This window comes from Engraulis encrasicolus, chromosome 17 (genome assembly GCF_034702125.1).
Source record: "Engraulis encrasicolus isolate BLACKSEA-1 chromosome 17, IST_EnEncr_1.0, whole genome shotgun sequence".
Lineage (NCBI taxonomy): Eukaryota > Metazoa > Chordata > Actinopteri > Clupeiformes > Engraulidae > Engraulis > Engraulis encrasicolus.
The window spans coordinates 15,767,586-15,902,585 of record NC_085873.1 but is presented as its reverse complement, the minus strand read 5'-3'; the positions used below and the strand labels follow the sequence as shown (position 1 = coordinate 15,902,585).

The 135,000-nt window shown below is 42.4% G+C and overlaps 4 protein-coding genes across 7 annotated transcripts in view; 3 read left to right on the top strand and 1 right to left on the bottom strand.

Moving 5' to 3' along the window:
- slc6a16b (solute carrier family 6 member 16b) overlaps window positions 1–24,683 on the top strand; it is a 27,803-nt gene extending 3,120 nt beyond the window's left edge. For 2 of the 3 annotated variants that reach the window (XM_063221857.1, XM_063221856.1), the window contains exons 2-12: window positions 1,522–1,745; window positions 5,800–5,957; window positions 6,798–6,918; window positions 7,172–7,350; window positions 8,401–8,511; window positions 10,268–10,509; window positions 11,344–11,491; window positions 15,457–15,658; window positions 16,067–16,226; window positions 21,185–21,347; window positions 22,030–24,683. In XM_063221857.1, coding sequence (XP_063077927.1) covers window positions 1,535–1,745; window positions 5,800–5,957; window positions 6,798–6,918; window positions 7,172–7,350; window positions 8,401–8,511; window positions 10,268–10,509; window positions 11,344–11,491; window positions 15,457–15,658; window positions 16,067–16,226; window positions 21,185–21,347; window positions 22,030–22,353 — 2,019 coding nt within the window. In that variant the 5' untranslated portion in view covers window positions 1,522–1,534 and the 3' untranslated portion in view covers window positions 22,354–24,683. Of the gene's footprint in view, window positions 1–510; window positions 736–1,521; window positions 1,746–5,799; window positions 5,958–6,797; window positions 6,919–7,171; window positions 7,351–8,400; window positions 8,512–10,267; window positions 10,510–11,343; window positions 11,492–15,456; window positions 15,659–16,066; window positions 16,227–21,184; window positions 21,348–22,029 lie in introns of those variants that run through there. The other variant, XM_063221855.1, reaches the window with a different exon arrangement.
- Window positions 24,684–41,548: 16,865 nt separating this feature from the next.
- Window positions 41,549–78,234, top strand: slc17a7b (solute carrier family 17 member 7b). Its single transcript, XM_063221475.1, has 13 exons — window positions 41,549–41,580; window positions 43,281–43,533; window positions 45,043–45,161; window positions 47,985–48,099; window positions 50,610–50,697; window positions 51,764–51,850; window positions 55,389–55,531; window positions 56,219–56,368; window positions 69,853–69,985; window positions 72,852–72,962; window positions 73,125–73,252; window positions 76,619–76,688; window positions 77,936–78,234. The coding sequence occupies exons 1-13, from the start codon at window positions 41,549–41,551 to the stop codon at window positions 78,232–78,234; spliced, it is 1,728 nt and encodes a 575-aa protein (XP_063077545.1).
- Window positions 78,235–86,804: 8,570 nt separating this feature from the next.
- Window positions 86,805–99,892, bottom strand: LOC134467879 (high affinity immunoglobulin gamma Fc receptor I-like). Of its 2 annotated transcripts, XM_063221853.1 has the most exons (6): window positions 99,833–99,891; window positions 96,760–96,795; window positions 96,322–96,537; window positions 95,083–95,367; window positions 94,458–94,700; window positions 86,805–87,542 (listed from the first exon to the last, which is right to left on the bottom strand). In XM_063221853.1, the coding sequence occupies exons 1-6, from the start codon at window positions 99,858–99,860 to the stop codon at window positions 86,929–86,931; spliced, it is 1,422 nt and encodes a 473-aa protein (XP_063077923.1). In that variant the 5' UTR covers window positions 99,861–99,891; the 3' UTR covers window positions 86,805–86,928. The 2 variants fall into 2 exon arrangements, with proteins under 2 accessions (XP_063077923.1, XP_063077924.1); XM_063221854.1 differs by lacking the exon at window positions 96,760–96,795 and having other exon boundaries at window positions 99,833–99,892.
- A 26,481-nt stretch (window positions 99,893–126,373) lies between these two features.
- Window positions 126,374–135,000, top strand: part of LOC134467636 (SH3 and multiple ankyrin repeat domains protein 1-like) — a 93,524-nt gene continuing 84,897 nt past the window's right edge. Inside the window, exon 1 of the mRNA XM_063221474.1 lies at window positions 126,374–126,653. The gene's annotated coding sequence lies outside the window, so the exon portion shown is untranslated. The remainder of the gene's footprint in view (window positions 126,654–135,000) is intronic.

Genomic DNA, 135,000 nt, shown 5'->3' with positions numbered 1-135,000 from the left:
TGCCCGCGTGTTTTTGATGTCACCTCATGTCGTCTCTCACCACACATCCATTAGGCCTATATGTTTGGTTTTTATCCCAACTATCCTAATCCCTTCTCAGCTCCACCGCTTGGCCACCATATGAATAATAAGCCTAAAATTAAACGATTCCTCGATTGATTATGACTAGAGCCATATAGGCCTAGGCCTAGCATAGCCTGCCCTATATGATGAGCCTAGTTGGGAAAATATTACAGAGTAGCCTATTACCTGGGGCTACGTGCATTCATGCCTACTTTGTGTTACCGTTGGGGAATTTAGATGGGCATATCATCACCGATACAATAGCTTCTTGAGCAATTTTAGAGTTTGGTCTGGTGTGGAAGGCTACACACCTTGGGTGGAAAATGGGTCGTTGTCGCTTCACTTCAAGGATTTCCACTTTTTGACAATGCAAGGGGCGTGGCGATAGAGGCGGAAGCTGATGCCGCCGCCTTCTGTAGGCTATCCTCAAGTCACCGCCGCATGTGTGCGAACACAATACACGTTGGAGACGGCGATGCTGTAGATTGAAATCCTTCTGATATGAGCTATTCCCGTAAGGCATTTCTGGGGATTGGGTATGTTTCTCTGCTGAGTGATACATCAGACACTCAACCTATTTGAAAGCAGTTTGTCATCATCGGCTGCTTGAGCGAACAACACGTGTGATTTTGAGACTCGGAAGCGCGCGGCATTTTTCGGCATTAGCCTCAAGTGAGTATATTCGGTCAATTGTTAAAATAGGTTACTGTCTTAAGCTGGATGTATACGTGTATAGTTTTGGGCCAGTGTGGTTTGGGTGGCATCTTTTGAGTGGCATTTTAGTTGGCTAATAATTAGCAATGACGATAGAGAGCATCATGCCAATGTCCATCTATGGCAAAGTCGTCTTATGTTAGCCTATCCTAAAGATGACGGCAATTGGAACCGAAAATAGCCAAACTGTTACCTCGTAATGATGCAACATTTGACCCTAATTTTTTACTTTCTTGGTGGTATGGAAACTTTAGAAGTCAAACCCAACACTCTGCTATTATTAGAGGGTCCGTTGTGGCCTCAGTGGTTATGGAGGTTGACAGGTCTCTGTCAGGAGGACAACAGAGACCCTTTCATGAGCCGTGGGACTATTTCTGACCCAGCACAGCGCAAATTCGACCACTCAGTTCCCCCAAGGACATTCAGTGCTGGTACCCCTTCCATGGCCTCGTCTTTTGTTTGTTCTCCACGTTTTGTTGATTTGACTTGACAAAATATCCACTTGCTTACTCAGCATTGACCTTAGTTATTGCTGATTGTATTTTTATATTATTGAAAAGGTGTGTGTGTGTGTGTGCTTTGTATTACATTGATGTAATTAACTAATTGATGAAATAAACATGCATGCATTGTAAGACCAATCCAGTAACTTGCAGCCAATAGACATTACGCGTATCAGTTTATTTGTCACGTGCCATGACTGAGCCTGATATTAATCTCCCTCTTCATTTCCTCTCCCTGCAGCTTACAGACTGTGATGGAGAAAGCACCACTGCCTGGAGACGAGCGTTGCACAACAGATGGGCAACAGGCTGTCGCAGCGGATGGTGCCAATGCTGACCCAGAGGATGTGGTGACTCGCGATGGCTGGGATAGCAAGCTGGAGTACGTGCTGGCCCAGGTCGGCTTCAGTGTGGGCCTGGGAAACGTCTGGAGATTCCCCTACCTCTGCCACCAAAATGGAGGAGGTGAGACTTTGTGTATGTGTGTGTGTGTGCGCGCGCACCGCATGTGCCTCTCTGCATAGTTATTTATACTTGTGTGCGTGTGTGCATGTTCACATTCTTTTGAGTGTCTTAAAAGTTTGCTCAGGTGTTAACTCCTAGCTGACAGTAAAGTGAATAATGACTACATCCAGACAGGAGGGCACTAACAGTTCTGCTTGAAAATGTGAACATGTTGACCCGTCAAAGGGCATCCCTCGCAAGATTGTTTTCAACTGTCATCTAATATGATTCCCAAGCCAGAAAGTGACAGGCTATTGTGGATGAAGCATAACAATGCGAGGACTTTGTTACATTTCCGTTGACGGAAGCAATATAATGTGGCTGATACATTTGAGGACAGTCAGTAAGAATATGTTCAAAAGACATTATGAAATGGGGTTGCGAGAGCACATCATTGTAGCAAGTGTTGTAATCCCTCCTAACAATTCAGGTCTCAGGGTCAGTGTGATCTAAGCAGTGTTTCCCGCAGAATTTTTGTTAAGTCAAGGTGGTGGGGGGGATTAGCTGGTATCAGACAAACTTCACTTCATCAGACAGCCCAGTATCAGACAAACGTCTTCATTGGAAACGCTGTGTTGTGCAGTTAGTATGAAAATAGTCCCCTGAAAGTAAACTATTTTGGTAGAGTAACTAGAAATAGCATTCACAATACCATTTTTTTTTATCTTTTCAGGGGACCTAGTCAAGGTGGTATGTGTGTCAAGTAAGGCTGTAACGATACACCCAACCCACGATTCGGTTTGTATCACGATATATGACCCACGGTTCGATACCCCCACGATTTAATTTTTTTTTAGGGAAAAAAATAAGAAGAAAATAAATTATAGGCTATATGTATATATAGGCCTATGCTTTCTTTTTGCATTTAACTGCCTACATTAATTTTGTAGGTCTACTAAATGATGTTGCAGATATAGGCCTACCATTATTATTACTAATAGGCTTAGATAATATCATGCTGAGATGCTGACCATGTGTGAGAGACAGAGATGGAGAGAGAAGGGTCAGGGTTCCAGTATAGGTAGCCTATTACAACTGTCTCACATTATCAAACATTATCCAATTAATATCCAAACATTAACTGAAAACAACACTGGTCATATTTCGTCAGGAAACATATTGTATTAAGTTACTTACAGAAATGCAACACTTAATTTTGATGTTTAATATTTTTGTAACTGTTTTGATCGTGCAGCAGCGCGCACGCGCTTATACAAACAAAACTCGAAATGAACCTCAGTTATGTTCTCAGTATGCAACACGCACGTTGTCCTTTGTTTGGTTTTGTGATTTGACATTTTGTCAAGAGCGGGAATAGATGCAGAGGCTGAAATGGAGCATGTTTTCGCTAGGCAGGCGGCCAATGTGGGGAGGAAATAATGCTGCCTAATATCCACATCGACCTAAACGTTCGCCCGACTTCAGACACTCCCTTATGAGCGTATAGAGCTCTAGCGATTTAAAATTTGGGCAGGCGGAGCATCTCGCTCTCTCGCTCTCTTTCTCTCTCTCTCTCTCTCCGCTTAACGTCTATCTCCACTCAACACACATCGGCGCATGCATGAATCAAAAAAATCTTCACACGTTTGATAAAGCCTTCTTGGTCTGTTGTTCATTTCTGTGCTTTACCTTCCGACGTTTGCCCAAGTTTTTTTGTCTCGCGGAGATTGCTGAGGCAATGAATAACAACCAATGCACGTGCTGGTTGGACGGAACATTTTACATGAGAGAGGGGAGAATGGAAGTGTTACTCGCTCATATGCGCCCCATTTCTAATGGTCTTTGAGCGCATATGCAAGCATTAAGTGCATATGCAAGCATTTGCCTGTATCCTGCTGTTTTCTAGACTGAGGGGTAATAACTTTAAAAGGGCGCATCGCGATTCTGCGAGGAAGGTTCGCGATAGGGGTTCGTGGGTCTGTGTACCGCGATCCCTCGGTTCGATGCAATATCGTTACAGCCTTAGTGTCAAGGTGGCCTTAACAATGTAGTGCTCAGGGAAACCCTGCTAAGTATACTGTACTAATGTAGATCATACATCTTGAGGCATTTCACCATAACGTTGCAGGCCCATTTACAACATGCTCTGTCAACACAAGAGTCATAATGATAAAGGCAAGCCCTAGCAGGATATCCGTGTACACCGTGTGTGCGCCTCAGCAATCAAAAAGATTTTTAACACATCAGGCATTCATGGGTAGGCTGCCACAAAGTCAGTGCTCTCAAAAAGCGGGGAAGAAACCCAAGCTGTCAGTCTCAGACAAGCCAGAGAGCATGTGGGTAAATCCACGGCTTAGAAGTCCATTCTCTGGAGAGACTGGTCCAAAAACATTTTTTTGGTTGATGTCTGGTGAAAAGCCAGCCCTACATACCAAAAGAAGTCTCTTCAGTTCCCACAGAGAAGCGTGGTGAGGGGAATTTGATTGGCTCAGGTCTTCTCTGCGGCCCCGGGATATGGAACTGTTTGTAGTGGATATGTTGCAAGTTTCGGAGTTCAAGCTTGGCTGAAAACTATGTTGGAAACTCTGTCCTTGTGAATCCAGTGGTAAAAAGCAGCCGTGGCTGAATCTGAATCCGGCAATTTGTGCATGAAATCCCAATTAGTGCAGACACAGCTTTTAGATTTAATTAATCACTGCTTTTTAAGTTGGTGCTTCAAGCCTTCGACTACAACATTAACAAAGTCAGTGGAACCTTCTCTGTATTCTGGGAATGTTAGCAGCAGGTCTGGAAACCTGAAGTGTCTGCCATGTGTTGGTGTCACATTTGTGCACTCAGTGCTCTTAAATGGAAATGACTTGGGCCTCTTATTCAAACAGATTCATAGACCCTTTTGTCATTCCTATGGAGCCCCATTGCCTGGGATGTTTTCCAATGGCACCACCTCACAGGTGGTGGATGTTGCCCTCACACTTCACGCCAAAGTCTCGCCTGGGGGCGGGAGAATGTGCGGACCCCTCCTGTGTAGTTAACATGTTACGCTTGTCATACTAATAAAGAGTTGAACTATATGTATCCAGCACGTGAACCTGGTATTTATGGTAAAACAGTTGCCAAGACCACTTTTTTTATCCTCTACATTTTACAGATAACGCTGACTGTTCTCATTGGGCACAGTTGCTGCTTTACTATAAATATCAGAGTATGAGTCAGAGTATGTGAATGTAGAGATAGGGGGTTTGCACAGGGCTGCATCTAGGAAGTTTTGACCGGTCTGTTGGTGTGTTTAAGAAGTGACTCAATCCAGTCAGCCACGTGCTGCCTTTGCAGGGAGTACCGGTAATACGAAAGCTGGTTCATTTTTTCAAAGAACTTGGTTTAAGGATTAACTGAGAGTAAACATGTGTGGGTGGTCTCACACCTCATGGTCTAGGAGGCTAATGCTTAACAGTCTCATAGTAAATGGAGAGGAAGCGGAAGATAAGCACTCTCTCCTCCACTTTAATAATGCTAGAGATGTGTTACTGTCAATCTGTCTGCAGTGCCACAACAACAACAGCTTACTTGCATAGCGGTTAAGATGCAGGATCTTAATCTCATTGAGCAACACACCGGTAGCATTCACTTTGATGATGACTGCACACAGATTTTTGAGGGAATGAGTGATTGAGCGAGTTGGTCTTGGAATCGGGTCGCCAGTTTGAGGTCCACATCACCCATGGGCCATGGCTAAAGTGCCCTTGAGAAAGGCATCTAATCCCATATTGCTCCAGGGACTGTAACCAATATCCTGCACCTAAATAAATGTGTCGCTTTTGATACTCAAGTTGACCCTGTGCTAATGTACTTTTAAACACTAAACCCACTTAGCATCTACTCTTGCTGCTCTGTATATTTCCTATGCACTTTGTATCAGCAAGTGTTGTAGGCTGTCATTATGTTCTCGATTGTAAATCGCTTTGGCTAGAAAGAGTCTGCTCAATGCAATGCAATGTAATTGATAAAAGCATCTGCTTAGTGTAACGCAATGTAATGTCATGTCATGCCATGTAAAGCAGTGTAATGTGATTCCCAGGGGCCTTCCTGCTGCTCTACATCCTGCTGATGGTGTTGGTGGGAGTGCCGCTGTTCTTCCTGGAGCTGGCCGCTGGACAGAGTATCCGGCAGGGCAGCATCGGCGTCTGGAAGTTTATCTCCCCCAAGCTCGCTGGCATCGGCTTCTCCAGCTGCCTGGTACATAACGTTCACACTTTTGCACTTTCAACTCGCTGTAACTGGTCATCCAGGTCGTGATGTCCAAAAAGTTGTGAGTCCAGTTTCTTGCAGGAATTACTATAGGCTCCTGTTTATCAACATATTTTCAGGATCATCAGTTGCTGCTCCACGATTTTTTGTGATAGTCATTGAAAAGTCAACCATCATAGTACTACACTACTATGGCATAACACAGGGCCTTTAGTAAGGCAATACGACTTGGTCATTGTCATTCAGGTAACACCAAATTTATAACAATGTGTCTTAACTGGTTAAGATGCAGGACAAAGACTGATTGACGTTTTAAAGTGAGGAGTCCGCACATTTGAAATCCATTTTTGTGTTTTATTCCAAGACAGAACTATGTTTCGACCATTGAGGTCTTCAGATTCTCCACAATCTCTACCATAGGTGCAGAATCTGAACAAGACCTCAATGGTCGAAAAGTAGTTGGCCTTTGAATAAAACACAAAAGTGGGTTTCAAGTGTGCAGACTCCTCACTTTAAAACGTCAATGCGAGGAACATGTGCCTCCAAGATGTTTTGCCTTCCAACCGTGTACTGCGTCAGGTTTCGTGTTGTTTTGACTAGAAGTTTGAAAACTGTCAGTAAAACAGTAGCACACCCTTATCTGTCATCACCACTCCCCTCTTACGCAGTTCAGCCCACTGGCCCGTTACTTGAGCTTTCCCTGCAGACTTGGAAATAAAAAGGTTCAACGTGTCAATACTTTTGATATAAGCCGTTACCGTTAGCTTAACAGCTAAATGTTCAGCTGATAAGAGATGGCTTACTTCCTTCTTTGCCGTTTTTTGCCAGGTGTGTTTCTTTGTGGCTTTGTACTACAACGTTATCATTGGGTGGAGTCTGTTCTACTTGGGGAATTCCTTCCAGAGCCCTCTGCCATGGGAGCAGTGTCCAATCACCGCCAATGGCACAGGTACAGAGAACTTGGACACTCGCCAACAAATACACACACACACACACACACACACACACACACACACACACACACACCTGCGCGCCACTTACCCTTCACAACAATGCTGTTTTTCCCTTGGAGAAAAAAAAAACGCATGCCTGTCCTGCTCAACAGGAAATGTGATTTTTGCTGTACAAACAGGCCGCAGCGCCGACATACCTAGAAGTGCATGCCTGCATCTCCTCAAGCTTTGACATGTCATTCTTTTCAGAGGTGAGAGAGTGCGCCGCCAGCACGCCCACCACATACTTCTGGTTCCGGAAGGCCCTGGACATCACCGACTCAATCAACGAGACCGGCGAGTTTAACCCCATCATGACTGGCTGTCTGGCCGCTGCCTGGGCTATCGTTTGCCTCGGCATGTTCAAAGGCATCAAGTCTTCTGGAAAGGTGATTTTTTAAAATTATTATTTATTTTTTGCACTGTTTATATACTGCTGACCTCTGCTTCAGCATTTACATGCGTCTGTCAGGATCCATAACAAGCACAGAAGTTGTACCCAGAAAAGCATATTTCTTTCTTTTTTTTTTTTTAGTATTGTCGCCTTTACTGTGATAGGATGGTGGAAGTGAGACAGGAAATGAGTAGAGGAGAGAGGAGGGGGTAGGGTTGGGACATGACCCAGTGCCTGGGTACCAACAGGCAGCTACCCGTACAGTATGTGGTATGGGCACATTAACATAGTGTGTCGCAGTACTCCCACAAATGCATATTTCTGAATGCATGTAGTGTTTAGTGTGCTACTCATCCAGTTGAGGAATTTGTCAACTTGCAGTGTGGTTTGGTCCTTCACTGACCACAGCTGAGAGCAATAATTGCTGCTGTGGTGTGGTATTTGCCGCAAAGACTGTTCCAGCAACATTATCTTAAATGTACAATAAAAAAGATAATGATTATCAAGTATGTGTTGTTGGCACTGCCTGTCTATAGCGGTGTCTGTGTCAGCAATGGACAAAGACCCTCTAAAGTTCTCGTGCATGACAGTACTGCCTGTTTTCGTCATGATATACAGTATTCAGTGACTCCAATTCTCCTTTGAATGAAAGTGAGTGAAAATGAGTCCGCTATCTATCTTGGCAATGGTGTCTCTCAAAGCCAATTACCAGTGAGCAGAAGATAACGCTAGATAAGCAAGATAAGCACTGGTATATGCACTACCTCCATTTCAGACCGGCGAACAGTTTTTTTGTTATGACGACATCAAAGTTCACTAGATGTATGACGTTCATTATGTGTAACTGCTATAGTAAAACTTGTGTTTTTCTTATACTTTAAATATGTGAAAGTTTTACTTGACATGTTTTGACGGTATAGCCTCCGTCTTCACTGAAGCTATACTGTTGAATATAAAGATAAAACTTTTACTTGTCTGATAAAACTTGGGTTTTTCTGATACTTCAAAGTTCACAGTTGTATTGAATGCTGTTTTTCTGTGTCAGGTGATGTACTTCTCCTCAGTGTTCCCATACGTTGTGCTGCTGTGTTTCCTCATCCGAGGCCTGCTACTAGACGGAGCTGTGGAAGGCCTGAAGTACATGCTCTACCCAAGGGTACGTACACGCATGCTGCACTCTGGGCACACACACACACACACACACACTCTCACACATAAAGAGCTTCGATGCAAAATGACTCTAACACCTTTTTTTTTTTACTTTTGCATTTGATTTTTTGGAAATGACTCTTCCGATGTCCCTTCATCTATCTGAATTCTTGCCGTTCAACTATTTTGAGAATATACCTTTTTCAATCTATATTATAATGCATTTGTAATGCAATGCTATGTAGTGCAATTCCCAATACAAAAATGTCAATTTCCTAAAGTGTTCCATCAATTCCTAAACATTTTACCACGCTCTTCATACACTCACACAGTGCCTCTTTTTGTTTTAAGTAACTCCGTCAGCCTTGACATCAAGTCCTCATTCCTCTGTCTTAAACTTTTTGGCAGAGCTCACACTGAGAGATGCACATCTTTGCTACTTTCCATTCTTACTGTAAACACCCACCCACAATTTTTTAATGAAGGCTTCCTCTTGGTAAGCCGCATGAAGGAAGACTCCTGGTATGGTCTGTCTTCTCCCATTCCAGTTGCCTGTGGTTGCTGCAGATGGTTGATATTAACAAAGAATCTGAAGAAGCGCAGGCGATGAGGCTTTCCTCTCATCTCCTATAAAAACCTAAATATCAGCCTACGAAGCAAATAAAAATATGAAATGAGTTGCATTTAAAGGTTAAGACCCTCCTTTTGTGAATGTGTTTATTCAGCTTTAGCATACCCACATTTTTCATTTCAAATCTCATGAGCCTGAATGCTTCATATATGCAGCATCCAGCATCAATGGGTTTATCATGAAAAATGCAACAGTATGCAACAGTTTTCCTTGTTAAGGATACGCAAATGGAGTTGTTTTTCACTATCAAATTAAGTCTTGACGCAAGAACGAAGCAAGCTTTGATTATTTTTCCATATTCCACTGCAGGGGGGTTTGTGCAGAGAGTGTGAGAAAACAGAGCCAAGCCTACTTTTTCCATAGTGTTTGAAGATGGTGTTCTGGCTACTACTAAGTCATGGTCTTGTGATTGTACTTTTTTCTGCCCCCTCATGCTGGGATTAGTTCCGTAACTCTTCTTAGGTTGTTGAGCGATCCTCCGCTCCACCCAGATCTGTCACCTGCTGAGGTGAACTTTTGTTTGAATAAAGTCATGTGCAGGGCAGTGGTTACATAATGTTTCAAAGATGGTATGTTTTTGTAATGTTAAAAAAGATAACGTTCCTGTGTAAATATTTTTGTATGGGAAAAGGAATGCAGACGTGGGCCTCTTTTACTGTAAATTTCTAAATTTTGCCTCTTTTGCTATTTTTCACCAGTTGCATTTGGTCCATGTTTTTGCACATACTTCATCGTGTTTTCGTTGTGAATATTTTCTTTATTTTGTTTTCCTGCATATTAACAATGGAGTTAACAACATTCATGCTTTGGGTTTTGTAAGTTGTAGCATGTTGCAAGACGTACTTAGGCCTTCATTCTCTAAACTGTAATGGTTATGTAGATGTAGATGATTGAAATCACGGTGTGTATCATTATAAATACTGCAATTCCATTTTTCTTTTCCCCTGTGTCAAGATTTTACTTTGTAAGTGTTAGCACTTGTTGAGTTTTGCATCTCTACTGTCCTGTGTCCTCATGTATAGTAATGCACTGTGCTAAAATGTTCCCTTCCCCCTGCGTGTCAGTATAAGGTTTTTGGCTTTGTAAGTTGCTGGTACTTCATTTCCCTCTCTCCCTCCCTCCCTCCTCTCAGCTGTCCATCTGGGCGGATGTGCAGGTGTGGCGTCAGGCGGCCACGCAGGTCTTCTTTGCTCTGGGCCTCGGCTTCGGCTCGGTCATCGCCTACTCCTCCTACAACCCCAAGAACAACAACTGCCACCGCGACGCCATCATGGTGTCCTCCGTCAACTTCATGACCTCCGTGCTGGCCTCGCTCGTGGTCTTCGCCGTGCTGGGGTTCAGGGCCAAGAAGATCGCCTTTAGCTGCGTCAAACAGTAAGTTGTTGTGTTTGTGTGCGCGATAGGTGTGGACTTGCGACATGGACTTGGATCAGACTTGATTCACAAATTGATGGCTTGAGACTTGACTTGGCAATATTAGGAATGACTTGTGACTTGACTCGAGACTTGACTTGGACTTTACCGTTTTAATTTGCAATGACTTGCAAGGGTATGTCAAGTCTAAATCCATTCAATTTTCTTCCTTTGTATGTGCAAATATTATATGAAAGACATGAAAATTGTATTATTTGCCCTTAACCAATACCAGTAGGCAGTTAGCCGTGTGGAGAGGTAATACATTTATGACCAAAAGTAGTTGTCAAGATTGTGCATAGAATACACTGTGACTTGTTAAGGACTTGGTAAAAAAAATGACTTGGACTTGACTTTGCTTTAAAACGACTTGGACTTGACTTGGTCAAATGTGTCTTAACTTGTGACTTGACTCGAACTTGATTGGAAATATTTGTGACTGTGCTCATGTCTAAGGGCTGTGTGAGATTTTTGCTATCAAGTGCTTTCTAAAATGTTATCAAACCACCAATCTCTATTCATACGCGTAATCAAAATCTGATTTACAGACTCATTTACTTTGAAAATCAGACACTATCAGCTTCTCTCTTGCATGCACGCACCCTCTCACCTCCCACCCTCAATCCCTCTCAGACCAGTTCTAATCTGCATGCATGTGTTACATTGTGTTTGTAACATTGATACTGTAACAGTTTGACAGAGCGTAATACATTTTTGGAGCACAGATACTGTATATTTGTGAGCTGTTTGTATATTACACTCTTAAGAGGGTGTGTGTTTTCACTTGCCTCCCAGGAACGTGGAGCTTCTTCTAGGTGTTGGTCTGGGTCAGGAGATCATGAACGTGACTGAGCCAGAGGTCTACAACGAGTGGCTGAAGGTGCACGGCCCTGGCCTGCCCATCAACCTGACCAACTGCTCCATGGAGAGGGAGATGAGCAAGGTCAGCATCTCTTGAGCTATTTTGATTTTCATCACACCTGAGGTGGTGGTCTGGTCCCTGTTCTCTGGAACTATGTTTGCATCCGAAAGTCCCTACTCTGATGTCGAAGGCAAAACAGAAGTGTGCCTATGTAGTGACAATTTTATTTTCATCACACCTCAGGTAGTGGTCTGACTTTCCTTTGTGTATCATGTATGTACTTTAATTGCAGACCTCACCCCACTCACTTGCCTCACTCTGTGAACTCTATAACCTCCATCTCTGACCTTGCATACCTCACTAAAATCACTTGTCCATCTCAGCTGCTGATGTTGTTCAGATCAAATCACAAGCAGTGCAAATTGCAGTACAGAGTACTGTACTAGAGAATTACAGAATTACAGAGTCCACCCCTGAATCCCATAGAAAACCTATGGAGAGCATACCTGCCGACCATTACGCATTTTGTGTAGCAGATACGGATTTTGACATCAAACTACGGCGCTGTCACTTCAAAATACGGGAAAAACCAATAGCAAAGTGTGCTCATGGGCCCTTATAAATTGCTCTGTAGACTTGCAACCAGACAGAGCCGTAGACATCTCTGCTCTGCTTGCAATTGTCTCGCGCTGGCCTTTCCATTGGCCAGCAACGTGTGGGGGGGAATATTGACCAATCAGAGCGCTAGTTTGGATGTCTTCATTTGTTGTGCTGCGCTCACTGACTTGAATACTCATGGCTGCGCTCCTCTCGAGTCGAGGCATCAGCTGCCGATAGAAAGTTTGCTTCGAAATCACACAAGCAGAGAGACTGGTTAATGTACTCCTATAATCTCTGAAACAAGTGTCCTCCTCCTGTCATCATGTATTATCCATCTTGGTACTGTCGCTGTAGTTTTACAAGTGAGCACCGTCAAAATCACCGTTTCAAAGGTAAATGGAATTTGAGAAAGGTAGTCTGTATGGGAATAGTGAATTGCGTCCAGTTGCTAAATCCGTAAACTTATGAAAATAAATAAAGGCCGAGGTCTGTCGTAATGATTCACCCAATGTATCGCCGCATTTGACGGCAATATGTTGTTGCTTGTTTTGATATTGGACCGAAACGAGATTACTTCCGAATGAGAAAATGTGTCGATGACCGCGCTATAAATTAGTAGATTAGCAGCAAACTAAATTCGGTTTCCCATTTGCGCCGGATCATTTTAACTCGGGAAAATAAAGCGATAGTTCTAAAGGTTGTGCTCGGAGTAGGTCTGCATCCGTAACCTACCATGACACCGTATAGGAATACTGTTCCTCCCTGAGTCATGGCCCATTCTGTGAAGAGGTGTAACAGGTCGTGCGTCATACCAAATATGCATCACTCCACGACTACTATCCGTAATCACGTATGGCAATCTATTAATAAAATCAATTCTCCTATCATCATATATGTGCCGAACAGTGAACAATAGCCAACTCATGACGGCAGATTAGGGTAGATAGGCCTACCATTATGCAGAGAAGTGAAAAAAAAGAAGCGATGCCCCTCAAGTTACCGTGGAAGTTCCAAGAGCATTGGCCATTAGCCCCCGTCCCTCAGTAGAGCCACTACATGACGCATTTTGTACTGAATGAATGCTGAAAGTGTGATTTTGATGTTAGCTCCCAAGGTAATAATATTAACCTGATATTATTCTATCTTAGATAACACTTGTCTTTATCTTTTTCTCTACTGCTGATGCTTCTTCACAGTAGGTGACAACATCACCATTTATTAATATTGGGGGAGATGATGTAAGAATCATCACAATTCAACTTTTTGTTCATAAAAATCACTGAAATGCCTCTGTATTTTATAATAAAATTATACATTTTCCTACATGTACCTTCTACAGGCAAAAAAGTAATCAGCAAATGCTTCAATTTCATACTCAATTCCAGCTCCTTAACACCCCCCAAGTGACCAAATGCTCTGTTTGGCTGGTACATAGCCACTTAGGCCTCGGCTTACTAGCCAGACTAGTGGTATGTTTGACTAGTAAGATTAACAGCCATATTGGCTGGTGATCAATAAAGTTAATTTAGAGGCCTGAATTCCAGCACACTATATCATAGCATTTTATTGGTGTTATGGTGTGAAACAAAAAAAAAAACATCTTTCATGAAAGTTTAATAAATTATGGTAGTTCAAAGTACTGTGAAGAGCAAGATAAACTATTTGCCAGATACACGGGATGTTAGGCTAAAATGCATTAAAATGCAGGAAATTGCATCTAAGAAAAGCATTTTTTTCTGGGGGAGGACCCCCCTGCCTGAATGAAGTGTCTCATATCTTCCCTGTTGACATTTGGCAACCCTAGGTGTAGGGCAGACTATGCAAAACAAAGTAGCCTCTCAGATGGGCCCGCTGGTGACCCCGTTGCTTTGCCATGCCAAGTTGTTGCGCCGTGAATTGCCGCGCCGCGATAAGTTGCTACTCAAAAAAAAAATTAAAGGTTGGCAGGTATGGAGAGGTCTCAAAATGACAGTGTGGAGAACGCACCCTTCAAATCACCTCAAGGGTGGTCTAAAATTCCAGCAGAGCGTTGTAGGAAACTCTAGATCAGGGGTGTCAAACATACGGCCCGCGCCAGAGGGTTCCATCCGGCCCGAAATTTTTTTTATTTTATTTTTTTAATTAAAAAAAAAAAAAATTCAATGAAATAACCGAAATGCGCAATTACGCAATTACGGGGCAAAATCGATACCTGCATGACATTAACCCAATGGTCCCTCTGTTATACTGTATATATGTAGTAAAGTGCACATCACACTTCTATTATAAATGGTGAATTTGTACTGTAACAGGCATTTGATAAAGCTCATATATTATAGACCTCATATATAGAGATAACATGTTAATACTTCTTATTCATATTGTATTGGTATTGGTTGTAATTAAATAATAAATATAATTGGATTTGTATTGGTTCCTATTAAGCTGAAATTGGAAACGGGATGTTAGAATGCGTGAAAATGCAGGAAATGACATCTAAGAAATACAAAATTTTCTGGGGGAAACCCCCAGACCCCCTGCCAAAATGAACTGTCCCATATTTAATTCATTGACGGTTGGCAATGAATGAATGAAGTCAAGGAAATTTTGCATAGGATTATCAGTATTGCATTGCTTTCTACATATTCAACACACTTAAAACGTGATAGTACTGAACACTAATCCTCTGCTTTACGTTTTTTTTTTTTCGCGATGATGTTACTAATGCGGCCCGCTTGAGGTCCACATGGGTTGTATGCGGCCCCCGGACCAAAATGAGTTTGACACCCCTGTGATAGATGGTTATCAGAAGTGGTTGTTCGCCGTTATTTTGTCTAAAGGTTGTGCTACCAAGTATTAGGCTGAGGGTGTCAATACTTCTGTCCGGCCCATTTTTGGAGTTTTGTGTAAAATGGTCATTCATTTGACTTTTTTTTCATTCTCTTTTGTGTTTTTTCATTGCAAGACAAACAAATGAAGATCTTAATAGCAAAGCATTTGTGATTGCAATCATTTTCTGGAAGAAATTGAGTATTATCTGAGGGTGCCAATATTTTTGGCCATCACTGTAGATGGATAGATTGATGGATAGATGGATAGGGGATATGTATGTTACAGGTTGCTCTGTATAGATAAAAATCGATTAAGAAAAAGGAATAAAAATAGATAAATAAATAAGTGATCACAACGCAGAGAAGTCAATGTGTTTGTCTTTGTCCTTAATTGACAAATGATCGAGCTGGATGGCTCTTTAGACAAATGCTTTTCCTTGTCTGTCAGTTCGGCATTTCGTGCCCTCAGCCTCCAGCTGAACAGACTCTTCTGTTGGATAATGTTGGCATAGAGTGTGTGTGGATGTTTGTGTCTTTCGTCCCAGTAATTGACAATATTCCTTCCAAATCACCCAGAGTAAAAACAACAAAGTACTAACTGGAGTTGTGTGTATGTCTGCCTGTGTGTATGTCCAGGGAGTGGAGGGCACTGGCCTGGCCTTCATCGCCTTCACGGAGGCCATGACTCTGTTCCCGGGCAGCCCCTTCTGGTCGGTCCTCTTCTTCCTCATGCTCCTCAACCTGGGCCTCAGCACCATGTTTGGCACCATGGAGGGCATCCTCACCCCACTCTACGACAACTTCACCTGCCTGGCCAAACGCAGGACCGCCTTCACAGGTAACATCCCAAAAAAACAGAGTGGAGTATTTTTAATAATCCTGAAGGAAAATACGGTGTCTGTCATCTTACAAATGGAACCATTAGCAAGCCACAAGTTATCACTGGATGGGATTAAATAGCCAGACTGCACTCTGGTGAATTTTACATGAATTCCAAAGTGGTTTATAAGTACATTTGATGATGTTTCGTTTGGTATCATAGATTTGCATTGCTACGCTTTATCTGGCTATACTTTTAAACGAGGCAATGCAAACACATAGAGAAAAAATCCCATGTATTCTTTATATTTTACTAGTATATGAGCAAGTTGTTGAAATGAGGTGGACTGTTCCTTTAAGTTCAAATACATACTTGCGAAATGAGTCCTGAAAATTGATGTTTGTGTGTGTGTGTTGTCTTGTTTAGTGTTCAGCTGCACATTGGGCTTCATCATAGGCCTGTTGTTCACGCAGCGGTGTGGGAACTACTTCGTGGCCATGTTTGATGACTACTCCGCCACACTGCCCCTCATTATCGTGGTTGTGTTTGAGACCATAAGTGTGGCCTGGGTCTATGGGGCGGACAAGTAAGTATACACACACACACACACACACACACACAGACACACACAGACACACACAGACACACACACACAGACACACACACACACACACACACACACACACGCACACGCACACACACACGCACAGTGTTGGGTTCTACGAGAACTAGTTCAAGTTCAAGTTCACAGCTCTCAGAATGAACTAGTTCGTTCATAGTTCATAATTTTTTTCAAAATGAATTAGTTCGTTCATAGTTCACAAAATAAATGAACTACCGGTAGTTCATTTCAGTCACCCCACCCCCCCCCCCCCCCCCCACCCCCCAAAAAGGAAAAAAAACGAAGCCTATATAAATGCTCCACAGATAGCCATTATGTAGTGGGTTAATTAGTGTTAATAATGACATTGCTGGATATAACTGTAGTTTAGTTGTGCATTACAGCAGCGGTTTATTATTAGTTGTAGGAATGGAGAGTATAGTCCTTAAAGGGGTATGCCACTATTTTGGGGCTTAATACAGTTAAAATCGTTGGCTGGGGTTTATAAAGGTGGCAAAGTGTCTTATTTTTCATGTTAAGCGTTGTCTTGCTTTAAGACAAGTTAAAAGAGGGAATATGTCGCTAAGCTAGTGAAAGTCAATGGATCCGTGTAGCATTGTAGCATGTAACTGTATTAAGCCCCAAAATAGTGGCATACTCCTTTAACTGTGTTTTCTGCAGTGTTGGGAAAGTTACATTTCTACTAGTTCATAGTTCAGTTCACAGCTCACCCCCCATGTTGAAAAAAGTGTAGGCTTAATTGACAAAGCCCATATTTAATTAGTTTTAACAATGAGATTGTTAGATATTAGTCTACTGTATTTTAGTTTTGCATTAAGAGTGGTTTATCAGTAGGCCTAGTAGTCCTTTACAGTGTTTGTTGTTTAGACACTGTGTGTGCTGAGCGATTTCACTTCTTTTCGGTTACTGTATGGACTGGACTTAAAACGGGTGCGTGGATTCTGTAACGTTTTCCTGCACTGTTGTTCTCTGTGTCATGCGCAAAATTTGCCATCCTGCAACATGCCAGCAGACAGATTTCTCTTGTTGGTGGTGCTGCGCGCGGCGCATTTTAACTTAAATAGTGAAGCGAGAGCACTCCACACTTATTCCAAACGCCCTGAAGACGGTCGCTAGAAGCGTTAATAAGTCAGAAAACTCGCACACTGCTGGCTGGTTGCTGGCCGCTCTGATTTTAAGTAGAGCTATGACTGTTGTCTGCTTGGTCCCGCCTCTTTGCACGACACGAAAGACAGTCTGACAGAATGGTGTCTGACGCTGTCAGAGAGAATGGATAAGTCAAGTCAAGTCAAGTAGGTTTTATTGTCAATTTCTTTACATGCACTGGTCATACAAAGAATTTGAAATTACATTTCTTGCTTTCCCATACAGACATAGACTAATTAAGGTAAGGACATAGACAGTATAGACATAGACAGTACTTATACATGGACTTAAGACAGTATGGACATAGACAGTGCTCATACAGACATTTAAAGTGCAAGACTGGACAACAGAAGACTTGTAGAGGACATACATTAAGAGGTATTTGTTGTGTTTTTGTGCTTTTCCTAAAAAAAGTCCTTTATAGCGTTCTGACATGGTAATAGTAGCATTTTGAAGAAAATAAATATAAAAAGGTCTGTCAAGTACACCAGCAGCAGCAGCGTGTGTGTGTGTGTGTGTGTGTGTGTGTGTGTGTGTGTGTGTGTGTGTGTGTGTGTGTGTGTGTGTGTGTGTGTGTGTGTGTGTGTGTGTGTGTGTGTGTGTGTGTGTGTGTGTGTGTGTGTGTGTGTGTGTGTGTGTGTGTGTGTGTGTGTGTGTGTGTGTGTGTGTGTGTGTGTGTGTGTGTGTGTGTGTGTGTGTTTAGTGCAGGTAGAAGGTGCGGTGTGCGTCTTGTGTGTGTGTTCGTGTGTCTGTGTGTGTGTGTGTGTGTGTGTGTGTGTGTGTGTGTGTGTGTGTGTGTGTGTGTGTGTGTGTGTGTGTCAGTGTGTGTATGTTTGGGTTTAGTGCAGAAAGTGCAGCGTGTGTGTGTGTGTGTGTGTGTGTGTGTGTGTGTGTGTGTGTGTGTGTGTGTGTGTGTGTGTGTGTGTGTGTGTGTGTGTGTGTGTGTGTGTGTGTGTGTGTGTGTGTGTGTGTGTGTGTGTGTGTGTGTGTGTGTGTGTGTGTGTGTGTGTGTGTGTGTGTGTGTGTGTGTGTGTGTGTGTGTGTGTGTGTGTGTGTGTGTGTGTGTGTGCATGTTTTGAGTTAGTGCAGGTTGAAAGTTCAGTCACAAGTATAGTAGTGCAGGTGGAATGTTCAGTCGCAGATATGGTGGTGGGGGATGGGGGGGGGGTTGTCAGTGGCCTTGCTGGCTAGAGGCTGACAGTGGGGGGGGGGGGGGTTGTCAGTGGCCTTGCTGGCTAGAGGCTGACAGTGGAGGGAGAGTGGGTTGAGTGTTCAGCATCTTGATCGCTTGGTGCATTGTGCTGCTCGCCAGCCGGGTGGTACGGGAACGGAGGCGCCTGTACCTCTTTCCAGAGGGCAGGAGGCTGAACAGTTTGTGTGCAGGGTGGTTTGTGTCTTTGATGATCATCAGTGCTTTCCGGGTGAGGCGTGTGGTGTAAATGTCCTGCAGGGAGGGGAGTGGTACTCCAATGATCTTCTTCGCTGTGTTCACAACACGCTGGAGTGTCTTCCTGTTTTTCTCCGTGCAGCTTCCTCCCCACACTGTGATGCAGTTGGACACGACGCTCTCTATGGTTCCTCTGTAGAATGTTGTCATGATGGAGGGTGTAGCACTTGCCTTCTTTAGTTTGCGCAGGAAGATAAGATATAATACTAGACTCTCTGACACTGCGTTTAGTCACGGTTTCTGCAGAAATATTAATTAAATCTGGTAACTACGGAATGAACGGAATGAACTAATGAACGTGTCGTTCATGGGCTCCAGAATGAACGTGTTCATAGTTCATTCATCATCTTGTAAATATTGTACTTTCAGTTCATGTTCGCTCAAAATATGAACTCGTTCATGAACTTTCGTTCATTGAGGGTACATCGGGTACAACACTACACACACACACACACACACACACACACGCAATAAACTGAGCAGCAAGTTATTGTGTATTTCAATGAGATTATCACTGTATACATGTTACAATTGTTTACTGTACACTTCTGTGGAAATTGGGAAGGAGGCTTGTTAGGTGTGTGTAATTAAAAAGGTCAAAAGCATTTTTACACTTTCACCCTAGACCCTTTATCTTCAATTCCAAATGTCCCAGGAGAACATTTACAACGTTGAAAGATGTTAATAGTCGAGTACATCTATGGCCAAAATGCACCTTACCCCAAAAAAATTGATGCAAAAGGTTTTTCAACTGATTTCAATACATCCAGCTGTCCTTACTAACATACTAAAAATCTAGGAAAATCTAACTTCAGGAAAGGTGTCATTTTCAAGATTAAAGTTTTTTAAAATAAAGGTTACTACATGATAATTACATTGGCATGAACTAACATGTTTTCAGGATCTGTTTGTTTGGAGTGCTGTTTGGGTGGATAAAGACACTACTGCTATGGTAATATCCATGTGTTGTTTGTCAGGGCACATCATCAGTGATGAATCATGGTGTCACTAGGTATTTTGGGTCTTTCAGCAGCTGAACTGAATAGACAGGAGCCACTACATGTGTAAGTAGAGGGCAAGGTGAAACGGTTGGTACTGGAGACAATGAAAGGACATAGGGCTTTAGCATAGCTTTCGGGTAAGCCAGAGTAGGGCCTGTTGTAGCTTCATAGGCAAGGGACAGGGCCTTGTATTCAATTAGGGCATGAAAAAGAGGACATGACTGGGAAACTGAGGCTATGTGGTCAGAGAATGATAGATGGTCATCAACAATGACACTTAGATTTCTTGTGGCCTTATTTGAGGCAACAGTAGCAGAATCCATATTGAGTTCGATATCATGGCAACCTAAATCTTTGGCTGGGATCACCAGCAGTGCATTTGGGCGAGGCTCAACTGAAGGTTGCATTCCTTCATACTTGTGGATAGTTCAGAGAGGCAAGCGGAAATGTGTGTGACCGTGGAGTCATCTGGCACAAAGTAACTGTGCTTCATCGGTGTAACAGTAGTATGAGAAGCTGTGAGAACAGATAACATGGCCCAGTGATGTGGTGTACATGGCAAATAGGAGTCCCAGCACCAGCCCTTAGGACACCTCTGTGGAGAGGCTATGATTTGAGGACAGCTGACCTTGCCCTTGACACATGCTAAGAATGATACCACCAGACTCAAAGAATGTCTGGAAGAACTTGAGAAACATAAAACTCAATTATTTATCTAAGAGAGATGTTAAATAATCATGTTTTGAAAAAAAAAATGCTAGCTGGTGAGTCTGCACAAAGATTTTTAGATTTACTACAAAACAAAAAGAGATGTCCATAATCTCTTCTGAAGATATCTTCTGGCTTACTAGAAACAAAATAAAAGAGTAATTTTGAGCTTGGCTTTTTCAGATTTTGAGTTTTTGCATTTTGAAATTTAATGCATATTTAATTAGATATAGTCCAATTACCATATTAAAACATAACATTTCAGAAAACTTGCAATACATTTTTTTCTCACAAATATGTGAGTAATCACCGGATTAAGTTTCATGGTGATATCGGCAAGCTACATTTTTTGGCCTATTCACCTGGAGTGTCTCTTGACCCTTATAATAAGCCTATGGCAGCTATGTTGGAAAAACTAATTTCCCAAAGTCAGATTTTACTAGATTTTTAGTATGTCATTTAGCAGGTCCAATAGTAATAGAATCCATAAAAAAACCTTTTGTATCAATTTTTTTGGGGTTAAACCCTAAATGTACTCGCCTATAATAGGTTTGAAGTCATACTGGGGTCTTGACAACCACAGACCTGTCGATTTCTAAATTCTTCTCTCTTCTCCTCAGGTTTCTGGATGACATTGAGAAGATGCTCAACTGGCGTCCCTGGCCGATCTACAAGTACCTGTGGAAGTACGTCTGTCTAGGGGCCATGATCATACTGCTCAGTGCCAGCCTCCTGAAGATGGTCATCACGCGCCCCACCTACACAGCCTACAATAAGGAACTGGTAAGGCAATGGGAGTCAATCTAAACGTACAAATAAACCAAGCAAGACAGGAGTGATTCCAGCGACGGAAGTAATTGACTTTATATTGAGTTGCTGGCGAGAGAAGAGACAAAAGCGATTCGAGCGACTAGGGGTGATTTGAGTGACAGTTTATAAGTTGAAACTTAAGATAATATTATGCAAATGAGCTATGATGCGGTTCGACAATAGCCGCCACAGCCAATGGGAATGTTGGGATGCTTGCATTCTGCTTTTAATGGACATACTCTGGCGCTTCCATCGCTCGTATTGCTCTTGCTGCACACTCAAGTGATTCTCTGTCGCTTAATCTCGTCACCGCCGCTGCATTGGCCCGGTTAGGATTGTTATCAAGGAACCCCCCTGAAAAGCGTGGTGTATTTGAGCAGTTGTGGCCTAATGGTTGGGGAAGTTGGTTTTGTCATCGGATAGCTTCAGGTTCAAATTCTGTACCAGAAGAAAAAATAAGGGTGCCATCCAAGGTCGGAGTGCTTTTTGGCAACTGTAAACTTTAGGGGACTGTAACCTAACTTTTACCTAAATAACTAGATCTCTTTGCATTAAACTCCTCGTCTAAGTGTAATGATTTTTTTATATATAGAGAAGGATATAATCTATCACTTTCTGTCTATTTCGCTCCTCTTGCCCTCTCTCACTCCCTCAGGCGTCTGAGATGAGAATGGAATACCCCAACTGGGCGCTGGCCGTTTTGACCCTCCTCATCGTTTGTGCCACCCTGCCTGTCCCTGTCGGCTTTGTGTACCACACCTATCGCAACCGCGCCAGCAAATCGATGGGCAACGGTGGAGCATCCCACAGCCTGGAGAACGGTCACTACCGGCCATGTAGCACCACAGACCCAGACGCCACCCCCTCGACCGAATCAAGACTCATCACCGAAAATGGCTCCCTCTCGTCACCATTGGCTGAGGAGAATCGAGGGCTCCTATCAGACAATGAGGGAGTGACAGAGTCCACGGGTCTGTGAGTGAAGAACAAGAATCTCTTTGTTTTGTTTTGTTTTTGACTTGGAATGAAGGGAACACATGGAGAAAAAAATATTTTCTGAGGTGTTAAAATAACAAAAAAGAGGGACAATAATGGATGATTGAAAATGCTGTGCTATTTCAATGTAATTGTGGCATTACACACAACCTTTGAAAAGATCACACAGCCACTCAAAGGTGCTTAACATGTGTAAAAAGAAGTGGTTACGTTTTGTACTGTGCAGTGGTTACGTTTTGTACTATCAAGTTCTTCTTACAGCTTCTTCTTGCAACATCTAAGAAACACTTGATCTTCTGAAAAGGAGTGGCCAGACTGTCCCTCTAGAAAAGCATGCCTGTACCACGTGGTCCACATAGCCCTTTGTAATCGGGTCTTGTTACATTTCACTGTTGCTGCAAGGGCCCAGTCACTTGAATTTCACAACATGGTTTTGGTCCAACACTTTTTTATTTTTATACGTTCTGTCCAAAACTGCCACGTTTGTTGTTGTAGAAAATGGATCCCAGTGTGCTTTGCCTCTTTGAGGGATGGTTCAGCGATTGCTTCAGTTGCAGCCTGAGAGCATTGAGCAATGGCTTGAACCTCCTGAAGTTCACACTAGGTGTGGTTTTCCCACCTCAACCCCACGAAGTCGACTGCTGAACTCCTGCTGTGGGTCCAAGATGAAATAAGGTGTTATGCAATTTTCTCTGTCTTTTCTGGTCTATACAGTCAATCAGTGTCTGTCTGCTATTTTTTAAATAACTTTTTTTAATCTATGAAATGTTTTGTACATTTAAAAATGTAAATATGTAAAATACCTAACTAAAATGTTGTTCTGTCACTACTATATTTTGTACTAATTTGGGACCAAATGGTGTCTAACTACCCATGCAAACATGCAGACACTGGTGTGGGAGATGATCAACACTTGAATATGGTCACATGCAGAAGCAGCAACACTGTGAGCCAATAGTGCTTCAAACATGTCCGTGGTACCTGACCATGAGTGGAGTCATGTATGGATTCCCACTTCACGTTCTTGTCGCAAATGTCAACCTTCCTTTTACAAAGAATGAAGTTGGAGCCATTTTTTGGTCTCTGGCTACGTGAAACGGATACCATGTGTTTAAACTGCCATTTGTTATATTTGCTGAATTTTTAACAACTTGAAATTCCTACATCGTATTTTTTTTAGAGTTTTAAAAGCATTGTGTTGCATATCTCTAGCGTTAAGAAGCCTACTGTGCCAAACTAACATTACTAATGTTAGGGTTTAAAAAAAACAAAAAAAACACGGATATGACTGTAATGAATTTTGCTGAACAAAGGATTGTCTTTTTAGGTCTGACACCCTGTGTACACATAGCCAGAGGTATTCTGATAAATGGACAATTTCACCGTTTTCCAAAATATCTTTTCCACACCATCGATGTATCAGCATAAAGTAGCCGTATATAATGTAGAGCTGTCATAAATGCATCACACCTGTGGCCGTACAGGTGGCTTTTGTCTGTTTAGTTTACCATATCCAAATGCTAAACCAGAGTTGTCAAAAATATTTTTTTGAAAGAACCAATTTCTGAGGAAAAGTCTTCGTTGGTGTGTTAACGAAAAGCCCAAATAAAGGGGAAAGGTCTCTGTTTTAAAATATACCCGTGTATGTGTAAACAGGGTCTGAGAGCATGGTGTGGAAAGACTGTTATGAGGCTGAATGAAATGTTTTATGTTTTCTGGTATGAATCCATTATGTATTCCTTTAATTTATTTTGAAAAGTCCTGTCAAAAAAGTTTAAGTTGTCAGTTGCTGTATGTCATTTTTATTAATGACAGGTGTTTAACATTTTTTAAAAGTCTGATATTTTTAAAAGCACGTTGCCGGTTATCTGAAAGAGGCAATAAATTGAGTTTATCATGCAAAGAGTATTTATTTGACATTTTTGTATTTTATAAACAAATGCCTCAAACATCACAATGACATTCACGTGATGGTGCATACCATACCTGTGTATAGAACCATAAGGTTTCTTAAATCTGCTTTCTGTTTTCCAACAGTAGAAGTGTAGTCAGTATTTCAGAAAGTCAAGCTCTTTCGTTGTCTTGTCCCAAATGAAGAGGAATGTTGTAAATATGTATCTATCATGCTTTTGGATGGATTTCATGTCTTTTCACGATCTGTGAAATGTTTCCACAGTTGTGGAGAAATGGGAGCCATATCCGTCTAACTTCTTTGCATTCAATTTACAAATAAGCCATTTGTTATGTCATTGGATCATTGCACATGGATCTTGTTTTTTGTAGTAAAAATAAAAAACTAGTCTGCATCACCAATTCCACTTGATTTGATATTTTTGTGAGACATGTTTTTGCTATTACACCAAAATCAAACTAAGGAGGCACCTGTTGCTTTAACTCCCTTGCGCTGGTTTCCAGTGAATGAATGAATGAATGAATGAATGAATGAATGGAAACATTTGTTTTCGAGAGATTTTTTTTTGTAATTAAATGTGGAAGTAGGGGGGAGGGGGACGTTTTTTGTGGCAAAGTTACCTGTGTTATCAAAAGGGTGTCTGTTGGAATTGGACACTGGAGCTGCCAATGTCAGCTGAAGCCAAGGTTATTGTAGGTCATGTCATGACACTGTCATGCTGACACAGTGACATTAACGGTGATGGGTGCACACCTAATTCAAATATTTAAATACAAAAAAATAACATTTCAAATGTAAAATGCACAGTAGACATTAAAATTGGCATCATTAGTAGTGGTAAGGTAGCTGTAATAGTTGTAGGTTTGGTCATTATCAGCTGATAAACAAACTGTCCCCCCTACAACCCAAAAAGTAACCTCACTTCAACCCACACCCATAAATATGTCCATAGTATAATAGATAGATGGCGATGTAAAATAACCCTGCAAGTTAGCACTCAATACTCTCCTAACCGCTGTTCTCTGGAAGAGGGTCACATGTGGTTAATTAGCTGGTGGGATTGGCTGGGATGTGGAAGCTGTGCAAGCGGGAGGCTGACTTGGGACTCCTGTGTTTTGTGAGGGTGGGTGGCTGGGGACCGCTGTCGCCTTGGCTGCGGTCCCCTCCCTGGGAATAAGGGATGCCAGATCACTCAAACAAAAGAGACGAAAGAGGCAGAAGAGGGGAAAGAAGGTTATCTTAACCTGTGGATATTGCCTGCGCACCTGAACAACAACTGGCCAAACATCAGGTCAAGGTTAGGACACAATCATGGGCTTTAGAGCCTTTTTATACATATCTGTTGTCTTTTCGTGTTCACTTTTGGAAAGAAAAAGATTTGACTAAGACTTTCTCATTTCATGTTATTGTACGCAAAATAGGGGGAGGGTGCTATATATTTAAGTGTTTCAAGTAACTTCTATGTCATTGACGTTATATGTAATATATTTCGGCTTACATTTGAGCTTTTATATGGCATTGTAAAAGGGGTGGAGCTAAAGGGGGGGCAAGCAGGGCATCTGGCCCGGGGCCCCTCTGTATTGGTGGAGGGGGCCCTACTGTCAACATGGCAGGCCAAATGGAGGCCCTGTCAGTGTCTTGCCCTGGGGCCCTGTGTGTGATTCTTCCACCACTGCATTGTAATGGAATACATCCACGGAGCATAGTACTAAGCAAACATTTCCTGGATCAAGTACTTGTACTTGGAATGTGTTGCATAAATTAGATGATAGCTTTTGTCTTCATTTGTTATGTTTTGAACACCTGTACTTCTTTTGATATACAGTACCTGGGTATAATGTGAGAACATCAGGAAGTGCAAGGTGGTTTTTGAATTGAGCAAGATCGGGCAATTGCCCAGGGCCTCGCCCATTCCGGGGCTTCGTCTTTTCATTATGGTATTTCTTTTCCTGCATTAACACATCATCAATTATTATGGGGGGCCTCAAAATTGTTTTTTGCCCAGGGCCTCAGATTTCCTCAACCCGCCACTGCATGTACCTTTCCTACAGCCTGGTGACAAACGTTTTCCGATAACAATGTGGTTTCCTTTGCTATATTTGTAATTGATCTATGTATACAAAATGGAGTGGAAAAAGTGGAATGACTGCATTTAAATTTTTGTAATGGTTATTGTTATTGCAAGACCATACCTGTACAAACCCATGGCAGCATATCAGGTGTAATTGGTGTGCTTGTCAAATGTTTCATGACCACTAGAGGATGCTGTCTGCAATATGTTTGAAAGTCATGTCTGTATTACTTTCATGGTGTCTGACCGCTTGTGTGTGCGAATGTGTGTGTATTTGTGTGTGTGTAGTGTATGTGTGTGAAGTGATACGGCAAGGCACAAAAATAGTCAGAGACGGAAAGAGACCGTTTCTGTTTACTTGAAGCTGATCCTCAGCTCTAAAACTAATTCCCTGTTCTCAACTCTTCAGCCTGTGCTCAGTATGCTTCCTGTGAGCCCGTTGGTGCTGGTTGCCGTGTGCGTGATGGGAGCGCTGGGTCAGCTTGAGGACCAAAAGCCTCCTGATCTGGCAGCCGAGCCTCCCGGAGCCCCCGCCGCTCTACACCCAGGATACGGCCAAGGTGAGACGGACAACACTGTACTCTGCAGCCACACAGAGACTCGGCTGTTATGGCGTGGGGCTGTTATGACGCACAGCACACCACATACAGCTGTACCATGTACCGTACGGGCTACATACCCATGGTGACCCAGGCTCAAATCCGACCTGGGTCAATTCCCAACTCTTAACCCATCTCTCCTCTCCCCACCTCTCTCTCTCTCTCTTCCATTTCATTTCTGTTCCTCATTGCCCTGTCAAATAAAGGCCCAATAGCACTTAAAAACAGAATACTACTGTATACAGTATAAACATCCACCACAAAAAGTAAAACATACAACACAATCTACCTACTGAAGTTGCCATTCAGGTAAATCCTGTTATTTTAAGTAGTGCAGATCTATTATGCTATTGTGTGTGTGTGTGTGTGTGTGTGTGTGTGTGTGTGTGTGTGTGTGTGTGTGTGTGTGTGTGTGTGTGTGTGTGTGTGTGTGTGTGTGTGTGTGTGTGTGTGTGTGTGCGTGCGTGTGCGTGTGTGCGTGTGTGTGTGTGTGTGTGTGTGTGCGTGTGTGTGCGTGCGTGTGTGTGTGTTTTTTTTAAACAGAGAGCCATGAGGCTAAGGATAATGCCAAGCTGGGTGTGTTCATCGCGGCGGCTGTGGGGACTGTCGCGCTGATGGGCGTGGTCTACTGCATCTACAATCAGTTCTACACCAAGCAGCCCTACCTCCACACTGAACTCCATGATGACACAGGTACACAATAATGCAACACCAAGCACCCCCTATTTCCACAATGAATTACATCAAACTTGCGCTCAAAAGACCCACACCTCCACTCTGAACTACATTCCATTTGGCTGACGCTTTTATCCAAAGTGACTTGCGATCATCATAGCATCACTTGCAGATACAAAGTGTACATGAGTGCAGATAATAAGTAGGGTCAGGGTTTTCTTTTTGCTTTGTTTTTTAAAGTACATTAGCACAGGATTAAGTAGTTAGCTTTATTTGTCCCCGTGGGGCAATTGTTCTTGCATTTCACTCGCTGGCACAAAACACATACAGTAAGACACAGTGAGACATATAAGCAGACAAGCACATAGAAACATAGAACACAGATATTGACATTCACACTAGCACACATTGGATGGCTGCATAACTACTTGACCTCATTTAGTGCTTTTATCGTTTGGGGAATAAAAGAGAACTTTGACCTATTTTTGGACAGGAGGGGGGGACAAAAACGACGTCCAGAGGGCAGGAGTTGAAAGGAGGAGGACAGTGGATGTGTGTAATGACTCGAGCAATGATGTTGTCAGCCTTTTTAAGAATCCTCTCCCTGTAAATACTCTCCATGCTTGGTAGGGTGATACCAAGTAGTTTGCTACCCGTGGAAACTGTCTTCCTTACCACCTTTTTTGTGCCTCAGTGGCATTTCCAAACCAACAAATAATACAAAAGGTTAAAACACTTTCAATAAAAGTAGTATAAAACATATGAAGCATCCGTTTGTCAACATTAAAAGCAAGCATTTTCTTTAAAAAGTACATTCTCTGCTGTGTCTTAGTATGTAGAGTACACACACCAACACAGCATACCTTAGAGCTGGGTTTCCCAAAGTGGGGTGCGCGCACCCCTGGGGGTGTGCGGCCTGCCATAAGGGGGTGCATGAGTTGAATAGAGCAATGGCTGATATGTGTGTTTTTATACAGAATTCATGAACATTATGTAGTTTTTAATTGTTTGATGAATTGTATGCTTGAAGGGTCCATCTGAAGTGTAATTTATAACTCCTAGACTTGTAATAATGGCAGAAATAACGCCAGGGCTATTGGAAATGAGGATTGCCCAAAATGTGCGGCTGTGCAACATTCGCTTAGGGGGTGCGCAAACGACATTGAGATGTAAAAGGGGGTGCGCAGGGGGAAAAGTTTGGGAACCACTGCCTGAGAGATACCCCGGGTCTGGTCCAGCTCAGACATTAAGTGCAGTAAATGAGAAGAGTCTTGACTTGCTTCTCGAAGGTTGAGAGAGATGAGCCTAATCTTGCTGCCCTGGAACTTTGTTCCACCATTGAGGGCCAATGACAGTGAACAGTCTTGACTGGTATCGCTGAGAGCGAGCAGACAGGGACAGGCAGGGATATACAGCCTTAGTATGTCCTTCACATAAGCTGGGGTCGATGATGGGCTATGACACAGGTGCACCAAACACTTCTACAAAGAATAACACAACTACACAAGGACACACCTATGAACCAAACATCTCTATGCCGAACACCTAGTTCACATGAGCCATCAAAGCTTGAACAGAGCTTGAGGATCCCAACAACTTAGTTTACATCGAGTATTTTCAGTATTACAACTACAAACTGAGAGAAATCCTCTATAATCGTGTTTGTTATGTAGCAGCAGGCTACATAAGATTATACATGTAAGATCATTGTATATAGCATTCTTATAACAATGTTGTGCAGACTATGAATTAGAGTGAGAGAGAGAGAGAGAATGTGCACCACCTGAGATGTATATGTTGGTTACTGGGCTTTTATTAACATCTGCAGGACAATCAATCCGATTGCTATTTGTACTGTTGAAGATGTTTGAGAACCGTATGAAGGTTGCTCTCTTGGTTGGGTTCACAATCAAATCACTACAGTAGTCAGTGTTATCAACAACAGGTAGCAAAACTGTCATGTAGCAAGCCTTTACCATATTGTGCACAGGTTCCTCTGATGTGCTCATATATCTCCCCCTGAGTACACAGTGATGAGTGAAATCTGGATTCAGTAGTTAAAATCTATTTCCACATATTCCAAATGAATAGTTTTTTTACCTGTCCGATTCAGCCCTGTGATTGGCTAGTTGAAGGATCACTTTGTTGAATTTGACAGGTAAATCAAGGTCAATTGGAATATGTGGCACTGGATGGTAACTAATAGATCCATTTTGCCCATCACTGCGAGCACATATCCACGTACAGTATTGTGAGCATATGTACATTATATTCTTCCCCAATCCATCTTCATCATCACTCTGACCTGCCGCTTCCTTTTCAGACGTGACCCTTGACTTGCGGGGCCCCTACTCCCCCTCCCCTTCCCCCTCCCTCTCCTCCGTGTTTCCCGGCCGTGCTAGTCGCCTGGGCCGAGGGTCGGACCGCTGGAGGGCCAGGGGAGGAGGGAGAGAGGGCTATGGAGCCCTGTCCGACACCCCGTCCATCATCACGCTCCCTCCATCGCTCTCTCCACCGCCGTCGGCAGCCTCCAGATACCCCGCGCTCACTCTCGCTCCACCCTCACCGCTCAAGACCATCTCCGCCCAAGACCTGGAGAAGAGCTTCCTCTGAATCATCATCATCATCACCATCGTCATCATCACATTCATCAATCATTCAGTAGAGTTTTCAACCGTGAGATGTCCTTATGAAGAAAGAGCTGCTCAACATGGCAGTTTTGTTTGTAGGATTATAGTGTTTTGTGTCCTAAGCATTACACTAGCACCGTAGTATTGTGCAGTAATACTGTTGAAAAAAATGGCACTACAATGTAGAATTTCTCATAAGGGTGACAAAATAGCTCTTAAGGAGTAGCAATGCTGTTGTTAAAGGATAACTTCAGTCAATTTCAACATACAGTTGTAATGCTCATACTACCCTGGACTTGTCAGTACCTGAGGTTTTTTTCTTCTTCTTCAGCCTTTTCCGAGATCCTAGTCATTGTAATGGGGGCAGCTGTTTGTTTACATTTAAAAAAAAACATTTTTATTTATTCCCAAAAATATCCAAAAGGTTATGCAACATCAGCAGACAAGTAGCAAACACAGGTACCTTTTGGGAAAATATTTGGAGTAGGCCTATGTTCATTTTTTAAACTGTAAATGGAAAAAAAAGCTGCCCCCATTAGAACGGCTCATATCTCGGAAAGGGCTGAGCCGAAAAAATGTGGCATCAAAGGGCACTGACAAGTCAAGGGTAGCGTGAGCAATACAACAGCATTTTGAAATGGACTGAAGTGGTCCTTTAACACCAAAGGTAACATTAATGCAATGGCGCTTGCTTCTATCAAGGCCTTTAGAAAGGATGCCAGTCACCAGCTGTTTGTAGGTGGAAGTCATATTTTCATACAAAAACCCCACCGCATTGTTTCTTCCTTGTATTTGCACTAAACTCAGGTGATTTGACTTATCAGCTGATCTGCCTGGTTTTTTTTTGTTTGTTTGTTTTTCCACCTCTCAAACTGTAAGAAATGATGATAGATGTCTTAGCTACTGGAGTAGCCCTTACTCAGCTTTTACTACAACGTTGCTGCTGCAAACATTGACACAGTGACTACGCAAAAGTAGCACGCTGACTTTGCAACTGCATTGTCTTCGTGATTGATTATGTAGTGCTATCACCAAATACAGTAAATAGTGATTGAGCGGAATTGTGGCGTCTTGTGTTTTATTCTGTTATTCTGTAATTCTCAGCCATCTGCATGTGCACACAGTCAATGTTAACTGGCCAGTAGGTGGCGATGCGACATTGCCGTGAACGCGGGGTGACGCACAAGTTTGAAAGCAGCGTTGGGCGGTCAATAGTGAAGCAATGTAACCTGCATTATCAGCATGTGGTTTCACATTTTTGTGAGAATTTGCTTTTTTAATGTGCATATACAGGTCCAGACGGAAAGAAACTTTATAGGTCCCAGTAGCCTATATGAACTACTTGAGTCCGTCTCCGTGACTCCAGGTAGTTGCTTTATGCTTAGCAGCAGGAGATACGCGAACGTGAAGACAGTGTCAGTATGCCTTCCAAAAACGATGTTTGGGTGCAGACTATGGAAGTTATCTTGAGTGCGCCTGCGTGTTTATTGTGGGTGGAGTAGGGTGGTGAGGGGTGAGGGCTGGGTAGGCTACAGGAATAGATGTTAAGACTCGCTGCTTCGCGAGAGGAAGTGACAACACCGTGAGCAGCACTGAGCAGTGTAGATTTACTATCGGTGGCTGTAAGCCGCTTTCAGCACCATGGACAGCCACAAACCCACCGCACCACCACCCCGACACCACGCTATCTATCTATCTATCTATCTATCTATCTATCTATCTATCTATCTATCTATCTAGATATCTATCTAGATATCTATCCTAATGTACTTATTTCCCTTAGACGTATTTGATTTAAATTATTATTAATAAAAAGCTTTTTCGTATTTTGTCGGAAGGCCCAGTAGTTGAAGTAAAACGGTTGCCTCAGTTCTTGTGCATTGCTTTATATTGATCAGTCCCTCGGGTGGATCCCATAGACAAAATAATAAAAGTATGCATTTTTTTCCCCTCGTCTCCCACGACGAGAAAGTGAACGGGTGTGTCTGTAGCCGGAGTGTCTTTTTTTCTTGTGCGTAAAGACAGACATCAGTGGAGGGGCTAACTCAAACTCGTGATCACCAGAGCCAACATTTATTTGTTGTTGAGCGACAGTGAAAGGAACAGCGCACGGCTTAACTGTGCGCAAGTGTTCGCGAGGTGAAGGGCGGGGAGATGGGGGAAGGGGGGGGAGAGTCGCGTGCGCGAGCTGGAACAGGAGTGCGCGCTGGACAGCAGCACACCGGTCGGAGCCTGGAGTTACAAGGATGGAGGTCCGACCAGATAGGGCGAAGGAGGTCGCGGCCAAGACCCTCGGTAAATTGTACAGGTGAGGAAAAATTATGTTACTACAACTTTTCTTGCATTTTTGGATGACCCTGTAGGCTACTACATTTCTTAGTCTACCCAATGGAAGTTGTAGCCTATGCGGCAGGTCATTACAGGCGCTCCGGGTAAGCGCAATCACGCCATCCCGTCTCAACATGCAGGCTATAATTCTGTCTCAAGGACGTCCACTTTTAAGTTCAACTGTCCACTTTTAACGCGGCTTGGCTACACATTTACCCCTTTGTTGAGTTTGGGTTTATCGGATCTCTTTTATGTGTTTGTGGAGAGTGTTGTACTAGCAAGACCTCCAGTGGAGATCAAGGTGCCGTAGGGCCTGGATTAGTGAACCGTAGGTGAGGTGACCCGACCAACAGCTGCCAGTTATTGGGCATCCTGCGCATTGGCCTTTTCCCATCCCATCCCATTCCATTATGGGGTTATGGAAAGTAAACACATCTTTGCACAGAAGTTTACCTCATACACACCAGATATGTTTAAAACCCCATGGATAAGAGCGTTTCTTCAAACTGTAGGGAATCTAATTTAAACAGATATACAATCCGTTATTTGTTATTTTGATATTTCTCGTGTGTGGATTCACAAGTTACCGGACACTGCTCCTAACTAGATTAAACGTAGGCCACCTGAACGCCTGCCTATTAATAACGACGTCTCGCAGAGACCTGTACATGGCGTCACTTAGCGTGCCAAGTTGGGACATCCCACTGTTTCCGGCCAGTTTTGGTGATGTGACGAAACATATAGCTGTATTTTTGTGACTTCCACAATTCTTGTTTATAAAGAATGCCTAGACCTACGTTTCTGTAGTAGCCTAATGTTGAACTTTGACTCTTACCATTCATATTTGCTTTTTGAGAATGTACCTAGGCTACATGAGACTGGGCGAATATTCCACATGCAGTAGGATAACCTGTGATATTTTAACTACATCAACAACACTTACAACATAACTAATAAACAAATGGAACAAGTTTGTGCGTAAATGAGACTTTTGCGCATCACTTAGGCTATCTGCTTAGATTTTGCAGGTAAAGCAGGCCTAGTAAAGTGTATGCTATGTAAATATAAATAATTTGAGGCTGTTAATTATCTTATTCTGACCAAAGTTGACCGAAAGATGTCTGGAAAAGCGTGTTACTTTTCCCTTCGTAAAGGTACAATGACATATCCTACATCAACGTTTTTTATGACAGTCACACAGTCTGCTTAAACCGAATATTATTAAGATGAAGACTACCCTATTCTGTTAACATCATGGATGCATTTCAAATCGAGGCAAAGAATTCCAGTTGTCATAATTGCTCAAAAAGTCCCCTGTTTTACGCAGCGGCCACCAGCTCAAAGGGCGATCAAAACTGACGTTCGCCTAGCTAATTTCTTTCTCTCCCACACAATGCAGACTTTCTGACTTTGTAGTAGGCTACTGTGCATGGACTTCGCGATCTCCCCCGCCCTCAAGATTTGACGGAGTGTCTAAACGCATAAATCCTCTCCAGAAATAGCCCTCGCTACCTCCCTGCTGTCGGACAACGCAAATCCAACCCCTTCCACCAATCTCTCTCTCTCTCGCTCGCCGCTGTTGCTCCCTTACCGTGCACGACACCTCCCTTACTCGAATGCTACGGGATTACCGTAACTCTGCCTGCGTGGACTACCTGCTTAACCGTTATTTCCTCTCCGTATCCACATGCCATTGGTAGTTTCATCTAGTTATTTTGACCCTGCATGTGTGTTAACATGAATTCAGATCATTCCATTCAATACGCGATTTCAAGGCGTCTTCAAACCATACTGTTCGCCATTGTCATTTCTAAAGCTTATGAGTTTGTTGTTCTGGCCTGACCAGTGGCACCTCAAGTTGGGTTTGAACGAGGGCAGCCTATCTACCTGTGTCACGGGGTATAAGGCTGTGGCTTCAGTTTTTTTTCTTGTGGAGTAATGATGGTGATCCCCCATTAGGGTACATTGACATCCTCCTACAGTGATTTATGCCTGGGTTGTGTCAGATGCCTTGCTCAAGGGTACTTGACCCCATCGATGAAAGTGTGAGATCACTGGTGGTCATTCATTACCCACTAACCTGCCACTCCAGGCTTGGATGCATATTAAAACAGACGTAATTGGAGTTGAATGGGTGCAAAAAGAGAGTGCCATGTGTTAGTGGCCATATTTTTTGGGCCAAGTAAGACAGTGTCCATGAGGAGAGTGTTGACTGACATGTAGTTCTCACTAACAGTGATAAAGGGTTGTTGAGACAGGAACAAATCATCTTTGGAATATGATGTATTTTGTGTGAGAAAGAAAGATGGGGGAGGGAAGAAGTAACGGAAATAGGAGTTGAGCGGATTAATAATTCATATATAGGGGGACATGAATATTTAATCAATGTTTAAAAAAAGCCAGCAGCAACCCCCTTACGTTAACCGCTTGTATACATGTCAGTGTTAACTGGAAGTTTTACTGTGCCCGTGTTTATAATGGTAATACTGTGTGTGTGTGTGTGTGTGTGTGTGTGTGTGTGTGTGTGTGTGTGTGTGTGTGTGTGTGTGTGTGCGTGTGTGTGTGTGTGTGTGTGTGTGTGTGTGTGTGTGTGTGTGTGTGTGTGTGTGTGTGTGTGTGTGTGTGTGTGTGTGTGTGTGTGTGTGTGTGTGTGTGTGTGTGTGTGTGTGCAAAATCAGTGTCAGAATATGCGCTGTTGAATCTGCAAAAAGGGAATTGTAATCTGATGGGTGCATCATTACAGGGAACATAGAAAACCGCCATATATATACATTGCAAACATAAAAACCAAAATTATGCAAAAAGTAATTCATTAAGCACCAAGAATAAAAAGAAGTCTCTGAATTAAGAGCACAAAACCTTCAGCCTTCAGTCTTTGACTACCTTGAATACATTGAATGCTTTTACTCCATTACAAACTAAGCTTATTCAACATGCTATGTGCAATGTATTGCATATTCTTCTCACATATTGACATTTTGGGTGAGATACATAGAGCTGTGGGCTTATGAAAATATGATGAAGTGAGGATATTTTTTGATCTGTGAGGATCCAAGGATAGTTTACCCGAGAGTAGAGCCATATTGTTATCATAGAGTATGTTGTGATACATCAGCACAATGTCTGTTTTTGCTTGTGACTGTTGCATTGCACTGTTTATATTTGTGGAAGAGTGTTGTCTGATCATGCAGGCAGAGGAATAACATGTGAACATGTGAAGTGCAGGGCTTCCCAAAGGCAGGGCTTCCCAAAATGCATACACATTTTTTTTTTTCGAACTTCTTTTTATTTTTCATTTTCAAACTGCAGTCATACAAAACAATTTCACAAATTCAAACAAGGAATAGAAAAAAAATACTATATTAAATGAAAATGTAAAACAACTCTCATCCACTTCCAAACAAAAGTCTCCATTTTTAAATGCAAAAACGCTGTTAAATTTTCTATACTATAAACCTCTTGGATTTTATTTTTCCATTGTGCAATTGTTGGAGGTTGTGGCTGTAACCATAAGGTCGTAATAGCTTTATTCGCAATCAGGAGAAGCGTTCGTAATAGATCAGTATCATCATTTTCATCAAGATCATCTGGTAGAACCCCTAGGACAAAATATGATGGTTCTAGAGGCAAACACATACACAATTTTAAAGTAAGCGTTTATTAACATTCATGTAAATTTGAAACTGTAATAGAATTCTACAAACATCACTTCTATTGATTTGCCACAACCTCTTTTCAAACTGGTGTCTGCTATGAAACTGGCAATAGTCACTGAAAGGGGATGCTGCCATTGAATGCACACGCTCACAAAAACAGGAGAATAGTGTGTGATTGACGTTGTCAGCTATGCCAGGACCAGAATGGAGAGGAGGACGACCTGTAGCCTGTATAGCAGAGGTGGGCCAACTCAGGCCTGGGTGTGGCCCACAGAGCCATTTCATATGGCCTGCAGGGCTTTTACAAGGTAGACAAATTTCTAATGCAAATTCTTGCGGTCACTCAGCATTCTTAAAATGTCTATCTAAAACAGGGGTCTTGCGAATTTAAGATTAAGTACATAGGCTACATCTAAATACATGTAATTATAATGTGCACAAATGGCAAAGCTGACAAGTTATGTCAGCGTACACTATTTATTTTAGTTGACACTGGCAAGTTGCCTGTGCCATCAGGCCCATTGATCAATATTCTTTCTTCCTTGGACCAAAATAATTGCCCACCCCTTCTGTATAGTCATAGTGACAATTCTGTTAGATTTACGAGGGCAGTGTATGCGAATTTGTTCTTCATGACTTTGAGCAGAACTCGTCATGCAAACCATACTTTTCAGATTTATTTTTTTGAAATCACAGATAACATGTAGTCATACTATCATTGTGAATCCTCTGGAGACGATTGTGTGAATTTCAGATTTACTCTGGTATATTTGTGTTGTTTTATTAATCTTTTTGAAATGTCGATGGATGAGTATTTAGTATGAGAATGAACTCGACATTAGCCAGGCCACGCCCTCCTAGTGACGCAACACCTTCTGTGTTGCTTCTAGTCAGGTCAAGAACAATGCAACTAATTTGTGAGCAATGGAGAACTCGGGAACTCAACCCACTTTTTTGGGAAGCAGTCAACTTTGAGCAGCTCCAAAGGCCCTGGGTAAAGGCATGTTCAAAGCAGTGACGTGGTGTAAGCAGAGACGTTCTATTAGGACTAAGAAAATGTTTGGTTTAAACTTCAGCACAGCCTTTTCTGGCCTCGACCAGTAGCAACCAAGGGAGATGGGTCAACCATGCCATGCTCTAGGTCAGGTCAAGGCTCAAAGAGGTTTGAAAGTCGATGAAAATCAGGCTACTCTACATGGCACAGAGGCCAAGAGGGTGCAGAAGTACAGATCTCAACTTCAGAAAGTAAAAAGGCGTATGTGTGCCTTCCACCTCTGCACGTTACACAAGAAAACGTTGTTAATTATCTCTCTTGTGGTTTCTATGCTCAATTAACAGAGGCAGATAGGGGAAAAAAGTTTGATATGTCCGTGGTTTCACATCTTTAACTAAAACTTTTACTAATGAATGGTTGAGTGTTGTTTCTCTTACATTTCCAAAGCACTTCACTTATTAAAAGTTTTGCATGAGAAAAGTTTTACTGTAAAATTAAAATAATAGAATGTTTTTTTTTTTTGTTGGTGGATATCTGGATTCCGGAAGAAGTTGTGCACTCATCACTCCTATCCCTACATGTGGTGTTAAAATATGCAAATTTATGGAAACTCATTACCAAAATTGTTACACAAGGTTAAGCATAGCTTTTAACGCTATTAAAGAAGTTACTGTTGGCCCAGCCATGGCTTAGTTGGCTGGGCACTGGACTGCCATGCGGGCGACCCAGGTTCGATTCCCGACTCGGGTCATTTCCCAGTCCTTCCCTGTCTCTCTCTCCCACTCATTTCCTGTCCCACTCTTCACTGTCCTGTCTAAATAAAAGTTGAAAACCCCCAAAAGATTAAAAAAAAGCTACTGGTAACTTAACAATCATTCCCAAAATGCCAAATAGTTATGTAAAATAGTTTAATTCATCAGAACCAGTTACAGCTGCTTGGAGGGTGCATGTGCCTTTATTTCTTCATTCACCTTTTTGATATCAACATAGGTTTTCATTTTATACATATTTCAGATATTTGTAAGGCTGTCTAATCCATAACCGAATGTCACTTAATGAGAACAGTCATAAACACATCCATGCGTTATGACACTATGATGACACTGTCATGTCATAACTATGATGCCAGAGTCAGGTAAAGTCTTACCGTGTGCTCTATTGGTTTGTTTACCACTAATTGCACTACATCAATGTGTATTTGGATGAAATAAAGACATGCCAACATCAAAACTGCTTACTTTCCAAAAGAAAGTATTTTGATGTGTTTGGATGTTTTGATGGTTAGTAATGGTGGAAAGCGGTTAGTAACTAACGAATTAACAATGCATTGCCATTCTATAAGATATGACAAATGTTAGGCCTATGTTACATAATTGTAACATAACCATAAAAAAGCATAACACCATGTCACTGTTCCTGTAATGGTTCTTGATGGTCAATGACCATTCATCTTGGTGGTCACTGGTGATGTTTTACAGCATTGTTTGTTGCAGTGTTTATTGCAGTGGTTTATTGTATTGTTTATTGCAGTGTTACTAATTCATTGGCATCGCTAAGTTCTTTTGAGTAACAAGCGCTTGAAATGGATGACCTTGATGTGCGACGTCTTTGGGATGAGGTTTGCAGTTGTAAAAGGCATTGAGAGGCTTGGTAGATTTATGTAGATGTTGCTTTGTGAGATGGAGATTGAGTTGTAAGTTGTAACCCTAATCCTGGAGTGTAAAATCCTGGACTGATGGATTTGATGGCCAAAGTTGAAACTTCACTGCAACCCCAGGTTATGTCATATCTTTATTGACCAAGTCTTTGGTTGAGGGAGAGATTGTGAGGGAGAGATCTTTTCATCATGGCCCCAGAGATGACTGAGATATAGTCATCTCTGTACTCTATATAGTGGAGGGGGCTGTAAATCGTGAGGTGTGTGGAGTGTGGAGAGGACTTGCTGCTGGCCTCATGTCTAATGCAAAGCTCCGGCTGCCTTGACAGTCCAATGCATATTTGATAGTTCCCAGTCGGGCTCCTGGCAGCTACAGTTTGTCTGGGAGCTCACTCAGCCACGGAATCTGTTATGTGGGTCTGAGGTATAAAATAAAAACAGAATTGGAAGGGGAAAAAAGGCGTTAAAAAAAGGGGGATGGAATGAACCTGGGAGAGAGGAAGACGTGTGAGAGCGAGGGATAGAAGAAAAGAAAGTATGGAGGTCTGATGTCGACAGGGAGAGGTTCTTCAAAAGGTCTGCTTAGACAGATGGAAAAAAAACAACAGAGGAAAAGATGAGAAGATGCGCTGACAGTAGATGTCGACGGAGGCCGGAAGAGGAAGAGAGGAGGGAAGCAAGAGGGCGAGAGACTGGGCAAAGGAAAAGAAGAAGACAGAGAATAAAAAGACAGCGGAGGGCTGGAGAGATGGTCCCGGGGTGAACCGCACCATGCGTCTTAACAGTCTGATCAGGCATACAGAGCAGAGCACTCACTCGCTAGCTCGTCAGAAGCAGAAGCAGGGCTCATCCCCCTGCAGTGCAGCGCAGGGCTCTACAGGAGCAGCGCAGCCCAGCCCAGCATCCGCTCTCACGCTCTAAAAATACTTTCCTTACACACACACACACACACACACACACACACACACACACACACACACACACACACACACACACACACACACACACACACACACACACACACACACACACACACAGACACACACACACACACACATCCCAAAGACACTGCTCTACCTCTCACTTTCTTTTTTTCTCTCTTCCATACACACACACATCGACAAACCGCCATTACTGAAGCTCAACCATTGCTGCGAGCATTAAAAAGCTTTACCAGTCCACACGCCTCCCAAAAAGTTTTTTACGTCTCATAAAAAAGCATGCAGATGTTCTTGTTTCTAAAGATATTTTAAGTTGCATCAAATTATCCGTCTATTTTCAGTGTTTCCAGGTTGTCTTCTATCTATTTCTGTCAAATTGTAATGTATGGGTGATTGCACTCTTTTTTGAATCTTTATCAGTCTGGTTACAGAAACGTTCCCTATTCTTGTTAACATAATGTAACATCCTTCTGCAGTGAGTGACTTAATGCTGAAGAAGGGTCAACATCATGTGTAAACTGGTCTCACATTCTAAAAAATATCTCTATGTGTGAAAGGAGGTCACTTGCGCTCTAGCCTTTTTGTGCTCACAGTCCAGGACTGTTAGCATGGCTATAGGTTACCTGTACTAATTCTACAAATATGGCCTTGCTGCTTTTGTTCTGACACAAATTACCATTAGGTCAAGTCATTACACAGTCCGTTGAAATTGTGTGCTCTGAAGCACGCAAAAATGGTTGTTATATCAATTCTTTTTGGAGTCCCCAATGATACACTACTATGGAGACGGCCGCTACATCTGGAACACTGTGAAAGCTGTGGAAAACTGAATGGGACCGCGAGGTCGGCCATATTTGACCATATATGGTCAGTTTCACTGCCAGTGTTTTCGGGCGGAAGTTCCCGCGGGATCCTATGGCAACGCTTTAACTCTTCTCTATCTACAGCTCCGTATCTATGTTAGCTTTGGAAGTTAAGGGGCCACTAGGAGTGTTTCTATGTTCCCACAGCCCAATGGCTCCACAGCCCATAGCCACAAGCCACGCCCTCTTAGTGACGTAACATCTTCGATGTTGCTTCTAGTCAGGCCAGGAGCAACACAAATACTGTTTTGCTCTAGAGAAATCGGGAACTCCACCCACTTTGTCAGGAATGTTCTATTAGGACTTAGAAAATGTTTGGTTTAAACTTCGGCACAGTCTTTTCTGGCCTCGACCAGTAGCAAACTGTGGGAGGAGGGTAAACCACGCCATTTGGGAAACCCCCGCCGTTTCGTTATCATCTTGGTCAGACCAACATCTCGGTACGAGATTTGAAAGTCGATGATAATCAGGCAAAACCAAATGCTTTACCAAAAACCCAACCTCAGTGGAATCATGCCTAAACCTAAGTCAGTAAATACCAACAATAACAGGATAATACCTCTTAACCACAATGTAATGACCTCTAACCATGCTAAACACATGATAGTAGAGATTTTGTTTGGAATGAACAAAACCTTTCCCTAACCATAACCTTAGTGGAATACTTACATCTGTGGGAACATTGGGCTGTGGGACCAATGGGCCTAGTTTTGAAGAAAAAAAGGCTTAGTAATGTGAGACCAATGGGCTGTGGGACCATTGGGCTGTGGGAACATAGGGCTCAAATCATGGTGTCTCACTGAACACCCAATAAAATGAGCCAGTGGCACATCCGGAAATGGTGTGGTAGCAATGGCGCCACCCTTGCAATCATGGATGATAAGGTAAATGACCCGATTACATTTTGGCAGCCAAACCCCAAGATGGCTGCCCTTCAAAAAGGCTGACTTTTGTGTTTGCTCAGAAACTTTGGAGTTAGCAGACAAATTTGCAACAAATCTTCTGTGACTAACACTTTATGCTTAATAGGTGTGAACTGGTTACGTTTTAGAGTCTTTCAAGATGGCCAGCTTTTGGCTTGTGTGATTTATTCTGAATGCGTTGCTGGATTTTAAACACATTTTGTGGGCTAACACAAAAACTGATTAATCAAGATACCATTTATGAAGTCTGAAACGGTCACGATGGCAGTAGCTTTAAGTATTAACTGGAGGGGTTTGTGGGGGGCAGGGGGGACCACTGTCAGGGGTGAGTGCATAAGCCTTATTACAGATGTTTGGATAAAAGTGTTCATTGCTGAAAAATCTTAAGTGTTCAGGTAGAAGGTGATTGAAATATGTGGTAGGTAGGCTATTGAATTGAAACACCCTGATTGTAGGGTTCTCATCATGACTTTATATAATTGCACTCTCTTATACACCTACTGTATAATGAGATGTAATAAAAGAAATCTTGAATCTTCAATCATCTGCTGCCTGATGCCCCTACCAAATAAATGATCAAATGAAGAAGATAACATTATAGAACTTTCCTGAAGTCTAAGACTAAGACACTGTAAACCAGTCTTACTCTATCCGGAGGGTCACCCCTATAGTTACGTACATACACATGCTGTGCCTGCAAATGGTGGGAGAATCAGGAGGACCCTGTAGATTTTACGTCACATTGAAATGGCATTGCCCACAGTACCAGCCCAAGCCTTTATGGCGCCCTAAGCAAAATTTCATTCAGGGCCCCCATACCACCACCTAGTCAGCATCAGATGCTTCATAAGCTTAATTTGCTTGCACAAGTGAGGGGTAGGAGCTAAGACATAGGTAGGCTGTCTGTAGATTGTTTGCTCTTCATGCACTGCACACAAAATATCTCAAATAGAAAGCCATTTAGCACGAAGGAATATCTTAGTTTCGCTTCAAAATGATTACTCTTCATTATATTCTGTGATTATTGTTGTTTTTTTACAACTAGAATTGAAAAATGACATTGTATTCACCCTCTTTGACATGTCCTTTGATATATAGCCTAATGGCTCCTGTTTCCATTGTGGCAGTAAATGGTACATGAGAAAGAAATATATGAGTAGGGAAAATGGTGGAGAGTTTATTTCCTCCTCGAACTTTGCTGCTCAGGGGGGCTCCTGGTGGCTTGGGGCCCTAAGCCGTTGCATAGTTCGCTTATGCCTCGGGCCGGCCCTCGTTGGCCATTTGGGTTAATACCCGCCCATAGATGCAAGGCTGTTTTTCTAAAAACATGTTGAGTACGTTTTCAAAACAAGCAGCTTTTACTAGCCTACAAAGAGGTTTTGAAACGAAATAACTCAAATTACTTTCTCATCACTGTTGATTCATTCCCTGCTGCTTTATCAAACATGGAAATTCACAGTAGGCCTACAGAACTTCCTTGAAGTTCAGAACCCAAAACTGGGCACAGCTCATTTCCACACTAAACCAACCTTCTCCTCAAACCCTTTTCTTCTCGTAACCCGCTGATGAGCTCAATTTATTTCCTCAGACTGAACTATAACCTTCTCCTCCAACCTCCTCTTTCCCTTCCAACCCGTTTTTCTTCTCGTGCCCGCTGCCAGAGCTCTCGAGAAGCGGCAAGAGAATGGCGAGACCATCGAGCTATCGGCGGAGGGCCGAGCGGAGCTGGTGGAGGAGAAGGAGATGCCGGTGGTGGACTGCACCTGCTTTGGCCTGCCGCGCCGCTACATCATCGCCATCCTCTGCGGCCTCGGCTTCTGCATCTCCTTCGGCATCCGATGTAACCTGGGAGTGGCCATCGTCAGCATGGTCAACAACCACACCGTCTACAAGGGCGACCGACCATACGTAGTGGTGAGTTGCTAGATAATGTTCTGTGCCTAGTGGGGTTTAGAGCTTGTGCTGCTCCTCAGTCCGCAGTGTTAATTATAAACTTAGAGAATCCTCTGGGACCAAATACAAGCTAGAGTTAGAGCTAGAGCATCTTAGAGTTGAATGGACGCTGCGTTTTTACTGTGCATTTAAATTGGTCATCAACGACATCATCTACAAGGGGTACAAGCAATAACATAGACCACTATATGCCTGGTGACTTCGAGAGGTTGCTCAGGTTTAGGTCGGGTCACAAGTTATCCTTTTAAATTTTGTGTTCAACAATCACACTGTCTTCTGTTTAACTTTCCACTATTTCGGGGGAGGAAGATGGGGTGGATGCATAGAGCACCAGCACCATTTACATGAGGGCCCAGGTTTGAGTTTGGCCTGAGTCATTTCCCAACCCTACCCTGTCTCTCTCTCCCACCAGCAAAAGTGTAAATCCAGAGACAGCTTATTAGGCCAGGGCTATTGTCACATGCCCACTTGTCAAATGACCCTAGAAGTTACATCCACAGGTGGCCAAATTAAAAGTAGAAGTAAAAAAACTAAACTTACCATAGAGACACTGGTCTACAGTTACTGTAGAGCAGAGACGGCCAAACTCAGGCCCGGGGGCCACATGCGGCCCGCTGAGCCATTTCATGTGACCCGCAGACCCTTTACAAAACTGACAACGTTTGTACTGCAACTGTTTGTACTGCAAACCTTTGTACTGCAAACACAATTTCCCCATGGGCACAATAAAGTTCTACTACTACTACTACTACTACTTCTACTACATCTACTATACTAATCCAAGAATCTTAAAATGTCCAAGAGAAGGGTCTTGCAGGTTTGAAAGTAACCAGGCTACTGTATTCATCTTCATGAATTTCATTTATTCATTACAATATGCATAGCCTGACAAGCCAGACTAAATGTGAAATTTTGGCTGCTGGCAGGTGGGGGTAGTCTACTAGGCTACAATATGCAGGAATGCAATGGGAAAATATGTACAAAATGCATACTAAATTTGTTGTTATTGACACGGGCACGTTGCCCGTTGCCTTTTTTTTCTCTGTAACGTCTTCAAGCCATGCCATTTGGTAAAATGGAATAGCTGGTATAACCACTATGTAATACCATGTGCTAGTGTTGTACTCACACCATAGACTTACTTCTACATTGGCCACCTCTAGTTACATTATGGTGTAACATGGAATGTTCACCAAGAATGCAGACGAGTCACATCTGGCTTGTGAACCTGCTTGGAGAAAGCGTCCAAATCTCAATTTTCTAACCAGGAACCAATCCAAAAATCTAATGTGGGAAATAGCTCTCAATGAACTTAAGCATATATAGTACCTTAAGTGTCTGTTTCAACCAAACTGTTGCGAAGTAGAGTCCCGATAGAAGATACGGGTAGGCCTACCTGACATTTATGGATCATACTATTCTCAATGTTTCACATTCTTTCCCTCTCTCTCTTTCTCTCTCTGCCCACAGAAAGCCCAGTTCAACTGGGACCCAGAGACAGTGGGCTTGATCCACGGCTCATTCTTCTGGGGTTACATTGTCACACAGATCCCTGGTGGGTTCATTTGTCAGAAATTTGCAGCCAACAGGTGGGTTGTCAATCACTGGCACACACACACACACACAGTCAATTTCTTAATGTCACATCTCTTCCCAAATTAATTGTTAATAGTCTTCAATAATTGATAGGTTGAACCCCATGCTTAAGCTGTTACTTCTTTGGCTGCTGTTGTTACTGTGACACTTTTTCATTTCAACGACTATAGCCCTACATCGTAGCCAGGGCCGGATTACCGCACAGGCTAGATATGGCTGTAGCCTAGAGGACCCCACCTGCCAAGAGGCCCCTAGTTGGCCAAATGGGGAGAATGTCAACATAATTATAGAAAAATGACAAGATGCAGTTTTGATAACTTAGTCTGCTGTGTCAGGTACAGTTTTAAATCTTATTAATACTCCTTTTGGTTCGGGGCCTTCTTAATTGGGCTCTGACTGTAGCCTTAGCTTTTGATCAAGGCCAGAGAAATAAGCCAGAGAGAAATAAGGTGCATCCAATCTCCTAACACGCATGCTGCTAGAATTCTAACTAAAACAAAGAAAAGAGATCACATCACTCCAGTACTTTGGTCATAGCACTAGCTACCAGTGAGATTAGAAGTGAGTTGAAAACTCCTCTGATAGTCTATAAGTCACTAATAGCTATGACAGTAACAGTTTAAAACACCATTCACTGATTCTTGAAAGTTTGGCAAAAACATGTCCCTGCAGTAAAATATTAATTCTGTTGAAAATCAACTAAATTTTCACAAACAAAATGAACCCAGGTAATGGCCAAGGGGTCTGTCACACGAATACACAGTTGTTTGAAATATTTAAGTGTAATTTTATTACTTTTCATGGCTATAAACCTGTCCACACCCTGTAAAAACGCCTGTCCCAAGGACTGGCATCATCATTTCAATTGACTTAAAATACAAAAATCACTAACAGAATTGAACAATATCACCATGATGTGGAAGACCATATTAAAGTGGTTGTACAGATGTGCACATAGTGGATGTAAAACAATATTTACTATTATTTACTGATTGCTCAAAATGTGTCCAGCATATTGGTCACCACCGTCAGATTTTTTCTAAAAGACAATAAAATCAGGTATGCACAAGGTAATTTTCATTACTGAGGACCCCTTTTCAAACCTTTAGCTCTACTGCCTACTTCACCATCACTGAAGCTCCTGTAAGTTTATTATTTTGTCCTCAATTTGTTAATTTGTTTGGACACTGGTACTGTCCCAACCATAAACTGTCAACACCGTCGGGGTTTTTAATAGTATTGTATTACATTAATGTTAATAAATATATTTTTTTCAGAAAAGGTATGAAGCACCCAAGAAACAGAGCGAAAATGAAATGGCTAATGTGAACAAACAATGCATAATATTTAAAAGAGTGCTTTTTTTGTCTCACACCGTCAGATGTCACCCACCGTCAGATTTTGTTCTGCTCATCATGTTGTTCCATATTTTACTAAATTGTGCTGGTTAATGAAACATTACTAGGCATGTTAGTAATAATTGTGATCCAAAATGATACTCTAGCCACCACTGAGGTGCATTTGGAGGTTTTTTTGTCAGAAAACCTGACGGTGGTGACATCTGATGGAGTTCACCAAAAAACACATGTTTTACGTGTTTTTGATATGTTTTAAGAATATGCATACAATAAGTATCTACAGTTATGTTGAATTGTTAAAGTAATTCACTTTAATACAGTAAACATGTGTTTTTACTTCTAATTCTGTCTGCCGCTGTTGACAAAACAAGAAAGAGCCCATTTTATGAAAAATGTTAAACATGGGGAGCTTGGCCAATGCATTCACTGCACAGCCAAGACCTACATCTATGATAATACACCATTATATTTTGGATTTGAACAACTTAAAAGCTGTTTTTAACCACATTTTCAACGACCAGTGGCTTACTTCCTAGATAATCTAACTAATGAAGTAAAAACACATGCTCATACTGTGCACACACAAAAATAAAGTGTTTATGCAAGATGCCATTGACTTGAGAGGGCTATTTATTTAGCTAAATGCAAGTACTAATTAGGCCACTTTCACCACTCTGTCACCACCGTCAGTTCTTAAGTCACCACCGTAAGTAGGAGTTTTGGACATTTTAAAGGAATGTGCTTACAACATTTTCCTTAGGAGTTGTTGAAATATCAAAGTAATAGCCAATTTAAGCCTACACGAATATTTGTGAAATTACAAAAAATTGTTTGTTGTATTTAGGCGTTAAGTAAGCATCGTATGAGGGTACATATTTTAAAATTAGAACACATGAAACAGTATTAAAATAGAACAAAAGTGAATTTTCAACATTTAAAGGCATATGTGTGAACCAAAAAATACACATAATCACTTAAAAACTCCAGATACATATGCAACCAAATCAATACAATTTGAATAACTTTTAATTGTGTCTGACGGTGTTGACAAAAAACAAGGTATGATCGGAGAAAAGCCTGATTTCTGAAAAAAATACATAATGGGGAGATTGGCCTTGTGCATTTCTGAAAAGCCAAGACCTTAGTCTACGAGGATATACCATATAATTTTGTAATTCACTTTGTTTTTTTCTGTCAACATTACAACCTGTTTTAGCCACTTTCTCAAGAATCAGTGCATTACAATTTTGGTGACAATAAGGTTATTATATAGGCTCTCCACAAAGGGGTTAATTATGTAAGAATGTATGTGCAAGGAATCGTAATATGTTATGTAAGAATGTATGTGCAAGGAATTGTAATATTGTGAAGTGCAATGTAATGTGATTCAATGAAAGCCTATTTGAACCTTTGAAACATCCCCTCTTCTCTCTGTCTGCCTTTTCCATCCATCCGTAGGGTGTTTGGCTTTGCAGTAGTTTCCACGTCGATCCTGAACATGCTGATTCCCTCAGCAGCCAGGGTTCACTTCGGCTGCGTCATCATGGTCAGAATATTGCAGGGCCTTGTCGAGGTAAATCACAACACAAGGTCGCGCCCCCCCCCCCCTCCTCAGTCCTCACACACATCTTGAATCTTTGGGGCGGTCTGTGGCAGGACAGTGAGGACAGCAGATTGGCATTGGGTGACGAAAAAGGTTGTTTGAGCGGTTATTGTGCTGACAAAGGCAGAGCAGAGGCAATTTGATCCATAATGACAACGGTTTGGTACCACCTATACCGTAGGAGTAGGAGCGTAGGAGTTGAGGGATGCAATTGTGTCCCTTGAACCAGCTGGTGCTCTTGGACAGTTATAAAGTAGACTAGAGGCTACACAACGTAGAGCAAACAGAATGATACGATCCCAGGTCCAGGCACTCCCTCAACTTCCAAAGGTCCAAAAAAACACACACAATGACCTATAATACATTTGTACACAATGCTCATGCTTTTGTCCTACCTAGTCATGTAGCATCCATTGAGTGCATATGGTCAGTGTACACTTGAGGCAATTAGTCTGGCGGAAAAACAAACACAGGGACCAAGACCAGGCAGGAGGAAGTGCTGCTGTTTTTGCCATCAGCTGATCTTTTATCTTGTATCAGCACAGTAACAAAACGCTGTGCTAATTCAGCACTGAGGGAGTCAATTTAGCACCTTCTAGCGTATTTTGGACCCAGAGTACTTTCTAAGTGTTGAATTAACACTGCATTTCTACTGTGAGCTGGACAGTTGTCATCAGGGTGTATGACGTACAGTATATTCTATTACATCCAATACGTTTATTTGATGCGGACATACAGAAATCGTGTTGGACAGACCCGTTGACGGAACAGTGGAACTGCACAGATAAAGTGTCGTCACAGAGATTACATTTTGCTATTTTTTCAATTCACTTATTTCCCTTTGAATTAAGCTCTTGAGTCAAGGCCCGTGTTATAAAGTTACTGTCACCAGCATGGCAATGGTCTGTGTTGCTAAAAACTCTACATGTGTGTTGTCGTAATAGCATACTAAAGTCTCATCAGTTTCTTAGTACAGTGTTCGACTGGCGGAAAAGTGCACATTGCAAGGATTTGTTGCTTGTGAATACATTACAATTATTTGCTGCTTTCTACATTGCGAAGTGCACATGTGGATCACCACCCGTCGGTTGTTAAAAGCCTGTTATGAATCTATATAAAAGTTACAGATCAGTGGGAGCATTATTCTCATTTGATCTAGTATAAGTGAAATTGTTGAAACAAAGAGCCGGGAAGGGCAGTATAGGTCAACACCTGAACTGTGCGTGGACCTGCCATATGGTCTTCCATCTGTTTTTCACCTCACCCCTGTGTAGGCCTATGTGTCTGTATGTGAGATGTCTTGCTGAGTTGCAGTGGTTTGTTGTGGAAATGAATCCGCGAGGGACTCTGGGGCAAAAACTCACAGAGATTAGACAAAAAACAGACATATAGCTGAAATTACATTGCCATTACTGCTGCATGAAGATTATTAGACTCAGAGACATGGCTTTGATCAGACCCACCTCAGGTTCAATGGTCTGATTGGTTGTAAGCAGTTAACAGGGTAAAGGCTACGTTTACATGACGTTTTTAATTCAGAATTAATAATTCAGAGTTAAATAGTTCCGTCAAGTTTATATTTAATTTAATTACGAATTGTGAAGTGTTGAAATGACGTTTTCAAAGCGGAATTAACCTTTACTCTGAATTAAACTGATTTAATTCTGAATTAAATGTCTCCTGTAAGGGACCGTTCGTTATTTATTTTTGGGGTCACCGGAAGACAATAGGGGAGGGTCGTGTCATTTTTTTTATTGCTGTGTGGAGGGTTATCAAAGTTTTTTTTTGAGCTTGCTAGGGGAGGGTCATCCAAAAATGTTTGGCCCATTTATTACAAAAAGCATTTCAAAGTAGCCTTGTTTGTTGTATGTTTCAATGTAACATAGCCTCAGAAACGGCCCTTTCGCTAAGCAGCGTTGGTCAATCAACGTCAAAAATAAGGCAGAATAAGGCTATTTCTTAATTCTCCCTTGGGGAGGGTCATGCATTTTTTGACATTCTTCCGACGACCCCGAAAATAAATAACGAACAGTCCCTAAACGTAGCCATTGTTGAACTAGCTTTTCCTGTAAGTGACAACCTTGCTTTAGGAGCAGCAATACAGTAACACGTAGAGCATCTGGCCCTAAACAGCTAATACCAGTCAACACAACTGTTAAGCCTATTTGAATAGTAATTTAGTAACTTAAGTTCTATTTAGTAGTAGCATAAACCTTAATATCCCTTTGAACCTTAATTGAATTTCCTTTTGGGATTAATAAAGCAGCTCTACTCTACGCCTACTCTACTTAACTTTATAGGTAGAACCAGGTGATATAACGTACAGTGCCAGAAATAGCACACCGTTTCTAAGTTCTAAATCTAGGTTACCCCATCACTTTGTGTGCACATTAATTTGACTCATGTTGATGTTTAGTTGTTGACCCGACTGTTTATTGTTGACCCGCTGACATTGTCCTGCCATTCCCGGCTATTTCTAGGGAGTGTCTTACCCAGCTTGCCACGGTATCTGGGCTAAATGGGCTCCACCTTTGGAGAGGAGTCGTCTGGCAACAACCGCGTTTTGCGGTAAGTAAGTCTGCTGTTACTGTGAAACAGCCAGTATGCAGGATTTTTTTGTAGGTTCTTGATCTAATTGGGTCATATCCAGCGCACCTGCCAGCTCGAGGTGTGTGAGGAACATTCACATTTTGTACTCTAGAATGGAGAGAAAATAGAAAGAGCTCCTGCAAACTGCATTTTCAGTTGCATGAACAATGTCCTGGTCAGGAGTCAGGACCAGTTTTGAGACTAAAGTGGTTCAGCTCTTGAAACATGTGAAAATAAACATACGGTATCTGTTACCTATTCCCTGATAAAGGCCAATATGGCCACAACACGCAGGTGCATGTGTTTTGCCATGACTCATTAAAGACATTTTAGGCCTATATTTTTTTCTAAATCTCAGAGTGACTTTCAATATTTTTGTTGAACAAATGTCCGGTGTGTGTGCACCGACAATATATTTGAAAGTATTGTTTCTTACTTTCAAGGTGGCTAGCCCTTGCCTACATGGCATACATTTGTACATACATGCATACTGTACATGCACAGTATATACTATGCTACATTTACATACTATGTGTCATACAGAATCTTATTGTAGCCTATGTGTTTGTGTGTGTGTGTGTGTGTGTGTGTGTGTGTGTGTGTGTGTGTGTGTGTGTGTGTGTGTGTGTGTGTGTGTGTGTGTGCCTGAGTGTATGTGCATGTATGATGTATGCGTGAGTGTGTATGTGTGCGTGTATGCATGTGTGTATTTATGTATGTGTGCATGCGTGCGTACCTGCTCCTGTGTATGCATGCATGTGCATGCGTGCGTGTGTATGCATGCATGTGTGCGTGTGTATATGCATGCCTGTGTGTGTGTGTGTGTGTGTATGTGTGTGCGTGTGCGTGCCTGCATGTGTGTATTTATATATGTGTGCATGCGTGCGTACCTGCTCGTGTGTATGCATGCGTGTGCATGCGTGCGTGTGTATATGTATGTGTGTGTGTCTGCATGTGTGTATGCATGCACATGCGTGTGTGTGTGTCTGTGTGTGTGTTCGTGCCTGTGTGTGTTTGTGTGTCTGTGTATGTATGCGCTCCTCAGGCTCCTATGCGGGTGCTGTGGTGGCGATGCCGCTGGCTGGTATCCTGGTGCAGTACGCCGGCTGGTCCTCTGTCTTCTACGTCTACGGTGAGTACTGCGGCCGGCCGCTCCTCCTCCATCTTTGTGTGGACAGTGAGTCAGTGTATACTCGCTAAGAGGATTATCTAGTTGCACCAAGACGCGTCCTGCTAACACTCTCATTCAGAATTGAGAGGTTAATATCCATAGTCTCAGACTCACAGACAATACTACAACGTACTCATTACCGGCCCTCTAGGAATGGACTGAAGGGAAGCAACCGTCCCTCTTTGTGTGCAGAGTATCCACGGAGCTCAACCTGATGGAAAATCAACAGATTTCTTTATGAAGAATTACTCACTATAACACAGACAAACTATCATGCTTGGATTACTGTGGGTTTATTAAAAGGATCAATCATAGTTTGTTGTTAGACAGTTAGACATCTAAACGAGTAATACTGTATGTTGGCTAATACATCGGCTACGTATGTCATACAAAAACACTGAAATAAGTTTGTCTTTATTAGACAATGTAGAAAATCTATTTAGAACATAGGTCACCATTCTTGTTTAGACTGCTTGGCAGTGTGTATTAATGGCATCGAATGGTTGTGATGAGAGTGGCACTATAACCCAATATAGAACTTGATGCATGGAGTGTATTTTTACTTTGAAGGCTTCAGCTATACATACAGTACAGTAGTTGCAGAAACTTGTGAAATATACATGTTATATATTCACGCGATGTACCTGCATTGATCGATGAGCTCACCTTGAGCTGTCCCTGACCGAGATCAGCGCTCCCCCTTCAACAAACACTCTTGCCTTTCCACTGGCATTGGCAAGCAGTTGCTGCAAAAGGCACCATTGATTTTGACTCACTCTGTGTAGGCCCAACACCTCTCCCCACTTCTCTGATATTTATTTTCAGCCTTGTCTGCCCAGTTGCCCTCCAGACTTGCTGTGTGTTCTGGGTGAAACTGAAAAGGCTGAGAAGAATACTCATCTCACTCATCTCACATCTCACTTCCTGAAATGTTTATGGGATCAGTACCATTGTTGACTTTAATTTCTAAATGGTCTCTTAGAAATAGCTTTAATATGTTGTACCGCTGTCCGCTGAAGCTAACGTTATCTAAAAGAACAGTGTGTCAAAATAGCTGGGAACCGTTTCATGACATACTCCTGTTCTCCGAATTTGACTTATAATGCAGTTTAGTTTTTTTAAGTAGTTTCGTTTTTTCCGTAGTTCAGTAGTGTTCTGTAGTTTTTGCAGTGGTTTGGATTGCTGACACCCCATCTGCACCCAAGGGCTATAGGGTTTCTAGAAGCTGTCAATCTGTCACAACATCAACCTCAAGATGGGCTCTGCTACTGTGACCCCAAACAAAGTTGCCAAAAACCTTAGCGTCATGATTGATGACGAGCTGTCATTCTCCAACCACATCAATTCAGTCGCCTGGGCCTGCCGATTTCAGATGTCAGGCCACGAGCATGTCCTGCATTGACTACTGCAACTCCCTACTGGCAGGTCTACCTGCTTGTGGGTTAAAACCACTGCAGATGGTCCAGAATGCAGTGGCATGTTTGGTATTCGGACAATTGACCAGAATGCTTTGGGGTAAATTGAGTAATGTAAAAACTATATTTTGATGTCAGAAACACAAAATCACTCACATATTGCCTATTTTAAGTTTATATTGCAACAAAGGGCAGCTTTTAACAAGACTTTTCTTAACCAAGCCCTAGTGTTTCATGAGCTCTTTAGAACTCTTTTTGCTCAGCCATTTAACTTCTTTTTCATTGTGTGCCCTCTTCAAGTGCCATCTTCACTGAATGTGTCATATCCACCCAGTCTCTCTCTCTCTCTCTCTCTCTCTCTCTCACGCGCGCACGCACGCACGCACACACGCACACACACACACACACACACACACACACACACACACACACACACACACACACACACACACACACACACACACACACACACACACACACCTACGTATAATGAGTGTAATAAAATAAATCTTGTATGTTGATCCAAATAGGTAGAAAATCGGTTACGTCCCTTGATGAATGGTCAGGATAGTGGATTGCTCTCCTGGGTCTGGATCAGCTTCAAGACTTGTGGCATGAGTAGAGTAGATTTAGTGGGGTGACCATGGCACATTGGGGCAATGTCAGTAAAAAGTGGCACAACCAGTAGCACAACTTAGGCCTACCTCATGTCATATGGCACAACTTAACCCTACCGCACCATTTTGTAAAAAATGCAATACTCTTCAGTTTGAGCTAATATCATGCTAGTTATATAGCAATCATAATATAATGTAGCTTACTAAAATCCGAACACATGTGACATGTTGCAAAACGTATCTATGACTGTTCAGATACAACAATATAATAAGCATGATGATGAGGAGCACATGATAGAACGCTACAAAACAGTTACTTTTCACTAAAATGTACTGAACTCTCAAGCAACAAGACTCCATATTTTTCATATTTCTAGATGAGTAAAATGGATCACTCTTGAAAAAAAATACTCTGTTTACCTAGATACAGGGGGTGGCACAATTTATTCCACTCTCCCTAATAGATAAATGTGCTACACATACTCATGATAAAGCACTGACTTTTTTCTGGTTTTTTTCCTGATTCAGAACGAATAGTTGGTCTACTACTGTTGTTAGCTTTTAGCATTGCCTTGATCACGTAGGCCCACATGTCATTGGCTCAGTGTGGTATTTTCAATAGTTTTCAATTGATGGTGACTGTCCACATTCAAGTAGTAGTGATTGTGGAAACAAAGCAGAATGGGTAAAAACACAGCTGGTATAAAACGCATTCAACAGTTAACAAATCACAACACCTCAGGCATGTGTTAATTACATATTTGGCTCGTGGAATATTAAGCAGCACATTTTGCACGGTAGCCTTTGCCAGTGCATTATTTTTCTGGCCCCTATCCTAATCCCGTCTTTATCCTTTGTATCTGTTGCTTTCGCTGTTCCCCTCCCCCTTGTCCTGTCTCATGCAATCCCCCCTGCCCTACCTGTGTGCAATCCCACCTCGGTGCCTGTGGGGTCAGAGGTGGACTTTACATTAGGCAAACCTTGGCAATTGCCAAGGGCTGCGACTAAATCTGCCCTGCATGTAAAGGTCTGGTTTCAACTGTATGCTCCTAACCCTGGGTCGGATTAACACACAGGCTCTAGATATGGCTGCAGCCTAGGGGCCCCAGCATTGTGACAAGATGCAATATTTTAACAAATCATCTGTTGTGTGTTGAGCACAGTTAGTAGACATGCTATCCTGAATTCCTAGCTCGTAATTATGACATTGTCTATGTGCACAGAAACCTGTAGCCATCATAGCCTCTTACTGCAGATGGGGTCGCCGGCGGGCCTATTCACTATTTGCTGAAAATACTCAATGACAACATAACAACATTGCTATGACAGTACCGAAAAGCCTTAAGTAACAGATTAAGACGTAGACATTACAATTTTGGTGACAGTAAGGTTATAACACAGGTGCTGCGCTAAGGGGTTTACCTCGCCCTGTCCTAACCCCATCATGTTTGCCTGTGTGTTTTGCAGGCACCTTTGGGGTCTTCTGGTATATCTTCTGGATCATGGTGTCCTATGAGAGTCCGGCAGCCCACCCCACCATCACCCCCGAGGAGAGGCAGTACATTGAGGACGCCATCGGAGAGTCGGCCAAATTTGCCAACCCAGTCACGGTCTCTCGCACATTACTCCCACAACAACATTAATACCATTCATAACATGCAAACTCCAGATAATGGCACCACTTTATTTTGTATAGTTTACAATGTCCACCAATCACACAAGGCTTAGCAGCTGATTGTAGTTCACTGCGTAGTGCAAAGCCCCGGGAATAACCTTGTCTGTTGTATATCAAGAGGCTTTTAACCTTTTTTTTCAATGAGCTGCTAATCATTAACATATGCCCATCTGTGCATGATAAAATTGATCATTAGAATCATAGATTGCTGACAAATGTGCATCGACCTCATATTGACACCAAATGGTTTTATGGTGTGATAGTTTTCAACATTGCAGTTTTAGTAGTGCTAATAGAACGGCTATAGTGACTTGGAAAAACACTGGCCGGTGAGCAGGACAGTTCACATCAGTCCCTGGTATGCTGTTTCTTCAGGGACCTATACTACAAAGCTGGTTCAGGAGTAAACCAGGTTAAGTTAAGAGGTAAATCATCTCATAGAATAGCCTGGAGTCCTCGTTTTCTTAAGAACATGATGACTCCAGGCTCTCCTATTAGACGATTTACCTCATAATTTAACCTGGTTTACTCCTGAACCAGCTTTGTAGTATAGGCCCCTGGTATACTATAGTGTAAAAATAGCCATGCGCTAACCTGTAGTTGTTTACCTCCACGTTCGCAGAAGTTCAACACTCCCTGGCGTCAGTTCTTCACCTCCATGCCAGTGTATGCCATCATCGTGGCCAACTTCTGCCGTAGCTGGACCTTCTACCTGCTGCTGATCAGCCAGCCAGCGTACTTCGAGGAGGTGTTTGGCTTCGAGATCAGCAAGGTGAACTACTGTACACACACACACACACACACGTAAACACACACTTAGGCACGCACACATTCACACACACTCACACTCACACACACGCGCACACACACACACACACGCACACACACACACACACACGCACACACACACACACACATGTACACACACACTTAGGTATGCATTCACACACACACACACACACACACACACACACACACACACACACACACACACACAAACACACACACACACACACACACACACACACACACATAAACACACACACACACAAACACACACACACACACACACACACACACACACACACACACACACACACACACACACAGGCACGCACGCACGCACAAAGGCACCCACCCACACACAGACAAAGAAACACTCATAGTGAGCATACTAGTGAAACACGACGGTTTCGCGATGGTGAAATACGTTTTCCACTTGCTCGAAATTCTTTTACTAGATGAAAGAAAGCCATAGCAATGTAAGTGCTCAGACCAAAAGAATCCCTATCCTAGGGTTAAACAAATGCTTTTTGAGAATCTTTATTTTGGAATGATCAAAATAAGTAGGACCATGAGACTGTGAGAAGATAGTGCTGTGGAAACATAGAGAAAGTTGCCTGGTTAGAGTAGGTCTGTAACGATATTGTAATTGAATCGTGATAATCGTGATATGCCTGGTCACAATACTGTATCGCGATGCAAGGAGGCAGTATTGTGATATGTCCTTTCAAAGTTCTGTTACCCTTCAGTCCAGAAAACTACCACATGATATGATGTGATATATTATAATGCATCATTACTATTTTTTTACACAAAAAATCATTAGCAGCCTTTTGCAACCTATTCTATGTATAAAGTATCATATTTTTATTTAGATTTTCATTTACAAGTGAGATACGGTCTGTAGACCGCTCACTGAATTTCTTGTTGGGAAGGTATGGTTTATATGATGTATACGTAGCCTATAGCCAAGTGGGTCAGTTGTATTCAAACAAACTCAACATTTTCATTTGTCGAGTAGTACTCATCATCTTTCCAACACTCCCCGCTCTCAAGCAAGGGTTTTGGGACGAGCATCCATGCTGTCTTTCAGATCGAAACTATTGTGCAAATGGGATTTCTCAGGCTATATAGAAAACATTTCCATGGGTCTATCATGGAATTTCTGCCAAATCCATGAAACTGCCACAGATTTTGTGTTCAATAGTCCATGAGCCAGACAACCGATCGCAATCGAAAGGGTGGGCAAAGTCTTGTTGGTATTTTATTATTGCTATATATGTCCAGTTTATGAATTGGTATGATAACCTTTGCAGAACAGTAGCTTTATCATATTTATCATGCATTTCTTATTTGAACCATTTTACACTAAAAACGCCTAGGCTAATTTGCTAATATCTTGATAAATTGAACATAAAAATGACTGTGAGGTAAATATATTTATAGGAAAAGTTGTTATATAAAATTCTTGGATAGTTCAAAGGGCTCGTTACACATATTTCCCACTTAATTTAGTTCAGGCCCCCATTTTCACTGACTTTTCATTTAAAAATGAGGGTTTATTTCTCAAGAGTGAAAAAAAACTTCTATGCATCACCACACAATTTTCCCAGTACATTACAATACAGGTGGGTTTTATATTACAAGTTTCCTTAAAAGTTATCTTTCATTATCCAAACAAAGTGTAATGTACTTAAATGTGAACTAATTTACATACAGACTCGAATTTGATATGTAGACAAAGACCTATTGGATAAAGCAGAGACTACACTTTTTACATCGACTAAGGGTGTTTGGAGAGGATAAAGTCACTTTTTGTACCATGCTGTTGTTGAGAGTGTACTACACTATACAATCTGGTGCCATGCACAGACATTTTTGGGGGCAGGTGCTCAAGGTGGGAGCAGGGAGCATGTGAAACTTCCAGTTTCCTTGCTAGGTTAGAACAGGAGTGGGGGACTTCAAATTTTATAAAAGGCTGCACTATGAACACAAATCAGGATTTCCCCCTGCAGTTTAGGCCTACATTGAAGGTGCAATACCCTTTCTTGTACATGCATGCTTGAACATAACACATGTGTGAGGAAAAGGCCTATAGGCTACACTTTTAGTGGTGATGTGTATATTCCTGATATACTGACAAGGGGCCGCCTCATACTTAAGTTCTTTAACCTACAGTAATTGCATTTGCTGAAATTACTGTAATTGAGTACTTTGATGAGTAACTTGTAATTTCCAAAGTAGTTATTTAAATGGGTGATTTTATTTTTACTCAAATTACAATTTGGCCCAAGTATTTTACTTATATCTATCTTGAGTACTGAGGAAGGCAAAATTGAAATAAAGGGGAACATCTGTCAGACATGAAGGGGAATTGTGTGTTATTACCATTTACCATAAATTATCTATTTTGGACTAATCTATTGGATGACTCTAGGGCCCGCTGGCCCAATACCATTAGTCCGACAGCCCATAGACGGTACACAATAGAGTTGCAAGCAACTGGCTGAGAATAGTAGAGCACACACCAGGGACTAGATCTGAGGGAGTAGCAACGCAGCCTGAAAACTGTTTTTTAGAAGATATACAAGACTTATTATTTATTAACAAAACTTATTCATGAATTTTGTAAGGGTTACAGACGGAGACCCAAATGCAGATCAGAGTTGAGTGTCTTTTATTTTGACAAGTGAAAAGTCACAAAAGCAGGGCAACAGAAACTGGCAGTCCAAAACTCAAAAAATTCAGTAGAATGTAAAAAGTCTCAAAAATCCAAGGCAACAAAAAGGCACAGAAGATCCAATCTTCAGAAGCAAAGTTCTTAGTCCATAAGCATCAAAAATACAGGAGAAAAAGGTTCAAAAATAGAAGGTTTCAGTATCAGTCAAAAAATCCAAGAGGTTTCCAAAAACAGGTTTTCAAGCAACTCAGAGTCCATGAACAAAAAACAAAAGTCCAGAACAGAATCTCAGGTTACTCACGAAATCTTCAGGTATCAGAAAAAGCAGATGTGGTCAGACGGTCAGACACAGAACTAAGGATTCACAAGCCTTAAATAGCACTCCAACAAACACAAAATCCAATAGGCAACAGAGAGTACTAATTGCACTCAATAATAACATGAGGGGAAACAGGTGTGGCAAGGGGGCGTGGTAACCCATGAAAACAAAAGGCACATGAGAAACCAAAACAAAGAGCTGTCAAGAAAAAACAGTGGCAGTACAACAGCCAGCCAGCAGGGTGGAGTAAAGTGTCCAAACACAGCAGATCTTAACAGTACCCCCCCTCTAACGGACGCCTCCTGGCGTCCCCTTGACAGGCACTGGATGTCGACGGCGAAAGTCCTTCACGAGCGCAGGGTCGAGGATATGCCGAGCCGGGACCCAGCATCTCTCCTCTGGGCCGTAGCCCTCCCAGTCCACGAGATACTGGAGCCCACGACCCCTGCGCCGAACATCCAGGAGACGCCGCACGGTGTACGCCTCGGAGCCTTCAATGAGACGAGGGGGCGGAGGAGGTTTGGGGGCAGGGTGCATGGGGCTGCACACAAAGGGCTTGATTCGGGAGACATGAAATGTGGGGTGGATGCGGCGTAGGGGCAGTGGGAGCTTGAGCCTGACGGCTGTGGGGCTGAGGACTCTGGCAATGGGGAAAGGGCCGATGAATCGTGGGGAAAGTTTGCGGGACTCAGTTTTCAAGGGCAGGTCCTGCGTTGAGAGCCACACACGCTGGCCCTGGCGATACTGCGGGGCCCTGGAGCGATGCTTATCCGTCTGAACCTTCATCTTGGCAGAGGAGCGGAGGAGGGTGGAGCGAGTGAGTCTCCATGTTCGACGGCAGCGCCGAATGAAGGCCTCCACAGAAGGAACGCCAACCTCCCCCTCCTGGGCTGGGAACAGCGGCGGCTGGTACCCGAGTGAGCATTCAAAAGGCGAACGGCCCGTGGCTGAGGAGACGTGAGAGTTGATGGCATACTCGGCCCAGGGTAGCTGTTGGCTCCAGGTGGATGGGTTTTGGGATGCCATACAACGCAGCACCGTCTCCAGCAGCTGATTTGCCCTCTCGGTCTGGCCATTGCTTTGGGGGTGGAAACCTGAAGACAGACAAACAGAGGCACCAAGCAGTTTACAAAATGCTTTCCAAAAGGCAGATGTGAATTGGGGGCCCCTATCCGATACCACCTCTAAGGGTAAGCCATGTATACGGAAGACGTGCTGTATCATGAGGTCTGCAGTGTCTTTGGCGGATGGAAGGCCAGGCAGGGGAATGAAATGGACAGACTTGGAGAAGCGATCAACGACAGTAAGTATAGCATTGTTACCGTTGGATGGAGGCAAACCAGTCACAAAGTCCAGGGATATATGGGACCATGGCCGTTTGGGCACAGACAGGGGTTGCAGCAGGCCGGCTGGGCGTGTGGTTGAGGTCTTGTTCCGTATGCAGACCTGGCAGGACCGGACAAACTCGAGGACATCGACTTTTATGGTTGGCCACCAGAATCGTCTCTCAATGAAGGCCTGGGTTCTCTTGGCTCCAGGATGACAGGACAGCCGGGTGGAGTGGCCCCACTCCAACACCTGCGTGCGGACAGAATTGGGTACATACAGAAGGTTAGTGGGACATTGACTAGGGCCTGCCTCACCTGCTTGAGCGGTTAGAACAGCAGACTCAATGTCTAACCGAACTGCCCCCAGGAAGTAACGAGATGGAAGGATGGGGTCGTCTTTGGGGGTTTTCTCAGACACAGCAAACTGACGGGAAAGGGCATCAGGTTTGGTGTTCTTGTGGCCAGGGCGGTAGGAGAGATTGAAATTGAATCTGGAGAAGAACAAGGACCACCGTGCTTGGCGAGGGTTGAGTCTCTTGGCCTTCTTGATGTATTCTAGGTTCTTATGATCAGTCCAGACTATAAACGGCAGTGAAGCACCCTCCAGCCAATGCCGCCACTCCTCCAGAGCCATCTTTACAGCTAACAATTCTCTGTTACCCACGTCATAATTCTGCTCAGCCGGTGATAGACGGTGGGAGAAGAAGGCGCAAGGATGTATTCGGTTGTCCTTGGTCGAGCGTTGGGAGAGAATGGCACCAACCCCAACATCTGAAGCATCGACCTCCACGATGAACTGCATCTCGGGATTGGGTTGGATCAGGGTTGGGGCAGAGGTGAATCGTTGCTTGAGAACCTGGAAGGCATGTTCTGCGTCAGGGGACCAGACAAACTTCACTTTAGAAGAGGTTAGAGCGGTCAGGGGGGCTGCCACAGCACTGAAGTTTCGGACAAAGCGTCTGTAGAAATTAGCAAAGCCCAGAAAACTCTGCAGATCCCGGCGACTGGCAGGTGTGGGCCACTCCAGGACTGCCTTGACCTTTCGTGGATCCATTTGGATGGTTCCGGGGGTTATCACGTAGCCAAGGAATGCTACGGTCTCCTGGTGGAATTCACACTTCTCTGCCTTCACAAACAGTTGATTCTCCAGGAGACGTTGCAGGACTTTGCGGACGTGTGTGACATGCTCCTTCAGAGACTTGGAAAAGATGAGAATATCATCTAAAAACACAAACACAAACTGGTTAAGCATGTCTCTGAGAACATCATTGACTAAGGCTTGAAAGACAGCAGGGGCATTAGTAAGACCGAATGGCATCACAAGATACTCATAATGTCCAGAGCTGGTGTTAAAGGCGGTCTTCCACTCGTCCCCCTCACGGATACGGACCAGGTGGTATGCATTCCGGAGGTCTAGCTTGGTGAATACAGTAGCCTCTTGGAGGAGTTCGAATGCAGATGACATGAGGGGGAGAGGGTACCTGTTTTTGACGGTGATATCATTCAAGCCACGGTAGTCAATGCATGGGCGTAATGAGCCGTCCTTCTTTCCCACAAAGAAGAATCCGGCTCCGGCTGGGGATGAGGAGGGACGGATGATGCCAGCTGCGAGAGACTCCTGTATGTATTTACTCATGGCTTCTGTCTCAGGACGGGATAGAGAGTACAAGCGGCCTCTAGGGGGAGAAGTGCTAGGAAGGAGGTCAATAGCACAATCATAGGGACGATGAGGGGGAAGAGAAGAGGCTTTGGACTTACTGAACACCTGTTTAAGGTCCATATAGTCCAGAGGGATGCCTGACAGATCTGGGAAGTCCTCCTGGACTTCAGGGGCAGAGTTCAGCTGTAACTGGGCCTGAAGAAGACAATTAGAATGACAGAACGGGCTCCAGCCCATTATACACTTCGCTGCCCAATCAATATGTGGGTTGTGTTTAACGAGCCAGGGATGACCAAGAACAACTGGGGCTTGTGGGGCCCTTATCACATGAAATGTCAACTGTTCATGATGATTGCCAGAGAGAGAGAGACTCACCAGAGCAGTGGAGTGAGTGATGTTGGCCAGCTTGAGCCCAGTCAGCGCGTTGGCCACTAGGGGCTTCTCAAGACACACTGTAGGCAGGTTCCACTGGCTCACCAGGTTGACATCAATGAAATTCTCCTCAGCTCCGGAATCAACGAGTGCCTCCACTTCCAGTTGGTGGTCTCCCCAGGACAGGATGGCTGGCATGACGGTGCGCTGAACAGAGGAGGGGTGAATGGGTGTGACGCTCACCAGAACCCCTCTCACAGGTGAGCGCTGGCTTTTAATGGGCAGTTGGCAACAAAGTGATTTGGCTGGCCACAGTAGAGGCAGGAGCGGGTTGTAATCCTTCTTTGACGCTCATCCGGGGTCAGGCGGGTCCGATCTACTTGCATGGGCTCTGGCTCTGGTGCAGCAGTGGTCGGAGAGGATGAAGGCGATGAAGGCATGGTTGAGCTGGTGAAGGTCCTTCCAGGTGGGCCTCCGAAAGTCTTCGCTCGGCGACGCTGCTGCAACCTGGTGTCAATGCGGATGGCTCTGTTGACGAGTTCCTCACAGGTCTTGGGCAGGTCTTGACAAGCCAGTTCATCCTTGATGTCTTCTGACAGCCCATCAAGAAAGGTGTCGAACAGGGCCCCAGAGCTCCATCCAGTGGTAGTTGCGAGGGTTTGAAAGTCGATAGCGTAGTCTGACACTGACCTGCGGCCCTGGTGCATGTGAAGCAGTTCACGGGCGGCCTCATGTCCATGTTTAGAGCGATCAAAGACCTCTTCATTTCAGCTGCAAACTCCTCAAATTTCCCGCAGACAGAGGACCCTGCGTCCCATGTGGCAGTACCCCATTCTCTGGCTCGTCCCGACAGCTGAGTGATCACATACGCCACCTTTGCACGGTCGGTGGGGAAGGTGCCGGGTTGTAGCTCAAAGATGAGGGTGCATTGCGACAGGAAGGAGCGGCAGGTACCAGGTTCACCGGAGTACTTCTCTGGCGGGGGTAGTCGTGGCTCGCGGGCAGGGTTTGCAGATGAGGAGGTCTCGGCAGACTGGGCAGGCTGGTCAGGTTGGTCAGGCTGAGTAGGCTGGGCAGCTGCTGAGGCCGAGTGGGAGAGCTGGAGTGGTTGGATCTGGGCTGCCAGGTCTCTGATGCTGGCAGCAACCGCCTCCAGCTGAGATTGTTGACGACCAAGGAGTGCGCCATGTTGTTCCAAGCAAGCTCTCAGGTGCTCTGGATCTGCTGGGTCCATCATGGTCTGACCGTACTGTAAGGGTTACAGACGGAGACCCAAATGCAGATCAGAGTTGAGTGTCTTTTATTTTGACAAGTGAAAAGTCACAAAAGCAGGGCAACAGAAACTGGCAGTCCAAAACTCAAAAAATTCAGTAGAATGTAAAAAGTCTCAAAAATCCAAGGCAACAAAAAGGCACAGAAGATCCAATCTTCAGAAGCAAAGTACTTAGTCCATAAGCATCAAAAATACAGGAGAAAAAGGTTCAAAAAATAGGTTTCAGTATCACAGTGCAAAATATCCAAGAGGTTTCCAAAAACAGGTTTTCAAGCAATTCAGAGTCCATGAAAAAAAAACAAAAGTCCAGAACAGATTCTCAGGTTACTCACGAAATCTTCAGGCATCAGAAAAAACAGGCAGATATGGTCAGACGGTCAGACACAGAACTTCTTCTTCTTCTTCTTATGGGATTTTAATGGCGGACTGGACGCCTACAGGCGTATTGCCGCCACCTACGGGATAATAGAGCTCACTACAGTATATGGGCCTCATATTCTGGCATAGAGGCCAGAGGATTTTAAAAACTTGAGAAGACTGGTGGTAACTTTATAGTCCTTCAATTGTAACAGGACGGGGATAGAAACAGTGGTAACACCAAGTTCGGAAAGATCACTGAAAAGTACACGCCTAAACTGTCTATACTTTACACACACTATTAAGACATGGGAAACTGTCTCAGGTACTCTACACACGTCACACAGCCCATCTTGATGTTTATGAATCAAGTGTAAATTAGAATTCAGGGCACAATGCCCTAATCTGAGACGTGTTATCACAACCTGCTGAGACCTAACTCCAGATACTGTACAGTGGGTACTTATAGACGGCTGAATTGCATACAAATGTCTCCCCTTTACCTCTTTGTCCCACTGGAGCTGCCATGACTGGAACACTTTTTCCATAAGTCTGCTCCTTAATTCGGTTCGACCAGGCCTGACTAGCAAGGAAACCTCGTTGCTCTCTAGGCTTTCTTTGGCACAGTGGTCAACAAGCTCGTTTCCCTCGACCCCCATGTGAGCTGGGACCCACAGGAATGAAATGTAGTAGCCTCTCCTGTAAAGGTCATACAGCAGAAGGAGAATATCAGAGATTAAATCAGGACGAGCATTAGCAGACACAGAACTAAGGATTCACAAGCCTTAAATAGCACTCCAACAAACACAAAATCCAATAGGCAACAGAGAGTACTAATTGCACTCAATAATAACATGAGGGGAAACAGGTGTGGCAAGGGGGCGTGGTAACCCATGAAAACAAAAGGCACATGAGAAACCAAAACAAAGAGCTGTCAAGAAAAAACAGTGGCAGTACAACAGCCAGCCAGCAGGGTGGAGTAAAGTGTCCAAACACAGCAGATCTTAACAGCATTTAATCTCTCAACTGGGAATTAAATGAAATCCACCAGACTATTTCCTTTGGTAGACTTCCCCGCCTTTGAAATTGAAGGTCCCAGACCCAAACACAATGAAATCCAGACCCCTAAATTCAGAGTAATGGGCTGTTGTATCAATGAGCTGACCCTCGGCCTGCAACTTTGCCACAACAGGGCACACAGAATTTTGTTGTCACGATCAAAGCCAGGTTTTTGGAAGATGGCATGTGTAGAGATAGACAGAGGTCACGAAGGGTGCTATTTAAGGAAAGCGATAGAAAGACAAACTGAAAGTAACTAACTTCTACTCAAATTACATTTTTAAACTTTTTTTTTTTAAACTTTTACTCAAGCACACTTTTAAAGAGGTAATTTTACTTCTACTTTGAGTAGAATTTGAACCAAGTAATGGTATGTTACTGTTTTTACTTAATTACATTCTTTAGTATTCTTTCTACCTCTGATGGCCTCCTACTGCAAATGAGCCTGGCAACAGGCCAATTCACTCTTGGCTGAAAACGCTCAACTACATTATAACAACATTGCTAACAATGCAGGAAGTCTTAGGTAACCGATTAAGACTTGGCCATTACCATTTGGTGACAATAAGGTTATAACAGAGGGACTGCGTTACAACCTTAAAGCCAGCCGGTTGAGGTGCACCACATGACAGCCAGGGTATACCGCGTGACAGTTTTCTTGAACTACTTGTACCCAGTGCGAATTTTCTAATGTAAGGGGGAAGAGGCTAGGTCTACAATAGAAAAATAATGTAAAGTAAATATAAAAAATAATCATAAAAACACAAAAGGACAGTGCAGGCCGTGGAAAGCTCAGAGCCTTAAAGCTCACGATGAGTTCAGAGCTCTTTCAAATAGTTTTTCATAAGCTGGGACAGGACTTGGAGCTGTCCATGGATGTATTCATGAAGCATTTAGGTGCCAACTCTACATAGCATCGACAAATACGTAGAACATACATACAACCCGTTACCAGCTTTTCTGCACTCAGCATGGAGAGTGTGAATCAAGCCAACTTCCACCATGTGAGGACTGCCTCCTCATGCATGCTATGTTTGCCAACTATCAGGCTGGTATCTTGAGAGCAAGTCTTCAGCAGCATCCTCAAATCCCAAGAACACTTGACCATGGCTGGGCCAACTATGAAAATGACCAGCTCACTATACAGTGAATGCGGTAATCTCCAGCCCCTGAGGCAGTGCTACAACTGATGTCTTGCAAGTGCAGCCATCAATGTAAACTGCAGGATTGCCAATGTCTGAGAAGTAGCTCAAAATGCACAACCCTCTAAAAACTTAAGACATGCGTATATCAGCATGAAGAGGATCATCATGGTGACATACAGTGAGGAGAATAAGTATTTGATCCCTTGCTGATTTTGTTGGTTTGCCCACTAATAAAGACGTGACCATTCTATAATATTAATGAGAAAATGTATTCTAATATAGAGAGACAGAACATCAAAAAGAAAATCCAGAAAATAACTTTGAAGAATATATTTTAATTGATTTGTATTCCATTGTCAAGTTTAATAATAAAAAGAAAACGATTTCATATGTTGTCATTTTTATCACATTTTCTCATTCACATATAGCTTAGGTGATTCTATTAGGTCTATTGGTACGGTCTAACAACCTTTTTGGGCTCTTGATTGAAGGGAAAGCATCTCTGAGGAAATGTAAGCACCCTGTGTGGTCAACAAACTGCATAATAACAAAAAACAACAATAGAGTTTTCACATTTCCGTTTTACTGGTCCACCATTTCAACGCATGATCTTTCACTAACTACCTCTTTGCAATGGTTATCATGCCATATTAATGTACAGTATATGGTTATCACATGTTAGTATGTGTTTGTTCATTAGGTTTTTTTGTGTTGTTTTACTGTTGGGGGTAAAAGTAAAAAAGTAAAAAAAAAAAAAATCGGATTTCTTATGTTATCCTTTTTATCACATTTTGTCATTCACACATTGCTGAGGTGATTCTATTAGGCCTATTAGTGTGGTCTAACAACCCCTGTAGGGTCTTAATAGAAGGGAAAGCATCCCTGAGGTAATTCAAGCACCCTGTGTGGTCAACAAACTACATAATAGTAAAGAACCACAATACCGATTTTCACATTTCCATTTTACTGGTGCACCATTTCAACACATGATAACTACCAAAAAGCTACCCGTTTGCAATGGTTATCATGCCAAAATGTTTACTTGAGATGTCCAAGAAGTCAAAAAAACAGATTAGAACTTGCCCACCCGTTCGATTGCGAGAGGTCAATTTTTGGGTTCTGGCTCAAGGCCTACCAAGGGGCAACATTCATTTCACGAAATTCTGTGAGACCAGGCTACTTAAAGATCTGCACACCTGGCACGGCGTTATGGGTGGGCCAGGGTGGACCTGGGCCCACCCAATTTGGTCCTGGGTCCGCCCATTTTTTGTCCAGAACCTAAAATCTTTCACTGAAGGAAAACAATATATTCAATATGTATTATATATTCTACTAGTGTACGAAAAAACTGGAAAACTGAAGAGGAAATAAAACGTTTGTTTTGCTTTGCTTTTGATGCTCCTGACATGAACCATTAATCCGTCCCCGCAGCCTATGGCTATGTTGACTACTTTCTGCTGCTACGCAGCGCGTTCACCCCGAAACAATTGATACAATGTTAGGCTACCTTATGTCAAATTCTATAGCATAATGCTAGAGAGCCAGACATGCACTCGAACATGCCGAGTGCCGAACCGTAGGCTACATATAATAAACCTGGCGTCAATGATGACAGAAAATAAAATCACTGAAGTCAATGTCTTTAAAAACAGTTGCAAACTTAAAACATCAAGGAGTATGCGCATCTGGACTGACGAGAAATCATGGAATGGATAGCTGTCGAGACTGGTAGGAAAGCTAATTCCTCATGCCCGCCGCGGCAACTTGTTGTAAAGGAACAATTTACTTTGATTACAAACTAGGACTAGCCTATTATGAATTTCTATTGGCTTCATATATAGCATGGGACGGCTGTCCTCGTCTGTTGGCAATAGCCTACGTTTGACCCTCGTCGTGATCACATAAGGTGCACGTTTGACATGCTAAGTTGTTGATCTTAACTAGCCTATGTTATTGCCGTTGTGAGGCTGATATTTTAATATTGTCTTCACGGGTTGTATTTTACTGTGGCCATGGATCGGCTATCCTACACACAAATAGGTTTTCTTTCTTCTCTAGAGGACTAAAGCAACAGCATATGTCCATGGCTTAATTGTCGAAACAGAGTTCAGATTTTTCAAGGTGCGCTTGGTAGCAGCCTACATGGACTGTGGCTAAACTGTGTCTGGTTATGGAATAATGTGCTGCCTGCAACAGTTGTGTGCGTGCATAGGCTATGTGTTTGAGTGGTTCAACGTGTGATTGTGTGCTCTGGTCGTCGCATTGTTGCGGTTGAAATGACATCCTCTTGCATGCATAGCCTACATGAGCCGGGTGCTTGGGATATCACAGGCAGCACCTGACCCAGCATAGCCCTGTTCGCAACATGCGCCCCGCCCGCCTCTCTTACGGGAGCCACTCCGCGCTCCGAGACCTCCCTCTTTACAAAGAACCGCTCCAAACTTTCTCCTGACCTCTCTTCTCTTAGCAGACGTGGGCTCTACTTCCAATGCATTATTTTGTATTTGTGATATCATTCAATTTTTTATCTTAAGTTTCTTCCGCGTTGTTTTTGGAAGTGTCAAGCGGTAATGCGAATTTTAAGAATTATATGGCGCAAGCACTGGAGAAGTGCCATTTGTCTCACCCGCATTTTCGAGCTCCTAAAACAAGTGACATAAGTAACACAGCGTGGATCTTAATCATTGTCATCTTCATACAGGCCTATGCATGTTTGCAAAAGAAATGTGGGGTTTGGGGGCAATAACAATATTTGGTGATGGGACAATGCGACGAGACTGTGAGGGAGGAAATTAATGAATGGGCTACCCTACCCCCGCCGCCATAACTTCATCCGAGAATCTTCACAATGAGGAAACACTGAATATACGCACATATAATATTCGAGTAAAAATCAGACGTTTTGTTTTGAGGACGTGATGTTATAGGCCTAATGAAGTGCCACCCAAAAATATTCTGGCCCATCCAAAGCTGATTTTCTGGCGCCGTGCCTGCTGCACACTTCTATTCTTTTGAGGCTGCTTCTGAGATCCTTCTTGTTTTATTTCATTCATAACACATGACACCATTTGGACTGGGAGTTTAATTTGACTTTTTGTCGAGAATCTGCTTTTCATTGCAACCACTTCTTCATATTTATTTCTTCTTCTTCCTGGACTGAGCGGCTACCAATTACCAACATTTCTACAATGCTACAATAAATGATCTATGTTTCATGTCTTACTGGTTTACATACATGTGGTGTGGATTGGGTTGTTTCTCACCTGGCTGCTTTTGACAGGTGGGTATCGTGTCTGCGTTGCCTCACCTGGTCATGACCATCATCGTGCCCATCGGGGGCCAGCTAGCCGACTACCTTCGGGAGAACAACATCATGACCACCACCAACGTCCGCAAACTCATGAACTGTGGAGGTGAGTGAGCGACTCCCATCAGACACAGTTCTGAGATTCCTTAAAGGTGCACTGTGTAGGACGGTGGCCAGAGTAGGTATTGCAACTATGTTGCTACAGGTATGTGTTTGCTTTTCATGAAAATGTACTACTAAATAATAAGTAATATTTACGTATGACCAAAGTACAGTAAGTTTTGCAACTAAATGTCTATATCTGTAAATTTAAAATGACGGACATGGAGAAGATCCCTTTTCATGTATGAAAAGTGCAATATTCTCAGTGGCAATGAATACTTAGAATTTGATGATGATGGAAAGTATTCTTGAAAAAGGTAACATTTGTGAATGGGAAGCATGCATTCTGGAAAAAAAACTGCACAGTGCACCTTTAAAAATAAGACAACAGTAGTCTGTATTTTAAAGTGAAAGCCCAACTGAGAAATTCCAACTCCCATTGACATCGTGACACAGCACTCCACAGCACACAAGTGTTCACCGCACACTGCACACAACGAATTTGCATTTATGCCTCACCCATGCAAGGGGGCAGCCCTCAATGGTACCCCAAGGGAGCAGTGTGGTGCGATGGTACCATGCTCAGGGTACCTCAGTCATGGAGGAGGATGGGGGAGAGCACTGGTTAATTACTCCCCCCACCAACCTGGTGGGACTCGGGAGTGACCCGGCAACCTTTGGGCTACAAGTCTGATAACCACTAACTCGTGACTGTCCCTTTTAAAGTCTCTGTCTCATTGATCACAGCATGTAACATCATACAGGTATACCTGCACTGCACCTTAGTGTGAGGATTAGATGTGTGTATGCAGTGTATGTGCATCATATATCATGTTGGGCATAAATAAACTAAGGTAACACTTTATAATAATGAATGGCTAAAAAGCATTATAATGCAAAATGTTTTTATTATTTACTCCATTTTGCTTTACAAAATATCTACAAATAATATGTTCAAGATTTTACAAACCTATACAGCGTATTTTTTAATTCATTTACAAAAAAAATGTTCAATGGGTATGGGTCAGTGACGTTTCACACGTCAGGCCGGCGCAACGACAGCCAAGTGCCACTATTGTATTGATTTTTTGTTTGTTTGCTTTTAGTGGACTATCTAATAAGCATATTCATCAACCACCAATCACCAATTAATTTATCGGCATTAGATGCCTTTGGGCCTCCTGACGTCTGAGCAAAAAAAAAAAAAAAACCTGTCCTTGACCCGTATACAGTGTAAGTGCATAAGATGTTGACACATAAATAAAAACATAAATAATGTATGTCCGCTCCGGAGACAGTGGCAGGTGGGCAGTTTGACTGGGGCAGCCTGTCAAACTGTAATGCAGGTGTCCTAAGGTGAGCTCGGGGAGGACAGAAACCTCCTGTGGAGCAGAAGGGCAAAAGCTCACTCGATCTTGATTTTCGGAATACGGACTGTGAGTGTATGTCTGTGCTGTGTTTGCAAAGGTACCTATGACCAGTGTTGGGAGTAACTCGTTACAAAAGTAACTAATTACTGTAATGCATTACCTTTTTGAGTAACGCAGTAATGTAACTGATTACAGGGGAAAAAAACGGTAATATGTCCTCGTTACAATGCAAGTAACTTGCACATTACAACGCATTTTTTTCACCTAAATTTTGTGTGGGTATTTTGTTTTCTTTATACAATGTTCGCGGATCACCACGAGATCAACTATTGCCTATGATAGCCTACGTCCGCGCAGAGATTTTAAAGTTTCATGCAGAACATTGCTTTCTCTTTCACGCTTCGTCTCTCGAAATGGCAGGCTGACAAAGGATGACCGATCCAGAAGATCCAGCTTGCTCGTTTTCAAGATGGGTATATGCCCACTACTTTGACTCCATTGGAAATAAGGACGCCAAGAACATAAAGTTAAATGCACAATACTTGAAACCCAAACCGCTTTCCACGTCGAAAAACAGTAGCCTACAAACAATTTGACGATTTGAAGAGGTGCCATAGCACCACCAAATTAGTCAGGAAAGGAGGGGATGCATCCCATTCGCACGAGACAGGGACACGGCAGGGTAGGCTATCCAGCGGGGGGGATGAGTAGGCCTACGTTGCACCCCCCTCACTTTTGTTCAACTAAACATCACTAAAATTGAAATAAATCAATTTGAAATAAAATATTATAGGCCTCTTGGCTCATTAATGCTTATTATATTTCATTGTAGCTTCAGCTGTACTTATCAAGCCTCAACTCCACTATCGTCCTTGGCATTGTTCAACAACGTTTATGACAAAATCTGGCGCATGTGGGGGGTTGGGGGGTCGGACATAAAAAAAAGAAATTGAAAAAAAAATTGGAAATAAAAAAAAAATCCGACCGGACGATGACCAAACCTGACAACCAACCGGAACCAAACTTTTATTTTTCTTAGGCCTTATTGTATGTGGGTAAGACGCAATTCCTGAAAATGTTGGTTTTCAGTCTGCAGGCTTCCAAAACGACTTGTGGATGGCAGGTGAAAGTCATGCCACCTCATAGATTTGCACTGTAGATTGCCAAATCCTTATTTCCAGTCATTTTGGCTAAAGTAACTAAAAGTAATGCAAAAGTAGTGTAATGCCTTACTTTTTAAAAAAAGTAATGTTGTAATGTAAGGCATTACTTTTAAATGACAGTAACATGTAATAAGTAGTGCATTACAGTTTTTGAGTAACTTTCCCAACAGTGCCTATGACATACCCTAGAACTAAAAAAATTGGCAAGATAAGCTGAAAACAGCTGTTTTGGTGCTGTCAATCATTGCCTTGGGTACTAGCTGACACTAATGTCATAGATGGAATTAACTTAACACACCATCCCTAAAACCCACTTTCTGTGCACTTCATTCTACAGGATTTGGGCTGGAAGCCACGTTTCTTTTGGTGGTGGGGTTCTCTCATACTAAAGGAGTGGCCATATCTTTCCTGGTCCTGGCAGTAGGCTTCAGTGGATTTGCAATATCAGGTATGGGAAAATTACACTGACGGCTTAGTTTTGTCAGAGACACTTGAGCTATGCCAATAGAATCGCTTTGCAGCAAGTAAAAATACACAAATATGTTCAATTATTTGTTCTCTTCCACAGGATTTGTTGTCAGGTTAATAATGCAGACTTTTTCATTTTCAGGGTTTAACGTCAACCATTTAGACATCGCCCCACGGTACGCCAGTATTCTCATGGGCATCTCCAACGGTGTGGGCACCCTGTCAGGCATGGTGTGCCCTCTTATCGTGGGGGCCATGACCAAGAACAAGGTGAGGAGCTCCTGTCAGCTCCTGTCCTGTCTTAGCATGTTGAAAGACTTTTTTCAAACATCTGAAGTGAGAATGCTGTGATCAACTTCCCCATTGATCTTCACATGATTCACATGGTTTTCACATGAGCTGTTTTGTGATGAAACACTTGAATGGCAGGTGATGAAGTGATTGTGAGATATGATTCAAGCCTAGAGCTTCTGTTTCTAAGCCTTTGCAGTGATCTGCCCTCTTCACTCTCCTTAAAGGAGCAATAGGTAACGGTTGAATTAATGAATTAAGCAAATTAATTAGTGAATTTATCACACAAGTCAAGTCATTAGGCAAGGCAAGGCAAGTTTATTTATATAGTACATTTCATACACAGGTGCAACTCAATGTGCTTCACAAAGTTAACAAATGTAAATGAAAGGAAAACAGGGAAATGAATTAGAGTCAGAAAAAACATTTAAAACATTAAGATAAAACATAAGGTAAAAATAATAATAAAATAAAACATAAATAAACATAAAACCTTGAAGAACATACGCAGTCTTCAGATTTTAACTGTTCGACGACAGAGGAGTCTGGCCTCCTTTTTTCCGTTTACCTGATAGAGTCTAGAATTGTCAGGGTTTTGTCTTCTCTTATTTTACCGTCTTTTCATTCAATCCTCAGAATTTAACTGTTCGACGACAGAGGAGTCTGGCCTCCTTTTTTCCGTTTACCTGATAGGGTCTAGAATTGTCAGGGTTTTGTCTTCTCTTATTTTACCGTCTTTTCATTCAATAATTTAAGAAAGCATCTGAGAACAGACTTGTCTTGAGTCTAGATTTAAAGCTATCAATAGTTGGTGCATTTTTTACGTTATCTGGAAGCTGGTTCCAAAGCTTTGAAGCATAGAAGCTAAAGACTGCCTCTCCACACTTTGTTTTGACTTTTGGAATCACCAGCAAATTCTTCTCCGTTGACCTTAGTGACCTGGTCGGTGCATACAGCTGAAACATATCCAATAGATATGTGGGTCCCATTCCATTTAATGATTTAAACACAAGTAGCATTGCCTTAAAATCAATTCTGTAGCTTACTGGGAGCCAATGCAGCGATCTTAAAATTGGAGTAATGTGGTCAAACTTCCTTGTCTTTTATAAGAACCCTTGCAGCTGCATTTTGTACCAGTTGAAGCTGTTTAATGGTCTTATTTGGGAGGCCAGTAAACAGACTGTTACAGTAATCAACTTTACTAGAAATTAAGGCATGTATTAGCTTCTCCAGATCGTGTTTAGACATCAGGCCCCTAAATTTAGAGACGTTTTTTATGTGATAAAATGCAGACTTAGTAATAGCTTTCATGTGACTGTTGAAATGTAGGTCACTGTCAATGAGGACCCCAAGATTTTTAACTGTTTCCCTTGGTTTCAGTCCCTTCGTTTCAAGGATAGTAGCAATCTTTTGTCTCTCCTCTCTTTTCCCAAATATAATTACTTCAGTTTTTTCTGTGTTCAGCTGGAGGAAATTGTGAGACATCCATTTGTTAATTTGGTCCATGCAATGATAGAGTGATTCAAGGGGGGTGTAGTCATTGGGGGACATAGATAAGTAGAGCTGGGTATCATCCGCATAGCTATGGTAATTTATGGAGTTATTCTCGATAATGTGTCCCAGTGGCAACATATACAGATTGAACAGTAGTGGTCCCAGAATGGAGCCCTGGGGGACCCCACAATCCAGAGACATTGGTGATGAAGTATATCTTCCAATGGCGACAAAAAAACTTCTTTGTTCTAAGTACGATTTTAACCAGTCGATCACTATGCCCGTAAAGCCAACCCAGTGTTCCAGTCTATGTAGTAGTATAGAATGATTAACTGTGTCGAAAGCAGCACTTAAATCAAGTAGCACCAAGACGGATGATTTGCCAGCATCAGAATTCAATCTTATGTCATTTATAACTTTAATAAGAGCTGTTTCAGTGCTGTGGTAGGCACGGAAACCTGATTGAAACTTATCAAAATAGCTATTAGACATTACAAAGGCAGTTAATTGGTTAAAAACAATTTTCTCTATTATTTTACCCATGAATGGTAGATTGGATATGGGCCTATAGTTGTTTAGTACCAGTGCATCCAGGTTGTTCTTTTTCAGTAAGGGTTTCACAACTGCTTCTTTCAGACAGCCTGGGAATATGCCTGTTTGTAGTGAGGTGTTGATGATCTGAAGTACATCTGGTGATATTAGATGTAAGATGGATTTGAAGAAGGCTGTTGGTAGAATATCTAAGTCAGATGTAGAGGAGCTAAGACTTTGTACCGTTCTATTAAGAATGTCCACATCAACTAAATTAAAATTTCTCATGAGGTTAGGATTTAACTTCACCGTAGCAAGTTGGTCCGAATCTTGGGTCAGTTGCACATGTGTGAGTATGTTTGTACGTATTTTTTCAATCTTTCCTTTGAAAAAGGATGCAAACTCATTGCATTTGCTGACTGAGAGGAACTCAGAGGGCATTTGATTTGGGGGCCTTGCTAGCTTTTCCACAGTGCCAAACAGGACGCGTGCATTATTAATATTTCTGTTAATTATGTCAGAGAAAAAAGATTGTCTAGCTTTAGAAATTTCTTGGTTGTATTGGTTGTATTTGTATTTGTATTTTGTATTTAGTAGAATGGCAGCTTCTTCTGTCTGTCATTAGGAAAGTACACTTGCAAAAGATGGCCCATCACAGTGCACTGACTCTCACAAGTCACGAGCATGATTGTTATTACTATTATCATATAATTATTATTACATTACACTTAGCTGTCGCTTCTTTATCTAAAGCGACTTACAGATATTATAGAGCGGCTATAGCCCCTGGATCCATGTGGGGTTAGGTGCCTTGCTCAAGGGCACTTCAGCCATGGATGGAAGTGAAGGCAGAGGTAAGGGCGGGATTGGAGCCTGCAACCCTGTGATCCACAGTTCTACTCCCTGACCATTACACCACGGCTGCCTGTGACATATGGTGTACATTTACTTATATTTACATAACTTCAGCCAATTTCAACATGCTGAAGTGCTAATGTTCGCACTACTCTGGACTTGTCAGTAGGCTACCTGAGATTTTTTTTTCTTCAGCCTTTTCCGAGATCCTGGTCATTGTAATGGGGGCAGGTGTTTGTTTACATTTCAAAAAAAACATTTTGATTTATTCCCCAAAACATCCAAAAGGTTATGCAACATCAGCAGACAACTAGCAAAACAGCGATACCTTTTGGGAAAATATTTGGAGTAGGCCTATGTTAAGATTAAGCTGCTGTCATTCAAAAACCTTCAATGTTTTCCAGTAATTAAAGCCGACCCCCTTGTTTCACCCTTCCTTCCTCTCCTTTCCACTGTCATTCTCAGACACGGGAAGAATGGCAGTATGTCTTTCTCATCGCCTCTCTTGTTCACTATGGTGGTGTGATCTTCTATGGTGTGTATCTCATACTGTCTTTCCATTCTATTCACATCTCTGTCCTTGTGTCTGTCCCTTACCCACAATTGGACTTGTTATTCTACACTGTAAAACATTGCAGCCAGTTAAATGTAAAAAAGTAAGTTGCCCTGCTGCCTTAACTTCGAGAAAGCCTTAAATTGAGTCTCAAGTTGAAATAACCTACAAACTAAAGGCAGTAGGGGAACCTACTTTACATTTCACTGGCTGCAATGTTTTACAGTTTAAAAGTCCGGTCATACGAAGAACTATGACAAGCCATTGCCATAGCCCTCTTCATCATTCTATAATTTTCGTCATGTGTCTCAAACAATGAAACTTGTTTAGAATTTATACGACATGAGTGGTTGTTGTCTTATGAATTCGAATGACATTTGTATCTCCTTCCTATCTCATAAAATCAGTCTGAAAGTTATAGTATCACTCAATATGGCATTGCCATCATTGAAATCAAGATAATAAACAGTAGATAATAGGTGAAGTTCTAGTTGTGGTTTTATATCTTGGTTTAAATGGGCTTGAGAAAAGAAAGTCTGACTGATTATCATCTTTTTGGTAAAATGTTACATTTAGCTTTTTTTATTTTCACGCTTGTATGCATAATTCTCTCCATATCTGAAATGTAAACAAAGTAAATCAGACAGAGGTGTCACAGATCACACCCTTTTGACTTTAGGCGGTGTCAGACAGTTGATGTAGGACAGAGATGTCACGTACATACTATACTGCCCTACAATATCAGAACGCAGTATCTTGAAAATGGTCGAAAATGGGTTTAGACCGGAAATTGGCTTTAAAATACCTTCTTTTTCTTGTATTAAAATTTTTTGGCCCAACTTGGTCCCGTTTCGGAAAAAAACGCAAAAAACTGATTATACTGCGCTTTTTGGTTTTAGGAGGTTACGTGGTACTAGCCAAGAACGCAGTATAATGCGAATTATACTGCACTTCTCCATTGACACCGTGGTTTTGGTGTAGACAGTAGGCCTAATACCACAACAGAGCGCAGTATAATGATTTTTCAGCTAAAAAGTAATGAGAAAAATTTCACCATAAAAAAGTATTATATGGAAGTGTCATCACCACTTTACCTCCAACACAGTCGCGTGGACAGAAAGGAAACTTTAAAGCCTTTTTTTCTCAGTTTGGCATTTTGAATTATACTGCGTTCTGAAATTGTAGGGCAGTATACTACGCACACGTTTTGACCTTGTCTTCCCTTCCAGGTATATTTGCCTCGGGGGAGAAGCAGCCGTGGGCCGAGCCTGAGAACTTGAGCGATGAGAAGTGCGGCATCCTGGACGAGGATGAGCTGGCCAACGAGACGGAGGAGCTGTACAGGACGTCGGGCGGCGCGGGCTACGGGGCCGTCACCGACGCCAATCCCAACGGGGGCGGGGGAGGAGGCGGAGGAGGTGGCACGGGCGCCTGGGTCAACGACTGGGACAAGACGGAAGAGTACGTACAGCCGGCGGGCACCAACAACTACCTCTATGGAGGAGAGGATGACAGGGAACTGACGTAGTGTGTGAGAGAGAGAGAAGAGTAGATGTAAACAGAGAGCAATGTGGGGGTAGGGGGGGGTGATGGAGATGGAGAGGGAGGGGTGGGGTGGGGTTGTATGGCTGGGCTTTGGGTCTGAAGGATATGAAAAGACTGACACTAGAGAAAAATAGGCCAGGTGGGGTGGACAAATTAAAAAGAGAGGGCAAAAATGAGAATGAGTGAAGCCAAAGATTACATAAAAACAGAAAAGGTAGAGATGAACCACAAAGAAAAAGGGGTGTGTTATTGGAAGTGTGTGTGTGTGTTTGTGTGTGTGTGTGTGTGTGTGTGTGTGTGTGTGTGTGTGTGTGTGTGTGTGTGTGTGTGTGTGTGTGTGTGTGTGTGTGTGTGTGTTTGAGCAGTGAGCGAAATATTTGATGTTTGCATGTGTGTGTATGTTTGTTATGTTCATTATGAAGATGTTTTTTGATTGTGACATATGTGACGTGATACATTTTCACAGCAGTGCTCTAAACCGCTAACTCACACAAGTCAAAACCTGTTTCATGCTGACGGCACCATTGAACACTTTGTTCAATAACTATTTTATGACCAGTTACGTTTTAGTCGGACCTTCAATTATCATGGTATACACCCTAACCACTGTAGCAAGCCTCAAACGATAGGAGAAATGAATTGATTAGCAAATAAAACATGGGAAATATTGGATGATTGGAAATATCACAGAGTAGGAGGAAGAAAGTTAATTTCTCTTGTGCCAATATAATATACTACTCAATGTGGCTTGAATGTGGCACTGGTCCCTTTCAAAAATGTAGAATAATAACCATTTTTAAAAAGCACCCATTTTAATGACATACTACACCCTTCACACATCTTTTTACATACAGTAGATGTACAGTGCAGTAGAAGTATTTGTTTTTAACTCTTACAATAGATTAAACTAGGCGTTTTGGAAAAGATATGGAGAGCCTAGACAATGATCCTTTGGAGATAAGTTATTTTACTGAGATGGTACATTTGTATTGTTTTTCAGTGCAAAAAAAACAGAGCTGTGAGGTAATTCAAGACCATGTTTAGCAGCTAAGTTCTACACCTGGCAAAGTTAATCCACAGAAAGTGGTACATCTGCCAATAGAGAGCCTGCATGTTTCATTTGGCTAAGAAAATGAGGACGCCATGCTCTTTCATTAGCTGTTGTACCACCTTTTCCAGGTGAAAGGAATTGCAACTGAACTACCTTCTTGAATTCCCTCTCAGAATTTGAATGTTTATATTTATTTGTTTGTTTGTTTGTTTATGGGTTGATTTGCACCATTTTGTCATGTCTAACCGTCAGCCTATGAAAAGAATGCACAGGGCCCACTGACAGTGAGAGGGTGTGACCGGAAAAGAGATGAGGGATGAGGCTGACTTGCTTGTGAGCTCAGATATTACTGGCCATCTCTGATGCCTGTCACACAAGGTAATTAGCCACCTCAGTCTGATCCAATCAACTGTCTTTACTTAATGACTGACAGCATGCATACCAACAACGGAGAGACAAAGTCTGCACACTGCACCTCTGATTGAAGGTTTATTTCAGTTAAGAGGAGGATCTATGAGTACAGAAACTCACAACTAATAATGAGCCAAGTCTACCATCTCTTTTTTCCACCTCTCTCCACTTCTTGTCACATGACTCCCGCCCTTCTTTGCTTGGTTTCATCTCTATCGATAATTATCTCTTCAGCTCAGAACATTCTCCTCTGAACATTTGCCCCCCTCAGGTGTTGGTGTTCAAGGCTTTTGGACTCAAAAAGAAAGTATTTCTATTAGGTGTTATCTGCACCATGTTTGTACTACATAAGATAATTCCACATCGACTTATAAAGCCACACACACATACACACACACACACAGAGCCATATCTGTGTATCATATGAAATAAAAAAGCAATAAATGTCCTTTTGGATTCTGCACCCACCAGCACGAATCACGTGTGCACTCTGAGCGTTGCTACAACACCAGGGTTTAAAAACATGAACACTATTTCAAGTCCGAGTAGTTGAGAAACGTCACTGGTCGGTAAAACACATTCAGTATACACAGGAATGTGTTCACAGTTATGTGGTAAGCCTTCCTCGTTGTGTCCAGGAGGGGGTGCCGTAGAGTCTTCAGCCACTTCCTCTATGTGTGCTTTTCTTTTCTTTTGTTTTCTGTGTACATTTTATTATCAGATTTTATGATTCAAATGTTTCTTCTTTGCTGTTACATGTAACAAAAGAATGTATATGTATAAAACATGTACATGTCAAAAAGAAAATGTGTAAAATGAGAAGAGATATTTATGATGAATATTATTATTTGTTATTAAAGATTGAACTAATATTGAACACTTGTCATAATTTGAACATCATTTATTTTTTGTCTTTTCAACCTTTGCAAGTTTGTATACTTGTAGACGGTGTGTGTACATTGGGAACACACTTCCAATGTTTCAAAATAAAGTCTATACTACAAGCTGGTCCCTATTTGTGTTCTATCGCTCAGATTCTCGCCAGATTCTCTCCCATCTCTGTTAGCTTTGAGGACCCCTGGAGGTTGGATCCCCTTGCTCCCGATATTCAGGTTCAAGTTACTTTTAGATCCTCTGCCTCCTGGTCTGGTTTATTGATCTGACGAATGGGATACTCCCTCCGAGAGCTCCTGGAAGGTTATCTAGCTGTAATGTAACACAGAAACACAGTTAAACACACACACACACACACACACACACACACACACACACACACACACACACACACACACACACACACACACACACTATTACACAAGACCTGCTAAATATTTGATACTGCCATCAGCCAGGAACTGCTCTTCGGCAGAGAACAAAAGACACATTTAGACAGCATCTCCTTTTGGACAGAGACTGCCTTTATTTTATTTTATTTTATTTTATTTTATTAACTACATAATTTGGTAGCCAATACTATTTCCTCTGTCTCTACGTTTAAGTTTTCTCCATCATTGCCTAGCCATTGTAGATGCAGATGACTTGCACTCAGTTTTCTCCTCTGAAGAGACAGCACAGTAAAATTGTGGGAGTTTGGTTCCCTCTGCTGGCTGATACATTGAAGCGCCTGAATATTTTGATTATTCGGCTCACATGGGTGGATTAATTGTCAGTCAGAAAGAAATTAAGCCTTGTGGCACATCAGGGAATTTGTCCACAACAACAAGTGGAGTTTATCAAAAATATTACATTCATTTTTGAATGAATATCCAATAGAAAACCTTATTTATATTTCCAAGTCAAGTCATTTGTGACTCAAGTGTGACTCAAATCCAAGTCACAAGTCCACATCTCTGGATCACCTAAAGGTTAGATGAATGTCCAAAAGAAAACTGACTTATAACAATAACGAGGGCAGGGGTAAGGATGCGGATTTGGAGAAGTGACTTGTGTCTAAATCAGGTAGGCTATAAGTTATAATAACACACAGGGCCGGATTAATGCACAGGCTAGATATGGTTGCAGCCTAGGGGCTCCCCACCTGCTTGGGGCCCCCTGATTGGCCAAAAGTGAAAAATAGCGGACTTGTGACAGGGTGCAATTTTGTAAAATTCAAGTGCTGTGTTGAGTACAGGTGGTAGACATGTTACCCTTACGTAATTCCAAGCTCATAGTAATGACACTGCCTATGTACATTTGTAGCGAAAGTTGCCTTCTGGGGGGGCTACATAATGTAGCCTTTTGACCTTGTTTACATGTAAACAATTTTACTGTAAACCAAACATATTTTTTTTACTTTATATTTTACTGTAAACCTAAAGTATTTTTACTTTATATTTTACTGTAAACCTACTTCCTGTAGTGGTACTTTATTCCTAAATCTGTCCCTGGACTCGCAGCTGCCTTCTCGTGGTTTTACTGTAGTATGGTTTCACTGTAGTAACTAATATGATTCACTGTGGTAATTACATCGATAACAACCTTATGAGGATACTCACCTTTGACCTTTGAATGTAGCTCGAGCCATGTGCGCGCGCCTGGCCTCTGCGCACAGTTGTACGCCCCCATCTATTGGACAAAGTAAACGCTGCCAGTTTCTTCACGCATCTAAGGTGTATGTATGCAAGCAAGCAATGTTTAACACCAGCAGTAAAAGCTGAAGTAGAGGACATTATATTATATTTTAATTACTGTTAAAGATATAAGTTATGGACCTGGAACATTCATTCATGGATATCAAATGGCCATGAATCGCCTGAAGTTCAGTGAGCTTCGGTTCACTCACACATAGCGCTAGCCTCCTGAAAGCGTAATTTCAACGGCCTTCTTCTACTTACCATACAATGATGAGAGGCGCTTGGAGGTAAAACTTCTTTGTTAAGTAAGTTTGTCAAACAAAGTAACTAACATGAAATGATAGGCTACCTTTGGATGCCCTTATAGCCGTCCTAAACTAATGTGCCCAATGTTGGATTTGGCATGGTGGCAAAAAAATAATAATGCCGTTTTCTATGTTCGTGCCACCAATATGTAACAAACGAAATACACGTTTTTGCTTCTAAATTGTGCAGGAGAGCCAGGACATATCGTTGTTGACCATGTCACTAATGAAGGGAGAGGCTGAGAAGAACCACCACTGCTCATTCACCCTCCCTGAGTAAAATGTATCGGTACCTCATTTTCTGTGGCAGGTTAGAGATTTGGTTGAAGTTTCAAAGGGAGATGCTTGGCTGAAGGAGTTCATCACCAGCTATCGTCAGAACTTCGAAGGTACAGTAGATGCACAACAGTGAAGTTGCCTGTTCACCCAGGGGTGGAAAGTAAACAATTAATTACATTTTCTCAAGTATTGTAATTGAGTATCTTTTTGTAAGTATTGTATAATTTTTGAAGTAGTTTTTAAAATTAGTTTTAGGGCCTACTTGTTCTTGAGTACATTTTGACTCAAGTAGCCTACTTTACTCAATTACACTGGCACCTCGCCTGAGCACTGAGTTTAAAAAAAATGGGCTGATACTGAAAAAATGGCATGCACAATAAAACAATCTGACAGAAATGAAAGATTATACTGGATTGCATGCATCATTTCCACTATTGTCCCACCTATTGTGGATCAATGTACTGGATGATGGCTGGTGCCAAGCAAAAGATAAAGGTCATAGAGGACAATTCAAGAAAAAGAAACATTGAATTCTCAAGAGGAAAGCTAATTAAAAGTAACTAAGTACTTTTACTCAAATTACATTTTAAGTGAAGTAGCCTTTTTTTTAGTTTTACTTGAGTAGATTTTTAAATAGGTAGGCTTAGGCCTACATTTACTTGAGTAGGAATAAGGCAAAGTAAAGATACTTTTTCTTGAGTATAGTTTTTCTGTACTCTTTTCACCTCTGCTGTTCCTAGTTCCTAGGCCTAGTTGATTGTTAGGTGAATGTGGCCTCGGCTTTACCAAACAGCTCATATCAGCAGCTCGTGTGGCACAAATGAAGAGGACTAGACAAAAATGAAATGACACTGCACAACAAACAAATTATTTTCCCCAAGTTTATAAAAATAACAAAAGTATATTCAAAAGTGCCACTCAAACGATGCAATAAAAGAATGGAACAAAAGTGCATTATCCAGGACAAAAAAAGTGCGGTATATAGTAAGAAGGAAAAGCAATGATTTATCACCAGCAATTAGTTATCACCAGGGAGAACATTTCGAGCAGATAATTAGGCTATTGCTAAACAACTCTGAAATCAATGTGGAATGATCCTGGTCGCAGCCTCACCAAATCCATAGTCTCAAAACGTTCTCCCATTGCCATTGATTTATTCTTTAATAACTTACAGTATGTGCACACACCATTCATATTATTTAAAGTTATTTAAAAACACAACTTTTTTGTAGTTTATAGTTACACTAATGCAGATATAATGAAGGTCACGAGATGAATGATAGTTTGAAGTGGTAATTGTGTTCTATGTACATGTTGTGCTGCAGGCGATGTTATAAGAATGCAATACATGCAGTGCCTGCTCTGCAATTTTAGCTTGCTATCACACTGAGCAACATCTTTTAGTTTTTATAAACAGCCTGAAGTTTTCACCCACTCGCCCAACCTTTTGACCTTTTCCTCTATGGCTGAGGGCACAATATATTCAGGTTCCCAAAAGCTGTTCATGCTATGTACATATATCACAAGAACATCTTGAAAAATGTGAATGTCATCCGGTAAGCATGTTCAGCTCGTCTCACTCAAGAATAGCAGTGTGTAGAGTACTTGCAAATGCCTACATTTCACTCTATGTTCAGTAACTTACATTATGGCCTGAGTGGTTAAGGCCATTCACAGATGAGTTGGTTAAATTAAAGATGTTTTGTAAATTTAAATGTTTTGTGGCCATGGACATCTAATATTCAACGATTCTTAGAGTAACATTTAGGTTACAATATTTCTGTTGCATGTTTACGTTTTTGAATTTACAACCACCACCAATTCGTACATTATGGCCTGAATGATTAAGGCCATTCATAGATGAATTGTTTAAATTAAAGAGGTTTTGTAAATTTAAATGTTTTGTGGCCATGGACATCTAATATTCAACGATTCTTAGAGTAACATTTAGGTGACAATATTTCTTTTGCACAGTTCACATTTTTGAATTTACAACCACCACCAATCTGTAGTATGGTATTCCTATTTGCCTTAAATTTGATATTTTTTATTTACATGTGGACTGTGTGGATGTGTGACTCACTGAACTGCTTTACCTAATCAGGGAATGGGGCACCTAAGTCACACACTTCTACTTCCTATCCATGGGGCTGTAACTCGCAAAAATTTGAATGGGATTGAATGGATCGAGTCAAGCTGAATCCTGATTCCATTTGGCAAGTGCTCTGGATTTAACATATGATAGCAGTTAATTCTAAAAGTTTGGATTGCCGTTGTAAGATCACTCATTGTCGGCAGGCAAGAAATGTTATTTTATGTTTTGTGCGAAACTGGGTTAGAGACTACAACGTGTGTCTCACGTACTTGACGTGAAACAAGGCTGAAGTTCCACAGCCAGCCCTACCGCTGCACCGCGGCTTAAGTGACTGCACGACAGACATGTGACTTCTGTTGCGTTGTCCAAATAATTACATAATTCTGCACGCAGACAACTCACAAATCGCTTGACAAGTGTAGTCGACAATCACGCCATTGGTTATCATTAATTCTGAGGTACAGCATATGTGCGATCGAGGGGAGAATGCGAGGTGGATCGGAAAATAGGTTTGATCAGTCCATTACACCCCAGTCAAAGTTTTTTACTTTCCCAGCGCCATGAGACTTAAGGTAAGCGTACCCATTAAGCCCATGTACCCTTTAAGCCCACTTTCAACTTTGAGGTCAATTTAAAGAAAGGGAAAAGGTGAATTTTGTTGTTCATCACCCTATCCAATTAAAGGGTTTAGTAACTGACAAAATGTTTTTTATTGCAAACAAATCAAATTTTTTATCGTCGAGTTATTCCCGTCCAAGTGAATCCAGTCTCTGGACTACTGACAAGAAGTTGCCTCAAAACTTTGCTGTTTTGGGACATGTCAGAAATCATAGAATATCAGCTAGTTTAAGTCAAATGTTTTGAAAATACTTTCATATTTAGTAAACTAAGAGGTAAATGTAATGATTTTTATATATATACATGCAGTGTTTTACTAAATTATAGCATTTCCCTTCAAATGGAAAGATGTGTTTTATGAGCGAGCACACGCCGATATTTTCTTGATACAACCACACACCATCTTTATCTTACTATACCGTAAGACTTAAGGTGGTTAGGTATGAATTCTAAGCATATTCCAGTTTGTTTGGCATTGGTCTTTAAGGAAATGCATCATGAAATGTTTTGTGGAGTTGATTATTTCCATAAAATAGCGTTTTGTATAGGCGGGCTTAATGGGTACAAGGTGGGCTTAAATGGTACACCCCTTTGAAATGCATGGAAGTTTGCATGCATGCTTATGAAAAATGCCTTTGAGGGACATAAAAAGTGCTGTACAATCCCAAGTTGTTGGTTTAAAAGGCGTAATGTAATGAACTAACAATAATCAATGAAAAAAAGAAATTCTCTGTTTGGATGAAGAATTTTATGAAGTATATGAAGTAAAAGATGCCGTAATATTTAATTAGGTTTTATGCACTATTTTTTGAGCAAATCTTACATTTTTGGTCTGAAACCATTTATGCCATGTAGGCTCCACTGTTTAAACTCAATTCACACACCTCACCAGGTATTTTGATAGAGAAATAACTATATGAGCTTATTTGGAACACAAGTGGGCTTAAATGGTACCAATGGTACCATTTAAGCCCAGTCAGACTTTTCACTTTTCTCGTAAAAAATCTTCATATTGTACTTTGAAATATCCATCAACTCAGTGACAAACATTGAGAAGAGAGGTAAATCTTACTATTTAACAAAATATTTCACAAAAAAAATATTTGAAGATGATTGAAAAATAAAGAAATTTAGATTTTGGTGGGCTTAATGGGTACGCTTACCTTACGTGCCCCTTATGTTGCATATTTGGGAATGGGAAATTGTATGACCGTCCCCCCCCATGGTAAATAAGGGCAGTTATAAAGACTATAAGGTGATTACTCATTGCATCTTTCATGCAGGTATCACTTTGGTATTTCACCTCAGTCTTTTCCATGTTTCCCTTTCTCCTCTAGTTCCTTCTTCACAGTCCTTGTCTTTTAGCTCTTAGCTCCTCATAGCCCCCGTCCCCACCTGTAGCTCCCAGTGGTTGGTATAACCCCTTATCCTCATCGCTAGCACCTGTCTGACCTTCCTTAATGTGCTCGTAGTCAACGCCTACCCCCTCTGCCTCTCGCTGCTTCATGGTCTCATAGGTGTCAATCTGCCTATTACCCTTCAACGCCTCGTATTCCCCCTGCGCCCCCTGTGAGGTGCTGGGCTGCTGCAGAGTGTGGTACACGTCGCTCTGCCCTTTGACCTTAAGTGCTTCGTAACCACCGTCTGCCCCTTCCCTGGCCTTGGCTGCCCCCACGGCTTCGTAGCCCCCGTCTCCACCGCCGCCCTGACTGGCAGGGAGAGTCTGATACTCTGTCTTCTCTTGGCCTGTCAGGGTCTGGTAGGCGTTGTCCTGTGCATCTTCTTCGTCCCCTTCTGCCGCCCTCCTCCTTCTCTTGCTCAAGCTGTTCATCTGCATGTCTTCCCGCTCGGTGGAATTCGCACCGCGTTTTTTAAAACACAGAATCGCCAAAATCACTGCACCCAGTGCGAGTAGACCCAGAGCAATGAAGAGTATCCATAATGGGTTGGATGGAGGACCTGAGGGGAACGGAGATGAAAACGGTTGAGTTAAAGGAACAAATTTGAAAAGAAGTTTATGTGAAGTGACCTTGGAAATTATGATACAGATGGTCCCCATACAATGCACACCCTTTGACGCGGCAATGCCACGTCATCTATCGCGTCACCTACCGGGCCTAGCTGCAGTGTACCCAAACAACCGCCAGGTGGCACTTGGGAGCGCTCGCTATACGCTTTACCACGTGGTAGCGCATGTTCAGGTTTGTAATGAGAGACCAATAAGGACCCAAGAACCCATAATCCAGAAGGATAAAAATATATATATATATGATCTCTGTCTCTGTCTCTCTCTCTCTCTCTCTCTCTCTCTCTCTCTCTCTCTCTCTCTTCTTCATATCATCTGACCAGGACGCATCATACCAGTTTTATTTTATTAAGCAAAACCATAGCACAGAGTGGTGAAGAAGCGCAAATGTGTTGGCAACATTTATTACCATATGGAATATTTTGGACGATGCTGACGGCATATTAATATGCTCATATTCACCAGCGCGCACCGATTCAGCGGATAACAACATGCCTAATTAAATTGTGTGAGAACACCTCCAGGAAGTAGGAAGAGTCATAAAAAGAATAAATAGCCTAATGAATTTTCTTAAAAAAAAAAAAAAAAAAAAAATGATGATCGGATGAATTGCTATTATTATGCAAGCTCTGACAAAATGTGTAGACCTAAATTGAGTGTAGCATGAAGCCCCTACCGATTCTCGCATTGCAAGACTTGAAACGTCTAATATTGCAACTTAAGACTTGTTTTCTGGATGTGGATACTTTTTTCATTTGGTAAAAATTACGGAGAGTGCAATAAACCTCACCGCAGTAACCTACAGCGCCGCGTTTAAGCGTTTGAGCGTTTAAGCGTTGGCTATTTATCTCACATCGCCAACAGCTGAGGTGATAACCTAACCTACACATCCCTAATGAATTTAATGTTGTCACATTGGCAAAAATTAGCAAGCGACTGATATGTCTGATACGACTGTTTTCGTGCTCAAAATTAAGTGTAAGCAACTGTCGGGTTCTGTGAGGGAAGGACAGGCGCACACCTGCGGAACTCTGGTAGCCATAACCAACAGAACAGATGTCACGTCCCCACCTGCATTTTTGCTGTTTGCTATGACTAATCAATGCACCAAGTGTAGTGTATGCCACTAAATTATGCTCAAAAACTTTATGGCAAACATTTTTTTAAACCATTAAACAATGTCTGCGCAGCCGGGGCTTTCCATCTTATCCGCGCATATCAAGCGAGGGGCAACTTCATAAGCGTGTGCCAATTAATTAACCTAGGCCTATTAGTCAACATTAAGACATGGGCCTATCTATGTATGTGTGGTAGGCTACGACGTATTTTCGTTTGCATTATTTTTTAAATAAGAGTAGCCTTTTGCCACGGCCTTAGCTATAGTGTTCTGCGAGGGAACATATGCAGAACTCTCGTAGCCATAACCAACAGAACAGATGCACGTCCCCACCTGCATTTTTGCCGTTTGCTATAGGCCTATACATGACTAATCAATGCACCGAGTGTAGCCCAGATGCCACTAAATTATGCTCAAAAACAGTAGGCATATGCTAAACATTTTTAAACTAAACAATGTCTGCGCAGCCAGGGAGGCTTTTCATCTTATCCGCATTTGTTCGTTCTCAAGTGATTCTCTCTCTCTCTCTCTCTCTCTCTCTCTCTCTCTCTCTCTCTCTCTCTCTCTCTCTGGTAGCCTAATAGCCTGCAACATTAGGGGAAGCGGCCAATGCGCCAGTTTTGAAGACAAAATGTCGTCGCCAAATGTAAAAGCACCTCTCTCATGCTGACGTTACGGGGCACTACTTCATTACAATGTTGTTCATGTCTGTTTGACTCACACACATATAGGTTCTATACGAGTGGTTCAATTTGTGTTTTTGTGCTCATCGCACAAATGAGACAGGCTTGCTTGATACACAAAGCAAGCGACATCGGTCCACTCAAAATGGTCCCAACTCCGACGCTTGATTTCATGTCTCCTCAGTCTCTCCATTACGGTTTATTAGCCTACTCTGTTTTGCTATTTTCGTTATTCTTAGCCCTGGCGTTAGAGATGAAGCAACTGTGATCAGTGAGGTTGTGGAAACGGTTGAATAATGGTGGTCCTAAATTGGAAGCGGCCGATGCCAGTTTTGAAGACAGAATGTCGTCGCCAAATTTAAAATTCGATCTCTCTCATGCTGGCGTTACGGGACACACTTAATTACAATGGTGTTCATGTCTGATTGACTCGGTTTTAATTGTCTTTACCGGTTCAAATTGTAGGCATGCAAACTCTGTATCCTGAGGATACCCGTTCCTGACTTGAATAGTGCAGAAATAAGTTAGGGGCGGATTGGGAGACGGTGAATGAAAGACAGAAATAAGTCGAGTTTAAATTCACATGGTGGTCTAAATAAAACATGCAATTTGCTGACTGTATTTCTACTACTACTAAAACTGGGGGAGGGACAAGCACGGAAGCACAAGCAGACACTGCTCTGCAAAAGCAGTGCTATACTGCCTCCGCATTCCGAATGGCCACAGGGTGTAATGACCATGGTACGCTTCCGCGGTAAGGTAATGACGTGAGCAGATTGAAGTGACAACATCTGTAGACGCTAAAATATTGAGACAAGATGTACTAGAAAATTCTTTCTGTATCACAATGTGGAGAACATTTAAGTGGTGTCAGCTTTTCAAAGGTTAGACATAACACGGTACCAATGCAAGGGGTGCATTTCTCTAAAACTCCCCACAACCCTTGTCAAATCCTGCCTCCCCTCTCTCCTCCCCTTCATTTCTGCCATCATCCACTCCTCACTCTCCACTGGTACTGTACCCTCTCTGTTCAAAGTTGCTGCTGTCACCCCTATACTAAAAAAACCTGGCTCTGATCCCTCTGACTACAACAACCTCCGCCCAATCTCCAACCTTCCGTTCATCTCCAAAATTCTAGAAAAAATTGTAGCTTCTCAACTCCATTCCCATCTACGTAACTCTTAACTCCCTCTATGAGCACTTCCAGTCTGGTTTTCGCCCCCTACATAGCACAGAAACAGCCCTAGTTAAAATCACTAATGACCTGCTCATGGCTGGTGACCAGTGGCGGCTGGTAGTCTGTCAAACAGGGGAGGCTGTTCAATTACAATATGTCCAGAACGCAAAAAAAGGGGTGGGGGGGATGGTCAATTTTGACACACATCTTACATTGGTCCTGAGCCACATATGGCCTGCCCTCACACACTGAAGGACTCTTGTTGAAACAAATTTGTTAATCATTACCGGTAATCATTATCCCCCTTGTAGCCTATTCATAGGGAAATGTTTATATTATTATTATTATTCATTAGGCCTACCTCCGCCACATAATGATGTGATTGAGTTTGCCTTCGTTGTCTTTGTTCATTACTGGGTGCACGGCTTAACTTACCACTAGAGGTCGCAAAATCTTTAATTATTTACCAGACATTGCCAACACAGTAGGAAACAAGGACTCGCCACTCACGGGACTTGGCAGTTAACCAGTTGATCAGACACCACGAACGCTCAAAAGAAACGTTTGTTCTTCCCTACCTTTTTCACCAAGTCAATATTAGGCAGTGCTCTGCTCTGCTCCTTGATATTCATTTTCTCCTCATAAGGACGACTGGAATTCGCCAGAATTTAATCCACAATGCTTGGCATTTTGCATAGCTCTCTAGCTTTCTTGCAAGCTAGCAATAACGAAAAGTAGGCAACCTCAATTTTTGAATTGGGAGATTAAAAAGGATAAGGACGTGCCACTATTAAGACTTTATTCGCAACACAGGTTTACAAGAATATGTAGGCCTACACAAAACTGGAGTACAACGCAATGAATAGCTTCCCCACTGGTTAGGTTATCACGACGAAACTTCTCAGTCAAATTAATAACATATCCGCATTTCGAAATGAAATCAACTACTGTAGCCTACTGACACGGGGTTCACCCAATCACAAGTCGGAGCTCCAGTCTCCGGTCCCTCCCCCCTCCTCTCTCTTCTCCATTCACTCCCAGTGAGGCTCAGTCTCAAAATTAAAAAAAATTCACGGCAATAGCCAATGACCGTTTAGCATTTTGCCATTGAAAAAGCGCACAATCCCACATGCCATTGAAGTCCATTGAGACTCGACTCGCTTGCGTTGTCATGAGCGGAAAAAAAAACTCGTGCGAGCCTCGGGATCTTATTACAGATTGGTTTAATCTCTAAATTGAGCACATGCATCTATGGAGCTGGGTCTGAAATAGCAATGATATTAAGTCGTGTAAAGCATTAGTTTACATACTATTTCTCCGTGATTTTGGACAGGAGGCGGCGCCTCCCTTGTACTCAAAGAGGAATCGCCTCTGCTGCTGACTCTGGCCTACTCTCTATTGTCATTCTCCTTGACCTCAGTGCAGCCTTTGACACCATCTCTCATTCCATCCTTCTCCACAGACTCTCCTCAATTGGCATAAGTAACACACCCCTTGACTGGTTCCATTCTTATCTCTCTGGCCGTTCTCAATTTATTCAAATGAAGTCTTTTAAATCCAAGCCCTCCCCTGTCACCTCTGGTGTGCCTCAAGGTTCTGTTTTGGGGCCCCTCCTCTTCATCACCTACCTCCTTCCCCTTGGTAATATCTTCCGCAAATTCAAAATTAATTTCCATTGCTATGCTGATGACACCCAGCTCTATTTATCTGGCAAACCCTCTGACACTCTCCCTCCCCCCTCCCTCACCACCTGTCTTTCTGAAATCAAATCCTGGTTCACCTCCAATTTTTTTAAACTGAATTCTAATAAAACTGAAGTCCTACTTATATGCATCAAATCCACCTTATCCAAAACAAATAGTTTCTCCTTCTCAATTGATAGCTCTCCTGTCTCCCCCTCCCCTCAAGTTAAGAGTTTGGGTGTCATGCTTGATGGCTCTCTATCCTTCCTCTCCCACATTAACAACATCACACGGTCTGCTTATTTCCACCTACGCAACATTAACCGTCTCCGCCCCTCTCTCACCTCCCATTCTACCTCCATTCTTGTACACAGACCTCTCGCATTGATTTCTGTAATTCTCTCCTCTTTGGTCTCCCTCAAAAATCTCTCCACAAGCTCCAACTGGTCCAGAACTCAGCTGCTCGCATCATAACTAAAACCCCTTCCTGTCACCATCTTACCCCTGCACTCCAACATCTCCACTGGCTCCGAATCACATTTAGAATTCACTTTAAAATACTTTTCCACACCTTCAAGGCTATCCACAATCTTGCCCCTCCTTATTTATCTAATCTTATTCACATTGCTATTCCCTCCCGCACCCTCCGTTCCTCTTCCTCCATTCTCCTCTCTGTCCCTTCTGCCCGTCTCAGCACCATGGGGAACAGAGCTTTCAGTTGCTCTGCTCCTCTGCTGTGGAATGCGCTTCCCCCTGACATCCGCAATATTGAGTCTTTACCCCTGTTCAAATCCAGACTTAAAACTCATCTGTTTCAGTTAGCCTATTCTTTATGATTCTTTAACTCTATTTTGTTTTATTTTATTTTTATTTATTTTTCTATATATTTATTTTTTGTTTACAATCTGTTTATCTGTCTTGTTTTATTTTGCCTCTCTCTGTACAGTGTCCTTGAGCGCTTTTAAATAAAATGCATTATTATTATTATTATTATTATTATTATTATTATCTTTCTTTGGCTTGATCATCGATTACGATCATCAAAATCATGATCTGCCTATCACTGATCACTGCTGATCTCAGAAAGAATTGGAATCTCTCCTAGTTTAAAAAACCCAAAAACGTTTAGTTATCTAACTATATAGACATTTCTTAAATTGAAGTAGACTAATCATAATCATAATTTGCATAGGCCTATGTACTATAACTTATGCATGTAATATACAGTAACTTATGTCTTTCAAATTTCAGACTAGAAATGTTGGTAATATAGCTTCAGTATTATTCATGGTATTGTGAATGTCAAGTTTCTCATACTCTGCATATAGTTGAGTGTTGCAATCTTAAATGTTTGATAAGGTTAGTTAGTGGTGTTAAATTGTCGAGGGATAATTCCACCTCGAGGGATTTCGTCATTACACATTGCATACGGCACGTTTTACATCTATCTCACACACTTTCAAGAAAGTGTAGGCAGGAATCATTGTGTTGTCATTGTGTTGTCAAGATGCACCTGTAGTCAGTTGAAGGTGAAGATTGTGCACATCCCAGTAAAAGGTGCAGGACAAAGGCTGACTGTAGGATTTTAAGTGTGCGGACCTCTCACTTTGAAACTGAGGATGCACCTGTAGGCCTACTGTAGCCTTTTGCCAGTTCTGTAGCCTATATGAAAGCCCAACTGGGAAACTCCAACTCACATTGTCATTGTGACACAGCACTCCACAGCACACAAGTGAACACTGCACACTTCACACACTCACCCGTGCAAGGGGGCAGCCCCCAATGGCGCTCGACAGGGAGTAGTGTACCTGGCGGGTTGGTAGTCACAACGAAAACCTTTGGGCTACAAGTCTGACGCCCTTACCGCTTACCCATGACTTTCCTAACCGCTTACCCATGACTTTCCTAACCGCTTACCCATGACTTTCCTTGACCCATGAGACATACGTGTCGCATTAGAAAATTAGTAATTTACGTGACATGATCGGCTTTTTGATCGGCATGTTTTTGCCCATACGATCAGGCTATTTTTAGCCAATATAGGTCGACTATGATCGATGCAACACTAGTTTGAAGACAAGTTGAGTGAGTGAGCGAGAAGACTGTTGAGAAGGTGGAGAACACTTTCGAGAAATGTATCCCAGTATTGCAAGTGGTTGGCTTTGTGAAAAAATATAAGTTCTACTTACTTTTGGCGGTGTTTTTAGGCTTACTAAGTCCTGAAGCTCCATATTCCCAGAATGCCCGGCAAACATACTCTCCAGCGCTGAAGTAGTAGAGCATGCTGGTCCCCTTGGTGTGTAAGTAGAATTCTTTGCGTGCGGCACTGGACTCTCGAAAGTACCAGTTGAAGCTTGCAGAGGACGGGCAGTCGGGACAGGAGCACTCTAGAGATTGGTTGTTGCTAATGACATGGGCCGTCGGAGGACGAGCTGCAAACAAATAAAACGACAAATTATAACGCAGCTGGAATGCACTCGGTGGGGCAGGAGTTTCTTAGGATGTGAGTAAATGAAGGAGGTTATTACATGACATTACATTTATCAAAACACGTGTATCCAAAGTCACTCACAAAGAGTTCATACAGCGGCTATAAAAAGGAATTTAGAATACAGCAGTAAGAAAGAAGTGCACAGCAAAACAAAAGGCCTCAATAAACAAATTGTTCAGAGTAGGAAAGCAAGTATTTAGCCTTTATCTAGGCTTATCTTGGGATTGGAGTAAACAAAGAAACATCCGACTAGCAAGTAACACTGCATATCGCCAATAAACTTTGACAAACTAATTTTTGTATGTACACGTAGATGATGGTACCTCTGATGGTGATTGTTTGAGGATCAGATTTGACCCCTGTCTTCAAGGCTCCATTAGGATTTGTAAAGGTGTATTGATAGTCAGCTTGGCAACTGTAGGAGTCGTTGTCGTTGGAAGTGACGGCTAGGATGCTGTAGAGGCCATCGTTTGTACTGCGGACCACATTACCGTTCTTGTAGAACACCGCCTTACGAATGGCCGCTCCTCCCTGGACCACACATCTCAGGGTGAGGGGCTCCCCCAACACTACAGGTTCTGGGGGGACCTCTAACAGTACCTCCTTATCTGGGAAAGATATGAAAAAGTTGGTTAGTGTTCAGCAGGATTTGGAGCCTGTAATAATTGGGCCTTTAGAGGATGGATTCTGTGTTTATCGGTTTTTGTCTGGTTCCCAACGGAACTTGAAGCTTGATGTGTGTTATTGAGACCTGTTATTTGGCCATTTTGAAAGTGTCTTGTACACACTTAAAAATTGGCTCAGCTATTTTGATGCCTGAATTAGAATTATATATATGTAATATATCCAGGACAAAACATTTATGAGTATATATATTTCCCCCCTAATAATTGTATGTATTGTCCTGAACATGTGAGGGAAATTATTTTAAATCATTGCACTGCCATTAATTTGAGTTATTGTAATTAAAACACGTCGCCTAAATTGACAATTGAAAAATAGTCATCAAGGTTTCCTTCTTACTTGAACTCCTGAGAAGGACAGAATTGCTACGTGTTCTGTTGTGTTTGCAGTAGACGATCCCTGGGTTTTTCCCTTCGCTCGACACATAAAATTCAGTGCTATTCTTGCCCTCCATTTTTTCTTTTGGAATGTTCACATCATATAATGAATACTGTCGGAGCACAAAACATTTCCAATCTGTGAGGTCTTCATCCACAGATAGCTTGAGCAACACTGACTGGTCATTGTAGACTACTGGATTTTCAGATGAAACCGTGAGGAAAGCAGGAGGCAGGTACTCTGTTGGGGGGGGATTTGAAAAGGCAGTAAATGCAGGTGTTAGTGATATTTTGGCTTGAACTGGGATGTCTTTATTTGAAAATAAAATATAAAGATACTATCAAGAATGGATGCCGGTACTAGTTTGACATAAACACATTTCAGTTAAAATTAAAGTATCATTTGTAGTATATATACAGTGCAGTATACAGTGTATAATATGCAGTTAAGGTGCATTGTGTAGAGATGTCTGAAAATAGGCCTACAGTAACTATATCTACCAAGGACTGTGATGTTGAATTGGTCACTTATTCCTGTGCTGGTTGCACATTGATAGTACCCATTGTCATCTCTGGATACTGCAGGCAGGATCAGAACTTGCTCAGTGTTTGATGGCATGCGTTTCCCGTTGAAGAACCATTTAGAAGGCACATTGCTACACTTGAGCAGTACGGTATCACCGGCATACACAAGGCCATACTTGGCGACCATCTTGACTGAAATTTAAAAAAGAGGCATGTTGAAGAAACAAAACACTACTAAAAGTGAAAAGCAATCATGGATGGAAATTGTGTGATGATGTACGTAGTTCACCATTTATTGCATGTCATTTTAAAATGTATTTAGGTGGTTTCTGCTTGTTCTGTTGCGTTGCATGTTTGCTATGCGTGTTGACATGGTTGTTAGATATGTTTCACCATGAGTGGTGTTTCACTTACTTGTTGGTTTTCGTGCCTCACACAGGAACCAGCAGACTGCCAAGGTTGCAGATGAGAAATATCATGTCATATGGCATGTAATACTACCACATTGCTGTATATACAGCATTTCTGCTACGTTTTGTGAAACACACTGTTCATCCCATATTGTATGGGAGAGCAGACCATATAATGTAAACAAATAGGTTATGTAATTAAACTTAAAGGGATTATAGACATGTGACAATGATATCCACCCATGGTGACTGATGGAGAGGTAATGGGTTAAAAAAGGTCTACCCTTTTTGAACTTTTGGCTTTAAAATGGTTGTACAGAAGGTCAGGAGAGAGGCAACAAGTTCAGTTTTTTGTGATGTAAAAAGAAGCTGTTTCACCTTTAATATAAACTATTAACCTGTACAACAGGGGTTGGAAACCTTTTTCATTCGAGGGGCCTCTTCAAATTTTAAAAAGCCTTTCAAGCTGTGTGCGTGTGCGTGTGTGTGTGTGTGTGTGTGCGAGCGTGCGTGCGTGCGTGCGTGCGTGTGCGTGTGCGTGTGCGTGTGCGTGTGTGTGTGTGTGTTGTGCACCTTAAAAATATCTACAGTACTGGGGTTTTAACCTTGAATTGTGGGGAGGGGATCTCATTTTACTGTTTGATTTACTTGATTAATTCATTATTACTCATATTATTACTATTGTTTACATTCATTTATCATGCTTCATGATACATCTCATGAATTTAGACTTTATTTGACTACTTCTTTTGGTTACTTCTATAGGCCTACTTCAAACTACGCAGTGTTGTTGCTCCACCCACAATTTCGTTGCCTTCATTGACAATGACAGTAAACTCCTTGAATCTTGAATCTTGAATCAAGGGGTGCACTATGACCACAAGCCAAGATTTCCCCCTGCACTTCCTTCCTCAGCCCTATAATGAAGGTGACCACCTTTACAACAGACTCCACCTTTAGGTCCCCTGAAAATATTACTTAATTGTATTGCAAATGGGATATTCAACATTTCTTTACAAAACGTGTCATATTTCACGTGAAACTGCATAACATTGAAATTATATCGGGTATGGATACGACGACCTCAAGGGCCAAAGACGTTCCCCACCCATGCTGTACAATGTCATTGAAAAACAAACTCTTAAAAAGCTTTAAACCGAAAATACAAAATAAAAACTTAAATTAACTTGGTAACATTATATGCACATCTTTTAAACTAATGTAACACCTTCGGCTATTAATACAGCACTTTTTGAGTAAGACTCATATGTAAGACTATCAGTGTGCCGCATGTTGATGTGGCAATACATTTCCACTCCTCTTTGCAAAAGCGCTCCAAATCTGTCAGAATCCGAGTGCATCTCCTGTGCACAATCTTCTTCAGGTCACCCCTCAGAACTCAGAACTAAGAATTCTAAGAACTCTCGTTGAGCCATTCCAAAGCCTAAATTTTATTCTGTGAAGCCTATCCTTTTTTGATTTAGGCATACGGTAGATTCAGTGTCGTTCTGAAAGAAGTTCCTCTTTATCTTCAATTTTCTAACAGGGGGACAAAAGTTTTATTTCAACACTGTCTGGAATTAACTTATTCATAACTCCCTCCTCCCTGACTACGGCCCTAGATCCAGCTGGAGAAAAACAGCCCAAAAGCACAATGCTGCCACCATACTTCACTTCATGGTGTTATTTGGGTGATGTTTTGCACCAAACATACATTTTGGAATTATGTCCAAAAAGTTCAACCTAGAGTAAATTTTGCAAAAAAAAAAGTCATCTGTAATCTCCCAAATGCATGTAGGAGATGTATTTTGGTCTGATGAACGTTTTGGATATAATTCTAAAAGGTATGTTTGGCGCAAAAACAACACTGTAGGCCTACAGTACATCACCCAAACAACGGCATGCCTAAAGTGAAGCATGGTGGTGGCAGCATCATGCTTTTTGTGACAGTTTTTCTTCAGCTGGAACTGGAGTCTTAGTCAAGGAGTGGGGTTAGAAAGGTGAAGATACAGAGGAACTTAATCTCTCAGAATTACCCTAACATCAACAAAAGAATGGCTTCACCAGAATAACATTGAGGTTTTGGAATGGCCCAGACAGAGTTCAGACCTGTATCCCATCAAACATTTGTTGGGTGATCTGAGGAGGACTGGCAGGAGATGCACTCGCATTGATTTGCAGTGCCTTTACAAAGAGGAGTGGGCTAACATTGCCATATTAAGATGTACTATGCTGATAGACTCCCAGCCAAGAAGTCTGAGTGGTGTAATGAAATCCTAAGGTGCTGCAACAGTATGTTAAGTTTAAGCGTGTGCATATTTATGCAGCCAGTTTGTTTTTCAATTGCATTGTCCAGGCTAGTAGTTTAGATCAAAGGTAGAAATTCTGTGAAATAATTTGTCATTATTTTTATTTCACAAAAACTTGGACTTTGAACAGGGGTTTGTAGACTTTATATAGGCACTGTATGTCTGGTAAAAGAAGGACACATAACAAAGTGCTACTGTATGCTTTAGGAGAATCACACAGGCATCCCGATGAGTAGATAGCAAGCAGATTTTACACAAGGCCACTAGAATAAAATAGATGAATAAAAATCATATTCCTAAAACTTTTTGAGAACAATTTGGTTACAAGACGTACAGTATGTGCCCTCACAATTACAGTAAAACAAGAAAGCCAATCAGACAACAATGAATGAAAATAGTTGATATAGGATGACCTATTTTGAATTTCACACTTTGAATTCCCCATGGTAGGCCTATGTTGCACTCATATGGAATGGAAATCTGCCAAAATACTTTTATTTTAAATCTCTTGAAAATCATTTTAAAAACTGTAATATCCATTGAAATGTGCTTTAAAATAAATATTTACATGTATTATCAAGTACAGCAAGAAATGCAGCAGCTCATCAGAAATGCACTTCAGAACTCTTCAAATATTTGCCTAACCTTCAAAAAGTTACAAACAAGTAGCTTTATTCTTTGTCATTATTCCATCATGCATGTAATAAAGGCAGTTGTAATCTATAGCCCTACTTCTTTTTTTAAATGTTTTAGTATTTTGTGTCTCACCTGAGAGTAAGAGGAGTATCTTCATCATGGACAGGAGAAAACAACATCCAGACCAGAGAGAAGAATCACTAAATAGTGACTCAAGAGTCGAAATGACAAGTCTATATACGAAGCTCTTGGCCTCGGTTTTTCCAGGAAGTGTCTGTTAACCCTTGACCAACACCCATTTCCCTTTGATGCCTGAATAAACGCCCTAATCTCAGAACTTTCACTTTGAGAGAAACAAAACTACTGGACATTGTCAAGTCTGGAACTTGTTGCTGTTCACATCTCTTTAGACAAAACCATCACCTCCATTATCCTGTATCAGTGAACAAGTAATTGTTGGTCCCGTTCACTACTAGTTCGCTAGTGGTTCATTGTAATTATCCAGCTTTTGATTTCACTTGAGTGGCACTCGTCCAAGAGTTGCCATTCAGTAGCACATGGTGCCTGCCTGTTTCTGTCATGCAGAGGGTGCTGATGATGAGTTCAGAAAAGGAATCATCTCGCCACAAATATTGTCCAACCAGCTGATCATAATGAGCACTCAAGACAAGGCGCTATGTGTTGAAGTCACCTGAGGTCGAAGGTTAATGTGACAGGGAGAGATATGCATGTAATTATGCAATAGCAGTGTTACAGAAAAAAAATCTAAATTACTCTGAAAGGGACTGAAAAGGACTCTGAAATATGTCTAAAAGGGCAAAAAAACTGTCCACAGTAGAATCATGCATTTATCAAAGTACAGACTTTGCATGCTTACATAAACACATGCACACAGTCATGGGCAGTCATGGGTAAGCGGTTAGGGCGTCAGACTTGTAGCCCAAAGGTTGCCGGTTCAACTCCCGACCTGCCAGGTTGGTAGGGGGAGTAATTAACCAGTGCTCTCCCCCATCCTCCTCCATGACTGAGGTACCCTGAGCATGGTAGTGTCCCACCGCACTGCTCCCTTGGGGTGCCATTGAGGGCTGCCCTCTTGCACGGGTGGGTGAGGCATAAATGCAATTTCGTTGTGTGCAGTGTTCACTTCTGTGCTGTGTCACAATGATAATGGGAGTCGGAGTTTCCCAATGGGCTTTCACTTTTTCACTTTCACACACTACACAGTTTAACATGTATGTCAGTTTGCTCAGAGATGCTTCATTTGAAAAGAGGATGTAGCGTTCAGACAGTGACTTGGCTGACAGCCGTGCTAATTATAAATTACTCAGGCCTTTTTTGCGTGTCAGTGAGTTGAGTTTCTCAACTGTTGACATGTCAGCAGTTATCTTCTCATTCTTGTAAGTACACTGTTAAACTTGCTTCCCAGAGGCATAAGGCAGGAAGCAAGGATATTCTTGTGCTCATGCACAAGCTCATGCTTGCAAGATGTGTAGAGAAATAAGCAGGTGCATGGGCCCAAACAGTTCAAAGGTGAGAGCAGGTTCAGGCTCTCTTTTACACTGAAAAAGACACCCTGGTCAAGCACAAGGAGTTAGAAGCTTCATTTCCATTTCCTCATGAGGCGAGTTGAGAGCAGACATTTCACTGGTCTGCCTTCATCAGTGCTCTCTTTGCTCACATGAGAAGCATGAGGCAACGTGAAGTTTGTGTCTTTTGATTTGGGTTTAATTGAACAACAATTTTGTGTATATTGGATATACATTACATAGCATAGTTCAACCAATTTAGAAACATCTATTCATCACATTGCTTTTTGGCTGTTGTTTTCCATGCAACACTTTTTTTTTCGCAGAGTGTCCATCCCTTTTAGCCATCTGATGAGTCATGCATACAGGGTTCTATGGTTTGTTTATTTTTGCACATGTACCATCATATGAGATGTTTGGTACAAGTGTGGTTTGAACAATTTGCCGGGGTGTGATTGAACTTCTAATAGATGGCTGACACATTTCTGAGAATCAGGAACCACTTATGCTAATCTAAGTGGTTTCTGTGTTTGCCTAACGGTCCGTCTGTTATTCTTCGTCCTCTCATCTTGTTTGTCTTTGACTGATCTCAGGGACTGGGCCATGATGTACTTCATAGTGTACTTTGTACTCTAATACTGTATGTGCATTTGGCAGGTCTTCGTTGGTGAGCCAAAGTCCAGGTCAAACCAGGTCATTTGTAATATATGGCACTGAATTGTAACTAATGAATTCAGGTTGCCCATCACTGGTCTAGTTTGTACTGTAACTCAGTATTCACATTGACTTGTGCTAACTGTCTTCAGACCCATCTTAAAACTAAACTAACTTGAAATGGTCAGTGTCTGCACTGAATGTGTGGGATTCACTGGAATTTGTGCCAGCTACAATAAGGGGAAAAGCCGCCATGGTTTTTAAAGCAGGTTAAGTGTGTGTGTGTGTGTGTGTGTGTGTGTGTGTGTGTGTGTGTGTGTGTGTGTGTGTGTGTGTGTGTGTGTGTGTGTGTGTGTGTGTGTGTGTGTGTGTGTGTGTGTGTTTGTGTGTCCTCAGCACTATGATTTTATTATAATCTAGAACAGTGGTTTTCAACTGGAACAGTTTTGGGACCCACCATTTTCCGCTCTCATTCGGTCGCGACCCAATTTTTTTAGCGTTCAGGTCAATTCAATGCAATTCTCAAAATGTAACCAAGACTCGAATGACTGGTTGCACGCTATCTATCTCGCATAAACATTCAGATTGTATCTATGACAACAGATGACACGGAGTTCACTAGCCTATCAATAAAAGTTGTATATTGTTGCAGGAAAAGTTGGTTTCTTTTTTTTAGAATTACGTTTTTTTTACACCAAGGCTCCGCGACCCACCCATGACCCCTCCACGACCCACTTTTGGGTCGCGACCCACCAGTTGAGAACCACTGCTCTAGAATACATGGCTTCAGGACAGACACATTTCCTATCTTCCAACTATAATCTGTGATCAGTTTATGTATGTTTCCTGTTATTCGTTTTAGGCCCTCGATGCGCTTGCTGCAGTATACACGTACGCGGGCACATTTTGTGCACGAACGTGTTGTGGTGTGTATTTCATGTCAATTTTGTGCACGTTAGAGGCAGACGTGTGTGTTCGGTGCAATATCGTAAAAAAAGACTGCACGTTCAGTGTAGGAAAGTGTTACTCATTAGGGCAATAATATATCTATTGTACAGCTTCATTGGAAACAACTCAGAAGAAGTACTAACTCGATACAGCCTTGCTGTGTAGCTAAGCCTACTGCCAAACCTACCCTATCCTTTTCCTTTCCATCCATGTTTTATTAGTCAGCCCAATTTCAGAAGTAGCCCAGTTTGACAGAAGAGTCCTAACCTTGATATGATGCAGAGAAGCATGATAAATGCCCAGTGTGGGCCACTGGGCCTACATGTCATACTCTGGGCTCAAGATAACTACTGCACCTGCGTGTATAGTCATGCTTTCAATTCTAAGATCTGGGCGGTTGAGTAGCAAAGGCGACATGTTGGCAGACATGCTAGTTTAAGAGAGTAAATATTGTTCTCAGTGAATGAGCTGATGTCCAATTAGCGCAATTCCTTCTCCATTACCAGCTTGTGAGCTTATTTGTAAAACCACGAACGTGACTTTTACAGCCTCCAACTGATGTGTCCTATTCTGCTTGAAAAGGATATCTTGAGTAATGAGTTTGAGATGATAAAACAAGTTCGACAGGCGGACAAAGATGTGTCCACTTGTTGCTTATTAATGTAAATGAATGAAGACAATTCAACACGAAAAATGGCGGCGAATATCGTGTTTTGGCCGATTTAAAGAATGCGTTTCAGGTGGACAGACTGATGGACGGATGGACATACCCTCTTATAGAGATGCTAGGACGCATCTAAAAACCTAGTGATGTAATGTTTCTGTTTTTTGAACACAGACATAGAAACTGTGTCAGGGAAAGTAAACAATTCAGTCTGTCCACTCAGTTTCTATTCACAGTGTGTGCGTGCGTGTGTACGTGTTTGTGTATACGTGTGTGTGCGTGTGTGCGTGTGTGTGTGTGTGTGTGTGTGTGTGTGTGTGTGTGTGTGTGTGTGTGTGTGTGTGTGTGTGTGTGTGTACGTGTGTGTGCATGTGTGTGTGTGCGCCTCTAAACTTGTATAACAAGCAGCTGCATGTGTTGCACAGACAGCACGTATTTTCTGGTTTGACAGTGAAAGACGCTCATTGGCTAGAGCAGAGGCCTACACCATTGTCCAGTCCTAAGGCCATCTGGAAAATGTGAAGAGACAGACAGGCACAGGGGCTCCGCTATCAGCACTGACAACAGAGCATCCAACAAGAGACAGGGGAGGTAGGAGTAAATCATGCATGCAATTTCATGAGCTTGGACCAGTAGAATCTGTGTATGGACAAAATGTGGTATATACAGTTTGTAGATAGATAGATACTGTAGATAGACAGACAGACAGACTTTATTGTCCCCAATGGGAAATTGGCGTTCACCACCATCATAACTTGTAACATGAAGACATACAGGTAAATGATACAAGACAGCCATGGGGTACCATGTACACTCACCGAACACTTTATTAGGAACACCTCTCTAGTGCTGGGTTGGACCTCCTTTTGCCTTCAGAACTGCCTGCAACAATACTCGGGTAGGTTGTGGCATTCCAACAAAGATAAATTGTTACTAATTGGGCCAAATCGTGCTAAGAAAATATCCTTATGTCATTATATCTCCATCATCTTCGCTTGAAACGTTGGTGTAAGGCAGGGTCAATCCATGTTTTCATGTTGTTAATGCCAAATTCTGACCATTCCACCTAAGTGTTGCAGTAGATATCAAGACTCATCAGACCAGGCAACAATTTTCCAATCTTCTAGTGTTGTTTATGTCAAGCCTGTGTAAATTGTTGCCTCATTTTCCTGTTCTTAGCTGACATGAGTGGCACCCATTGACAGTAAATAGAATGGTGGCACCAAATGTGGTTTTCTGCTGCTGTAGCCCATTTGCCTCAAGATTTGATGTGCTGTGTAATCAGAGATTCTTTTATGCATACCTTTGTTGTAGTGAGTGGTTATTTGACTTACCGTAATGTTGCCTTTGTATCAGCTCAAACAAGTCTGCCCATTCTCCTCTGACCCCTGCCATCAACAGAATTGCCGCTCACTGTAATTGTTGTCTTTTTCTGACCATTCTTTGTAAACCCTAGAGACGGTTGTCTTTTCTAAAATAGGCCTACTCAAATCAAACCCTATCAGCACCATGCCATGCACAACAGCCATGCCATGTTGAAAGTCATTTAAATAGCCTTTCTTCCCCATTATGATGCTCTGTTGCCACATGCATAAATGCATCGAGCTGCTACCATGTGATTGGCTGATCAGAAATGTGCCCCAATGAACAGTTGTAGCAGGTGTTCCTAATGAAGTGGCTAGTGGGTGTATACACTACCAGAAGGGACTATACAGGGTTAATGTGAAAGGTTGTTCAATGCAGTGATAGCAGATGGAACAAACCTTGTGCTGAAGCGTGCTTGTTGTGCTCTAAACCTGCAGCCGGATGGAAGCAGTGTGAAATGTGGATGAAGAGGGTGAGTGTGATCTCTGATTATTGAATATGCGAGGCATGTGACCGCTTGGAAGTTGAGATCAGTTATAGGGTGGTGGGTGATTTTGGATGCAGTGTGTGTATTTTGTGCGTTTATTTCTGTTGCTGGTGGAGAGAATGTTGTAGAAGCAGGGTGAGCAGTACAGTAGAATGGGCTGGATGATGCTGGAGTACAGAAGGGAAACGAGATGAGGGGCGACAGAGAGGGAAGAGGGTTTACGGATCGCATACAGCCTCTGTTGAGACCTTTTGTGGATGTTGGTGGTACATGTTCATCAAAAGTGAGTTTATTGTCTATGGTGAGTCCTATGTATTTGAGGTGGCTGATCAGTTCCACCATTTGGTTATGGATGGAGGTGGACGCCAGACCAGTAGAGGGTACATGTGAGTTATGAAAAACATTTCCTTTGTTTTTGTGACAGAAAGTTGTCTGTGCACCACTGAGTGAAGTGAGTTATAGATGGTAGGCTGTGATGGGATGGGAGTCATCATTGTGAAGCAGACCTCGGATGGAAGTGACGTCGGAGTACTTAAAATATGTGGTAATGGGAGAGGGGTTGGTGTAGTCATTTGTGTATATTATAGGATGTAGAGAAAGGGACTAAGACAGCAGCCCTGCAGAGCTCCAGTGTTGGTGATGATGGTGCATGAAGACACAGTACCTATCCTGATGGCCTGTGGTCAGTTGGTGAGGAAGTTGTGGATCCAGCGGATGAGGGGTGGGGGAATGTGGGAATGTGGAGGTGACAGAGTTTCTTAATCATCTGGTGGCAAGGCTGAGCTGAAATCGAGTAGCCTCTTACTGCAGCAGGGGTCGCCGGCGACCCTATTCACTTGCTGAAAATGCCCAACTACATCATAACGACATTGCTATGACATTACAGAGAGCCATAGTGCTGCGCTAAGAAGAAGGTGAGGTGCAGGATTCAGTTGAAGTTTCTGTACATAAAGGAGACATCAGCTGCCTGATGAAGGTCTAGGACCGAAGGCTCACAACGTAAAGCTTTGCACAAAAAAGGCCTGAAGTGTGCGGATGTCTCATTTTTGTACAGTATTGTGTGGAGCAAAAGCAATTATCCCGTCTCTGTTATAACATTATTGTCAAAAAAATGGTAATGACCAAGTCTGGTACTTAAAGGCTGACGAGGCTAACGTGATATTATCAAACTCTCTCAAAACGCATCCTTTTGCCGTGATTTTGCTCTAGAGTGACTGTATTTCACCCCAAACATGCTAAAATGAGGCAAACTTGCTCCAACTCTGCAGAGAGTCTTAAAGGATTTCTCCATTGTCATCGCAATGTTCTTATGATGTAGGCCTAGGTGAGTGTTTTCAGCAAAGAGTGAATAGGCTCGTCGACGGGCCCATCTGCAGTAAGAGGCTAACAATGAATGGCAAGCATAGTATAGGATCTTTCCTTTTGAACATCTGGTATTTGTATGTTACTGTATGTATCCAACAGTACTTGGTGGAAAATTTCTTTTTTTAGGGCAACCAACACTATTATAGTTACTGAAGGCCAGTTTAAAAGCAGAGCACAGTGTCAACTTGGCTCCACAAGTCATGACACACACTAAAGACACGAGAAGGTACCCAACTTGCTTCTGTCACATACGAGTAAAGTTTGTGATTGTGCACAGAAAGATGTGATGGTATGTAACTTTACCTTCCTTCACTGCATTCTATTTTACCTTCAAATATTGTTTGATTCCTTGATCAAAGTTCAAGAGAGTCCTTAAGTGCACAAGCCCTCAGCAATGCAGGTGCAGATGTGAGACAGGAGAAGGTGAACAATGAACAAAATTCAAAAGACACCGCACACTGCTTACTGTTCTTTTTCTTACTTTATTTTTCTGTCTTTTGAATTTTGTTCATGATTTGATTCCTCTTAAACTGTTCCTTTTTACTTTTAATTGGCCTTTATGTGTGTTTATTTTAGCTCCTGCATCTATTTATGCAAAGCACAATAAATTAACTTTGACATATTAAATCTGCCTTTGCCTAAACTGCAAGCATAGTCATGAGAGTACAAAGCATTTGCAATTGTTGCTTGTTTTGTGGTTGTGGTGGAACTATTTGGGTGTGTGTGAAAGGCTCAATGTGCAAAGTAAGCTTCTTTTTTCTTCACCACCACCACCACCACTTCTGTACACACCAAACAGACCAAAGTCTGTTCCCATAACTCCATTCGGCTTTTACACACTCTTCTTCGCCTTCTAGTGAGAGCTGCAGAGTATTGTGCGTATTTATCCACAACCTCAGTGCTTCTCAAACTGGGGTTCTGAACCCGTTAGGGGGTGGGGGTGGGCGTGTGGGTTGGCTGTACGGAGATACTGCAGGAAGATTGTGGAGAGAAGGGACTGTTTGTATTAAACCTTGAATGTATGCGTTCATATAATATAACCTTTCCATAAACTGGTTAACAACAGTAGTCACATTAGGCCCCCAGTAGGCCCTATAGCAATATTAGTGTATTAGTGTAGCAAAGCAATATTAGTGTAATATACGTACAGTATTTAGCAAAAATCCGGTTTAGGAACAATTCATATAGATTTTTCCAATTTATCTTCTAGTCTTCAAATCCACCTGTTTCCAATTTTTATATGAAATGTAGCAATGTTAATGCATTGCATTGCACTATTTTTGTATTGATGATGGTATAGTTTGAATGCTGAAAAAAGCCTTCTCCAGCACCTCCCAAAAATTCTCAATAGAGCTAGAAAGTGACGTCACTTCCCCCGATTTCATGGGACCTCAACGGCGTTCTTAGCCGAAAATTGTAGCATGTAATCCAATGGCGGTATTAAAATGATATTTCGATCCCCTTCGAGTTGTGCCACGAGCTCCACATATGTTTTTTCTGATATTTTTGCTTAATTGTTCGTATGAACCCCCAAACTTTTTAGAAAGCTGTGTTTCTTCACATTTTTCATGCAGGCCTCGGAACAAAACATTGATACTTCTGCATGAATAATCTTTATCTAGCCTCTTAAACAGCATATTTGTAGCCCAGCGCATATCATGACTGAGATCAGAAGATATTTACTCTCTACCATGTTGTTAGATGGTCAGCTTAGATCCCGTGAAACGCGGAACTAAGGGGCGGGACTTTCGAGCTCTATGAGGTTGGACTCTGTGCCAACTCTCTGGCACAATGTGTGAAAATGATGACTTGTGCTCCCCGAACCAGTCTGGTGCAATGACTTGCCTCTCATTTATTAACCCTTTTGCGCAGAACCGATGGTATAACCTTATTGTCCTCAAAATTGTAATGACCAAGTCTTAATCTGTTACTTAATACTGTTACGCAGCTGCCGCAGCGTCCTTACTGCTCACAACCAGCCCTGGCAGGGGGCTCCCCTAGGTGGCCGCTGGTCTCTGCCTGAGGTTTCTTCCTGACTATAGGGTTTCTTTTATCAGACCTCACTGAGTTTTATTTCCTCTTACAAACTATGATTCAAGTGAAAGGGAGTTTTTCCTCACCCCTGATGGCACCAGAGGCTGCATCTGAGCGCCCAATCTCTGTGTGACTATCTATGACTTATGCTAGGCCCAGCCACTATGGACCTTACGCATCTAAGAATCCTGGTCCTAACCTACGTTGACCTTATGACTTTACAACCTCTATCTATCTCCTCTTCCTCTGCCTTCCTGCTATTTCTGCCTCTCCTCTATACCTCTCCTTTTAAATGCATCTCTAACAGTGATGTTTTTTTCCCATTTGGTAAGCACTTTGAGTTACATGCCTTGTATGATACAGTGCTATACAAATACAATTATTATTATTATTATTATTATTAAGGCACTCGGCAATGTCACAGAAATGTTGTTATGATGTAGTTGAGAGAATGAGACATCCTTTTTACACATGGACTGGCCACCACAGAGTCCGGACCGCAACCTCAGTGAGAATCTTTCTGATATCTTGTAGAAGGCCTTATCCAGCGCTCAGACTGGACCATCATCAGTACAAAAATCTTGGTGAAGAACAAATCGCAACACTGTAAGGGAATAAATCCAGACATGCAGTGTTTATTGACACAATACAACACCAAATGTGCTGTGCAATTAAATCCAAAGGAGGCCCAACAACATGTTAGTTGTTTTTTTATTGGTCACACTGTGTATGAAGTGAGGAGTCGCGAAAATATTCTTGGGTCCAAAAGGGGGTCGCAGCAGAAAACAGTTTGGGAACCGCTGGTCCACCCCATCCACTGTTACACCCCGGCCCTTTATCAGACAGCCAACGTAAAACTGCTCTCTTCACTCTTGACTCCCACTCTTCATGCACAATATAGGCTGACCAACTATACTGCATGCCCTACTTTACCCAGCACCTCTCTATGTGACCAATGCATGTTTCTATGTTTATATAACACTTAATATACCGCATGCTGTTGCAAGCATATTAAAGGAAAGTCATCAAATTGAACTTCCCCTCCAGTTCGGGGAAGTTCAAAGCTCGCAGTCGGCTTGAAGTGTCATTAAAAACCGTGAAGTGTCAATGACGTGTATAAAGTGTCATTTCTCATCTGTCTTTTGCCTCCACTTGCATGTTCGCTGTCTTGTGCTGAAAACTCTGCTCTGCACTGCGCTTCCATCCGTTTGCTCAAACACTGAAGAAAACCTCAACCTCGAAAGGGTCAAATAGATGGAGGCTGCTTTAGCGTTCATGTTACCTTAAAATGAGTTCAGTCCAAAATAGGAAGTGGGTTACACTTTATTTATAAGCCAGAGCTGCATGTCTAACATCTTCTCTATTTCAGGAAGGTCTTCGACATGTTTTTAGAGCTGATGGAGGGACTGCACAGTGTTGCGCAGATATTAAAATTACATTTTACGATTTTAGTCAAATCAACTGGTTTGGCACATTCAAGTCAAGGAATGTCATCAGCGATGATAACCATGACAAAGTGGCGTTTTTAGGAGACTCTAGAAATAATAGAATAACTAAAGTTTGTCTTTCTGTTTATCCCTGAAGTTCTGAACTTAACGACTGGACCTACCATTTCAAAATGGATAAGTATATGATGAGGTGGAATGGTGGCATGGCATGGTTGTACATGTATCTTCACTCATGACTGTGTTCCGAAGCACAGCACAAACACCATCATTAAATTTACTGACGACACAACCAGGGGCGTATCCAGGACATTTTTACTAGGGTGGCCAAGATGACACACAAATATAGTCTGAGGTGGCCATGGAATCATGGAATTATATACACATACGGGGGTCCTCCCACACAGAAATGTGCTTTATTTCTATGCTATTTCCTGCTTTTTAAAGAAAAAAAATAAGCACCATGAACTTCAAATTCAATATTTTGTAGTAGTATAATATATATATATATATATATATATTGTATTGAAATGTTCTAATGTTTAGGTCTTTGTTTTCTATGTACGTCTTCACATAAATTTAAGGATAAATATTGATGGTCGTGAGGTGAGGACGTGTGGCGGCAGAATAAGGCCGGGTAATGGGGTTATGTGGCTAATGTAAATGGGCACAACACATATCCTCATAAGTTATTTTAATGTGCCATGATTTAATTGAAAGTGCAGTGTAATCTGGTTAAATGCGATGCATTCACCATATAAATAAGCATAATTGGCATTTTTAAATAACTGAAGTATGATAGAGGAAGACAACCAACTCATGAATGAACATCTGAACCTGACATACCATGCTCAGTTAGGTGGAGATCCAGACCAACACAGATTCACAGTCCGTCTCCTCCTCCTCCAAATGTGGCTGGTCAACTGTGGTAATACAAGGATAGTTTAAAATGACAGACAGACAGACAGACAGACAGATAGGTCCATGCACATATACATATAATACAAATCTTTAGTTCATCATCTTCTGTCTCAACATTTGTCAGCTGTTAAACCCTTTAATGCATGGCGTTATACCTTTGTCCCGTTACCAGAGTTTTTACCATAGTGTATTACTAAAGACCCTGTTATGTAGTGTGGCCTATGACAGAAACATTTTGATGACAATAACAGTGTTTGCAACTGGTTGAACATGTGCATGAAAGGGCACATGTAACTAAATTCAAACTTTCCATGCACAACCTACCTACCATCTTGTTATTGGGGGTAGTACTGCTCATCAACACTATCCCCAGGCGCTGGGCTTGTGTGGGCATCTGCACTGGTGCTGGTACTCTGGCTGTAGCTGACTCTGGACTCTTTTTTTTCTTGATAAAGAAGCTCTCAATATCGTTTCTTCTCTTCATCTTAATGTCACGGTGCACTGGAGGAAATGTATCAAACAAATGCTACCAATTAATCATTCAATCAACTCACTTTCTAATCATAGTATCTGTCTACAATATCAGAGGGATTAATTGTCGAATTGGGAAGTACACATGTTGGTTTCCATGTGATTTGGTGTTCGTTGTTGTGGTTCCCCTTAAGTAACAACTTTACTTCATTCAACAATGTCAGAATACAAAAAAAACTATATTATTGATGTTGACAGGTGGTCAGATGTCAAGCAGTGGCATATGGTTATAACAAAGAAATTACATGACTGAATTTCAAAGTCTGAGGCTCCGTCGGCCTGCAAGGCAAATTACAGCTGTAGCAGTGTCTGATTTCTAAAAGCCGTGGCTGCAGGGTTTTTAGCAAAGAAAATACATGACGTTAATTTTCGATGGTGAACAAACCCCACATCTTGTAACCCATATTTTGTGTGCGTGAACGATTTATTTTCGCTACGTTTGAACAAAAGGATTAACGATAGATTTGACACCATTTGAGGTCAAATATGTACCGCAAAATTAGGCTATCTGGGGGGGAGTCATACTCTGAAGTGGACTACGCTGTGGGTTTAGGCAATCACATCTGTTGACTGATGTGAACTTTCTTACTCTAAAGAGGCAGAGGTGCTCTTTACTATGACTACTACTCCGAATTTATTTAAGTTTGATTCTTAAATCCAAGAAAAGTCAAGAAGACAATCGAAAGAAAGCAAGAGAAGCTTCTCACTGAGAGAAGGCATCACAGCAATCTAGTCCATCTTAGCATTAGGTACATTTTCACAGCTAGGTTTTCGAGCTAGGTAACTGACGTCTGCCTACCACCCGATCCTGACTGTAGTATAACAACCGACTACCCTTTTCCAAATGTGTGGCCAATGGGCCAATGCTATCATGCCATGTCCCATCCAAACGGTTTCATATTAATATCCGTTACACAAACAAATAAAACTGACGTGCACTTTAGGATTGTGCCTGTGCTACTAACTTGGTTTGCAGCTGCCACACACACTAACTTGCTCTCATTTAGTCATTGTTGTTGTTTCGTGTAGCTATCTCGTATTTTGGCTCTTTCCTGGCTGCTAATACCTGCATAAAGTTTTCAAAAATTAGGTTTCCAACACATTCAGACAGCCAAACAAATCATTAAATTGCCATACCTTATTGTCCAAATTAGACTGCCAGGGCAAGTTAGTGATGCGGTCCACTCGTGAAGGAACTGCAGTGACACTTGCTCTCAGCATCGCTGGTGCGGGTTTGCAGATCTTTCACGGATAGAATAAGCGACTATAAAGGGCAGCAGGCGACACGCAGTGGTCATATCGTGTAAGCCTACTGATCAGAAATCATCCTTTGCAGCCATCAGTCCAACGACTGTTGTGTTAGTTAAAGTGTAAAACTGACCCTAGATCTGACAGCCAGCGATCACCATAGGATTGACAGTTTCCTCTTTGTTTGTTGTTGGGTTGCGAACTTGAAATGATACACGTGATAATTACCCCCCCCCCACCCCCCCACCCAACCCCCCCCCCCCCCCCCCCCCCCCACCCCCCCACCCCCCCCCCCACCCCACCCCCCCCTCCCCACCCCCCACCACACCACCCCCCCCCCCCCCCCCCCCCTCAACACACCCCCCCACCCCCCCGCCCCCCCCTCCCCCCACCCCCCCCCCCCCCCCCCCCCCCCCCCCCCCCCCCCCCCCGGCCCCCTTTCCCCCCCCCCCCCACCCCGCCCCCCCCCCCCACCCCACACCCCCCCCCCCCCCCCCCACCCCCCCCCCCCCCCACCACCACCACCACCCCCCCCCCCCCCCCCCCCCCCCCCTCCCCCCCTATTATTGGTCTTATACTGTTGTTATTATTGTATATTTATTTATTTATTTTTAAAAATATATTTTTTTATTAATTACTTGTCGAATCAAGGGTGGCCAGTAGGGTGGACAATAGCGTCCCAGGGGTGGCCCTGGCCACCCCCTGCCCCCCCTAGAATCGCCAGTGGACACAACCGTGTTTGGCCACTCTTCACACTCCTGTCTGACAACAACGTTGACTCTGATCTCTGACAACAACGAGACGGCCTACAGAGAAGAGGTGGCACAGCTGGCACGCTGGAGCCAAGACAACAACCTGGCCCTGAACTCCAAGAAAACGAAGGAGGTGATCTTGGACTTCAGGCAGTGTGGCCGGGGCAACCACTACCACCAACCCATCAACATCGGAGGGGAGCCAGTGGAAGTATTACAGAGCTTCAGATTCCTGGGAGTGCACATCAGCCAGGACCTGTCATGGATCGCCAACACCTCTGCAATAGCTAAAAAGGGATCCCAAAGGCTATATTTCCTGCGGACTCTAAAGAAGGCCCAGCTACCAGACGAGATCTGCTCACTAATTTCTACAGGTGTACGATTGAATCAGTGATTACATACAGCATTACATCTTGGTACACCAGCTGCACACACGACAACAAGAAGATGTTACAGCGCATTATTAAAACAGCAGAGAGAATCATTGGTTGCCAACTACCCACACTTGAGGAGATCCACCATACACACTGCACAAACAGAGCATTAAACATCCTTAAAGATCACACACACCCTGGTCACAAGCTCTTCACCATACCATCTGGCAGGCACTTTAAGACTCTGCGTGCCCGCACTACGAGAATGAAGAACAGTTTCTGTCCTACTGCCATCAGACTTTTGAACTCAATACGTCACCTGCCCCCCCTCAATACTTCAGGACTCTCTATTCTGTGAGATGCATATGGACTTTGTTAATGCTCCCAGTGATTTATTTGCAAATAAATCACTGGGAGCATTAACAGTGTTGCGGACTTCCATCATTTATTTCAGTTACTCTATTTTTGTCCAGCACCTGTACCACTGATGTGCGCGCATTCTCCACCTACTTTACCATAAAATCTGGTGCAATTGGTGTGTACAGATGTTGTCACTTCAATCTGCTCACGTCATTACCTTACCACGGCAGCGTACCGTAGTCATTACACCCTGTGGCCATTCGGAATGCGGGGGCAGTATACTGCCCTACAATCTTAGAACGCAGTAACTCTGAAAACGGCAAACTGAGAAAAAAGGCTTCAAAGTTTTCCATATGGCGCGACAACTGTGTTGTCGGTAAATTGGTGGTGACACTTCCTGGTAATGCTTGTTTAGGATAGAAATTTAATGCACACAAAACCCCCCCCAAAAAAACAACATTTATGTGTCTTTTTGCCACAAAAAACAGAGTTACTGCGTTCTTGGCTGGTATTACTGCCACAAAATGGAGTTACTGCAGGAGTTACTGCGTTCTTAGCTTGTATTACTGTCTACTCCCAAACCAGTCCCATTGGAACGTGCAGCAGTAACTCGCCGACTTATTGCGTTTTTGTTTAACCTTTTTTGGGTCATTTTTGCACTTTCAAAATGAGTTTTCTCCAAAACGGGACGGTGTTGGACCACCATTTTTGGACACAAGACAAATGAGGTAGTTTAGAACCGATTTCCGATATAAATTTTTTTTCGACCATTTTGAGTTACTGCGTTCTACTATTGCACGGCAGTATAGCACTGCTTTTGCAGAGCAGCGTCTGCCTGTTATTGTGCGTCTGTTAGTGCTTCCGTGCTTGTCCCTCCCCCAGTTTTAGTAGTAGTAGAAATACAGTCAGCAAATTGCATGTTTTATTTAGCATTGGGCATTTGATAATAACACAAGTGTGAGCCCTAAACCACCACGTGAATTTAAACTCGACTTTTTTCTGCCTTGCATTCGCCGTCTCCCAATCCGCCCCTAACTTATTTCTGCACTATTCAAGACAGGAACGGGTATCATCAGGATACAGAATTTGCATGCCTACAATTTGAACCGGTAAAGACAATTAAAACCGAGTCAATCAGACATGAACACCATTGTAATTAAGTGTGTCCCGTAACGCCAGCATGAGAGACATCGAATTTTAAATTTGGCGACAACATTCTGTCTTCAAAACTGGCATCGGCCAACCATTTCCACAACCTCACTGATCACAGTTGCTTCATCTCTAAAGCCAGGGCTAAGAATAACGAAAATAGCAAAACAGAGTAGGCTAATAAACCGTAGGCCTAATGGAGAGACTGAGCAGACATGAAATCAAGCGGCGGAGTTGGGACCATTTTGAGTGGACCGATGTCGCTTGCTTTGTGTATCAAGCAAGCCTGTCTCATTTGTGCGATGAGCACAAAAACACAAATTGAACCACTAGTATAAAACCTATATGTGTGTGAGTCAAACAGACATGAACAACATTGTAATGAAGTAGACCTAGTGCCCCGTAACGTCAGCATGAGAGAGGTGCTTTTACATTTGGCGACGACATTCTGTCTTCAAAGCTGGCGCATTGGCCGCTTCCCCTAATGTTGCAGGCTATTAGGCCTACCTGATCTACACTGTCGCTACCACAAAAAAACAAGATAGCACAACTTAATACTATTACTAGCCTATATATCTAGTAGGCCTAAATAGTAGGTTGAAGACGGTGTATTATTGGTGCACTGCTTTTTTTTGCGAAGCTGAGTAATCTGTTTGATCCCTCCCTCAGTTTTAGTATGGTACAAGTGGAAAGAGTCAGCCAATTGCGCGTTGCACGTAACATTGGGCATTTGATAATAACACAAGCGTGAGCCCTAAACAAGACCGCCAGTCGACGGTGTTTTGTTTTTATTATTCTGTCCTGCATTCACCGTCTCAATTCCGCCCCCTAACTTATAAGTGATGACTGTTAATTATTTCTGCACTAGCCTATTCAAGTCAGGGGTGAGTTTCTCAAAAGAGAAGTTGTTAGCCTGTTAGCAACTTCGGTAGTTGCCAATGGGAAAATGCATTGAAAACAACAAAGTAGCTAATGTAGTAAGCAACTTTGGTTTTGAGAAATTCACCCCAGGAACGGACATCCTCAGGATACGGAGTTTGTATGCCTACAAACAGCCATGAACAATAGGCTATTGTAAGGAAGAATGTCCCGTGACGTCAGCTTGAGAGAGATGTAGGCCTAGTTTTTTCATTTGGCGACAACATTCTGACTTCAAAACTGGCATCGGCTGCATCCCCTAGTATTGCTTATTATCCTGCTACCTGGTCTACACCGCTACCAAAAAATTTAAGGTAGCACAACTAATAGGTTGAAGGTTTTTTTTTTTATTGGTGCTTGTGAACATTTCATCCTTTCAATGCGCAATTCCGGTTAACTGGGGATGGCGGCAACACGTGACAAGACATCTGTCTAATACACCAGGTGTGGCCAATCATCTGTGATTAGGATTGCAAATTCAGTTGCTTCGGTGGAGATTCGAACCAGCAATATGACTGGAGAACTATGACTCCTTCTTCGGAGGCTTCATTATTTCATCATTTTTTGTTGGCGGTGTGCCGCAAGATTTTTTCGAGGGAAAAAGTGTGTCTTGGCTCAAAGAAGGTTGGGAAACACTGGGTTAGAGAGAGAGCGAGAGAGAGAGAGAGAGCGAGAGAGAGAGAGAGAGAGAGAGAGAGAGATTAGTACGGTGTATGTGTGTAGCCTACGTGTCTGGGAACACTCCCCTCCCCCAATTTAGCAGCTCTGAAATCACCTCAGGAAGTCGCAACACTAAGGCTGTAACGATATTGTATCGAACCGAGGGATCGCGGTACGCAGACCCACAAACCCCTATCGCGACCCTTCCTCACAGAATCGCGATGTGCCCTTTTAAAGTTGTTGTCCCTCTGTCTAGAACACAACAGTCAACATGCAGGCAAAAGTTTGCATATGTGCTTAAAAAGACAAGTAGAAAAAGGGCACACATGTGCGAGTAACTCCATTCACCCCTTACTCTTATGAAATGCTCCACCCAACCAGCACGTGCATTCGTTGTTATCCCTTGCCTGAGCAACTTCCGTGAGAAGAAAAACTTTGGCAAACATCGGAAGGTGAAGCAGAAATGATCAACAGACCAAGAAGGCTTTTGTAAACGTGTCAAGATATTTTGATTCATGCATGCGCGATGTAGGCTATGGCGAGTGGAGTTTGACGTTGGAGCAGAGAGAGAGAGAGAGAGAGAGAGAGAGCACGAGATGCTCCGCCTGTCGATATCCATAAACCAGCCTGCAATCGCTAGTAAGGGAGGTGCCAGAAGTCGGACGAATGTTGAGGTCGATAAGCAGGAGGATATTTGGCAGCATTATTTCTTTCCCGTGTTACTAGTGATTGTAAAATTACTGCCTGCAGAAAGCATGCTCCATTTCAGCATCTGTATTCATTCTCGCTCTTGACAAAATGTCAAATCACAAAACAAAACAAAAAACGTGCGCGCAGTGCAGTGTTAATTTCGCCAACCATGACTATGACTAAAATATTTTGTCAAAGCCCTTTTTTGATTTTCGGCATTTAGACTAAGACTAAGACTAAATTGGGAAGTCAATGACTAAAATATGACTAAGACTACAATTGATTTTCGTCATTGTGACTAAGACTAAGACTAAATTTTAAAAAGCTGACTAAATTAACACTGGTGTTAAATAAAATAGAGAAAAGGAAAACCAGTGTGTGAAGAAGTTTCATTCTGCACAGTGTGATATATATATTAAAAAGAGAAGCAGTGTGTGGAGAAGGTTTATTCTGTACAGTCAATGATATATATTAAAAAGAGAAGCAGTGTGTGGAGAAGTTCTGTTATGTACAGTGTTGACTAAAATTACTAAAATGTCTAAAAATTGACTAAGACTAAAATTGATGTTCGTCATTTAGACACAGACTAAGACTAAATTGGGAAGGCAATGACTAAAATGTGACTAAGACTAAAATTGATTTTCGTCATTGTGACTAAGACTACGACTAAATAAAAAAAAAGCTGACAAAATTAACACTGGCGCAGTGAGAACTAACTGAGGTTCATTTCGAGTTTTGATTGTAGGCTACGGGCATGCGCTGCTGCACGATCAAAGAAAAGCTACAAAAATATTTAACATCAAAATACGACATGTTTCCGGAAGAGGCTATGACCAGTGTTGTTTTCAGTCAATGACTGGATATTAATTGGATAGGCTTAATGTTTGATAAAATAAGACAGCTGTCAATGACCAAAGGCACCCTGACCCTTCTCTCTCTCTCCCCCCTCTCTCTCTCTCTCTCTCTTTCCCTCTCTCTCTCTCTCTCTCAGGTGATATGATCTTAGCCTATATAAGCCTTTTTCCTTGCTGAACTATCCCTTATTTCTCTGTGTTGTATGTCAACACCTGGGAACAGGTTGCAGTGGTAGCCTATATCTGCAACATCATTTAGCCTTGTAAACCTACAAAATAAATGTAGGCAAGTAAATGCAAAAAATGATTAATTACAGAGTATATATATATATATAAAAAAATTCGAAATCGTGGGGCATATCGAACCGTGGGTCATATATCGTGATACAAACCGAATCGTGGGTTGGGTGTATCGTTACAGCCTTACGCAACACGCAAGGTGTCAACAGCGGAGAGAGATTCTGTTTGGCAGAGACGTGAAGACATAGCCTAGGCTAGCTCACATGCCATCTATTAACACGTAGGCATAATCTTGCCCAGACAATAATAGGCATATAAGCTAGGCTATGTAAAATAGATTTTAAAGTAGCCTAGGCCTAGATTATTTTTAAGTAGGCCCTAGGCTATTTGAGTGATTCAACCAACTGCCCGAATTTAATTAAAATATTTGGCTATTTTACTTTCGATTGTGTTAATTCGATTCGATTGTGTGTGATCTTCTTAAAACCTGATTTTAATATGGCAACCAAGCATACACATTGTGAGGGACTAAACAAGTGCGTCCAATGCGAATAGGCCTATTGCCTCTTGTGTTGTTGGGGGGACAGAGAGAGAGAGCTTCTTTGCATCATTTGTGGGTGCGTGTGTGGGTTTAATCACCCCCTCCCCCACAGACAAACATTTATAGCCTACACACTAGAGGTGCGTGGTTGACATAGCCTATTATTCCATCCGCAACCGCTTTTCAGAATCTCTCATCCACCCGCCCTAACGCTTTTTTCTCCAATTTTCAAAACCGAATCCGCCCGCCATCGCCTATTAGTTTGAAGTAGGCTATTTAAGATGCCTCTATTATAGGTATAGGCCTATCTATCATCTTTTTCAAGCAGTGCGTGTCATTTAGGCCTACATCTTACCAGCCTATGTTCTTAAAAAAATCTCTAACTTTTAGTGATTCCACACTTGTCTCCACCCATCGCACAACGTGAAAGTTAAAACGTGTGTATGCTTAAATGCTGCCTAAATTGTAACAGTTTAAATGCCTCCTCTTCAAGCAGCACAGTCGAAACTATTGGCTATCTAGCTTGTGAGTTTGGCTGGTATCCAACAAGACGAGTCAATTGGCATTAGGTCTTGCGAAGAGTGCAAAGACTTAGCCTATTTCACGATTAAGTAGACCAGATCTGAGGGTCAATGGGAAAAATGAATGGGGAAACTGAGTATACAGTAGGACGGGGAAGAACCCAGCGGTTGTGAAAACCATGTGGTTGAAACCACCGTGAAAAACTGATCAATCTAGACTGCTTGGTTGTGTTATACGAGTCAAAACAAAGCTTTTAAAGCCACTTTTCTCACTTTTTTTTTTGACAGAGCGCAGGCGCAGTAGTTCCGTAACGGCACGAGAGAAACAGCTTTTCACAACTGAGCATGCGCATCATTTCGCGTGCGCCGATGCAGCCAGATGATTGGATCACTGGCACCGCAGCTGAGCAGGCACATTGGCTCTTGTTACCAGAAAGGCGGGAGATGTGCGGGTAGGCGCCATATTTGCGTTACGAATCTTCACCGTTAATTTCTATGTACGACATGGCTGTCCCATCTCACCTTCCTATCAAAATCTCTGGTGTTTGGGCTAGAGCTAGCAGTTCCACTAAAACCCTTCCCCTTAAATTCACAAGTCATTAAACATTTTGATAACGTTTTTGAAGACCTGTCTCCAAACGATTGTTTAGTGTAGGGTTGCACGTTATACCGGTATAAAAAAGTACCTCGGTACAAAGGCATTTAAAACGGTACAATACTGCAGTTGGAATAGTATCATGCTGTAGGCTACTGTACGCAGATTGCATTAGTGACATTATTTTTGATTGCTTTGTGAATCCATCCTGTAAAATTGCGTCTTTGGCTGTAGCAAGTTAGCTAAACATGCTAGGTTACGAGACAACTAGCTTATTTATACGGAGGGAGACAGAGAGAAGATGGGGCTTTTGATCCTGCTGCTGCGTGTGTGGGAGTGAGTGGGTGAGTGAGAGAGAGAGAGGCGCTTCTGATTGGATCAGCGCAAGTTTCAGATTAACCTGGCAAACAGCAAGTATTGGCTCCTGTAATATTGAGTTGGGGTTTTGGTTAAAATGTACCAGCAGTGAAAACAAACAAATGAGCGAGAAATAATTCACTGCACATTCACTAACAGTCCATATCACATTTGAATTAAAAGTAACTTACTATGATATGATGTGTGTTATCCAAATAAATATCCATTCATGTTCTTGTATTTTGTGTCATTGTAACAAAATTATTTGGATGGGATTACCGGTATTAAAAAAAGCTACTGTTTCAGTGCAGAGTAGACTATTATTTTGTTATGTTATATATCACGTGGTAAAGCGTATAGCGAGCGCTCCCAATTGCTACCTGGCGGTTGTTTGGGTACACTGCAGCTAGGCCCGGTAGGTGACGCGATTCAAAATCGCTATCAAAAAGCAGCCTTAGCTAAAGCCTCGCAGATCGTTTAAGTTCACAATACTGTCACAAAATATTCATATAAAATGAAGCTCAAAGAAAGGCGCGCGCGAATTGCGTTAGTCTGCTGTGATTTGCTGCTTCCCCAATCCCCGCGCACTGAAACCATCAGCACTACAAAACATTCCATAGACTAGTTCCTAGACTTCATAACGAATGAACGCTGTGGAGTTGCGGCGAACAGTGATTTTCAATACGAAATAGAGAGCAGGCCCGGGTGCCGATCATCTGCCCACAGCGCCAAGACCAACTCGCAATAACCCTCATGAACGGATTCCCATAGGCTACATGACTTGCTATTCACAGGTAGATGGAACTTCTCCAACAAGTGTAGTGTCGGGGTAGGCAATATTGTAATAATGATTAATAATCAATTATGATTCCGCTAGCTGCGACCAGTCGAGTCGACATGTCTCTCACTAAGCAATTACGTTTGTAGCACAACGTTGGTGTCACGATATTGAAACAGCTAGAAATGATACAAGTGGATTTACCTCTGAAAAGTTTGTTTAGCCTTACGAAAAAGCCCAAAACAATAACTGACACTCCACAACCATCCATGCACTGCCACTGGATAAGGGGATTCTTGGACATTTCATTCTGATTCAATAATTAGGCTCAGCGAACGGCTCAAAGTAGCCTACAGTATGTTGTCTTATTATCACAAAAAAATATAGGACTATATATAGGCCTATTACTGCGCTCTGGGTCTGCGACCCAGTGGTTGGGGACCGCTGCACTGTTGTAGAATATATAGGCCTACTATGGGCGTTGGCCAATGAAAATTGTGCTTTTTATGTGACTAATATGTAGCAATGAGCTTCAAGGCTTAAGTGCATTTGCAAATCTCAGAAGGCATATACCATGAACAATCACTTTGCCAATAGAACAATCAAAGGTGAACTAAACAGTCCACAGCTAGAGGACATGGAAATGATAAAAGAGACAGATAGAACTGTAATTTGGTTACGACTTGACGGTTCAGTTACCTGAACACAAATGCTATGTAGACTATAAGCCTAAATGCATGAAACACATCATGACTCTATACCTATGTCCAAAACGAACTGAACTTCCTTGGCGGAGGTCTGCGTTCTCTGAATGCATTTCTAGTTTTGTTATTATTAGCTATGCCGTTAATATATCTTTAATTTTGTGGGCATCTGTTGGATGCTTCCGAACATAATTTCACTGTATTTTTATAGTGACAATAAAGCACTCTACTCTACTACTCTCTATTCTACATGGTGCCAGAACTGTTATGAATGAGGAATGAGTGGAGACACCAAGGGAGAGAAGGGCTGAGGAGCAGGGCTCAGAAATAGATCTTTCTAAAAGGGGGAAGAGAAAATGAGAGAGTATTAAAGTATTGAGCAACAGTGTGAATTCCATCCATGTCTATTTTTCAGACTACAAAACTCCTAAGCCTTTGTCATGAAACTTCAGACTAGAGAAGTGGCATACTATGATTAGCATTTGCAGATATTGCGTTTCAACTGTGGTTAAGTACAGGAACACATGGTCGAGTCTGGCCGGGGTCATTTCCCGATCCTCCCCTGTCTCTCTGTCCAATTTGCTTCCTGTCACCATCTTCGACTGTCCTGTTATATAAAGGCATAAAAAAAACTAAAATTATATTTAAAAATAAAAATAATATGTAACATTATGGCAGTACTTTAGGTACAGTAAGTTAGGTATGGAAAATGTAATGAAGGAAATGTACATATTGTTACATTTAGATACTCTAAAAAAGTCACTCATTTAAGGATTTTTCTTTTCAATGTGGTAGTTAACCAAGATAAGCAACCAATGCTTTCAAGTACATTCTGAACATTATAAACCCAACATCTCTCTGTTGCTTCAGAGGCTATAACAGACTTTGTTGATTCCAAAAAAAGAGAAGAGAATCAAAACAATTTCAGCAGGCTGTAGTGTACAACACACCACCAGCAGCCGTAATGCTGCCCTCCACTGGTCTAATCCAGAACTCCGTATCTACAGCTCCAGGCCTTTTTATTAGAATACCATGAAAAAGTTGATTTATTTCCATAATTCCATCAATAATGTTAAACTGTCATGGATTGTAGATTCATGGCCCAGTTTTTTAACTATTCCAATCATTATTTTTTTTCTTTTTATATACGTTGGCCTTCCAGCTCAAAAAACCCATGAATTGGGGAATTCGCATTATTAGAATATTGTTATAAAATCACATTTTTCTTCATCAAAATTCGGGTCACATTATATCAGTTGAAATTTGGTACTTTCTACATAACATGCAATGGTCAATACTTGGTTAGGACATTCTCTGTCTTCATAATGGCCATGATGCGTTTAACATTGAAGTCAATGGAAAAACAGTGCATGGCAGTTATGGAAGCCCAGATATCATTGATGCTTTGCTGTCAGCTGTTCTTGTTTGTTGACCTGGTACCCCACACTTCAATCTTCAATATACCCTGTAGATTTCCATGCCACGTTTTGGCGCTAACTCACCAGTTTAATTCTAAATAACCAGAAATGAATCCCCATTGAAAATGAATGGGGTTTAATTTCTGTTGAGTTAGAATTAAACTGGTGAGTTAACACCAAAACGTGGCATGGAAATCTTCGGGTATATTGAAGAGGGAAGTGTGGGACACCAGGTCAGCTATACAAAAACAGCTGACGGCAAAGCATCAAGGATATCTGGCCTTCCATTACTCCCATGCACTGTTTCTGCCATTGACTTCAATGTTAAACGCATCATGGCCGTTATTATTAATAATATTAAGACAGAGAGAGTCCTAACCAAGTATTGAACATTGCATGTTGTGTAGAAAGTACCAAAGTTCAACTGATTTGATGTGCACTGATGTGAAACAAATTTTGATGAAGAAAATTGTGATTTTATTACAATATTCTAATGATGTGAATTCCCCAATTCATGGTTTTTTTGAGCTGGAAGACCAAAATGTGTAAAAATAAACAATTTAATGATTGGAATAGTTAAAAAACTGGGCCATGAATCTACAATCCATGACAGTTTAACATTATTGATGGAATTATGGAAATATATCAACTTTTTCATGGTATTCTAATAAAAAGGCCTGGAGCTGTATATTAAGGTGTGATTAAAATGTTTTTTTTTAAGTCATGTAAATGTTTGTGTAGTTAATTAATCAAAATTAATTGTGTTAAGCCCCAGCCCTAACATTTATTTTAATATTGCACACAGTTTTGTGCGTATAATGTTGATATACTGTATGTATAGATGTTCTGAAGATAAAACCATGAATTAAAGTGCTATGGGGTTTACCAAAATGCCTTTTGTGCTGCACTCCTGTATGCTGTGGGAGGAGGACCAAGTGTATCAGTTCAGCCACACTGTGGGGCTGTTTCCCTTCGCAGCGTTGTCTGGGCGGTCAGCTCTGGGAGTCTTGCTGATGCGTACTTACTGCACCCCACAGCACCCAGCTGCAGTACTCTGCCTGTGAATCTATGAACATGTGCATGTACATTAGTTAATATCTTATCCCTCTTCACATAAATCACTCTTCCATACCTGTTTTCCTCCTGCTGTTAAGTTGTAACATTTCAACCGCTTGTCACAAATCTTCTCTCATGAGCCTCTCTCCCCTTTCCCTTTCTTTCCCTCCCCCTTGTTAATATATTGCACTCTTCACATATCTATTAACCCCCCTCCCCAGATGTTCCTACATTTCAAGCTTTTTGTCTCATGTCCTCTCTTTTATTTTCCCCCTCCTTTCTCCTTTCGCTCTCTCCCTGCTTTCCTTTCCCTCCATCACACTCTCCTCTGTTTGCCCGTGACCCATATATGCTTGAAAGAGGGAAATATCTAGAGAGATAAGCGCATGTGTTTATATGCACGCATGTGTGTTTAGATGTGCCTGTCTTAGAAGGTCACGGTGGATGAAGCAGGTAGTTGGCGGCAGTACGTACCACTGTGCCGTACACATAGCCCCAGCAAACACTCTCAACCCCCACTCACACTAGCTGCACCTTTCAATGAGAACACGGCAACTGATGTTCAAGACCTTGTCACTTTCGGGTGGGACGGGAAGTCATTTTCTGCACACGCTATCTCACTCTCACCCCTCTCTTCCCATGGTATGTGGAATGGGAGTGTTAATTGTGATCGAGCACCTCTGTTTCTCCACCTTCAGAGAGAGAGAGAGAGAGAGAGAGAGAGAAATGGCCCCCACAAAAGTGGAGCAGAAAAATGTGGCAGGTACTGTGTGTGTGGGGTGAGAGAGAGAGTGTGTGCGTGTGTGCGTGCATTTTGTGTGTGTGTGTGTGTCTGAATGTGATAGTGTGCACTTGAGTGTATGAGAGTGTGAGTGAGAGACAGAGAGCCAAAGAGTGTGAGACAAGAGACGGGCAGATACACGGATGTGAGAAGGCAGCCAGGAGTTTGATCTGTGCATCAAAGGTAGGTGTGAGGGAGACTGACAAGGAAACTGTAGCGATATCCTCTCCCTTTGTATTCCTCTCACAGACACACACATATTGCTGACTGTGACACATTTTTATTTTACTTTAATTTATTTTTGCACCTAAACACACATACACAGACTTAAAAGAGTGTCACACTTTGTCTTCACATTATAAGACATGTTCTTTTTCGACCTTCCGGTGTCTCAATTGCAAACACAAACACTCACTGTACAGGAGAGGCAAAGATGAAACCATAAAGATGGGGAAGAGAATAGGGAATTGTGTCTAGTGAGCAGGAGTAAAAAGGGGGGAAGAGGGGAGGAGGAGGAGGTGTGGTGCTGTTGAAGAGAGGAGGAGGGCAGGACTTATTCAACATGCTACTGTGAAGAGGGATGCTGGATGGCTGTGAGCATTTTCCATAGAGGGAGGGAGAGAGAGAGAAAGAGCGTGTATGCAAGAGGAGGGAGGGGAGCAGAGAGAGCGAGAGAGTGTGCCGATCTGACTCTGAGGAATTTCTCTTTTTCTTCATACTCCAACTGAGGTCCCACAGAACGTTTCTCAAATAGAGAGGGGAGAAAAAAACGTGATTTTTTTTATTCTTCCACTTCGTCATTCTTGGTGAACTCTTTTCGTGGTGTGGTGCTTTCCTTCCTCCACTCCTGTTTTATTTGTTTTATTGTTTTTTATCCCCCTTTTCCTCTCCTTGTCCTGCTGGATCCGTTGTCTGTCTTCTCCTGCTGTGTGCCTGGACCTTCTGTCTTCTTTGAGTGTATGTGTATAGAGGAAGAGTGCTGGACTGAGCTTGAAAAAGGACCCGACAGGACAGCAGGTACTTATATTGCTTAACTTGATTCGCACGGTCATGGCCAAGAGGGACATTTATGTTTTGTTTGTTTCACGTCCTTTGATATCTTCTTCATCGTTGCCAGGATGAGGGGGAATGGGAGAGAGAAGAGAGTTGTCATGAGGAGGGTTTAATTGTTTGCCTTCAGAAAACCGGTGCAAGGTGGGACAGAGGGGTGTGTACCGTACCGCCGACAGTTGTGTTGTTGAGCGGTACCTCTCTCTCTCTCTCTCTCTCTCTCTCTCTCTCTCTCTCTCTCTCTCTCTCTCTCTCTCTCTCCCTCTCTCTCTCTCTCAATATCAATATCTCTCTCTCTCCCCCCCTCTCTGTCTCTGGCTCTCGCTCTCGCTCTCTCGCCCTTCCTTCCGTCAACTGCATGTGTGTGACATGTTTATGATGTATGCATGTGTTAATTGGAGAGTAAAGTTGGTTGGTTTTGAATATAGTGTATGTACACTATGGCTCCAATTTACAAAGGTCGCTGAGGTAGAAAGAGAAGTATGCGGGTAGTGCAGAAATACCATTTTCATGAATCCAGGGGTCCAACATTACATTACAGCACAGCTTAGGTCAGAAAGACAGTTAAACACAAAAGGTTTACCACACACCAGTATTTACAGCTTGTATTCAGAACGAAGAATGTGTTTGCCTCCAGTGTCTTTGCTCTGGAATTGAATTTTACCTTTACAGGAATGTACTTTGCTGTAGGTTGCCGTCTGTCGATGTAGAGCCCAAGGTGTGTGCGTGTGCGTGTGCGTGTGTGTGTGTGTGTGTGTGTGTGTATGTGTGTGTGTGTGTGTGTGTGTGTGTGTGTGTGTGTGTGTATGTGTTTGTGTGTGTGAGAGAGAGAGAGTGAATGAACAAACTTATAAGAGCAAGCAAGCTGAATGGGGGTTGAGTCACGGTCCATGTTTGAGTGTGGCCTCCTCCTGGGGTACGTTACGTGGAGATGAAGAGGCGAGGTGCAGGGCTCTGGTTCTCAGCAGCTCTGGTAACTCTCAGAGCCTCTCAGCCCTGTGCGGTGCTCGCGCCCCCACACCACAGGCTGGCCCATCACATCCCATTTCACACCGCTCACACTCACCAGGCCAGCCATTAACTTGCCTCACAACAATTACCTGCTTGCACTTTGTGGAAGAGAGGAAGAGAGGAGAGGAGAGGGAATGTGTGTGTAGCTGTTCTTGTTGTGAATCAATCACACAATCTGTCAGCCACTCACTGTAAACTAACTCTTTCTCTCTTTCTTTACTTATTTATTTCTGTCTTTCATATTCTTTCTCTTTCTTTTTTTCCCTCTCTATCTCTTTTTTTCCTGGGTTTTTAGTGAAAAATTAAACACCCGAAGCCAAAAGAGAGCGGAGAGTGTTCTTTGTGTAGTTCAACACGCATTGTGTGTGACCCGCCTATATACCATAGCTTGAGTAAAGAAAGAGGTTTCAGAGGCGTTCTGGTAAGAGGTTGAAGAGTTTAAAAGCCAACGTTAGCTGACAAGATGAGTAACAGTGGTGCTGTAGTGATGTCGAGTGCACTTACGTGTAGGCATCTGGGTGTCAGTCTACGTCACTCTGAAGGGGGTGTTCTGCGTGCATGTGGTACAACATGGATGTATTACAAGAGGCCTTGTATCTTAATTAATATAAGCAAGGCCATTACGCTTGATTTTCTGTGTCGTTGTTTTTTCTTTTGCCCGTCCAGATGTTGGAGTTGAGAGCAAAGGGTCATTTCACGCCTGTTTTGTCACGGCTGAATGTTTTGGCTTCCAGCAATAGCTTCATTGAAGAGTAAATTAATTAGCTATTTGTTTGACCAACAAATTGGGCCAAGTTATTGACTGTTTTCATAAAACCTCATTAATAACCCCAGGCCTGCTCTCTCTCTCTCTCTCTCTCTCTCTCTCTCTCTCTCTCTCTCTCTCTCTCTCTCTCTCTCTCTCTCTCTCTCTCTCTCTCTCTCTCTCTCTCTCTCTCTCTCTCTCTCTCTCTCTCTCACTGAGAGAACACACCCACTTCTCTCCCTCCTACACCTCACTCACACACACACACACACACACACACACACACACACACACACACACACACACACACACACACACACACACACACACACACACACACACATAAGCAGATACACACACACACGCGTCCCCTGTGCCCCTCAGCCATGCAGTATTGTATGTGTGACCTACTCATATCACAATGTGTCAGGGGAATCCCTTGGGGTGTGTGTGTATGTTTGTGGGTGTGTGTGTGTGCGTACGTGCGTGGGCATATGTGCGTGCATGCTTTCGTGCTTGCGTGTGTGTGTGTGTGAGGTGTGTGCTTTTTGTGCGGTTTGGGAATTCCTTCTGCGGTGGTGTGCTGTGTTAAGAGATGACGCCTTATGAGGAAATGGAAATGCAGCTTCTAACTTCCTGAAACCACTTGTCACCAGCCTTATCAAGCCGCCCGCTGCCCCCCCTCTCACACACAGCACAGCCACTGCTCTTTATTCTCCCCCTCTGATAGAATAGAAACGCTCTGCTCGCGCTGCTCCACTTGCTTTGAAGTTCTAACACTCTTTTTATGCCATTTTCTGCACTCCTCGTGAAAAAAAGAGAGTGTGTAAAAAAAAGAGAGAGAGATAGACCGAGGGGAACGAGAGAGAGACAAGGGGGGCAAAGGGAGAGAATGTATCATCATCAGAAATGACAGTACAAAACATACCGTATAGGCTATATACTGCACTATTTACAATATGGTCTGATCATAAGCGTAGTCTGCACTCCGATCACCTCAACAGTGTCTTTTTATGCATAGTGGATACTGTATCTTCCCTTACGAAAATGGACCATGGTTTTACTGTAGTAAGCATGGTTTTACCATGGTATGTCATGGTTACTCTAAGTACTCTGAACGAACCAGAGTATTATCATGAAATCCGTGGTTCCTGACTAACCATGGATCATGGTTATTCATGCTTTTCATGTTTTTTCAGCATGGTTTGTGACTGGTTTAACCATCACAAACCATGCTCAAAAAACATGGTAAATTGTGGGTTTACCATGGTCGATTTTCATAAGCGTTGTACCATCTTCTCTCTCTTTGCTGTCTTCACTCTTCCTGCATTTTAACTGAGACAGTGTTTTGAGATAAGAAGTAATAGACTTTTTTAATACGCCCGCACTATATTGTATGTATTTGCTTTTGATGCTGGGAGACATTCACTCATATCGTGCCATCAAATCAGGCATTAACAGTGACTGCATCCGTCACGACTGTGGAAAGCCAAGACAGCTATTTGAAGCCCAGAGGGGCCGCATGAAGCTGACTGTTGGTCAGCCATACGTAACAGATGTCAGCTAGCAAAGCTGTGTCTTTGGTGATATAACCTTACAGTTTAGAGGTAGCCCCTTAATGCACACGGTAACTCCGGTGGCACGCTATAATAGTCATTGAAAGTTAACTACTATAGAACTACAATACTATGACTATGGGTCTTTAGTAATACATTACTACTTGGTCATTGCCATTCTGGTAACAGCAAATTTATAATGCTGTGTCTTAATGGGTTAAAGTGATACTGTCCCATTTTTTGAAATAAGCTTTTTTGACACCTCCCCTTGAGTTAAATAATAGGGTTTTACCGTTCTCCTGTAATTTCAAACGTTCTCTGGGTGTGGCAGTGCAGATTTTACCTTCATGCTAGCAGTTAACATTGAGTCCTATGAGACCAACTGACTGGAGAGCTAACTGGTCTCATAGGACTCAATGTTAACTGCTAGCTTGGAGGTAAAATTTGCACTGCCATAGCTACAAAACGGTTGAAAGTACAGGAAAACGGTAAGGAGGTGTAAAATAAGTTTATTTCCAAAAATGGCACAGTATCACTTTAAGGTAGTTAGCCTACAGTATTCAAAAAAAGAAGAACAGTGTACAAACCAAACTTTATCCTTACATTTAGTGTCACAGACAGTGTCACTGTCTCAACATGCACGTATGCTAATGCTGTGGGGCAGATACTAAAACTTTCACAAAGGTGATCTGATCTATTTATGTGAAAATGCTGTTTATACAAAATTTACATATAAGGAGAACACATTTCACAGTATAATTTCCATGAATACTCAGATTCACAGAGATTCTTTGCCTCTATTTACTCACTGGTGTGAGCTTACGAGGCATGTGCCACTGTCTTGTGCAAAGCTTTGTTGTTGACGACAGCGTCCAACAATTTGAGGTGACTCGTCAAATTGTTCATTTTCTGTGCTTCAATTTTAACTGGCGCCGTCAGATGGTCAGGGAAAGCAACCAGAAATGTCCTATTGAGACTGTCAAAACTGAATGCCATTAAAAGCAGAGCTATGAGTTGTGATTGAAAGTTGTTGTTTTTTTTTACTCCCCTCGACTGTCTGTCTGCACCGTGTTGAGATTGACAGCTGACGTCTGATTAGCATTCATAACGTAACAAGGATAGATTCTACAATTTTTATGCGGACAACACAATTTCTTGACCTCCTGTTTTCAAGCTCTATTTTTGGATGTCTTACCGTATATTCAATATACAATGTCTTCTAGTCAGGCCAATACATTCCCCTTTTGGGGCTCAATGAAACAGCCTGTAGCAGCCTGTAGCAGAATACTTGAATACTTACTGTACCTCCACCGTCAAATTCCAAGTTTTCATTATGACTGGGAAAATTGCACTTTTCATACACAAAATGGTGGATCTTCTCCATGTCCACCATTTAGAATTTCCAGAAATTGTCTTTTTTAACTGCAAAACTTACTATACTTTGGTCATACTAGTAGTAAATATTAATTTATTAGCTAGTAAATGTTCATCAAAAGATCAAATTTGGCAATAGGCAGCGCAGTTTCAATGAGTAGCATTGCAATACCTACTCCCAAAATCCAAAATCCCACAGTGCACCTTTAAACATGGAACACTGAGGTCAATGGGATTAGCCTAACTCTTACTTCCATTGCTCTCGGTCATACAGCAGGGCTGATCATGCACCACTTATCAGATTCCATCAAGGTCCAGAATGGACATAAACCTCAGGGCTTTGTTGTGTTACTCTGACTCTCTGTTTCTTCTTTTTTTCTTCTTCTCTTTTCACTGGCTTTTTGTGTCTTTATTGATGATAGGACCGTTGAGTGTACGACAGGAGAAGAGTGGGAGAGAGAGATGAGGCAGGGTTGGAAAAATGACCCAGGCCAGACTCGAGCAAGGATCCCCATGGGCATGCAAGACCATTTGGTCTTTTTAAATAAAAATCTAATGTAAATATATGGTGCGAGCTGTGTTAAGCTATATCAGGAGTGTCGAACTCAAATTGACTGAGGGCCAAAATCAAAATCTGGATCAAAGTCGAGGGCCGAACTCAATATTTGTTTTAAAAATTGGACTAAAATTATGCATACATGCACTTCGTACTATAGTTAAATTTCACACACACCCTTTCCGATCATATTTGGCAGTTCCTGTGACATCCTGTGACACACCAAATTTCATGTTCAAGTCTTGTTACACTATACAGTAAAGGTATATGTGGGCCAACTACATACATATTTGAAATGGTCTCGCAGGCCGAATAAAAATTCTCCGTCGGCCAGATTTGGCCCCCGGGCCTGAGTTTGACATCCCTGAGCTATATCATGCATTTTTTATCTGAAAGAGTTTCTCATAGCAAAGTGTGCGCCAGGAAACACAACCGTCATTGGTCTGTCAGTCTTGTCAACTGCGCATCTCTGTGCGTCAGCTGTGATAAACTGACACAGAGACCCTGAGAGAGTAAACTGAGAGAGTGGAAGCTGCTGAGTTGTCAGATCTGGCTTTGATGTCCCAACCTGCTTTAAAATTATTTTATACCAGACTGATCTAAAATATATTGCAGAAAATGACACATCAATATTCTGAAACAAAAAGAGAGTTACTATGCTGGTTACTATGCTGGCAACCCGGGTTCAATTCCGGCCCGGGTCATTTGCCGAAAAAGAAAAAAAGACTACTGTTACTGTATATGTATTAGTGCAATAGCACACAATGGTTGATTTAAACAATGGGAACATTTGCCCATTCAAGGCCTCCATTCTGGAGGTTCTTCACACTAGATTGATTATGTACATCATTGATTTTGCATCTCACTTCAACATGGCACGAAGGTTGTATCTATTGCATGTAGCCCCTTTAAGTCAATCACTTCAAAATAACTTTTTGAAGGACAGCTCTACCATTTACTTGATATTTTGGTTTTTTTCCAGCATGTCTACAATGCATTGGTCTGTTGAGAACTAAATAATTCGATAGAAACCTTCCATACTCAGCACTGTCTTGATGTGAAGCAGGATGACAAAATACGGTTTCAAAATATCCAAGGCCATGTCTGTGAACGTGTGTGCAATGGATGCAGCTTGCACATAACAGGCCATGTGCGGTCCCAGAATGTTGTTGAATCACAGGCACACTTAGTCAGCTGTCCGTACAACACCCCTCAAAAACACACACACGGGCGTGCGCACGCGCACACACACACACACACACACACACACACACACACACACACACACACACACACACACACACACACACACACACACATACACACACTTCGCCCTGTCGTTATACACATATGCACATGAACTGCACTTCAGTGCCTCGTTCGGACTTCATCACTCTGTGCTGGTGTAAGGGGATGTGCGACTTTGCCAGGCAGCACTGGCACAGCCTGGTGGCCAGTCAAGATAACTGATATCCCCTCGGGTGGTTGGGCCTCTGCCACAGCCTACCCTCCACGGGACTGGCGCCAGCAGTCACTCACTCTCGCAGTCTCAACTCAAACACTTCCTCAATTCGCAGTCTAGTGGCTGAATGAGCTTAAGAGAGGGGCATTACGTTTGTGTGTGGGGTTGGGGAAGTGGGTGGGGTGGGCGGGAGGGGGTGAGAGTCAGTCAGTCACAGAGACTGTCACTCTTTCAGCTCAGCAGCTGAAATTGACTTAACTGTGTGGGAAGAAATAGGGGCTGAGATGGATGGATGGACCGTCAGACTCTCAGTCAGTCACTAACACTCGTTCAACTCACACGCTGCCTCGGCTCTCCTTCAGGAGGCTGAGTGAGACTTAGGGCATGAATAGACCAGACGTGACTTGAGCGACTCTAGCGATGGAAGTAATTGACTTTGTATTGAGTTGCTGATGACAGAAGAGACGAAAGCGGTTTGGGCGACTGCTAGAGGCGACTTAAGCGACAGTTAGTAGTTGGACAGGCTTCAGCGAATATTATGCAAATGAGCTATGATGCGGTTCAGCAACAGCCACCACAGCCAATTGGAATGTTGGAATGCTGGCATTCTGCTTTTACCGGGTGGACCCTGTCACTTCTATTGCTCGTATCGCCCTTGCTGTACAGTCCAGCAATTCTCTGTCGCTTCATCTTGTCGCCGCCATTGTGTTCGCCTAGTTAGAGATTTGTGTGAGGGATGGATGGCAGAGATCTTGACGGACTGACAGGTCAGTCATTTAGTCAGTCGGTCACAGACATCCACACTCTTTCAACTCATTCCCCTGCGTTTTTGCCTAGTGCAGTGTTTTTCAACCTTTTTTTTAAACAAACCCACCTTTTACCTCATCATCTGCCTCCCAGCTCCCTCGACGTATTCATAAGCGTAATAACGCCCCCCGTTAGTATTTTTTTTAAAAAACTAATGCTTATTAATTTGAACTAAACGACGCCCCCTTTCAGCTGTCTCCTCCCCGAGGGCTCCTTAACGCCCCCCGGGGGACTGTAGAGCCCCCATTGAGAAGCACTAGTCTAGTGGCTGAATGAGACTTGAGGGCGATTAAGAGTGTGTGTAGTGTGGGGGAGAAAGAGGGGCTGAGATGAACAGACGGACGAATGGAGTCTCTCTCTCTCTCTCTCTCTCTTTCACTCACTCACTCACTCACTCATTCTCTCTCTCTCTCTCTCTCACTCACTCACTCACACTCCTTCAACACACACACACACCCTCGTCTCTCGGTCTATGTTGATTGAGACTGAGAGGGGCACTGAGATGGACAGACCGATGAAGTGGCTGGACGGAGTGAGAGTGTGTCAAGAGGGTGAAAGATGAGGACGCGGCGATGGAAGGGGACAGGGCTGAATTTGGCCGTTCCACTTTTCTTTGCGGGGCACCAAAGTGGGACAATCTGTTCCCTGGAAGTTCTCCAATTAAATTTTCTGGGGAGTGATTCACTGAAAATACATCTACACACTCTGCTGTCCTACATATAGAGAGTGAGAGGGAGAGTGAATGAGAGACAGTGCGAGAGGTAGAGAGAGAGCGAGAGAGATGGAGTTTGCAAGTAGTTTGA

Coding starts and splice junctions, on each gene's coding strand:
- LOC134467879 (XM_063221853.1), bottom strand. CDS start 99,860: ATGATGAAGATACTCCTCTTACTCTCAG. Junction 95,368..96,321: donor ATTCAACATCACAGTCCTTG/GTAGATATAGTT, acceptor TATCTTTCCCAG/ATAAGGAGGTACTGTTAGAG. Junction 87,543..94,457: donor GCCTAAAAACACCGCCAAAA/GTAAGTAGAACT, acceptor CGTTCCCCTCAG/GTCCTCCATCCAACCCATTA.
- slc17a7b (XM_063221475.1), top strand. CDS start 41,549: ATGGCGCCACCCTTGCAATCATGGATGATAAG. Junction 51,851..55,388: donor CTCTGTCTTCTACGTCTACG/GTGAGTACTGCG, acceptor TGTGTTTTGCAG/GCACCTTTGGGGTCTTCTGG. Junction 69,986..72,851: donor CAAACTCATGAACTGTGGAG/GTGAGTGAGCGA, acceptor TTCATTCTACAG/GATTTGGGCTGGAAGCCACG.